Source organism: Emys orbicularis, chromosome 3, assembly GCF_028017835.1.
Source record: "Emys orbicularis isolate rEmyOrb1 chromosome 3, rEmyOrb1.hap1, whole genome shotgun sequence".
Lineage (NCBI taxonomy): Eukaryota > Metazoa > Chordata > Testudines > Emydidae > Emys > Emys orbicularis.
In genome coordinates, this window is record NC_088685.1 from 98,234,955 (window position 1) to 98,379,133 (window position 144,179).

The window sequence follows — 144,179 nt, forward strand, 5'->3', positions numbered from 1 at the left end:
ATATGAATAAAATAACCTATTTTTCAGCAGATTTAATGGATTTAGATGCATAATTCCCATTAAATTTAATCCATATCTCTTAGCTTTCAAAATCTCATCCTATATTTTTTAAAAAGCAAATGTACTAATTGTGCTCTATTCAGTGAAACAGTTACATATAGAGAGGGGTTGCTCTGCTGTTTCACAAATTTTTGACTATATCCTGCCATTAGTGTGTTTTGAAATTTTTAATCCAAAATATCTAATCACATAAATTAGAGAGACAAGGTGGGTGAGGTAATATCTTTTATTGGACCAACTTCTGTTGGTGAGAGAGACAAGCTTTTGAGCTACACAGAGCTCCTCTTCAGGTCCTGAGATATTACCTCACCCACCTTCTCTCTAATATCCTAGGATCGACACAGCTACACCACCACTGCATATTGACTTAAGTAGATCTCTGCACAGAAGTACTATTTATGGAAGAATGTCTTCTTATTTGAAAAGATATGAAACACTGCATCAATTTTTCTCACATTCAGCATACTGCTGTCACCCTTGCATAAGTAGTAAACTCTTCTGTGCAGTCAAAAGAGATGTACAAATCACAAATGGGGCAGGCTTGCCGGAAAAAAACTATTCATATTTTACAATCATTCAAATTCAAAAGCAGCAGCCTATGCATATTAAAAGGAACTTTTTTTTCAAATGTATATAAATTAAGGCTGCCTTGGGCAGATCTGGCACTTTCAAGTTTTGTCTTCAAAAAACAAAGTTGAGCTGTAATATGAAATTTGTACTTTGCAATGTTCTAAAATATTTTCCAATAAACAATCATTTTTCTTACTTATAAATGTTCATTTTAGACTACTATCTATAAACATTTTCATTTAGTTCCATTATTTTTTCTTAAAACTAAAATGTTACATGTTGTTGTTAGGTACACAAATAAGGGTCCAAAACGTTCTTTACCTCATGTTACCTTATTGCCCTGTTATCTTTACTCTCTCATTTTAGCCTCCAACAAGTCCAGCCTGCAATGTGCTGAGTGCTAGAGCTGGCTGAATAACAGATTTTTCAGTTTGCTGGCAATTCCAAAACACATACAAATTTTGTTTCAGGTTGACCCAAAACACAATATTTTTGTTTCAATTCCTTATTTTATATTTTGGCAAACCAAAAAGTCAAAAAATTCATTTCAGGTCAAACAAAACGCTTTGACCTGAAGCATATGTTTAGATGTTTATGTTTATATTTTGAGCATTTTTAAAACATTTTAACATGTTAAAATAAAACTGAAGGAAATTTCAAAATGAAAAGTTGTTTCAAATAAAAAAATTGAAACATTTTGTTTAGAAAATGTCAAAACTGTTTTGATTTTTTGGGGAATTTTTAAAAGTTTTTTTTTTTTAAATCAAAACAATATGCAAAATTGACACAGATTTGCAAAGTGTTTCGGTGTCACCAAATCTACTTTTTTTTTTTTTTTTATTGCGCAGTTCTGAGTGCCCTCAACTCCCATCGTGCTCAGGTGAGGTCCACAATCAGGAACAGTCTCTATCTAACAAATGTATATATAAGAAAGAGGCAACACCTAATTTCATTATTTCCCAGTGTCATATTAATTACGAAGAAACAAGATTACCCCAGATAGTGGAGTCAGAAAATATTCTGGTATTAGCATAAACTGAAGCAAATGTACAGTCTGCCTCAAACTATGTACTAACAATCTCCATTCTTGAATACACTCACACTTAAATGGGCCCCAGCTACCATTTTACACTAAAGCATATAGGTATACAGAGTGGTGTCCTGACAAACTTTCCATTTTTAGTTAAGATGCTAAATTTGGGTACTCAGCAGAGGCTAGTGTACAGCATAACATCACAGAGTAAAGAAGCTGTGGTTTTGTTAAATAGGTGTGGTGATTGGATAGTGTTTTATAGACATTGCAATAGCTCCACTAAGGAGGGGACTAAATTAGGAGAGTGGCCTTGTCAACAAGCACAGGAAGGAGAATGACTTTCTCTTGACTCTCTGAGCTATTTTACTGGCTATCCATCACAGCTGAAATAAATGCAATGTAAAGGGGTTACTTTTTTGATGTACACAATGCATAACCATTGAAAGGTGGGATGGGAGAATAGCGTTGCCAAACATAGTTTACTAAACGTAGAATAGAAATTGAAGACCAAGATAATCTAGGCCATCCCCTGCCACTACAGGATTTTACCAACACTCTATTTTTGAATGCATTGTTCTGCCTTAGTTTTAAAGTACACAAGTGATGGGACTTTCACCATTTTCTATGAGAAATAAACTACATTTGAAAACAGTGTTTAAAATAGTTCACAAATGTAGATTTCCCTCAGTCCCATCTTGAACAAGCCTAGAGGAGCTGATCTGGATGGAGCCTAACAGAGTTCCCATCCTTGTGACTAGTACGTGACTCCTAGCCTTACAGTTTTCTTCAAAAATTGTTTTGAACACCCTGTACACACCAGCCATCTAACAGTGTTTAAGATCAATGTAGTGGAAATTATGTGTAACCCCATTTTATTAACATTTTTCAAATAGAACTCCTTCTGTTGTGTGAAAAGGCCTATTTCATTTTATTTTTAGGCAATGTTTTCCTAGTATTCAGTCTAAATTTTCTGTTGCTTAATTTTATTGTATACCTATTTTTAAACTTTATACTGTACATGTATTCTTCTATCTTGGTGAGCAGTACTAAAAATGAGGAGCTTTCAAAAGCCCCACTCCTGCACAAACATAAGATTGAACATTATGAATAGATTACATGGGACAGCTCATGTGCATAAATATTTTCAGGATTGGGGCCTAAATCTGTCATTGCTGACTAACTTCTGTGTTCCAGCCTGGATGCCTATTGGCATATTTTATATGTTTAATTTGAATCATTTGGTCTTAAAGAGACACTGGCAACTTAAAAAAAAAAAGTTACTTTTTTTCTTACTATTGTTACTTATAGCACGTAAGATGACTGTAACTGAAAGAAATTAGAAATATATGTTCTTTTTTCATTTTGTTCACTTTGTGCATTTAATATCACTACATAGAATCACTTCCACTGTTTTCACCACAGTCATTTCCCACCGTGGTTTGTGTGAGTCTTTCACATAGCAATAAGGGAGAAAACTTAAAAAAACCTGTGAATGTAAAACCACCCAAGCTGACAGTGACACTCAGTAAAGTGTCATACATTAAATTACTTTTTAAGGAACACTGTCACCTTGAGATTTTGAAAATTTTGCCATCAAACACCTAAGTGACTTATGAAAATTGAACTTATGCTCCTAAGTCACTTAGGGTGCAGATCCTCAAAAGTAGTTAGGCACCGAAGTACCTTTGAGGATCTGGGCCTTATGCGCCTAAGTCCTACTGAAAGTGCTTCAGTGATTTAGAAGTATGTCCCATTTTCAAAAGTGACATAGACCCATACTGCCACATTTTAAAGGTGCCTAAAGAGAGACATGTGTCTAGTGCGATTATCAAAAGCCCATTTTCATTGTGGAAGTTAGGTCCCCAGGGACATTTAAAAATGGGACTTATGTTCTTAAGTACCTTACGCACTTTTGAAAATTTGACCCCTGACTAATTTTTTTAAATAGTTCCAGGTACATCTGCCTCTGAATCCCCTGCCCTGCCAGTTAATCAGATTTTTTTAAAAGAGGAAAATCTATTCCCTGTTGCTGAGTGAAAGACTGGGAGAAACTGACTATGTACAGAGTATAATCGTGGGGGAGGAGGGTGGGAGGAACAACAATGTATTTCTCTAATCTCTTTCAGTTACAGCCATTTTAGGTGTTACTTGTAACAATAATAAATAAATAAAAATCCTACAGGAGTGATTTATAAATTGATAATATCTCTTTAACACATTCATTAAAAAAATCTTAGAATTCATGTTCAGTATGTCATTAAACAAAGATGTGTCCTTTACGTGGCTTAAAGTAGATTGAGAAAGCAGGTAAAATGCCAGCTCTACTCCCTGCACAGGTCCCTTGGAGGCAGATTTGCTCTATAAGAGGACATTGGGGTGGTTTCCAGATGGAAGACTTCTGTCCAGTAACACTATTTTCATCTTGTTGGTTTTTTTAACCCAAGCCTGGGGATTCCAGGGATTCCCAGCTGTCACTCAAGGCCGGAGTGATACCCCCATGGTGCAAGCACCTGTGGGGCGGGGATGGCGGCGAGGCCGCTCTGCCTGTTCCAGGTGAGCAGCATTAGTGTAGCACGCCGGTTCGCTGCCGTCTCTACTCCGATCTGGCCGCCAGGTGGCGTGCGGCTGCGTCTGCCGGACTCCAGGGGAGGAGGCGGGGGCAGCGGGGAAAGAGGTAACTAGAGGCCACTTGCGGCGGCTACCGCAGTAGTGCTGAGCCTTTCCTCCTGGATACTGCGCGGTGCAGGTGGGTGCCAGGCAGCGGCTCCTTCTCAACCTCGATCCGGCCTTACCGTCTCCTGGACAATGGAGGCGCAGCAGGCACAAGGTTAGTCCCTGGGAGGGCAGCAGAGTCCGCAGGAGGCGAGCTTTGGGGGTTGTTCTGGGGAGTCACTTTGTATTTTGCTCTCTTCACTTTTCCCTCCTGGTGCAGCAGGTCCAGGCTCCAGAGGGGGGAAATTTCATTCCCTTGGACCCAGGGACATGCAGCGCAGCCTTGGGGGCTCTTTTTGAATAAGGGATGTTCCTTAAGACTTAAGACTACAGAGATTATATAGCCTCTCTGTCCCCACCCCTGCAAACAAACCAACAAACCCCCTCCCTGCAAGTAAATCAACTTTGAGTGAGCACCTGAGGGCTAGGGGAGGTTATTTCTGGTGTGTTTGTGTTTCTCCCTTTTCTTGGGGGAGAGGGCCCTCGTCGTGCCCCCTTAACACAACACTACAGGTTGAATGTAGAAATAGATTTGGGTTGGTTTAAAACAGAATTGGAGAGATTTGGGTTGATTTATGTGAGGGGGGAAACCAGGGAAATGAGACTTTCCTAAAGCACTGACTCTGTTCCCTCTCTTCTCCGTGTTAAAGACCTTTCTATACAAGAAATGTTTTTTTTGTTTTTCTTTCCTTCTCGCTATAATTTGCTGGGGTCTGCATTATCCTATACTGTACTAAATATATTAGAACATGCTCCTTACCTCGCTCTGCAGCTTCCAGACCATTGTATGGCTTCCTTTATTCCTTTCACAAATAAATCATTTGTACTTTAGTCTGTCTTTTATTAATCTGTTCACTGGAACTTTAAAGGTAAATAAAAGCCTGTTGGCCACAATACAAAGCACATCCATATTTTCTGTGTTTGGGGGATGGTGAATGAAGCCTATTTTGTTGAATAATTAAAGATTTTATTTACCACTTAGAGCTTAAACAGTTCTCAAAGTAAATTGTGGGCTTTTGTCACTAATGACATGCGTGTCTGCCTTGTTTAAAAGCATCCCTGGGGTGGCGGGGGTATTGCATCTCTCTCCAAGGCTTTGTAGGGATGGCTGTGTAACAGGATCCAGAATGTAGAGGGTGTCCTGAGAGCTCCTTGAAAAAATCTCTCCCCATCTTCATGTGTCCTGGTTCCAGTTCTATTTCTTCTGGGATCACCACTTTACAGTCTTGCAACTCTAATTTCTGCTTTTCCTTTCACTACTTCTATGCATCCCCATAGATGCAGTAAATGTAGTACAGCAACATATTAACAGAGACCTTTTAAAAAGCAAACCACTATGTTTGTTTAAAACTATATAAAACAATCTTGTTTAAACTAGACCTTTCTCATTCACAGTTCACTTCTTTCCGAGTTTTCTCCACATAGAGAAATTATAATCCTGGTCTTGTGACACTACCAGTGTGCGTGAGAGTTGCACACAATAGGCCAGATCATGCCACTGTTTTTTAAACAGATCTCGATTGCGGTCAGTGGGGAGTTCTGTTTAAAAACTGATCGCATAATATGGCCCAAGATATTTTTGTTAGGTTTTTATTTATACAGTTTTAGTTAATATTTGTTAATAAATAATCTTACTGGTAGTATTTAATTTTATTTCTTAATTATCTCAGGGTCCAATTATATAAAGTATAATTTACACTGGATGAAATTCACCACTGTGCAAAAAGCCAGTTTATTTTGAAGGCTTATGCAGGATTTAAAAGGTCCCTGGGGCCAGCATAAGGCCTTCTGCACAGGGATGAATTTCACTCACCTTCTAACTCCCATTGGCTTTTTTGGGAGTTGTGGAATCTCAGCATGTGGTGGGGCAGGGCTCTTAAAACACCAGGGCGAGTATTATCATTTCACTGAGAGTGGCATGTTTAGAAAACACGATTTAATGGGGGTGGACAGAGAAATGGAAGGATGAAATTTACTGAAGTAAATATAGGCCGCATTGATACTTACCAGAATTGTATTAAACAGGTGCCCCAAAGGAAGGCAAAATGTTGGTTGTGAACAGGATTGTATGTGTTTTCCTGGAGTAACACAATGGGGAATTTGGCCTCTGTTTAGTTTTTAAAGAAAAGGGTAAAATGTCATTGTAGTTACATGTTTGGTGCCTGCTGAGGAGCAGGAATTCTCAAATAAAAGCATGTTCTGTAGGCTGCTATTACAGAAGCTGATTAACAAAATTAATGGATTTATATAGCTCAGCTCCTGGACTTTTCTAATGCTCTACATTGAGGTTGCAGTGTAATGTAGTTTCATTTTGGATCCCTGTTTCCTAAATATATCTTTTCAAATACCATGTTAGGTGATCCTGTTCTTCAAAGAGCTTGATATGACAGCATTACTTATTCTTTTCCTGCTTTGTAGGATTTGTGTAAACTGTCCAATTTGTCAATTACACAGTGAAATATTTTCTCTCTAATAAGATTATGTTCATGGGACAGTTTAAAAAGTCAGCGCAATAATATGTATTGCTAAAGTATATTTCAGCCAGCAGCTCTTCGTAGCATCCCCCTGCTGCCATTGCTGCCACAGAAGAGATTGTCCTTGTCAAACTGGCCTTTTACTATGCCCATTAGTAGTGTGAATGCATGTTGGGTACGGAGATTAAATTAAGCCACTTCATGTTGCTTAGTTTTGTTCTGTTCATGGTTCATTTTTAGCCCTGAGTTTGTCTGGATCTTAGTGCACAGATACCTTTTTCATAACCAGAATATAAAATGTATTGCAGTTAATTAATCAGAAAACAGGTGTGGGATGCCCCAAGGTTTCATCCATTTCTTTTTAGGTTACATTTTCCCACTGTTTTCTCACTTGTATCTTTTGTGTCTCATTCTCCCTCAGGACAGTGTCCACGGTGTTAACATCACTGGAAGATTTTTTTTTTTTAACATGCAAATAGGGCCCATGCTAAAGGTTCATGGGACTTTTATATCTGGAAATCTTTTATTCTGAGATCTCCCTCCTCTCTGTCTGACCTAACTCTTAACCCTCATTACTGCAGTTATAGACTTCAGTCTAATCAGCAGCAGAGAGAACTGAACCTCCATGCTTTTAGCACAGTGAGATTCAATTAAAGACACTTAAATACTGGCCAGAAAACTGAGTATTTTTGGTCATATTATCTTCTGCAGTTTTTCAGAACATTGCTACTACTTTGTTAGTTACTTGCTATAGCTGTTTACTTTGAAATCAATGGATTTTTCAAAGTAATCTGATTAATCAGATCAACATGCACTGCTGGGGGAGGGGGACGACGACTGCATTCCGACTGAAAGAAAGGTAAATGCTAAAAATTTGCAAGCAGTCACAAATGCCCCATTATTTAACAACTTTCAGGAAATTAAATGACTTTTCACCTGTTTCAAAAATTTCTTTCCACACAATCTAGTTCTTTGTGCCATTTTATGTTGCCATGGTGTGGGGTGACATAAATCAGTAAAATGTGCAATAAGTCAAGAAATACATACATAGCCCTTTTCTCTCCCGCCCCACCATGTATATTAATATAAAATGTAGCAGGGGAAAGGGAGTTGGCCACCATCTTCAGTCTATCTGCAAATCAGCATGTACTATTATTTGCAAAAAGTCTGAATTAAATTCAGACTTTTGATGGGCTTTGTGAATTTTCATGAAACTTCAAAAAGCCCTTTTATTAATAATTATTTGCATTGTGGTAGTTCCTGGTGGCCTCAGCTAAGCTCAGGACTCCATTTTGTTAGGCACTGTATGAACACGTGCATCATCAGTAAGAGACAGTCTGTGCCCCAAAGACCTTACAAACTAAATCCCTAATCCCATGCTTATCTTTAAGCACTAGAGAAGTACCATTGACTTAACTTTAAGCACACAAGTAATCTCATTTAAGCGCACAAAAGTATTTGCGGGATTGGGGCCAAGACAATGGGAGGGAGGATGGGAGAAATTATTATTAAAATACATAATTAGATCCTTATTTTCAATTTAAGCAAATATTAACTAATAAGAGCCCACATAAAACTAGAAAGAGATGCAGGTTAATTCAAATAATAAACATCATCATGAAATACAAACCTCTTTCTTCTCCCAATCTTTGAGCCTCTGCCTGCTTTTTATCTTTCATTACTTGCAGTCTGAATAAGCATAGGGCTGATGCTGGGAACCTCCCATTCAGTAAAGGCAATGCTAAGTGCTGAAAATACCATAGAATGCTTAATACCTATTTTCCAAATAGTCTGGCTTCAGAAATAAGCATATTTTCAGAGATCGAGGAGTCTGAGGAGAGGGACTTGTGTCTAGAGGGTCAGGCCTGCTTAGCCACCTACAGTTCCCCCCATGCAACACCAATCTTATTGTTTTGTTCCAACCCAGTTCACCTTCCCATCCTAAGATCCTAAATCTCCTGAAATTACACTGTTCCATGAATCCCTTCTGTCCCTCTCCCTAAACTGAGCAGCCTACTTTCCCTTCTCTCCTACCTTTTAACATAGCTTGTGCATAGCCTTCTACCTCTACAGTCCTCTCTTGGTTTCTTCTCTGATGGGACTTTGTTTCTGGTTCAGCTGTGGGCAGTTTGATGTCTTCTGGCATTGCATATGCCCCAGAACCTTTTGCACAGGCTGCTGTGGCACTTCCATGTAAGCATCTTGGCAACTGATGCAAAAGATTTTTTGGGGTACATGAAGGTACTAGACAGGAAACAAGAAAGCCCCTTCATAACACAAGCTGGATAAGAGCAAGGAAAAATGGCACTAACTACAGTGAGGTGCTGCCTGAATTTTAAAGAGGGATTTCCTTTAATATTTGCCAACTCAGCTGGTGATACATGTGACATCCCCTGGGCAGAAGACTCCCCTACCCCAATTGTTCTCTGTGTTCTCCCCACAGCACACTAATCAATTCCATTCTCTCTCCACCCACATATCATTAATTCAATATTCTTTTCCCACCCCCAAATGCATCAATCCTTCCACCCTACCTCTCTAGACTCATCATGCTTCTTGCCCACCACAATATCTCATGGAGGTTCTAAGTTGCTCACCTGACCTGGTATCTCTCTTCCTTACAGCAGTGGTGGAAGTGTCCTGTAGCCTCTGGTAGGCAGGGCAGCCATCTCACAGCTCCCACCTGTCGGGCAGGTATGCCGTGAGGAGTGGGTCCCATTTGGTGGTGGGTTTGAATGTCTATTGGAAAATGTTCTCTTTAGTTCCTGAGGTGGATGGGACTCCTGGTCAATGGAGTGGCAGGTTGGCCTGCCTCCTCCTTCCTCCGCCTCACATCTGGAGTGACAGAAAAAAGTGTGAGGACTACATCATGCCTCTCCCTGTACTCCTAGCAGTGAGGGTGGGCTTTTGAAGGCAGTGCCTCTTGCAGCAGATGTTGTGGCTTCAGCACTAGTAGGTACACCCTGGCCATGGCAACTGCCTGAGGGGACTAAGCCAGCTGCTGCTCCCATTTCCTAAAGGGGGCTGGAAACTTTAACAAGCAGAGTTGGCCTTAGCATTTTTAAGCCGTTTGCAAAACAGTTTTTTTTTGCTGCCCCAAATGTAATCAACCCTGTGGACAATGACCACCTGGGATGATTTAGTTGGGAATTGGCCCTGCTTTGAGCAGGGGGTTGGACTAGATGACCTCCTGAGGTCCCTTCCAACCCTGATATTCTATGATTCTATGATAGGGCCTGCCTGAGGAGTATGAGAGGGCTGGTGAAATCCATCTTTGAGAGACATCCCAACCTTTACAGACATGTTATATAAAGTGTGCGTAGTGTGTGAGAGAGAGGATAGTGAGGGTATCTAGCTTCCCCACCCAGCCTCCTGATGCAGAAGGGCAGCCCCCCCAGCTCCTTGTTCCTTTTAACCTTAGTGAGTGGTTTACATTCCTGAGGCTGCTTTCATAAGGAAGAAGGCTGGGTATACAGGGGGTTTTTGTCTGGGTTTTAATGAATGCCGAGATTTCTCTTCATGGGGCTCAGAGGTCAGCTCTGTTAACCTTGGGCATGCATGATTCCCTGTGAGCTCTCTCCAGCTCCTCATTGCCTAGCTGGAAAGAAAGCAGGAGAAAGGGAACTGCAAAAGGTCCTCCGGGTGGTGGGAGAATTGAAAAGGGAAGTGGTAGTTAGCATATTTTCCCCTAAAACTGGATGTCTTGGCTGCTGTGTTAATAACATCACATGAATATGGGGTGAGGTGAAATCGGTGGGGCTGTGATTTATAAGAATTGAATTTTAAAATATTTATCAAGATGGCCTAAAGCCTGAGAGAGCTGTTCTTTTATCCTTTTTGTACAACTCAGAAGAAAAAATAGAACTAGAGCAAGATGCCAGTGATTATCCTTGGATTTTAAGCAAATAAATGTCAATAAACCAAATGCAGTACTTTTCTTGCAAGCTTTTGAACCTGTGCAGGCTTTTCAGTGTGGCTAAGGCACTTGTCACAGAAGTAAGTTCTTCAGCCTCAGAAAATTGAAATTTGAGCGGGATAATGCTAATCCTGGGCAATAAGAATATAATGTGGTTGGATACCAGATATAAACAGACTCCCCCCATCTTAAATGGATTGCCAGTTATACAAGACTTTGCAACTTTGCCAATTTTATAAACAAAGATGATGATGGAGAGAAACAGAATGCGCTCATAAATGCGGGCTGTAATTGTTCTCTGGTATTTTATTATTACTTTCCACTGGAAATACTGATCATAAGAGCTCTTTCTGGGGAGGCAGTGCAAATATACGTGCTCAATCAGTGTAGTTTAATAGAAAGCTTGCTTGATACCCAACTAATGTGCCTCACAAATCAATAAAGTATAGAAATGTTAGCACTCAGTGTTTTGAGGAATTTTGTTTCAGGCCTCCTACTGCTTAAAGGTAGATTACAACAGAGCAGGTTTGGTACTAGAATGCAAAGCAGTAGAAATATGTGGTTATGTTGTAGATGGCAGTATTTAGGAATTTGGATGCTTGTTGCTTAGCAGCATATTTGAAGGTAAAGTATTCCAGGAATCTTGGTTTAGAAAGAGCATATTCAATTTTCTGTTTCAAAAAGTGCCTGAATGGAAAATTAGATCTCTTATTTAACAGACATACTCTGTGCAGTAATATAGTAAAGAGGCTTGATCTGGGTAAGCTAGTTTTATTTGACTTTATTTAAATCTCATAGTAAAAAAACCCAGTAAAGTATGCACGTAACAGATTTAATTTAAAAAAGTAACTATTTCTTTTGTTGTTCACTGCGCCTCTCTAAAAGTGGGCTCTTAGTTCAAAGAACTTGTTGAATGTATCTGGCACTGTAATGGGAGTCAAAAGGCCTGGGTTCTATTAGCAGATCAATTACTGACCTTAGATATGACTCTGGGCAAGTCACTTTGTCTATATGTGCCTTAATTTTCCTGTCTATAAAATAAGAATAATGATACTTAATCCTCTTCATAAAGCCATTTGAGTTCTATGGGTGAAAAGCAGAACATAGTGACAAAGTATTATTATTGCAATACATTTTTATGGCCAGGACACAGTTACATGTCACAGAAGATGTGACCAAGGTATGACACAGTCTCTGTCTCAGATCCAAAATCTTTCTCATATTCTCCTTGCCTTCCCTCTAAAAATTAGATATTATATCATGTATGTTAGTAGAACATTAACCGCGACCCCTCCCCCAAGCTTCTACACTGAGCAAAAGCAAGTATTGAGCCCCACTGCTTGCAAACTCCCTTACCAGCAAGTTCAGCACATGGGCAGGGAACGGGTGTGCATGCAAAAGCATGGTGTTAAGTGCGATCTTCATCATGATAAGCTCTTAGGATCAGATTTGCTTGCACACTCCTTGTCACCTTTGCATATACACATAGTGCTCCTAGAAAGCTATTTTTGAAGGTTACTTTCATATACTTCTGTGTGGTTTGTTTTTTTTTAATATAAAAAGTGATTGTTCCAGTAAAAGGGAATGCTGTGTGTCATGTATTCTTTTTTTTTTTATTTGTAATATGATATATCTAGCTGTAACTCTTTTGGTGTCTAAGCTTTTCTGGTTTTGTTCCTATGTGCTTGTGCTGTTCTTTTGTAATATAACGTCATGTGCTCAAGAAAAAGGAATTAAGATTTGGATTGAATAGTCTCTGGGTGGTTCTGTGCTTGCAGTTATTGCCGCACAAGCTGTATCAAGAGAATCCTGGTTTCATGCTTGCACATATTATCTGCATGCTTATCAGAACAACATCAATCAGTAATGTCTCACAGTAATGGAGACATTAATATTTCCCTATACTACTTCCTGTAAATAGAGAGTACACTACTTTTTGTATTAATAGTTTTAAGCAATGTTTAATACTCTCTTGGCACCTTGAAAACACTTTTCCTTATTGATTTCTCCCCCCCCCCCTTTTTTTTTTTGGCAAATTTTGACTTAGTTTCTCCAATGTACTGATTGGAGCTCATGTGAATATTGCCTGTTCTGGTATATTAACACTCGCCACCATCATGTTCTAGGATCGAGATTCCCAGACTGGGCCATAGGGATTGTGCTGTGCTGATCACAGAGAAGTTATATGATCATGAATGGAAAGGAGGTAGTCCATGTGAATGGAAGAGTTCCACAAAACTGTCTATAAAGATATTGTCCATGCTATGAGAGTTTGGTTGTGTCTATCCTGAAGCCAGGTGTTTTCTGCACAAGGCAGGACATAGTTTCAACCCACTGTTGAATGGTAGCAGTGCTCAGGGCCTTAAAACATGGTTTCCTGTTATAGGAGAAATCAGTGCCAGAGTCTGGCCAGGCATTTTCTCAGTGTAATTTAGTGTGTTTACACACGTATGTAAATCTATACATGTAAATTTTCACGGTTGCATAAAATTATAGGTCTTAAGCATTTTTTTCCTGTTTTTATCAATTTTTAAATTTCCACAGTTGCAGGGAAGTTGAGGGGTCAGACAGGAATTATTTAATGACCGTAGACATCGAGACTCAAAAAGTTAACGGTTATAAACCTTTAAGACACCTTGTCAAAACATACAAAGCAAATATTCTTAAATCAAACTTGAATTTAATGTTCGCAAGCAGCATTTTTTCTAACTTTGCCTGTTTGTAGTTTTCTGTTGTTGATGGAAACTGTTGTTGTTGTTGTTGTTGGTTTGGCTATGTGAAATTGATGTTTATACACATTTACCAATAACAAGCTAATCCTCCCAAGTCTACATATACACCAGTCCTTGAACAGATTTGGCATGCAAGTGAACCACTCTTTCAGAAATCTCAGCAAAAACACCAGTACCTGGTTCTTGGGAAGCAACTGTACCCCAAAAATTGACTCTAGTTACAGAGATGAAGGCAGAAAGCAGTCTCCTGCTGCTTGCATCACAAAATTAACAACAATGCATCATGTCTTAAAAGTCTGGACCATTCTTGCACAGTAAGAAAAAGAATTTGTAAAACTAACAGTGCCAGTTAGTAATGCCTGCCATAAAAATATGGATGTTACAAGACAGCCTGCAATGACTTAGTGTGTGAAGTTTCAGAAGAACTTCTACATCAGTGAAGATTCCCTAAGTCTACTATAGGTTGCTGGGTACAGCTTGTGACAAACTCTGCGCCCTATATTCACCATAGTAATATGATTATGATATAATGTTGCATCTTGATTATGTGTCATCTTGTACAAGATAGGTTGTGCGGTGTCTATGGAAAAGTTATGATTTGTTGAAAATGATTATCCTATTAGTATGCATTTCTCATTTTTGTATATGAAGTTATGAATATTGACTACGTATCTATATTTCAAATGTGCTTGCTCTGGGTAACACCCACAACTACCCTTTGAGGTACAACAATGAAGAAGCTAGTCAGTGCTAATGGCCCACCAGTGGAAACAATGGGCCATGGAAAAGGCTTGTCCTCACCTGGGGACCCTTCAGACAGCCTGTGGATAATGGCTGCCATGATCATCACACATGCAGGGGCATTTGACTAAACCACATGATACTAAACTCCATCTTGATACCTGTATTTTTCCACAAACTGGGCTGGGAAATTGGCTTGGAACAAAGGTGTTTCTGCCATATGGAAGAAACTATAAAAGGGGGAAGTGGCATCACCAAGGGGCCTCACTCCCTCTACAATGCAATACCTGGAAACACCTGAGAAACAAAGACTGAACTGCGGGGAGTGCTGGTCCCAGGCTGGAAGAGAGGCTTCCTGCCTGTGTATAAAACATCTACAAACTGCTTGTAGTATCTAACAGGGTGAGGCACTCTTTGATTCAAATCTTGTGTAGAGTATAAGATCTAGATTGTGGTTTTGTTTATTTGCTAGGTAATCTACTTTGATCTGTTTGCTATCACTTATAATTACTTAATCTATCTTTCTGTAGTTAATACATTTTTTTTTTTTTTACCTAGGACAGTGTGGGTTAAGTGAAGTGCTGGGCAGGGGTGGGGGGCGGAAATCTCAGTTCAGTTAACAAAGGCTTTGTGCATAATCCTCTCCACATCGAGGGAGGGGATGGACTGGGTAATAACTCATATATACTGGTCAGGCGTTTGACCAGGGCAGGATGGTACTAGGGGTTCTAGGCTGGGGAGCTGGGGGTATTTTTGGCTGGAGCCTCTCTATTGTTGGTCCATGCAGTGGCTGGCAGAGCATTCATGAACCCAGCTTGGTGTGGCCCCTGCCTGTGGTTGTTGGTGTGAGTGCAAGCTTGGGGGGCTTTGCAGCTTGTCACAATGTCGGTGTGAGAGGGAACCCAGATTGGTGAAACAGAGGGCTCAGTTGTACTCCAGTTCCAGGTTTCACCCTCGGGGGTGGGGGGGCTGTCAAACAGATGCAGCTTGATTACTAGACATATCTCCTTCTAGAGCTGTTATAAGTGTAGTTAGCTTGTGCTTTGATTTTAAATGTGGGGCTTCTAATCACAAAGTCACTTCTGTCCTCAACAACTTTAGCACCCTACTGTCTGTGGACCTTGCCCATAAATCCCTTGTGAAGGATAACTTTATTAATTTAAGAACAGAGATAAATAGCTCCTAGATACTTTACCAAACAACCTTTTAACCCCAGGTGTGGATATCACCCTGTTGCAATTTTGAAAGAAAAACCAGCCTTAAGAATTTTATTACAAATTCATAAAAGGCAAATTTAATATTAATCTAACTGAAGCTAATTATTGTAAATTTCACTAAACAGAGTACAGAACAGTACAATTGTCAAATCAAAATTAAAATTGGAATTTAGTTAAACTGACAATAGGGCATGAAATTGACAGTTGACTCAATCATTGGTTGAATACAACCAAGAAGTGGAAGATTGGACAAATGACCAGGGAGGAGTATAAAAATATTGCTCAGGCATGCAGGAGTGAAATCAGGAAGGCCAAATCACACTTGGAGTTGCAGCTAGCAAGAGATGTTAAAAGTAACAAGAAGGGTTTCTTCAGATATGTTAGCAACAAGAAGAAAGTCAAGGAAAGTGTGGGCCCCTTACTGAATGAGGGAGGCAACCTAGTGACCAAGGATGTGGAAAAAGCTAATGTACTCAATGATTTTTTTGCCTCTGTCTTCACGAACAAGGTCAGCTCCCAGACTGCTGCACTGGGCAGCACAGTATGGGGAGAAGGTGACCAGCCCTCTGTGGAGAAAGAAGTGGTTCGGGACTATTTAGAAAAACTGGACGTGCACAAGTCCATGGGGCCGGATGCGCTGCATCCGAGGGTGCTAAAGGAGTTGGCGGATGAGATTGCAGAGCCATTGGCCATTATTTTTGAAAACTCATGGCGATCGGGGGAGGTCCCGGATGACTGGAAAAAGGCTAATGTAGTGCCCATCTTTAAAAAAGGGAAGGAGGAGGATCCGGGGAACTACAGGCCAGTCAGCCTCACCTCAGTCCCTGGAAAAATCATGGAGCAGGTCCTCAAGGAATCAATTATGAAACACTTAGAGGAGAGGAAAGTGACAGGAACAGTCAGCATGGATTCACCAAGGGGATGTCGTGCCTGACTAACCTAATTGCCTTCTATGATGAGATAACTGGCTCTGTGGATGAGGGGAAAGCAGTGGATGTGTTATTCCTTAACTTTAGCAAATCTTTTGATACGATCTCCCACAGTATTCTTGCCGCCAAGTTAAAGAAGTATGAGCTGGATGAATGGACTGTAAGGTGGATAGAAAGCTGGCTAGATCGTCGGGCTCAATGGGTAGTGATCAATGGCTCCATGTCTAGCTGGCAGCCGGTTTCAAGCGGAGTGCCCCAAGGGAGGGTCCTGGGGCCGGTTTTGTTTAATATCTTTATTAATGATCTGGAGGATGGTGTGGACTGCACTCTCAGCAAGTTTGCAGATGACACTAAACTGGGAGGCGTGGTAGATGCACTAGAGGGTAGGGATCGGATACAGAGGGACCTAGACAAATTAGAGGATTGGGCCAAAAAAAACCTGATGAGGTTTAACAAGGACAAGTGCAGAGTCCTGCACTTAGGAAGGAAGAATCCCATGCACTGCTACAGACTAGGGACCGAATGGCTAGGTAGCAGTTCTGCAGAAAAGGACCTAGGGGTCACAGTGGATGAGAAGCTGGATATGAGTCAACAGTGTGCTTTTGTTACCAAGAAGGCTAACGGCATTTTGGGCTGTATAAGTAGGGGCATTGCCAGCAGATCGAGGGACGTGATCGCTCCCCTTTATTCGACATTGGTGAGGCCTCATCTGGAGTACTGTGTCCAGTTTTGGGCCCCACACTACAAGAAGGATGTGGAAAAATTGGAAAGAGTCCAGCGGAGGGCAACAAAAATGATTAGGGGGCTGGAGCACATGACTTATGAGGAGAGGCTGAGGGAACTGGGATTGTTTAGTCTGCAGAAGAGAAGAATGAGGGGGGATTTGATAGCTGCTTTCAACTACCTGAAGGGGGGTTCCAAAGCGGATGGAGCTCGGCTGTTCTCAGTGGTGACAGATGACAGAACAAGGAGCAATGGTCTCAAGTTGCAGTGGGGGAGGTCTAGGTTGGATATTAGGAAACACTATTTCACTAGGAGGCTGGTGAAGCACTGGAATGCGTTACCTAGGGAGGTGGTGGAATCTCCTTCCTTGGAGGTTTTTAAGGCCCGGCTTGACACAGCCCTGGCTGGGATGATTTAGTTGGGAATTGGTCCTGCTTTGAGCAGGGGGTTGGACTAGATGACCTCCTGAGGTCCCTTCCAACCCTGATATTCTATGATTCTAAGACTTAAATCAAGAAGTTAACATAACACATGATCAATTCTTATACATTACTATCCCAGGAAACCTTATGAAACTGCACCCAGACTCCTTCAAGGTTGCCATTTTCTGAATGATTTCTACAGTTGACTCTCTTCCTGACTAATCTAGTCACTGTAGAGAGTGATTAATAACTTCTAAGGACAGAGTGGTTTCTGCAAACACGTATAGCCCAGGATGACACGAAGTGATTTTAAAATAGCATATACATCTTCTAATTCTAAAGTAAGTTCTATTTCTGTAACATACATACCCCAAAAGTGCTGAAAAAATCAATAATACATGTGGCAAGAAGATTACAAGAGGAACAAATAGTTACTTGGCGAAAAGGTTGGCTCTTTAGCTTGCTGATCTTCAGAGCATCAGAATTAGAACCTGCAGTTTGGGGACCATGTGATATTGTCTCTGGCCTTGGTACCTTATTCTGGCCAGTGGGCTTCCTCAGTCACTTGGCTGGCATAGCCTGTAGTTGTCTTGGTCTCCTCATTCTTGGTGTTGTGGTGGCCCAGAAAGATCATGCCTTCTTGTACGTGTACCTGGATTTTTAAGGTTGTGATTCCAGTTCGCTCCACCCAATGGCACTTCCCCAGAGAACTTCCACGTGAATCAGGGGATCACAAGTCTCGTATCCTGATAATGTGGTCCATTCCAAGTTGAGGTTAGGTGAGCTAGTCTTTTGGTCACTCTGGAAAGCCTAGTCTCTTACTGACAGTTCTGTAACAACATACATTGCCAATGGCAAACACAGATGTGCTCCAAAAATATGAAAAACATGGGCTTCACAGGAGATGATTCCACGAATATGGCTTGGGCCCCACTCCTGTGTAGAGGTACAGATGGGTTATGTTCCTCCAGTGTCCTACATGTTCTGAATGTTTAATGACTACTATGGACTCTTACATCACTCATATTTCCATTCGTTCACTTCATTCTCTCAGCATAGCTGACAAGATCCTGGGCATTTTACTAGTAAAGAATTGGAGAGCTAAGTAGTAGTTTAACTGGGTGAAAGGTTTTATCTCTTAGAAAAAGTGCTGTCAGATTCTATTAATAGAAACTTTACTTAAGCACAATTCATGTGCTTACTTCCCATGAAGGTCAATAGAGCTACATCAATTTGAGTCACTTTGTGCCACACCCTCAGCCATGTGTACATTTTGAGATTAGAACGCCTCCTCTGATTGTCAGTGTTTTCTCTATTTTAGCTTCTAGCTCCCCCTACATTCATACAGCTCTAGTCTAATTTGATTCTTTTCTTTTGTTCTTAATTTGTTTTATACAAATCATGCTGATCTGTCACTTAAAGAAACAAGCTTATTTGCAGAGAACAAATCTATCTTGTAGCACAATGGCACCTAGTTTCTCATCTCCCATCATTCACTTTGTCTTTGCTGTTACTGGCTATAGAAAGGAAAATGCCCCTTCCATTTCTGACATGTTTTTTCTTTTTCCCTGACCCTTTAGGAAGTTGTGAAGAATGATTAATAAATAGCTCAATGAATGGTACAATACTGTTATTACTTTCACTATTAATATAGTGGAAAGAAACCTCTGCTGGCTTTGAACAGTTAGTGTTTCACAACAATTGCTTTGTATGATCATACCTACAATTTAAAAAGCAAAGCCATCTTTGTTCCTTCGGGCAGCCAAGAATATTATACTGTGCAGAGAGCTAGATGTGATTGCATAAGATGTTAAAGTCCAAGCCTGACTAATATGTACACTGGATATTTCAGAAAATGATTTTGGTTGGAGGGTTAGATCTTGGGTTGAAGTCTGGTAATTGTTTTTCATAGGTAATATGTGCTCTTTACTACAGCTGGAATTGTGCTGCTTTTACCCACTCAACTGCCACTTGATTTATCTGTGGCAAGATGGGCAAACTCTTTCAGAGTGCATATCGCATCTTAGCTTAGAGGTCATGTCATGGAGTATGTTCTGTTTGTTATTGCACAAGCTATCTTCCATTAGGGATGGAATAACAGCCCTCTGGCATCTGCAGCAATTCCTTCCATAGGAAAACAATATTAGGAAGGTATTTGAATCTTCTTTTAATGTGACTTTGTAGCTGAAAACGAAGACCAGTGCTTGCATACTGTGACCAGCAAGTTGGCCAGGGACTACAAACAAGTGTTCCACAAACCATAATTTGAGAACTGCTAAGCAATGATATTTCTAAAGCTATTTCCAAATTAGGGCTAGATTGTGCTGCTTAGGAACAGCCTAAATAAGGGGCTGTAAGGAGCACTAAGGCATGTTCTGCCTTAAGAAGATAGAATGCCTCCTGGAGCATTGAGCACACAGAGGCTACACTCCCAATCAGGGCCAGCTCTAGGTTTTTTGCTGCCCCAAGCCAAAAACAAAAAACCCTGCCTCCAAGAGCGCAACTGCCGAAGCGCCCCCCCCCCCCAATAAATAAAAAGTGGCCGGAGTGCCACCCCTGGAATTGTGCCGCCCTAAGCATGTGCTTGGTTTGCTGGTGCCTAGAGCCAGTCCTGCTCCCAATACTAGCCCCTATGCAACTAGCCAGTGTAGGGAGGAAATTAAAGCACTGATCCCACCCCAGCCCTCACCCTCTTTAAGGTAGGAGGCATCCCCAGTGAGTAGGGGCAGACCAGTCCCTGCCTTCCTCAGAAGGTTGAGGCTGCAATTCTGCTTGGTTCTTACAGGGAGTGAAGAAAAGGCTTCTTCAATATTTTCTCCCATGTGCACCTGTGCACAAGCCAGGAGGAACCTGGCTTTTGATTTTTCATCCCCTACACTTGCCTCCACCTCTGCCTTCTTTCTCTTTTCAGTTCTGTAGGTAGGTCTAGCCAAGCCACAAGACAGCATTGGCTTCAAGCTTGGAGGAGGTGAGAAAAACAAGGCACTACTGTCCACAGGAGAAAGGACAAGCTCTAGGATGTTCTCCAGACTCAAGCATCCGAGGTCCATATGGCAGAAGGGAAGACTCTCTCTCAAAGAAATTGTGTGGTCCACAGAGACTAGAAGGAGAAATGACCCTCGCTTCCTGCTTGGATCCTCCTGGTGTAACTTAAGGAATGAAAAAATAAGAACAGTGGTAACTTCTGCAGTTTGAACTGGATTTTCTGACCACTTTTTAATTTTTATTGCAAGTGTAACCCCATAACCCTTCTGGGTGTGGCACCAAGACCACTTAGAGAGCAATTAATGAGTCTGCTTTACAGCCTTAGCTAACAGCCAGTTGGCTTTTAGGTCATGTGGTAGAGGCTCATGCAGTAAGCTCCAGAGGTACCCTGTTCAATCCTGCCCACCGACAATGACCGGGGTCTGTCGGCGTTACACAAGCATGTCAGATGTCCCTTTCCAGGCATTGTGTGTTGATGGAAAAAAAGAAGATGAATGACACCAATGTGGTATTATAATCTGGACAGCTCCAGTGTTCTTAATTATAGTTTCTGCAATCTGAACGCTTAAGTACAGGGTTTTTTCTGCTTCGTTTTCTAATAGAAAAATGAATATGAATGTTTGCCATTTAGGCATTAATGGAAGATCTACACAACACCACAATCTAAAGTGTTCAGGGAAACAGAAGATGTAACTACTCAATATTTTGATGCTGTTGTCTCTGGTTTTATCTTTAAAATGTAACTGAGTTTGAATAATTTGAATGAAAAACGAGACTTGAAACATGTATTTTGGCTGATAATTCCAGCATGTATACTTGCAGTTATAACATTTAACCTGACAATTCCCATTCAGAGGAGTAGACTGGTTTCCAAGACCATCTACAGGGAAAAGAGGCAGCAAACACCCAGTTACATCATTCCAGCAATCATAGCAGGATACTTTTAAAAACAATTGTATACAATTGTCAGTTACTTAGAGGCAGCAGAAGTTGAAATTCTGCGTTAAAAACTGGGACTTACTCTTGGAATGCAATTCTGTTACCTAGAAGAAGAGTGTAAAAGTAAATGAGTAAAGCCTTGTCTACACTAGAAAGAGTTTACTGGAACAGCAGTATTGGCACTCCCTCCTAGCGGCGATGCAGTTTGTACTGGAAAAAGTTCTTTTGGACTTTTGCTAGTAGAGCCAGTTTCCTGGCAATAACCAACACCAACAAAACCATGTCTTCCCAAGAGTCAAAACTTACTCACAGGTAAAAAAAACTTGGAAGACTGTATGTGACATCACCATTTGGTGATGCCTGCCCTAGCAGTATTATCAACTGCATAGAACACAAGACGCTCACTTCATGATTTAGCAGGTTCTATGCTTTTTCCAGGCCAGTTTCAGACTTCAGGCTAGAAGTGGGTAGTTATCCTCTAGCTGTAGGGTTGGACTGACTTTCAGAAATTGAAATCAGTCAAATAAATGTACAGGTGCCAGAATCCTAATATGGTCAATTGGTTCCATTTTGCTGCAAGTAAAACCAGTTTTAACCGAATGTGCACAAAATTAAAGACATTAAACAATCAGTAATCTGGCAATGAGGTAAAATGTATATCTGTTCATTTCATCTGAAAAACTAATTTTAGTCATTCTGAAATGTTTCATTTGTAAACGTTGTGCCTGGGATATATTGGAAAATGGCCTGAAATGAATTTATTAAGTCATAAATATCTTCACAAAATCTATTATTTAAAAGGCATAACTTCAATTCACAGTCTCTCATTCTTTCATTAAACTCTAGGGGAAATGCAGCTCATTGACTCATGCTAAAATTTCATCTGGTCTTTTAATTTACTTAGGCCTGGTCTACACTAGGAGTTTGTCGAATTTAGCACCGTTACATCGAATTAACTCTGCACCTGTCCACACAACGAAGCTATTTAGTTCGACATAGAGGTCTCTTAAATTCGACTTCTGTACTCCTCCCCAACGAGGGGAGTAGCGCTAAATTCGACATGGCCATGTCGAATTAGGCTAGGTGTGGATGGAAATCGACGGTAATAGCTCCGGAAGCTATCCCACAGTGCACCACTCTGTTGACGCTCTGGACAGCAGTCCGAGCTCGGATGCTCTGACCAGCCACACAGGAAAAGCCCCGGGAAAATTTGAATTCCTTTTCCTGTCTGGGCAGTTTGAATCTCATTTCCTGTTTGGACATCGTGGTGAGCTCAGCAGCACTGGCAACGATGCAGAGCTCTCCAGCAGAGATGGCCATGCAATCTCAGAATAGAAAGAGGGCCCCAGCATGGACTGATGGGGAAGTCTTGGATCTGATCGCTGTGTGGGGCGATGAGTCCGTGCTTTCCGAGCTGCGATCGAAAAGACGGAATGCAAAGATCTACGAGAAGATCTCAAAAGCCATGGCAGAGAGAGGATACAGCCGGGATGCAACGAAGTGCCACGTGAAAATCAAGGAGCTGAGACAAGGCTACCAGAAGACCAAAGAGGCAAACGGACGCTCCGGATCCCAGCCCCAGACATGCCGTTTCTACGAGGCACTGCATTCCATTCTAGGTGCGGCCGCCACCACTACCCCACCACTGACTGTGGACTCTGAGGATGGGATATTGTCGACGGCCGGTTCCTCGGAGATGTTAGCGGACTGGGAAGATGAGGAAGGAGATGAGGAGGACGAGGCAGTCGACAGCGCTTACAACGCTGATTTCCCCGACAGCCAGGATCTCTTCATCACCCTTACAGAGATCCCCTACCAACCGTCCCCAGGCGTTAACCCGGACACAGAATCAGGGGAAGGATCAGTCAGTAAGTGTTTTAAACATGTAAACATTTATTTTTAACAGAACAGGAATATTAACAATATTAACAATGGGTTTTTCATGATTAGTTTGCCCTAGGCGCTTAAGGTTTCAGTCCTTGGCAGTGCAACTACTGGAAAAAAATCTAACAATGTCCGGTTTAGCATGATTGGTTTGCCCTAGGCGCTCTACTGTTTAGTCCCTGCCAGTGCAGCTACAGTAAAATCCGGTCTATATGTCCGGGGATAGAGCAGAAATCCTCCTGGGACATCTCCACGAAGCTCTCCTGGAGGTAATTGGAAAGCCTTTGCATCAGGTTCCTGGGGAGAGCGGCCTTATTGGGTCCTCCGTGGTAGGAAACGTTTCCGCGCCAGGAGACAATCAAGTACTCGGGGATCATTGCCTTGCAGAGCGTGGCGGCATACGGCCCTGGTCTTTGCAGGCTTTCCCGAAGCATCCTTTCTTTCTCGGTCTCTGAAATCCTCATCAGAGTGATGTCGTTCATGGTGACCTGCTTTGAATTAGGTAGGGGAATGTTAGTATTGGGACTGCTTGCCTGTTCCTTTACAGAACTGTAAGCGGCGGTTTACAGCCACGCGGTGGAGGTGGGAGAGGAGCAGCATACCAGGATCTTTCCCTGGGACAGCCGCGAGGGGGTGGGACAGGGGCGGAGTTCATGCTTGCCGGATTGCTGGCAGCAGGGACTGGCATTGCTTTGAACGTGAAAGGAGGCCAGTGCTATTATTAAAGTTTTAAGCAGCCACAAGTCTACGGCTTATCATGTCAGCCTGTTACCCAAATTCCGCTGTCCTGCCCCGCTTGTCTGATCTGCACTGCAAGACCCCAGGCACTGAATGCAAAGGCCGAAAATTCGATCTTGTCCTGAGTGCGCATGTGATAGGTGCTGTGCATGGTCTTGTTCACAGAGAAAGACTATGTTCTTTGTTCACCAAAAAATTTATCTTTCTGAGGAATTCACTCCCTTTTTCCCATCCCACAGCTGCGACTGTCTCCCGACCTACCCTGGCATCACACTCCCAGAGGCTAGTGCAGATTAGGCGTAGGAAGAAGAGGACACGGGAGGACATGTTCTCGGAACTTATGGGCTGCTCCCGAGCCCAGGCAGCCCAGCAGACCCAGTGGAGGGAGAACTTGTCCCAAATCCACCGATCACACATGGAACGGGAGGAGAGGTGGCGGCAGGAAGACCAGCAGGCGACTCAAACGCTGCTTGGACTAATGAGGGAGCAAACGGACATGCTCCGGCGCCTTGTGGATGTTCTGCAGGACCGGAGGCAGGAGGACAGAGCCCCGCTGCAGTCTATCTCTAACCGCCCTCCCCCTCCACAAAGTCCCAAGAAGGAGGGGCGGCAGAGTCCGTGAAAACTGGCACTCCACCCCTGCAGACTGCTCAAGTACCAGAAGGCTCTCATTCCCCAAAATTTGATAAGTCCTTTCCTTCCCACCTCAACCAAGCCCCCGTCCCAGTTTCATCCCCCAGTTTCTTGTGTAGTTGCTAATAAAAAATACGTTTCTGTTAATTACTGTTTCCATCATGTTCTTTTAGAGGAGAGTCTGTTTGAAGGGGGGGAAGGGGGTTGGTAATTGGACAGGACAGTCACCTTTACCAGGGTACAGACGCGGGGGCAGGTTCAGCAGCAGGGCACACACACATTGCAGTCACTAGTTACCCTGGTCAGTCTGGGAGGTGGTTTTCATGTTCTGTGTGGGGGGGGCTATGTGACTTTGTGGCGGGGGAGGGCGGTTAGAGATCTTATGCAGCGGTCCTTATCCTGGATCACAGAGCCACGCAGCAGGGGATCTGTAACCGTCCTCCCCCTGCCACAAAGTCACATAGCCCCCACACACAGCGTCCCGAACAGGAGGGGTGGCAGGCTCCGTTGAAACAACCAGTCCACCAGTGCGGAGCCTGTCATTCCTCGAGTTTAGAAGCGTCCTTTGCATCACTACACTACACCCGCTCCCCACCACAGTCTGCGTCCCAGGTTCAACACCTTCCCGCGAAAACAGTAATAAAGAAAACGGTGTTCATTAACAAATTTCAAGTGATTTTATTTTTAAACGTGTGTTGGAAAGGGGGAACGGGGTGAACGGGGTATGTAACTGGAGAGGATAGTGAACATTAACCGGGTAAAGAAACGGGGGCAGGTTCAGCTTCTCTGTAAACAAACTTAATAGTCACAGCAGAGGGTCCTGTGGCACCTTTAAGACTAACAGAAGTATTGGGAGCATAAGCTTTCGTGGGTAAGAACCTCACTTCTTCAGATGCAAGACTTGCATCTGAAGAAGTGAGGTTCTTACCCACGAAAGCTTATGCTCCCAATACATCTGTTAGTCTTAAAGGTGCCACAGGACCCTCGGTTGCTTTTTACAGATTCAGACTAACACGGCTACCCCTCTGATACTTAATAGTCACAGGTTACCCTGCTCACTCAAGAACCTAGCTTTCAAAGCCTCCCGGATGCACAGCGCGTCCCGCTGGGCTCTTCTAATCGCACGGCTGTCTGGCTGGGCGTAATCAGCAGCCAGGCTATTTGCCTCAACCTCCCACCCCGCCATAAAGGTCTCCCCCTTGCTCTCACACAGATTGTGGAGCACACAGCAAGCTGCAATAACAATGGGGGATATTGGTTTTGCTGAGATCGGAGCGAGTCAGTAAGCTTCTCCATCTCCCCTTGAGACGTCCAAAAGCACACTCCACCACCATTCTGCACTTGCTCAGCCGGTAGTTGAAGAGTTCTTTTTTACTGTCCAGGGCGCCTGTATAGGGCTTCGTGAGTCAGGGCGTTAGCGGGTAGGCTGGGTCCCCGAGGATCACTATAGGCATCTCCACATCCCCAAGAGTTATTTTGTTGTCCGGGAAGTAAATACCTTCCTGCAGCCATCTAAACAGACCAGAGTTCCTGAAAACACGAGCATTATGAACCTTGCCCGGCCATCCGACGTTGATGTTTGTAAAACGTCCCCTATGGTCCACCAGTGCTTGCAGCACCATTGAAAAGTAGCCCTTTCGGTTAATGTACTGGCTGGCCTGGTGGTCCGGTCCCAGGATAGGGATGTGAGTTCCATCTATAGCTCCACCGCAGTTTGGGAATCCCATCGCGGCGAAGCCATCTATGATGACCTCCACGTTTCCCAGGGTCACTACCTTTGAGAGCAGTAGCTCAACGATTGCGTTGGCTACTTGCATCACAACAACCCCCACGGTAGATTTGCCCACGCCAAAGTGGTTCGCGACTGACCGGTAGCTGTCTGGCGTTGCAAGCTTCCAGAGGGCTATGGCCACTCACTTCTGGACAGTCAGGGCTGCTCGCATCCGGGTGTCCTTGCGCTTCAGGGCAGGGGACAGCAACTCACAAAGTTCCAGGAAAGTCCCCTTCCGCATGCGAAAGTTTCGCAGCCACTGTGATTCATCCCAGACCTGCAGCACTATGCGGTCCCACCAGTCCGTGCTGGTTTCCCGGGCCCAGAATCGCCGTTCCACAACATCAACATGACCCATTGCCACCATGATGTCCTCGGCGCGGGGTCCCGTGCTTTGTGACAGGTCTGTGCCACTCTCAGACTTCAGGTCCTCACCGCGCTGCCGTAGCCTCCTCGCCCGATTTCTCAGCATCTGCCTCTGGGAAAGGTGGATGATAAGGTGCGAGGTGTTGACAATGGCCATAACTGCAGCGATGGTCACAGCGGGCTCCATGCTCGCAGTGCTGTGGCGTCCGCGCTGTCACTGACCAGAAAAGTGCGCGAACTGATTTCCCGCCGGCGCTTTCAGGGAGGGAGGGCGGGAGTGACGGTTGGATGACGACAGTTACCCAAAACCACCCTCGACACACTTTTTTCCCCAGAAGGCATTGGGGGCTCGACCCAGAATTCCAATGGGCAGCGGGGACTGTGGGAACTGTGGGATAGCTGCCCACAGTGCACCGCTTCCAATGTCGACGCTTGCCCCGTTAGTGTGGACTCACAAAGTCGAATTACTGTCCTTAGTGTGGATACACATGTTCGACTTTGTAATATCGATTCCACATATTCGATTTAAGTAAAATCTAACTACTCTCGTAGTGTAGACATACCCTTAGAGCTAGATTCTACCACATTATCCCATACTGAGTAGTTACATACTCGGCATATAGCGCCACTAAAATCAAGGGAGGTATTCCTAGAGTAAGATATTGCTGGATGTGAGAGAGGGGCGGAGTAAGATGCTGTTGAATGTGGGAAAGGGAAGGAGAGTTGAACTCCCAGTGGTTTATCTTGTAAATAAGTGTCATTTTTATAAAAATTAAAACATATCAATAGCATAGACAGCCCATTGTATAAAATAATCCTGGTTGCCTCAAGGGATATTTTAATAGCCAAATAAGATTTAAGTAAACAAAAATTGACAGTCAATCAAAAACTAAGCAAAATATTTTGTTTGCCCTAGCAAATAAAAGGCCATGTATTCCAATAGCAAAGGCCCTGTACTTGGAAAGCTTAGTCCCAGGAAACAAAAACAGTATCATCCCAGTTGGCTTCAATTGTTGTGATGAGGTGTAACACAAGAAGTGGTTTCTCAGGTAATTGGGTTTAAAGTACAAGGGCAGATTTTTTTTTTTTTTTTTTTTTAAATAGGATGAGGCCTAAATTCCACAGGGGAAAAGATGTACATTTGCACATCTTCATTTGCCTGCTCCATTACAGCAGGTGCATGTACAAACTAAGTATTTGTGCTCGCATATGGGTAAATGTCTGTGTACATATTTAATTTTCCAATTGGGGTACGTGGTTTCAGTAATGAAATGCACTCTTTGAAGTGCAAAAATGCACAACCATTTTTGTGCATAGACCTCAGGTCTTTCACATTAAAGTCCTGGATCTTAGCTGCCTAGATCCAGTGATTTGGGCACAGTAGAACTTTCAGCTTTCAGTGAAATAACCTCACCCTAGCTTAATTTATAGTACTGTAACATGGTGACAGATTCTAGGGCCCTTTCACTGAAAACCTGTGGGATGGGGGGGAAAGAAGTGAGAGGGCAGGAGAAGATCTGATGAGGAACTTGGGTGCAGGGGAGAACTGGGAATGGCTGGTCAAAGAGACTGGAACAAGGAGCTGGGTGTGAGCTTGGAACTGAGAGGCTGTGAGAATAGAGAATATGGTAGGGTTACCATATTTCAGCAAGCAAAAAAGAGGATGGGAGTAGCCCCGCCCCCATCCTGCCCTAGCCCCGCCCCTGCCCCTCCCACTTCCCGCCCCCCTCAGAACCCCCAACCCTCCCTCCGCTCCTTGTCCCCTGACTGCCCCCTCCTGGGACCCCTGCCCCTAACTGCCCCCCAGGACTCCACCCCCTAAGCCTCCCTGCCTCTTGTCCCCTGACTGCTCCAACCCTTATCCACACCCCCACCCCCAGACAGACCCCTGGGACTCCCACGCCCCATCCAACCACTCCCCACCCCCTGACAGCCCCCCCCAGAACTCCCGACCCATCTAAACCCCTCTGCTCCCTGTCCCATTGACTGCTCGGATCCCTCTCCCCACTCCTGCCCCCTGACAGCCCCCCTCAGAACTCCCAACCCCCCCCTCGCTCCTTGTCCCCTGACTGCCCCCTCCTGGGACCCCTGCTCCTAACTGCCCTCCAGAACCCCACCCCCTACCTAAGCCTCCCTGTTCCTTATCCTCTAACTGCCCCCTCCTAAGATCCCCCCCCTAACTGCCCCCAGGACCCTACCTCCTACCTGTACCCTGACCGCCCAAAACCTTATCCACACCCTCCCCCAGAAAGCCCCCCCCCGAACTCCCGACCCCCCCCCCCCGTCTCTTGACTGCCCCATCCAAAACCTCCCTGCCCCTTCTCCGACCCCCTGGGCCCCTTGTTGTTGGCCTTCACCTAATGTCTCTGTGAACTTGCTCAGGAACGGCCTGAGCCGTTCGTCCCGGCAGGCTGGCTGGCAGGGGAGGAGGAGCGCGGGAGGAGCTCCAGACTGCTGGAGGCGATCTGCGAATGCAGGGAGGGAGGGACGGAGTGATCTCAGCTGCAGGGGAGAGGAGGAGGGGCTCTCTCTGGCTGTCGGAGCCCCATGTAAGTGGCACCATCCGGCCGGCTGCCCTGTTAGCCGCGCTCGCTCTGCATGGGGGGGCGGGGGGGGGGGGGGAGTCCGGACATTTACAAATTCCCCCGGACGCTATTTTTAGCTCAAAAATCCGGGCATGTCCGGGGGAATCCGGACGAATGGTAACCCTAGAATATGGGAGGGTTACGGTGGGGGCTTGATTGGAGGCCACGGTGGCAGGGAGAGACAAATTGGATGAGGATCACAGGCAGCCTTAATTCTGGCATTTCATACCTTTGAGTGCTTAACTTTCTAGTCTTAATCTTTTAACATAGTTTTTTTATGTATAATAAATAGATATACAGTGTTCCTCCATGTTTATTTGATATGATTTATAGCTACCAATCTGCTCACTCTTTTCCATTCAACTATCTTTGGTATTGGGGCATTTCCTCTTATGCTACTAAATTCTGTGACATCATCCCTCTAGAACATGAGCTGTGTAAATCTCATCCAACATTAAATGCTATTTCAAATAGGAGGTTAGTTGGATCTCTCGTCATCCTTCTCTTACCTTCTTTTCTCTGGATGCTGTATCTTAGATTAGGAGCTAGATCAGCCTCTGGCTGGCCCCAGAGTTCATTTTATCCTCCTCAAACTGTGCTGAATTCTGTTCAGCTGTAGCTCTGTCTCTGGCAGCTGAGTGATGCACATTGTAAAGCATCTTTTGTTTAGGCTGTAGCTGACCCAGAGTGTGGTGGGGTTTTTTTTGTGTTTTTTTGTTTGTTTTGTTTTTCCTGGTCAGAAGTTGCACTGGATACATATAGTTGTGGATTGGAAGGACACTGTATTTATCAAGGCTTCAGAGTCTAAAGTAGAAATTTATGGTGGTGGCTGTTTTGACATACTGGTTGATGGAGTATTTGAAGGACTAAGCTGAGACCCTTAAACAGTCTTTTTATTTTTTTTCTGCTGAAGTCTGTAATTTTTTTTCATTTCTGAAGCATGGACTGGAGCTATGAAAAGGCTGTTAGTAAGACTGTTTAAAATCTCAGAATAAATTGGAAACAATAATTGGCTTTTCTGGCTAATAAAAAATAATTTGGAAATTATTTTCCTGCAGTTGGTGTAAAATGTTTTTCTTTGTTTTGTCGGGGCTTTAAAAACCCACTTACTTAGCTTTTCCGAGCAAGCTAGCATGATGTGGTATCTAAATGATCAATTTCTGCACAATTTAAGCTTTTATTTTTATTTTAAAGTTTCTGACCCATATGGTTACAAAGGTAAGCTTCCAAACATAAATCAACACAATGCTCTGTTCCTGAAAATGCCACCAGACAGGTCAATGCTTCTGTTGCAACTCATTGCTTTGCCAAGCAGCACCAGAGTGAAATCAACAAAACTATGGTCCGGTTCACTCTTGGTATTTAGAACCCTGTGGACTGCAGTTTGAAATTGATAAGAACCAGTTTTGTTGTATAGCAAAGTTTAACACACGAATGCCATGAGCTAAGTGCCCTAGGCAATCCACAGGGAAGGAGAGGCTGGGGGAGGAGGAGTCTGGTAAAGTTCCACATTCTCCTTGCAGCTGAGAATAGGAAGCATCCACCCGTTATTTTAGGGTTACCGTATTTAAAAAAAAAAAAAAGAGGACACTCCATGGGCCCTGGCCCCGCCCCTTTCCCACTCCTGGCCCCGCCCAAACTCCGCCCATTCCCCGCCCCTTCCCCAAAGTCCCCGCCCTAACTCCCCCTCCTCCCTCCCAGCCACGCGAAAAGGGCTGCCCGAGCGCTACCGGCTTCACGGTTTGCCGGGCAGCCTCCAGACCCTGCGCCCCCAGCCGGCGCTTCCCCAGCGCAGCTGGAGCCCGGGAGGGGAAGCGCCCAGCCGGGGGCGCAGAGTCTGGAGGCTGCCCGGCAAACCGTGAAGCCGGTAGCACTCGGGCTTCGGGCAGCCCCCATGCCTCCGGACCCTGCGCCCCCGGCCAGGTACTTCCCCTCCCGGGCTCCGGCTGCTGTGCTCCTCCCATGACTCTTCGGCTCTGTTTAAGAGCCGAGCTGCCCGAGCGCTACCGGCTTCGGGCAGCCCCTATGCCTCCGGACCCTGCGCCCCCAGAGCCCGGGAGGGGAAGTGCCCGGCCTCAGGGTCCGGAAGCATGGGGGTTGCCCGAAGGCCGGTAGCGCTTGGGCAGCTCGGCTCTTAAACAGAGCCGAAGAGTCAGGGGAGGAGCACAGCAGCCATGGGAGGGGAAGTGCCCGGCCGGCAGTATTTTTCCCGGACATGTTCGGCTTTTTGGCAATTCCCCCCGGACGGGGGTTTGATTACCAAAAAGCCGGACATGTCCGGGAAAAAACGGACGTATGGTAACCCTAAGTTATTTAAGCCACCAAATTTCTTCTGACAGTCACTAGATGCCATTTGTAAAACTCTCTTTCCTGTTGGTACTTATTGAATAATACATGATGCTGATGATCTCCAGAGTATCTGAACATAAGAGACAAATCATAGCCCTGATCCTGGAAGCAGTTAAGCATGTGCTTAAGTACCATGAATACTGTCATTGGTTTCAATGGGACTACACGATAGTAAGATTAAGCATGTGCATCAGTATTTGTTTGTAAGATCAGGGCCTCAGTGTGACAGCACAATGAATTAAGCTATCAAGAATAACCACAAGTATACTCTGCTCCAAGCTTCTGGACTATTCCACTCCCCATACCTGTTGCTTGTACTTCAGACTTACCAGCATTCTCACTTCCCCCATAACCCCAGCCATACAGAACGCAATGCCATCCACAGCCTCAGAAACAACTCTGACATTCTAATCAAAGGGGCTGACAAAGGAGGTGCTGTAGTCATAATGAACAGGTTGGATTATGAACAGGAGGCTGCCAGGCAACTCTCCAACACCACATTCTACAGGCCACTATCGTCTGATCCCACTGAGGAAATACCAAAAGAAACTACACCATCTGCTCAAGAAACTCCCGGCTACAGTACGGGATCAAATCTATACAAACACACCCCCAGAGCCCTCACCAGGGGTATTCTATCTGCTACCCAAGATCCATAAACCTGGAAACCCTGGATGCCCCATCATCTCAGGCATTGGCATTCTTACAGCAGGATTATCTGACTATTTGGACTCTCTCCTCAGACCCTACGCTACCAATACTCCCAGCTATCTTCAAGACACCACTGACTTCCTGAGGAAACTACAATGCATTAGTGATCTTCCTGAAAACACCATACTGGCCACCATGGATGTAGAAGAGCTTTACACCAATATTCCACATGAGGATGGACTACAAGCTGTCAGGAACAGTATCCCTGATGAGGCCACAGCACACCTGGTGGCTGAGCTTTGTGACTTTGTCCTCACCCACAACCATTTCAGATTTGGGGACAACATATACCTTCAAGTCAGTGGCACTGCTATGGGTACCTGCATGGCCCCACAGTATGCCAACATTTTTATGGTTAGAACAATGCTTCCTCAGCTCTCGTCCCCTAGTGCCCCTCCTCTACTTGCGCTACATTGATGACATCTTCATCATATGAACCCACTGAAAGGAGGCCCTTGAAGAATTCCACCTAGATTTCAACAATTTCCACTGCACCATCAACCTCAGCCTGGACCAATCCACACGAGATCCACGTCCTGGACACTACAGTGCAAATAAGTGATAGCCACATAACCATGAACAAGACACATGAAAAATATAGTGTATATTGATCTACTGTATAACATAGTGCTATATCGACCAGTTATATTGTCATCCTTGTTGTGGACATCACACAGCAATGACCCATATTTATTAACTGATTTATTTTTTTTAATTTGAAGAAAAGGCTAGGTTTTTCATGTTCTTTTCTTCTATATTATATCATGATGCAGTAGTGTTGTATGCTGCATCCAGTGATATTTGATTTTTTTGATCTTGTTGGTGCCGTCACGTCAATATTATACAAAAACTATACAACAAAATACTATTGTTCTCCATGTCCACAAGGGTGGTGCAAGAAGTAATCAGCTTAGTTTACAGCAAGAGAGATCTAGGTTGGTGTGATGGGGTATTTAAGCCTCACATGAACAATTTTGGGCCCAGCCACATCTGCAGAGCATGCTCCAGATGGAGATGGCGCTTAAAAGGAAGCCAGACAGCTTAGAAAGGGGCTGACAAGGCAGAGAGAGGAGGACCTGTCCTGGGTGCTCCTGAGAAGGGATGCTGCAGCAACTCTGGAAAAAGAGGAACCTACGTGGTAGGCTCTGTCAGACTAAAGATACAGTCAGTACCTTTTTTCAGTTTTGCTACAGACTGCAAAGCTTGGACTATAGAGTGGGAGGTAGCAAGTGTCCCAGGGATCGCAGTCCTAAGGCACTCATGGGTGGCCTTTGGTAACCCCCACAGGGTCTGGGGCCATAGCCCAGTGGAGTGGGAGGGCCCAGGCTCCTCTACCAGTTCCCCTTTTCATTAAAAAAAAAAAATGGACTCCCTAACCACCAGGGCCGGCTCCAGGCACCAGCCTGGCAAGCAGGTGCTTGGGGCGGCCACTCCAGAGAGGGGCGGCGGCTCCAGGCACCAGCCTGGCAAGCAGGTGCTTGGGGCGGCCGCTCCAGAGAGGGGCGGCACGTCCAGGTATTCAGCGGCAATTCGGCGGACGGTCCCTCACTCCCGCTGGGAGCAAAGGACCTCCCGCCGAATTGCCGCCGCAGATCGCGATCACGGCTTTTTTTTTTTTTTTTTTGGCTGCTTGGGGTGGCCAAAACCCTGGAGCCTGCCCTGCTAACCACTAGGTAATGTATCTATCAAGCTCCAGTCATCATAGTTGGATCTTAGGAAAAGCTTTCTAACTATAAGGATATTTAAGCACCGGAACAGTACTTAAGGAGTGGAATCCCCATCATTTGGTGTTTGTCTAACCTGTTCTTAAAACTCTCTGTCAGGGATGGCCTAGGCATGCTTAACCCTGCCTCAGGCAGGGAGATGGACTAGATGACCTCTTGAGGTCCTTTCCAGCCCTGCATTTTTATGATTCTGTGATAATCTATCATTTGCAATAGGTTTACAAAAGCAAAAAGAAGAGGACTCCAAATGGGCTGTATCAGAAAGACCTGGATAACTCTAGTGCATGTAACAAAAGTTAGGCCTTTATTTAGGTTTCGTACAGTTGGTCACCCTCTGCCCCCTCCCTGCCACCACTCAGTAAATGTATTGTAAGAGTTTTATTGACTGTTACTTTCTTATTTTCAAAGGTCTGCTGGAAACACAGCCATTGCACGAGACAGATGAAGAAATGGTCACTGATATTGATTTCACAAGCATGATTTCTGAAGAAGAGAGAGAAGAATTAAAGATTGAGCTAGCCAAGGTAATGCTTTTTGATTCCCTGGATATTAATAGTTATACCTCCTGAATTTGGAAGTTATTAGCAGGATGAAGTGCAGATGTCACAAGTACATTATATTTCCTTTATTTAATTATTCTAGACTAGAATAGTGCAAAGTGATTCATTCTGTCAGATTATTTTTGGAAAACTAATCCTCTATTGACGGCAGAGGTAAAATTAGTGGGTGTGCTATTTTAACAAACGAGCCATGTGTCATTCGTCTTAAATTTGCAGCATATAGAGTGAATGAAAGATCCCTGAAAGAACCCTGCCTCGGTTTCCCCTCTTCCAGGCTCCTCAATACACAACTCCTCATGCACAAAAGGCTTTCATAAGTCCAGTAACAACCACTCCTCTTGAAGTATGGTGTGTTAAAACAAAGCTCCAAAACAAACATCGAAGGTCTTCCTTCCTCCCACCCCTTAAAGCTGGGCCCAACTCCTCCTCCCTCAGGTATTGGTTCGTTCTCTGGTCACAGGAGAAGACCTACGGCCTGGCCTGCCTTTCTTGCCACTCCCCAAATGGAAGACAAAACTTTCAGCTGGGTCTTTCTACCCGGCCATGACTCCCTTCCTGAGGGGCCAGTGCAAGAGCGTGTCTCTTCCTGCAGCTCCACTCTGCAGTGCCTCACTTTAGCTGTTCACAAGCTTCTGTTTTTCTAACCCTCAGAGGCCTGGTTTTGTCACATGACTGACTGTCATGTGACTTGATTCATTCTTTCCACCTGGGGAGGCAAATCAGCTGTGTCACAGATGGGCTGAGATCTCTCTCTCTCTCTCTCTGGAAGGGCCAGCTAGCCTATGACACACTTACTGAAAAGAACTGATTACATGATTCTTAGAGAAAACGACACTGATGGTGATTGCAACGTCATGACAACACAACTTCTTACAGTACTGTGAAGAGAATTTGCACACACACACAAAAAATCCCAAATGACTGAAGGACGCTGGGGGAGCCTGAACTGGATGAAGTTACATGGCACTATTGATTTAGTTTTGGTGAGGTTAGAAAGAGAGTCAACATCAGGCTTAAATCCAGTCTGAGTGCAGCCTTCCATGGTGTCTGCTGTATGATACAGAAGAAATAGATGAGGTTCAGGGGCAGCCAATTAGAAGCATGGAAAAACCTTCATATGGCGCAAGATTGAAAGAATTGGGGTTGTTTACTTTAGAGAGGAGACAAATAAGAGGGATTGTGAGAAAAGTATTCACAGTAAAGAGAAGGTAGATTGTGAACTTCTATTCACTCTCTCATAATACAGTAAGAAAGAGACAATCAGTGAAACGAGAAGGTGGGAAATTCAAAACAATAAGTTCCAATTCTAGGGATTTTAATAAGCCAAACATTTTGGAAGAGACAAAAACCTTCAAGCTTCAGTGCATGAGTAGACACTAACAGTTGGCAGGGTCATAGGAAAGTTCTTCTGTAATTGAACCATCCTCTGGAGCATCTGGTACTGGCAACTACAGGACGCTGATACAGGACTAGATGATGTAATTCTAAGGTCAATTCTTAGCAGAGACTAGTCTCTCTCCACTATGCAGTAAAAATATTTAAATTGCAGTTAATAGTCATAAGAACAGCCATACAGGGTCAGCCCAGTGAACCATCTAACCCAGTATCCTCTCTCCTGACCATAGCCAGTGCCAAGTGCTTCAGAGGGAATGAACAGAACAGGGCAATTATCAAATGATCCATTCCCTGCCATCCTGCTCCAGCTTCTGGCAGTTGGTGGTTTAGAGACACCCTGAGCATGTGGTTCCATTCCTAACCATCTTGGCTAATAGCCATTGATTGTCCTATCCTCCATGACCTTATCTGATTTTTTTTAACTAAGGTTACATCTACACTACAGGGGGGGGTCGATTTAAGATACGCAAATTCAGCTACGCGAATAGTGTAGCTGAATTCGACGTATCAGATCCAACTTACCCTGTTGTGAGGACGGCGGCAAAATCGACTGCCGCGGCTCCCAGTCGACGGCGCTTACTCCCACCTCCGCTGGTGGAGTAAGCAGGTCAATTCGGGGATCGATTGTCGCGTCCTGATGAGACGCGATAAGTCGATCCCCAAGAGATCGATTTCTACCCGCCGATTCAGGCGGGTAGTGTAGACCTAGCCTTAGCCACTGAGACTTTTGTTTGATTCATTCTGTACACTGACTTGTGATTTCCTGAAGGAGTAAAAGCCAAGTGATTGTTTCTGCCCAGTTGGGCTTTTAAGGCTAATGTCTCTGAAATGTTAGCTACATGTTGCTTCTATAGTGAATTTGTACACCTGTAAATAATAGAAAGGAAGCTTACGTATGACTGTTAATTATATTTATATATCTGGCTCAGGACATGCGGATGGTGTAGGAGTTATTTCATGTTTAAAGCAAATGTGTGTCAGCTCGCACACTGTAGCTCTTGGATTCATTGATCTGCATACTCTTCTCTCAGAGCAGACTGAAAGAGAGCGAAGGGGGAAAATAAAGAAAACTCCTTGTAGTTATCTGCGAATAATGAGTTCCCCAAGAGTCTCATCCTATGAGGTCCTGAGCACCCTTCACTCTCATTGATGTCAGCAGGAATTGAGGGCACTCGGAACCCACCACACAGGATGAGACCCTTAATTCAAAGACAAATTGAAAGTTGTTCTGTTGTCACTAGAATTACAGTATCTAGGTCAGCTGGGCTGTTTTAAGACTGTTTTAAATTGCTCACGGCATTCTAGTGGCATGTAATTATGTTCAAAGAGAAAACGCTTGAGCATTGCATTTAGAAAAAGTCTGGAGAATTTGGGGAGATTCTAAGGCTATAATTAAATTAAGATCAAGTTTCCTGGAAGAGATTTTTTATTTTTATTTTTCCTAAGGGCTCGTCTACACTGACACTTGACAGCGCTGCGACTTTCTCGCTCAGGAGTGTGAAAAAACACCCCACTGAGCACTGCAAGTTTCAGCGCTGTAAAATGCCAGTGTAGACAGTGCACCAGCCGTGCTCCCAGCGCTGGTAGCTATTCCCCTCGTGGAGGTGGTTTTTTAGAGCTCTCTCCCAGCGCTGTGCCATGACTACACAAGCTGTTAAACTTTAACGTTGCCAGTGAAGACGTGCCCTAAGGCACAAAGAGCTTTTAGGCTCCCAACTACCACTGACAGTAACTTCAGTGGGAGTTGGATGTAGCTGCTGGTTATTCCTTTGCCTTTGACAATCTCCCCTCCCTGCTTTAGCTTCAGATTCCTGTAGAGCTCTCTTCCACCCTCTAGTCCACCAGTGATACTAATCTTGACACACAAGCCCAATAGTACACATCTCTCACAGTTATCTCTGTCCTTTATGCCACACTCTCCTTATACATGTGTTCTCCCTGTGTCAGTCAGTAAGGACAGCTAGCCTCTCCTTCAAATCCTTCCTCAAGGCCCACTTCTTTCTTGATGCCTACAAGAGATCAGTTAATAGAATGAGTGGCTGTCAGGTATGCCTGATGTGTGTGTATTTATTTAAACAAACAAAAGAAGATGTATAATGTGTGTGTGCATATATCCGATTATATAAAAATACTCAGTCTTTTTTTTTTTTTTTTTTAATTCCCCCTGGCCTTGTATGTTGCTGGTCTTGGGGATGGATCACACATGCCCACTACCTACTTTGTGTGCTTTTCATCACACTTACCACTTTGCTTGTATGTTGTATTCCACTCCTAACTCCCTCTCTCTGTTGTCTTTTTTTAGATCGTAAGGTTTTCAGGGCATGGAGTGTCTCTTACTTTGCATTTGTGCATTGGCTAATACAGTGGGGCCCTGATCCTAACTGAGGCCTAGTACACATAAAAATGACTATATATTCCTGTAACAATCTGAAACTAAAAATGTACCACAGGTCCACTTCACATTCCAAAATTACAACAGACCGGCCCCAAAATTTTCCATGGGATCAGGAGTTTCTGTCAGAATGTGTTTTTTGAAGCAAGTTCAGTTATGTATATCACACAGTCTGAGTTTCAGAAAAAATGTGGACACTTAGGACCTGCTTCTGCCAACACGTAGGCACATGAGTAATCTTACTTGTATGAGTGCTCCTACTGAAGTCAGTAGGAAAGCTAATAGATTATTCAGGGGAAACATAATTTTGGTGGTCATCAGCTTCCTCTGGTTGTGTATCTCCCATGTAACAACAGGGGAAAGAAAAACATAAGATAAATGTGATTCTATAACCCAGGGGTCGGCAACCTTTCAGAAGTGGTGTGCCAAGTCTTCATTTATTCACTGTAATTTAAGGTTTCGCATGCCAGTAATACATTTTAACGTTTTTAGAACGTGTCTCTCTATAAGTCTATATTATATAACTAAACTATTGTATGTAAAGTAAATAAGGTTTTTAAAATGTTTAAGAAGCTTCATTTAAAATTAAATTAAAATGCAGATCTTATCAGTTTAGTGTGATCCTTGCCCTTGCTTTTCCTTGCTGAGTTTTCCAATATCTGGCACGTATTGGGATACATTAAGCTGCACACAGGCTTCTGACTGATCAGTTGTTAACCTTTCCGAACATTGGTGGAGCTGGGCCCCCGGGCCCTGAATATTCCTGGAGCCCAGGCACCACGGGCCCATACAACTCACTGCCCCTGCCTTCCTCTGCTACAGGCTTCTTGTGCGACCTTGGGCCAGTCACTCAACCTGTTTGGGTATGTCTGCGCTGCAATAAACGGGCAGCAGCTGGCTCCAGCTTGCGGTGCTGAAAAGAGTGATGTCGATGCTCGGGCTCTGAGATCCCAGAAAGGGTTTCGCAGCATCTACATTGCTAATTTTAGCCCTGCAAGCCTGAGTCAGCTGACCCAGGCTGAGACTTGGTTCAGCGAGTTTATCACAGTGTGGATGTCTCCTTTGTGCCTTAGTTTTCCCTCTGTACAATGGGAACAACTGCCCTGCCCCGCATGGCTGCCGGGAGGGTAAGTGTCTTAAAAATAGTGAATTGCTCAACTACTGCAGTGATGGGGGCCAGATAAGCCAGAGAGTCCAGGGCTGGACGGGACCACGAGCTTATTTAACCTGGTCTCCTGCATGTCATAAATCATCAGCAACTGAGATTAGACCAGGTGTTACAGCCAAAGCTACAGAAGGAAGTTACAAGATTGCACAGTGGACTGCAAAAAAGGAAAGCCATTTACAGATGGAACCCCAGGCCGGCAGCAGAGTGCCACTGAAAATCAGCTCACGTGCCGCCTTTGGCATATGTGCCATAGGTTGCTGACCCCTGCTATAACCCAAAAAATGCTCAGAGGGACTATATCTCCTCTTTCTGTGGTCCTGACCTAGCACACACTTCTGCACATACTTAATCTTAAGAAAACAATGGAGTAATATATGCAAAAGCAGCTCAGTGATTTATGAACCTAAGCTCCATTTTCAAAAGGCATTGAATAGTGGGATTTTCAAAAACACACCTAACTCTCATTGAAATGAATGGGAGTTAAGCAGCCTTACCTGCTTTAAGTGCTTTTGAAAATCCCACTACAAATCCCTAAGCCTTTCTGCTAGTTACTTACAAGTCCCCAATCATGGTGGTATCTGAACAACTTGAGTAGGTTTTATATCTGAAACTGTTTTTAGCCTTTTTTTTTTTTTTTTTTCTTTAACTGATGGGATTTCAAGTTGGTTTCCTTTTAATAATGGATGGTTTAAAAAACACACTCTGCTTTCTTCCAATAGAGTGCATAATGTTGTTCATGTTTCAACAGTATGCAAAGGGTTAGTGCTTACATAGAGCCTTGAAGATTTAGTTATCTCTCTAACTGAACAAGTGGAAATTAATTTTAATCAAAAAGACTTTGTTTGAATGTTGGCACAGACAGGTATGTAATCAATTTGGTGTTAGTCTGTATGGTAAGCATTGATGTTTAAGTATCTGTAAGTAATTATAAGATACTGGTTTTGGCTTAATCTTAAACTGTTTAATAGTGTTAATGGGGTGAACTGATGCACCCAGAATTTTGGTTTTGGGTGGCAAGCAATTGAATTCTAACTTTCACTGTCCAATCAATACATGCATAATCCAATTCGTTTTAAACTAGAATGGTTTAGTTTCTTCTTTCTAGAAACACTTGCTCAGTTACCCCTTCACAGAATCTGGTTTCTTCCCTAGTGGTGCTGATTCTTGCCAATGTTTCATTTTGCTGTTTCTGCAATGGCAAGAGGAAGAAATTCTTAAATTAGTTATTTATGATCCAGTGCCCACTAAACTTACTGGAAAAATGAGAAGTTATTCTGGATCCTGCAGATTCTAACACTTTGTTGCATTCCATGGGTGAAATAAACCCAGGAAACTACAGACCAGTTAGTTTAACTTCTGTGCCAGGGAAGATAATGGAGCAAGTAATTAAGGAAATCATCTGCAAACACTTGGAATGTGGTAAGGTGATAGGCAACAGCCAGCATGGATTTGTAAAGAACAAATCATGTCAAACCAATCTGATAGCTTTCTTTGATAGGATAACGAGTCTTGTGGATAAGGGAGAAGCTGTGGATGTGGTATACCTAGACTTTAGTAAGGCATTTGATACGGTCTCGCATGATATTCTTATCGACAAACTAGGCAAATACAATTTAGATGGGGCTACTATAAGGTGGGTGCATAACTGGCTGGATAACCGTACTCAGAGAGTTGTTATTAATGGTTCCCAATCCTGCTGGAAAGGCATAACGAGTGGGGTTCCGCAGGGGTCTGTTTTGGGACTGGCTCTGTTCAATATCTTCATTAGCGACTTAGATATTGGCATAGAAAGTACGCTTATGAAGTTTGCGGATGATACCAAACTGGGAGGGATTGCAACTGCTTTGGAGGACAGGGTCATAATTCAAAATGATCTGGACAAATTGGAGAAATGGTCTGAGTTAAACAGGATGAAGTTTAACAAAGACAAATGCAAAGTGCTCCACTTAGGAAGAAAAAATCAGTTTCACACATACAGAATGGGAAGAGACTGTCTAGGAAGGAGTACGGCAGAAAGGGATCTAGGGGTTATAGTGGACCACAAGCTAAATATGAGTCAACAGTGTGATGCTGTTGCAAAAAAAGCAAACATGATTCTGGGATGTATTAACAGGTGTGTTGTGAGCAAGACACGAGAAGTCATTCTTCCGCTCTACTCTGCTCTGGTTAGGCCTCAGCTGGAGTATTGTGTCCAGTTCTGGGCACCGCATTTCAAGAAAGATGTGGAGAAATTGGAAAGGGTCCAGAGAAGAGCAACAAGAATGATTAAAGGTCTTGAGAACATGACCTATGAAGGAAGGCTGAAAGAATTGGGTTTGTTTAGTTTGGAAAAGAGAAGACTGAGAGGGGACATGATAGCAGTTTTCAGGTATCTAAAAGGGTGTCATAAGGAGGAGGGAGAAAACTTGTTCACCTTAGCCTCTGAGGATAGAACAAGAAGCAATGGGCTTAAACTGCAGCAAGGGAGGTCTAGGTTGGACATTAGGAAAAAGTTCCTAACTGTCAGGGTGGTTAAACACTGGAATAAATTGCCTAGGGAGGTTGTGGAATCTCCATCTCTGGAGATATTTAAGAGTAGGTTAGATAAATGTCTATCAGGGATGGTCTAGACAGTATTTGGTCCTGCCATGCGGGCAGGGGACTGGACTCGATAACCTCTCGAGGTCCCTTCCAGTCCTAGAATCTATGAATCTATGAAAATCCTGGCCTGTTGAATTCAGCAGGAGTTTTTGCATTGACTTCAATAGGGCAGGATTTCATCCCATGTGCCTAGAATTGCTGATTAATTCCCAAGCTTCTTGAATAACTTGGATCCCATGTAATGGCAAATGAGAAACTGATAGGGTGGGGATTAAACAATGAGATTTTTAAAAGACCAGTGAACCTTTGATCTGTTTTCAGAGTAAGAGAATGTATTAGTGTGCGAGATAAAAATAGTTCTGGGATCAATAACATAAAACCAGCCTTGGAAGTCAGTGCTTTATTCACTAGTGCTTGCCTAATTCTTTGCAGTTTAGAGGGTTAAATCATACAATGTCCAATAGGATAAAGGGGATTCCAGGACACTTAGATAAGGTTGCCAGATGTCCGGTTTTCAACCAGAAAGTCAGGTTGAAAAGGGAACCTGGCAGTGTCTGATCAGATATACTAACCAGGGCCGGCTCTGGCTTTTTGGCCGCCCCAAGCAAAAAAAACAAAACAAAAAAAACGGGGCGGCCAGAACGGCAAAGCAAAAAAAAAAAAAACCTGCGGCGCGGCCGGAGCGCGAGTGCAGGGGGACCTGCTGGGGAGGGGGAGGGAGCGGGCGGGAGAGAGAGAGAAGGGGGCGGCCAGGGCTACAGCAGGGGCACTGCCATGCGGCCCCTCCCGCTGCGCCGCTGCCTGCCGTGAGGGCTCCGCTCCGGTCGGCGGGGAGGGAAGGAAGAAGACTGCCCTGCAGGGCGCTCTGGTTCTTCGCGCCGCCGCCCCCTACAGGGCGGCCGGAGCGGAACAAGAACACCCCACCCCCCCCAAAGCGGCTGTGCCGCCCTAGGATTGAGCAGAATGCCGCCTCCAACAATCTGCCGCCCCAAGCACCAGCTTGCTCAGCTGGTGCCTGGAGCTGGCCCTGATACTAACCAGACACTAAAAGTCCAGTTACTGCAGGTGTGTGCAGAGGAGAGGGTGTGAGAGTGGCAGCCTGTTGTCCAGCCCTGAAGTGGCAGCTCCTGTGGCAGCATGCACACATGCACCAGCTCGGGCCGCAAGCAGCTCCTTTGAAGAGCGTGGTTTGCAGGGCTGCAGCTGAGGACAGAGTGCAGGGATCCATAGTGAGCGGGGTAAGGGACTCCCAGTGTGTTACCTTGGTTCTAAACATCCAAAGCTCTTGGTAACAATTACTCTTGGTGAGGCAGTGGCAAGAAATAAATCAATGGAAACGGGCCGTCTGATAGGTGGTTGGCACAATCAGTACACCACAAGAGTGCTTTCACTTAAAGCTCCACTTTATTTAGTCTCAAGCACTTACACACACATCCACAACAGGTTAGTAAAACGCCCCCAAAATTAATAATTACCGAAGTCTGAAGCGGTCTTCAAGTGGTACAACAGCTGTCCAATTGGCCCGTCTTTCAGCGGCCACTCGGGACCCAACAATGTGTCCACGAAGTGTTCCTGAAGCGTCCAACTACTAGGGTTACCATATTTCAGCAAGCAAAAAAGAGGATGGGAGGAGCCCCGCCCCTGTCCTGCCCTAGCCCCACCCCTGCCCTTTCCACTCCCTCCCACTTCCTGCCCCCCTCAGAACCCCCAACCCTCCCCCTGCTCCTTGTCCCCTGACTGCCCCCTCCTGGGACCCCTGCCCCTAACTGCCCCCCAGGACTCCACCCCCTACCTAAGCCTCCCTGCCTCTTGTCCCCTGACTGCCCCCTCCTGAGACCCTCCCCCCATCCTAACTGGCCCCCTAGGATCCTACCCCCTACCTGTACCCTGACTGCCCCAACCCTTATCCACACCCCCACCCCCAGACAGACTCCTGGGACTCCCACGCCCCATCCAACCACTCCCCACCCCCTGACAGCCCCCCCAGAACTCCTGACCCATCTAAACCCCTCTGCTCCCTGTCCCCTGACTGCTCCGATCCCTCTCCCCACCCCTGCCCCCTGACAGCCCCGCCCCCAGAACTCTCAACCCCTCCCCCCCCCGCTCCTTGTCCTCTGACTGCCCCTCCTGGGACCCCTGCTCCTAACTGCCCTCCAGAACCCCACCCCCTACCTAAGCCTCCCTGTTCCTTGTCCCCTAACTGCCCTCCTAAGACCCCCCCCACCCTAACTGCCCCACAGGACCCTACCGCCTACCTGTACCCTGACTGCCCAAAACTTTATCCACACCCCCCCAGAAAGTCCCCCCGAACTCCCGACCCCCCCTGTCTCTTGACTGTCCCCTCCAGAATCTCCCTGCCCCTTCTCCTACCCCCTGGCCCCCTTACCGTGCCGCTCATCCCGGCAGGCTGGGCAGCAGGGGAGGAGGAGCGGGGGAGGAGCTCCGGACTGCCGGAGGCGATCTGCGAATGCAGGGAGGGAGGGAGTGATCTCTGCTGCAGGGGAAGCGGAGGAGGGGCTCTCTCTGGCTGTCAGAGCCCCATGTAAGTGGCACCATCCGGCCGGCTGCCCTGTTAGCCGCGCGTGCTCTGCATGGGGGGGAAGTCCGGACATTTACAAATTCCCCCCGGACGCTATTTTTAGCTCAAAAAGCCGGACATGTCCGGGGGAATCCGGACGAATGGTAACCCTACCAACTACCCCATACTTTCTCTCCTTATTTATTTGAGTTAGTGCAACAATAACAAGTCAATCAAAAAAAGAACTTGTTAAGCAAGCAATTTCAAAGGTTAAGCAAGAAGTTTTTCTTAAACCATCAATTAGACAGATGTGGTGTGGTTTTTTTGTTTTTGTTTTTTTCAGAGCCCGCATGTTTTGAGGGCCCTGCCAAACACATCCCAAAGGGCAGATATGGATAAGCTTCCTGTTTTTCTAAAACACATCTCAGCAATTTCAACAGAGATCTTATCAGGAAGGACAGAGGGTCAAACCCCACCCCCACCCCCAGCTGCTTGCTTAGTTATGCTAAGGTCTTTCCAGTGGCTTACTAAGACCTACTGATTTAGCTGCTTTTGGCAATAAATATGATCATGCATATTCCAATTACTGGTAGTGGTCCTGGCATTTTACTCATCTACCAAGATCTTCCCATACAAACAGGCATGGAGCGTGAGCTGCCCCGCCAGCTGGTTCTTCCCCCCCAGCCACACTCGGGCAGCTCCAGCGGATGGGGAAGGGGGCTGCTGGGTAGGCAGCGCCGAGAGAGGCGGGAGGCTGCTGGGCAAAAGGGGCCACGCCCTAGTTTGCCAGTGCGGCTACCTGGCTGCTCCTGTGCAGCCACAGCACTCTTCTGACCTGCACTGCCAGGTGCCAACCCCAGCTCCAGCAGGGCCAGTCTCTTGGGGCTGCTCAGGCTGGAGTTGAAGGGAGAAAGCAGTGAGGGAGGCAGGTGAGGAGTGAGTGGGGCGTGGGGTCTGGGGGAAGAGGGCCTTGAGAGAAGGGGCGGGTTAGGGGGTCTAATTTTCAGACATTAGAAAGTTGGCCACCCTACACTTCGATATCTATAAATAGGATACACAGGAAAAAACAAAACCGCTTTAATGGAAATTCTAATTGTGTTGACAAGAATAACTATATTTGTCCTTCACCCTCACCACTACTGCAACTTAATTATTACATGCGGCTGCCTGTTTTGTGAGGTAGAGATTTTAAGCCCTATGCAGACTAATGGCATGAGAAGATTGAATAAATGGTGAACTGTTTCTAGTTGTCCTCCCCTTAGCCAAATGTCCTAGGTAGATAACAGCATTATTTTTGTATAAAATGTGTTTGAAAAGACATGTCTGCCAGAGTACGAACAGTAGCACCATAGATTGCTTTTGACTGAACATATTCTTTAGACCTTATTCATGCACAAGTTGGTTAGTTCAAGGTCAGTTCTTAGTTTGACTTTTTTTTTTCTCCCTTTAACTGAAATGTTACTAAAGATTAGATGGCAGGTTATAGGGCAGTTTCTGCTTTCTTTGTGTCTATGCAAGGAGTCCCACTGATTTCCCCCCTGTAAGTAAAATTTAGTCTGTAGTTATCAAGTCTAAAAACTTTTCAGAAATAGACGGTCAAAGGCATAGGCCTTGATTCTCTGTTCCTCCATTCCCGGGCTGGGTGTGGACAAACAAAGTTACTTTAAGACACCTTTTTGCCTTTGACATTCTCAGGTCTTCAGGGCTGCTGCTCTAGCTTTTATGCTTGGCGTGCCTATGGATCCCTATAGCCAGTGGGATAGGCAGAGTAGAGAGTGCTCTTCAACCACTCCCTTTCTCCTGGCACGTCCACATACCAGGGGATGTGACGGAGATGGTATAGCTCTTCTCCGTCAGCTTTATATAAAGTAGGAATTCCTCCTTTGCCAGGAAAATTCCCGGTGATCTCTTCAACTCTATCTATTCAGCCCCTTTAGCTGTTGGAGTGACATTAAGGAGCTGCAGTGGAGCAGAGAACCAGGCCTATAATGTGTAGCCTGGGCATGAGCACTAAGTTGTTCTAGGCTCTATAGCTGGTACCTTAAACGTAGTGAAGTTTTTACTCTAGAAATGACTCCTTCCCTTTTATATTGGGATGGGTTGATAAATTATGGGCCAGATTGTTACTAGCCCTGAGGAGGACATGTCTGGGTTGGGCAAGGTGGTTTATGGCATGACACCCCAAACCCCCTAAACAAGGGCCAGTTCCAATAGCAGTCCCTATATCTACACTATAAGAGTCTCTGTTGTACTCAGACTAATATTTGGCCACCCTTGGTAACATCTAATGCTTTAAAAAAATCTATATTTTTAATTTAAAACATATAAAACAGCAACAGAGATTAAAAGTCTCACATAGAAAAAGCATAACGCTTTTTGAAAAACAATGCTCTTTATTTAAAACCTATTTGGGGAGGGGTGAGTATTTTATATGGTCCAAGACTGGAGGGTTGTGATACTTTTTACACTGAAGCTGTAAATAGGAAATGCAAAGCTCATGCATTCAAAGGAAGAGGGCTGTGTTAAATGGTCTTCCTCTGCTCCTACCCATTCCCATTTTCTGTGTGAATCAAGTGCTTGTGTCATTTAAAGACTCGTGATGCCCCCAAGCAGTTCTTGCTGCACAGTTACTTCCCAATGGTGAGATAACTCTCCCCTTTACTAGGTGCATGGAGTGAGGAGTGTGGGGTCATACATTTAAGGAAATGTGCATTTTGAGCAGAATTTTAATAATGGATGTGGTAGTCTGGGCAGCTTCCCAGGGACCAGCAAAATTGCTCTAATCCCTTTTCCCCCACATATGCCTCACTGTCAAATACAGATTCATATGAACCTCAGTAGAGATTTTTAACTCTGACCATGTGATACTTTCCATGACTAGCTAACATTTTTTTTTTTATTCTATTCAGCTAGAGGATGAAATTTCAACTTTACGGCAAGTGTTAGCAGCCAAAGAAAAGCACCTGGCAGAAATAAAACAAAAGCTTGGTATCAACCTGATGAATGAGCTGAAACAGAACTTTAGCAAAAGCTGGCACGACATGCAGACGACTTCTGCGTGAGTACAAAACCTGTACAAATTCATTCTTCTCCACTGAGTAGCATATTGTGTACTTTGTATTTTGGGCCCTCATACAGTGCTATCTGCTGAAAAATGTGGCCAAACTTGAGTAAGCTGCAGGAACTGACATGGCAGGTTCTTCAAAGCACTTAAGTGGTTTAAAAAAAACCTGTAACAACAAAAATCCTACAGTACCCCACCAAATGTTGCCCATATCACATGAACCCCAGATTGGTGGGAGAATATTTTTGATCTCATGGCATTATATTTGTTTTCCTACTTAGCTTTTTTCTTTGTACCAAAACAGCAGCAACAACAAGAAACATACCTCTGTTTGAATTAAAAAAAAATACTTCCAGTGCTCACAGAACTGCTATGTGTGACTCCATATGGGAATTTTCTACAGTTTTTCATAGTTGACTTCAATAACTGAAAGCAGGCAGTAGTCATAGGAGAAACAGTGCTGTATCTAATGGTTAGAACAGGGGGACTTAACTTCATGATTCCTGAGTTTATTTAGGGTTACCATATGTCCGGTTTTTCCCGGACATGTCCGGCTTTTTGGTAATCAAACCCCCGTCCGGGGGGAATTGCCAAAAAGCCGAACATGTCCGGGAAAAATACCGCCGGCCGGGCACTTCCCCTCCCGTGGCTGCTGTGCTCCTCCCCTGACTCTTCGGCTCTGTTTAAGAGCCGAGCTGCCCGAGCGCTACCGGCTTCGGGCAACCCCCGTGCTTCCGGACCCTGAGCCGCCGGCCGGGCACTTCCCCTCCCGGGCTCTGGGGGCGCAGGGTCCGGAGGCATGGGGGCTGCCCAAAGCCGGTAGCGCTCGGGCAGCTCGGCTCTTAAACAGAGCCGAAGAGTCATGGGAGGAGCACAGCAGCCGGAGCCCGGGAGGGGAAGCGCCCAGCCGGGGGCGCAGGGTCCGGAGGCATGGGGGCTGCCCGAAGCCCGAGCGCTACTGGCTTCACGGTTTGCCGGGCAGCCTCCAGACTCTGCGCCCCCGGCTGGGCGCTTCCCCTCCCGGGCTCCAGCTGCGCTGGGCAAGCGCCGGCTGGGGGCGCAGGGTCTGGAGGCTGCCCGGCAAACCGTGAAGCCGGTAGCGCTCGGGCAGCCCTTTTCGCGTGGCTGGGAGGGAGGAGGGGGAGTTAGGGCGGGGACTTTGGGGAAGGGGCGGAGTTGGGGCGGGGCTGGGGGTGGGAAAGGGGCAGGGCCAGGGCCTGTGGAGTGTCCTCTTTTTTTATTTTTTAAATATGGTAACCCTAAGTTTATTCAGAGCTTTGCTATTGGCTTGCACTTTGAGCTTAGTCAAATAGCTTAATGTGTCTCAGCTTTTGTTTACCTGTGTGTAATATGGATATCAAGAATACTTGCCTAGTTTCCAAGAATGCGGAGAAGCTCAATTTAGGTGAGATCCGTGAATTAAAGGTAATGTAGAAATGCAGGGTATTGGTATACCATTTGCAATGTATAAATGATGGTAATTGAAATTCAAGTGTTAACAAACCAGCTCAGTAAAAGTCTCTATCTGTAAATCTTTTAAAAAACAAACCAATGATACTGTAGAACCCTAATGGTCTAGCGCTCATTGTTGTCTGCCAAAAGGGTGCTTGTTTGTAGGGTGGGAAGTTGGTTTTTCATTTGTGCTGCCAAGTAAAACTAACATAGGCCTCGCATGAGGAAAGGAGTTACTGATGCATGTAAAGAAACAGTGATCAGACCTACCCTGAGTCCGCCACAAAATGTGGAGACCTAGGGCAGGTACAGCACTTTGAACTTCTGACTGAATAACTTTTTATGTATCTGAGGTAAAAGCTGACTGGGAGAAATGGAGTTTCAGCAAGACAGGAGACGGACAAAACAAGCAGCTCTAAAACCCCAAGTCATTATTGAGGTGCAGGTCTCAGCTCCATAGTTAAGGTTGAGTTTTGCACTTAAAGCGGGGATTCAACATCGATATTTATGAACACACTGTATCTTCCCTAAAATGACAGCACTTGAGTATTGAACGAATAATAATAAAAAGGAAAATCTAGTGTAGATGTCCCCAAACTGTAGGGAGCGCACCCCCCCCAGGGGGGCACAGAGGAATGTTCGGGGGAGTGGGGTGGGAGCACCACCCACCTCCACTCCTGGCTCCGGCCCCTGTTCCCGGGGCCCCTGGCCAAGGCTCTGCTCTCAGCCCTGCCCCTGGCTCCAGCTGGGATCCCAGCCTTTGCCCCCTTACCCCTTCCGCACCCCCCTGCCCAGAGCCGGAGCCCCAATCCCGGACCTTGCTCCGGGGATGGGGGAGGTGGAGACAGGGGTAAGGGAGGGTGGGAGGTAAAAAGTTTGGGGACCACTGACCTAATGTAATTGTAGCGTGGGGGGGAAGTTTTCTGTCAAAGCTGTTTTGTGATAGAAAATTGGGGTTTTGGCAAAATGATTTTTTTTTTTAAACAAAAATTGTGTTTTCCATGTAAAGGTTTGGCTTTGTGGGTATTTTTAATAAACACAAACATCCTAAAACATGGAAGATGTATTTCAGCCAGGTTTAATGAAAGAATATGGTCATGAGGCACCAGAACTAAAACTTCAGTGAGGCAGCCCGGCAGAATTCCTAAATCAAACTTTTCTGTTTTAAGCTTGTATAGAAGGGGCACATAAGCAGGATGATTTGCATGAGACCTGATCATTAGGACAGTCACTACAATTAAACATTAAGAGTGGTAAGGAAGAGTTTCAAAAGTACAAAGGACAGTTTAGGCCTCTATCTCCCACTGAAAATTAACTGGAGATAGGTGTCTAAACTGCCCTTTGCGCCTCCCCCTAAAGCATCCAAATCTGCAAAGCGCTGCACAACCTGGGCTTCTGTTGGCTTCAGTGGGAATTCACACTGAAGGATCTCTCCCGGCAAAAATCTGGTAGTAGATGATGACTGTAGGTTGAATAAACATTCTAATAACATTATTAATTCAGTGTGGTAGCATGGAGTTCAGTGCCTTACCCACAAAGGTTCCTTGTTTATATTTGCCTTCATCCTTATTAAATCAGGAGCCAATTAAAGAACAAAGGCCGAAATATTTGGGTGCCCAAATTTAGACTCCTAAATCCATATTTAGATACCTTAATTAAAATTGCCTGACTTTCAAGCCAACGTTAATGAGATTTGTAGACACTCAGCATTTCCAAAAATAAGGCTCCTTTTTCAAAAGCACGAAGAAGTATGCACCCAACCCATCATTGATTTTTAGAAAGAGTCTAAATGGGCTTCCAGAAATGGGGGGTGCCCAAAAATTAGTGGTAACTTGAGTACCTAACTGCTATTTGTGCCTTTGAAAATCTGCCCGATGCCTAACTGTAGATATAGGCGTTAACTTTAAGCATCTAGATTTGAAAACATTTTAGATGTTCACCAACTTCATTGAAGTGTTATTGATAGTGCCAGAAATGTCACCTTCAAAGGATTCTGTCCAGCAGAAAATGTCCATGGCTTTTCTCCTGTAGAAGACCATAAATATGGGCTCCATGGGCCAACATTTCCTATAGATTCAAGCCGCCTGCAAGGTCGCCACATAGTTTTGGGACAATAGCACACACACAGCTAAATTCTGCCCTCTGTGCACAGGGGCAACTCCCATTAATTCCAGTCGGATGCTATATTTGCAACAATAGCTCTGGCATTTTGCAGCAAAGTAGCTTTCAAAAGGAAAATCTGGAAGGCTGTTCAAATCTTTCAGCCCTGAATGCAAAATACCTTCTGTTTGAGCTAATTCATTTACTTTGTCCCTTTCTGGGCATCACACTTCAGGAAAGGTGGACAAATTGGAGAAAGCCCAGAAGAAAGCAACAAAAATGAATTAAAGGTCTAGACCTATGAGGAAAGAGTGGAAAAACTTGTGATTATTTAGTCTGGAGAAGGAAGACTGAGGGGGAATATGAGAAGTCTTCAAGTATGTATAAGGTTGTTATAAAGAGGAAGGTGATAATTAAGGCTGTTTTAGTCACGGGTATTTTTAGTAAAAGTCATGAACAGGTCACGGGCCGTAAACAAAAATTCACGGGCCTGTGACCTGTCCATGACTTTTACTAAAAATACCCTCCCTGACTAAAACTTGGTCAGGGCACCACGGGTGCTTGGGGAGGTGGTGTGGGACCCCTGCTGGTACTGGGTGGGGGGGGGAGGCTGGGCCACGCCACTGGTACTGGGGGAGGGAGGGGGTGGCGGGGCTTCCTACCCGGCTCCGCATCCCTGCAGCTCCTAGTCAGCAGGGGCCAGGGTAGGGGCTCCACTGCTCCTGCCACAAGCTCTGGCTTCTGCATCTCCCATTGGCCGGGAACCACAGCCAATGGGAGCTGTGGGGGCGGGACCTGCGGGCGCAGGCAGCATGCGATGCGGACACCCCTCCACTGCCTAAGAGCTGCAGGGGGGCCATGCCAGTGGGAGCCGGGGAGCCCCCCACCCCGAGGTAAGCACCTCCCGTACTCCCCAACCCCCTTCCCCTACACATCCAAACTGCTGGCCATGGGGCTGCCCCAGCCAGCACCAGCTGCTGCAGAAGTCACAGAGGTCACAGAAAGTCACGGAATCCATGACAGACTACTCGCAGCCTTAGTGATAATTTGTTCTCCTTATCCACTGAGGACAAGACAAGAAGTAATGGGCTTCAATTACAGCAAGATTTAGGTTAGACATTAGGAAAAACTTCTTAACTGTAAATACTGGTTTAAACACTGGAACAAATTACCTAGGAGGTTGTGAAATCTCAGTCATTGGAAGTTTTTAAAGAACCAGTTAGACTGGGGTGATCTGTCAGGGCTGGTTTTGATCAGTGTTTCTCAAATGCAGTGACTGTGGGTTTTTTATGGCCATGACAGCCTCCAAAACATGGGTGGATTTTGGGGGGGGGGAGGGGAGAGAAGAGGGGCAAAGCAGTGCCCCTCCCTGTGGCACCCAACTGTTGCTCCTGAAGAACTGTTTCTAAGGACCTTGAGCTGCGCCACATTGGTGTTTGCACTGGTGCTACCAGCAGAGATTGGCACCCTGCACTGCGCAGCCTCCTCAGGGGGCTCTGGGCAGTGCCTCTGGAGACATGTGGGGCTGGTGTGGGTGGTGCCAGAGGCAAGTCTTGTCAGTGGAGGCAGCTGCGGCATTTGGTCACTTGGGCAGTCCCCTGGGCAGTTCCCCCACTCCCAACCAGCCAGAGCGTGGTTAACCTGGGATTCTGCAGGCAGCCAGTGAGTTCCCAACCCATCTTCCCGGGGGTGGGCTCTCGCTGAAGGGCCACAGAAGGCAGGGACAGAGAGACAGGTCAGCCTTTTCCCCCTCCTGGGGCCGCACTCGCTGTTTACAGTTGCTGTAGCTGCTGCAAGCACTTCAGTGGCCCCCACGTGCTGCAGGGTTTGGCGGCTCCTGCTCCGTGACATGCGCCAAGCACAAGAATAGGCGCAAACTCCGGGTAGAATTATTGTACAGACATCCACATTTTACCAAAAAAGCAAAAGAAACAACAAAAAAGACAAGAATGTGCAAAGCACCTTATTGGTGTTTCTGTGATGTTGAGGTTCAGTAAAGAATAGAGATGACTATACATTATTTTTTATTATTGAGTCTGCAAAAAAAACCCTATATAAATAAATGACAATGATTTGGATGTGTTTATGTGCACAATTATTTGTTTCTCCTAAAGTTAATTAAGTATTTCGGAAAAATTGTCCGCAAGAGTTGGTGACTGCATTCTGAGGCCACCAAAAATTTTGTTGTGAGAAGCTCTGGTCTAGATAATACTTAGTCCTGCCTCAGTGCAGGGGACTTGACCAGATGGACCATGAAGGTCCCTTCCAGTTTCTAAGATTTCTATCATTCACATCTGTTCATAATCAATTTTCTTGTCCAGCCTTTTCCTCTGTTATTCTACAATGGGTTGATTTTAGCATAAACTACATGTCTGGGTAGGGGGTCTTTATTTTCACAGGCCCTTTTGCCTATATAAAACATACCAATAACTTCCGAAAGAATAGTTAATCAACTTCATTCATTTCACATTTGTGGTGGTGAGGAGGCATTCAGATAGAATAATTTTCTGAGCTCAGGTTTGCAGTGAATAGAGATTGCCAGGAATTTGGTTAGCTTAGAGCAGCGTGTGCTATTATTTTTTAAGTATAAATAATTGCACTTTTTAATGAAGCAGGACAATGTTGGTGGGTTTTAAAGGCAAAGCTAACAATTTTGGATTAAGGTGTAATTTTATTTTATTGCACTGGGTTTTTTTTTTTAATTATTTATTTTCTTAATTAGCATTTTGCTACCCAGGAAAGGGGCTTATGTAACCTGAATTCTTGCTTAGTTATAGGTATTTGCTTTGCATTTGAGTGGGTGCACTTCTCTTACTTTCATGTTTGAAATGAATTTTGCAGTTCCCAGTACACAATACTAAGCAATAAGAAACGCACACTGATCATTTCCATGTTGTAACATAAGTCATGCAATGAAACAGTCCGACCTGTACCTCATCGTGGTGGAGCGGGTGTAACATCTGAAGTAGGGGATCGCTCACTGGAGCTATGCCATCAGTGATGAAGGCTTGTCTGAAATATCGCCTTGGGCATTATGTGAGGTGGACAGGGCCAACGAGAACCCCGAAAATGATGGCTAGCACAGGCGGCGAAGATGCAGGCCTAACGGAAGCAAGGCTGATAGATCACGGCTGTCACGAGGTGGAAGATTCCTTACTTCTGTATTCTGGCAGGCACAACCACTTACGTGGGGTAGCACTACTGCGAAATGAGGCCAAGTCCTCCTTAATAACCTGGATGCCAGTGTCTTCTCGGCTACTTACTGCACGTCTTAAACATTGGCATGGTTACCGCACTGTCATAGAGGAATCTAATTCAGTTGAAGATAATTTTTATGATCAGTTGGAATGTCTAGTACGCACAGTCCCTCCACATGATAATCTCGTGATCCTGGGTGACCTAAACACGCTTACTGGCTCCCTTTGAAATGCTTTTGAACACGTCATTGGTCATTATGGCTCAGGTATACCCAATGATAAATCTTACCGCTTGCTCACGTTCTGCGCCTCCCAGAATCTTTCTATTCTTGGGTCATGGTTCAAGTGGCACTGCATATGCCAGTTGTCATGGGTCTCTCATGATAGCATCACTCAGAAGGAGTTGGACCACATCAAAACATGTGACAGGTGTCTCTTCACCTCCTGTAGAGAATATCGTGGTGCGGAATGTGCTGCAAACACAGATCACCACCTAGTGGTTGCCCATATGGTGTTTGACGCTCTGATGAGCAGGTAAGCCCTCTGTGATGATGAAGTTTGACATTGACACACTTTGTGTGCCAGGTTTAGTCAACAGGTTTTGTACTGACGTTAGCAATAGATTCTCGGCTATAGCCGCCCTGCCGGATGACATGGAGGTTGCCTGGTCACTGTTCACTTCTATTCCCCACCAATCCGCTGAGCAGACAATTGGCTATAGGCATCCAGCACATTGACCATAGCTATCGGAGAAGGCCTTCCAGATAATTAAATTGAAGGCCATCATTTGCCAGAGTGGCGATAAGCGTGCTTGTAACCAGCTGAAGCGAAAATTTAGCACCCTGGCACTCTGTGATCACGACACATATTATAACCATGTGGCGGACAATGTTGAATTTGCCTCAGCCAGGGGTGACTTAAAGCCAGCATTCTGTGCTATTCGCAACCTCAGCGGTCAAGAGGTAGTCGCTACAAACAGCATCCTGAATGGCAGCCAAGGCCATCCATGTAAATCGGATGATGACATCCTCTCACGCTGGGTGGCGCATTATCACAGTGCCCTGAACCACCATCCAGCTCTGACCAAGCAGCAGCCAGAGGATCTGGCAGCCACTGCTTTTCCAGACCCAGACACCTGTAGGGATGCACCAACATTGGATGAAGTAAAGTGTGCCATCTATAAACTGAAAGACGGACGCACAGCTGGCGCTGATGGCACCCCCGCAGAGCTGCTAAAATGTGCTATTGACCCTATAGTGGAATCACTTCTGGCCATCTTTCATCTGGTGTGGAGAACAGGAACCTTGCCAACCACCTGGAAGGACGGTGTTGTGATCTCACTTTATAAGGGCAAAGGACTGCGCAGTGATTATAAGAGCTACAGGCTGATCACCTTGCTGTCCATTCCAGGGAAGGTGTTCGTGCATGTTTTGCTGGCGTGCTTGGAGCCTCTGCTACATTGGAAGCATCTCCCCCAATAGTCAGGCTTTATGAGGAACAGGTCCACATTAGACGCCATTTTGGCCTTCCACTTGTTGTCGGAGATGCACCGTGAGTTCAGGAAGCCCCTGCACGTAGCATACATTAATCTTAAGGCTGCATTTGATTCAGTTGACTGTGTCGCACTATGGAAGGCCTTAAAGGGCATAGGTGTCCCTACCACTCTGCTGGACTTGATTAGAGAGCTACATAATGGAACCACTGCCCATTTATGTCTGGGGAATCTATGTCTGCACCTTTTTAAATCAGTATCTGGTATCAGGCAGGGATGTATCTTGGCCCTGCGCTCTTTTGTCAGGCAGTGGAGTTCATAATGCAACATTCCATCTGGGCCATAGGCATCTCAGACCTTGACTACGCTGATAACGTTCTTCTAGTACAGAGCCACAACAGGTTTCGAGAGGCACTCCAGAAAATGGAGGAGGAGTGAGCTAAGATTGGCCTCCATGTTTCATGGTCAAAGACAAAGTTGCAAAATCTAGGACCAGGTTCACCTGTGACTCCAATCTCTCTTTGAATAATGAAACTGTCGAAGCAGTCTCCAGCTTTTGCTATTTGGGTTCTATACTTACTACTTCCTCCAACTCTCACATGGAGGTTCTCCATCGGATTGGCATTGCAGCATCTGACATGGGTCATTTTCAACGAATATGGAACCAACCTCATCTCAGCATGACAACCAAGTTCAGGATCTATTCGAGCTGTATTCTTCCCGTACTGTTGTATGGCTGCGGAACATGGACACTACACCACTCAGACTGGGCAAAGTTGGAGGCTTTCCACACAAAATGCCAACATCGTACATTGGGCATAAAGTGGAATGACTTCATCTGTAATGTAGATGTTTATGGTCGCTCTAATCTACAGATTACTGGGGCCATTGTCCGCAGATGGAACCTTAAGTTTTTCGGACATGTTGCAAGGATGCCACAAGACTTTCCAGTAAATGCTGTTCTCTGGGTGGCTTGTAACATCTGGGATAAAATTCCACCAACTGAGGGGTGGAGGCGGCCCAGAGGCAGACCTCCTGTTACATGAGTTCATCAAGTCTGTTCTGATGTTGGACTCTTGGGCCGTCAAGCTCTTGCAGCTGCTTGGGAATGGACCAAATGGCGAACGATCGCTATGGCCAACTGTTCGGCTAAGCGTCAAAGAGAGAAGAATGAAACAGCCCTAAAGAGTTCCATGCTTTCTCATGCTGTTTCTTCCATTAAATTTCATATGATGAAAACTACAAATGTCAGGTTAATTTATCCTGCTATGTCTGTGAACACCAATCTCTCACATGAAGCACTGAATATATCTCAAAAAGACTCCTAAGTGTCTGGTCTACATTTTATCCTCACCGTGGTCATCCGGTCAGAGGTAACTTTACCTGCAGTTTTGCCCATCAAAGCCCTCTGGGGCTTTCTGGTAGCAGCAGGACACTCCAGCGTCATCTTGGGTAGCAACAGCATTGGGACTAGTAAATTACCAGGGGATAATTATTATACCCAAACGTTTCCTAATGATTATCTGGCAGCAGCAGCTTCAATGTCACAATGTAGTCTGATGGCTCTCAAGACACACCCCAGTTTCACTCTGTCTTATTATGCCTCCAATTGTCACAGAACCTCCTTTTACCTAAACTTCTCTTGTCAAATCAGCTCCTCTTAAATGGACAGCAAGTCAACCCATAGGTCATGTAGCAAAACATGTACAGAGATTACTTAGAGAGAATATTGGTGATTTATTGCATTTTATGAAACTGAAATAAAAAGCAATAATACTATTTTAAAAGCCCAAGTCAGTAATTATAAACTAAAGGGGAGTTTGATTGCATTATGGGTGTTTCTGGCCATGTTATATCATGGGAAATGCTGTCTGGCTGGGGAGCACAGACCATAGAGAAGACATGAGTAAACAGAACTACGACGCCCATGAGGCACCATGGTGGGCTATCCAAATCAAAATATTTCAGTTTTCAGGCATTTGGGGTGTTTTTATGAAAAACTGAAATTTTCCACAGAAAACTATACCATTTTTTTAAAAAGTCTAATACCCAGTTTTCTGTCAAAAATGGTTTCAATGGAAATTTTCCCACCAGCCCTACTTTTGAATCAGAAATACAGAGCTACTTTCACCATTCCTTCTGTTCCTATACTTTCCCCCGTTAATTGTACCAAAACAATTAGGGGCATAGCTATGAACTTCAATAACTTAAGCTTTGGAAAATATGGCTCTTAGCATGGACGAGATCTGTTAGGCTTGAATACTGAGCCAAGATGCTATTTAATAGTAGCATTTCCATATGTGCATCTATATGCCATTCCACTAAATCAGACCTCACAAGGAAAAAACAATTACTCAGGGTGTTTCACCATTCAGAATGAGGAGTGCTCAGTGCAGCTGAGGATGGAAAGCACAAAGACTCTTGCTATGAGCTGCAATGACTGTCAATGCCAAGGGGCTGTTATAGTAATAACCAAGCACAGGAAAGCCGTGGCCATGTTCCTTTTGGGCTGACACCTCCTGAGATTCAGAAAAACTAGCCACTGGCCAGCCCCAGCCCCAAACAACCTAGGTAGTCAAAATCATTCTGCAACCCCGTGCCAGGGCACAGGACTGTACCTACAGCCACTCAACACACTTGTATAGGGTTAGACACACTGGATCTGTGTCCAGATGAGTTCTGTGGTCTGCCATAATGCTAGCCTCCACTTTAGCCTTTCTAAGGCTGGCACTGAGACCTCTGACAGCACAGTCCAGGAAGTCTGCCTACTGTCCCCTCCCAGAAGCCTCTGCCTTTCCCACCTTTCTCCTTACCTTATCCTGCTGGCTGGTCAGCCTTGCCCTCAGGTGACGGGTCTATCCAACTTCCTGGCCAGTCCCCAGTGCCAAGAAGCACTGCTTTGGTTTTGGCAGGTGAGGGCTCAGCATTCACACAGCATGGGACCTGGGTACTGGCTGGGCCATGGCGTGCTCCCAGATGTCACATGTGCAGCCAGTAGTTAAGATCACCATGTGTGTGGCTGCAATGTGCCACTTTTTTTTTTTTTTTTTTTTTGCTGTGCACATGCATCTTTTGACTGGTGACTAGCAAGGTAGTAGAAAAACTGGCCAGATGGCAACCTTAGGACACTTATGAGGGCCACTTTAGAGTTGGTATTAGGAGCTGCTATCTTGGCTTGACATCACCAGGGGATACCCCCTACTCTCCTGGTTGGATTCACCAGGTTTAGGACTGCTTTGTGCTGGTGTAAATCTGGGTGGCACTCTGGCAGGATTGGCCCCCTTGGTTTTGCCCAGTACAGTCATGGGAGTCCTCCTACTGACTTCAGTGAGCTCTGGATCAGGCCCATAATGCAGACAGATGCTGTTCATACCTTTCTGTAGGCCACTTTCTGCCATCCTTATTCACAACACAACAGTGCCTTACTTAAGAAGTAGTCCTGTTGAAATCCGCAGGGACTACTCATGGAGCAAGGCACTATTCAGCATGAGTGAGGGTGGCAGTATCCGGCCCTATATTTCTATTCCTCTGCAGCTTCACCTCTGTCATGATTTGCCTCCCCCTTTCTATTCAAGACTGACCAGAATAGAATCTGACAGTTGTGCCAAATAATGTGATGAAGCAAAAAGGGGACGAGAATGAGATCACCAAATGCATTCGAACTTGTTACTTCAGGTGAAAATCAAATGCATGTATAAACTCACTCTAGCCCCTTTTAAAATGATGTTCACAGTATGGAATATAGATCCTGGATCAGATTCTGCTTTGTTACTCCTGTCCAATCCTGTTGAAGTCTGCAAGGTTGCACAGGTCCGACAGCAGATCATGTCCTTTTGTGACTTTTGTTCAAAGAAATCTTAATCACAGCACTCGACTCTAAGAATTTTGTACATTACCCACATTCTCTTTCCGTTGCCTTTCTCCGCAAGTCTGACTAAATATAAGCTGTGCCTTATCGCCAACTGCATCTTCCAGTTGTTTCCCCAAAACATTTTACAGTTTTAAATATGACAGGACAGTGGACAGTATTGCATATAACAGTCAGTATTAATGCCTTCTTGATCCTGTGGATTCTCTTCCCCCACATCCTCCCTCCTGCTCTGAGTATGGAGATCCAGACAGATGTAATAGGTGGAATCTTGGCCATTGAAATCAATGGCAAAAATATTTTGACTTCAGTGAGGCCAGAATTTCATGGAGCCAAGGCAGGGGACCCAAGAGGCAGCGCAGAGTGTTGTATGCAGAGTGTTGTGTTGTATGCACAGTACTAGCCTTTGGCAGATCTCCCAGGATCTGCAAGTTTTGTGGGCAGAGCCCCCTGCCCATTTTACAGGGAGCAAGGGAAAGGAAACTGCACCAAGAGAACATCACAGGGTGTCTGTACTGCTAGCTTTAATGTAACTTGCTCAGAGTTGTGAAGCCATGGCAATACGCACTTCAGCCCGGGCAAGCCAGCCGAGGAATGACCCAGGGTTCTGGGAAGGCTTGTACAGCCCACGCTGAAGCATGTGCTGCTGCAGCTTCACTGACCCGCAACCCAAGCCAGCAAGACAAAGCTAGCTTGGAGATGTGTGCCTGAGCTTCAGTCACACTCGGTGGTTGCTGTATACACATACCGTACATGAGTCTTCAGACGCTCTGGCCTTCTCTTTAGATTTCTCCATGGGTGAGGGCAAACTGGGGCATAATTCCTTTGAATGATTTGAGGTGTATTCTCCCTTCAGAGTGCCCATGTAACTTCCATTTGTCTTAATATATTTGGAGAGAGGACACATTGTTAAAAACACAAATTCTGCCAGGCATAACTTGAGTGGGGAGGAGGAGGGGTTTGGGTTTTGTAATTTTTTGTTCCAAATTAGTCTGTCTAAGGACTATATTCTGACCTGGTACAAATGGATTAATTCAACTGATGCTATGAATTTGACCCTTGAGAGTGTTAATCCAAATTATAAATCCCTGAAAATAAAGGTTTATCCTGAAAGTGCTGATACAGCTTTAACTAGAGTAGTGCTAGTGAAAGCCGTGAATGCCGATAAAAGGGTTTCCCTTTTCTTTAAATACAGATTTGATTTTTTTTTAAATCAATCCCTGATGAGACGCTTCCAGGTGTCATTTTAGTGAGATGGCCATCACTGGAGACAATTACAATGCTATATTAGGCAAAATAACTACATTTTGGCTTCACTGCTCCTGTAAATGCTATAATAGGTTCCAGGTAGGAAGAGGAGAGAGAGCTGCTATCACTCAGTTGCAGAGTGGGAATTAAGTTTCGGTCACTGATAAACTTTTGTGCTTATCTGCATGGATGAGATGGCAAGATGCAAGCTCAGTCACTCTGACATTCTTAAGAACGTGTTCTTAACTGTGGATTATTAGAATAAACTATACTTGCAACACATATCATTTACATGCCTGTTAAAGCTCAAATGAAATGTGTTAATTAATGCTGTAGTCAGCCCTCTGCTTTTACATGAAATCCCCAGCAAAATATCTATAAAATCAAGTGTTTCCCAGAAACACAGCTGCTTTACATTCATTCTAGAGCATTTCATTCTTAAGCTGACTAATGCTTTAAACAGAAAAAGAAGCAAGCTCTGTAAGACATGGCTTGTGCCACCAGGCTCTGTTCTTGTATGGTTTTGTTGTTGTTTGAGGAGTCTTGCATCTCGTGAAAGCTTTATCATGGAGGAGAGCTCCTAATGGATTATTCTTTGCCAGAAAAGACCGAAACAGAACAACATTGAATGTCATTAGCAAAATGAAGGTACATTAATTAACAGTTTGTTGTCATATGCTTTACTGAAGCTGATTTTAAACTATTATACACTATTATTCATAGTTTCATAGAATGTAATGCCAGAAGGAACCATTAGCTCATTAAGCCTTTATATCCCAGGCCATTAATTTCACTCAGTTACCCCTGTACAGTAAATTGGGTTAGACTAAGCATTTCAGTCCTCAGGAGACCAAACTGTTGTGTGCCACAGGAGAGACCAAAGTGTCACCAATGCCTGAGGCACCTGCAATGCAGGGACTTGATATGGTGAGATGTACATGTTGTTGGATTGTGACCATTGAACCATGCAATTTCAGATAATTCTGTAACAGTAAGCTGTTTTCATTATTTACAGTCCCACCAATCTTTGTGTTACCTGCCAACTTTATCAACAAAGATTTCATCTAGAGCATTGATTTAAAAAAAAAAAAAATGAATGGCATTGGACAAAGAACCAATCCTGGGGGACCCATTAGAAATAGCCACACTTACTGATGCAACTGTATTTGAGATGTGTCAATGAGCCAATTCTTAATCTAACTAATGTGTTCTCTGTTAATTCCATAGAATGCAAGTTTTTAAATCCAAATGTCATATCAAATACATGATTTGCCATACGAGATAGAAATAATGTATTGATATCTTCGTTCTACTGGCTTATGTTTGAGTCTTCAAAGGAAGGTCAAACTTCACCTGACAGTTGAGGAGCAATGCCTTCCTGACCTGATGAGATCAGCTGGTACCTTGAAGCATAAGATTTCATTACCCTGTTTTATTCTGTGTAATTGCAAATGATGGTATCCACTTACAGTATCTAACTCGATGACATCATAAATGTATGAAGCCTGACTATACATTGTGTGAAGCAGTATTTTCTGCTGATTACATATTGTGTGAAGCAATAATTCCCTTTCTTTGTTTGAATTAAGTCTGCCATAAAAATCAGCAGTAGTGCCTTGTTCTCATATTTCAAGACAATGCAAATAGGGGAAAAGGATTACATAACATTCAAGCTTGTTAGGTGATATGATCAAAATATACTATAAGTCTACTTTACATATGGAGGATACCTTCGCTCCCTGGGAGGTAAATTATCAGTGGCACAATAATTCGTGAAGAAGTTTATTTTACTGTAAATAGTTCGTGGAAAAATAATATCTAACTATAGAGTGCATGTCTGCTGTAAGATTGCCTCCAATACTATCATCATGAAGGTTCTTGAAATCACTAGGTACTATATCCTACAGAGAAAAATGAAAGGAGAATTTCATTTTAAAAAAAAAAAAAAAGCTTTAAACTAAATTGCTACGGCTGAAGGTAACAAAGTAACAAAACGTAAATACTAGAAATACTCAGATTGAGGCAGGTCAGTTTAATTTACAGATTAACCCTGGTAGTGATTCATGTACCATATTTGCTTAGGTGTCAAATTCTATTATTTAACCCCTTTTTGGATAAAGCAAGCAGGGTAAAACATGGACAATATTTTTTTTTTAAACCTCCCCCTCCCCGACATGCATTCCCTCTCCTCTGATACCATGAAATAAATGTTGATGCCTTAAATACAGGAGGCCTGATTTTTATAATTTAATGTAATTCAGGAGTAATTCTACTGAAATCAGTGTCTGATTCTGCTCTTACATAGGCTAGTGTAAATCTGAAGTAACTCTACTAAACTCAGTGGCTTTATATCGGTGTGAGCATGAAGAGAGGCCTAATGAATTTACCATGTGAAACTAACACAAGTGCGTCGGTGATCCAGTGTTTCTTGAATATCTTTGCTCTAAATGTACTGCATCTTAGGCTTCTCAGTCTGAAGACTCAGGGTCATTTGGCCCGGTTTCAGCCAGCTTTTGACCAGCTATTGACCATCTTAAGACCTTGTCATTGTTGTTTATGTCCACAGATCCCACACTGTCAGTGCTTACCAAGTAATTCTAAATAATGGTTGCTTGAAGGCCAATAGTGAAAAGCTGTTATAGATCACATGACTCAGCAGATATGAGCATTCGTCAGTCCAGGGAGGTAATTAATAAACACTGTCTATTCTACACTTTTTTTTTTTCTTCAGAGCAAATTTGAATTAGCCTTTATAGTTCTTAACCTGAATACTGAATTTCGTTGCTACCCTTAGAGGCTTCTAAAAACATTTAAATTGTGAAGCATATTAAAAAAAAAACCAACCGCAAGTGAGAGTATGTTACATGAGAATTTGAAAAGAGTTGGCTCATGCTATTAATGCTGATGAAACATAATAATGTCCCCAGAAGTCAGAAACACTGCTAAAGAGGTCACCACTTACCAGTTATTGACATGGTCTAAAATAGAAAGACTTATGCATATAAATATGAGGAGCCAAAAGCATCCGAACAAATAGTGTTGAACAAATGCACGGTTAACATATAATTCAGTAACCATGTATAATGAGGCAAAACCACTAACCTCTGTGGACTTGTCATTTGTGAAAAAGATTACATCTGATCTGATCTGAAAGGAGGATAAAAATCTGGGGGGAGAAAGAGCTTTGATTTCATCCCTGTGTTAGATTGACCCTGAGGTAATTTTAGCGGAGTCCAAGTTAAAGTTCCTATCGCCATAATGGCCAGTGTTGTCTGTTGTCTTGTTGATTTATTGTTTCATTATTGTTCCCATCAGTGTTTGACAGTTTCACAAAGCTTTCCTACTCCAGCACTGCCATTTTTTTCCACATCCGAGCTCAGCTTTCCAGAGAGTTGGTGGTGTCATTAGCTCAAAAAAGACTATTTGCATAACAGTCTTAGATGGACTTATAGTGTTATGTAACATCTATAGTATTAGGAACACAAATGCTGCCGTCTTCCTAATAGAAACATTAGGAAGGACAGAGTATTTATGGGAGCTACAAAAAAGTAATATTAGTCAGACTGACAATCTGCCTTATTTCATCTGGTCCCTAGAATGAATGTGTGCTCTAAGCAAAGTAATATTTTTATAGACACAAATGAGAGAGTTTGTCTTCATCTATGTATTTGTTTATTAACTAAAGAAGTGCTTGTCTGCTGGACACAGGCATTCGGGGATTATCCTTTTAAAGTTTCAGTGCCATGTGTAGAACTTGCAATACATACATAGATAAGACATCTGGGTAGTTTGTGGCATAGAGCTGCTTATACTTGCATGAAAAAGAAAAGGCGCTTACCAGTTGTTTTATTCAAATATTCAGCTCTAAATTATAACAGTGAGATTCTTTTTTGAGTACAGTCACTCTGTTAAATAACACACATGCTATTTCCTAGAGGTTTCTTGCCCTGGCTTCCAGCTACATTAAACCCATAAATGAATTCCCGTGTAACATGCTCCTTATTGGCTATCTGGGAGTGCGAACCTTGTAATTATGCTAGTCTGTATTATGGCCCTGATTTGTTTAAGCATCCCTATTTAGGACAACACTGTGCACGTGCTTAAAGTTGAGCATGTGCTTAATGGCTTTCCTGAACTGGAGCAAATAAAAAATGCAGGCATGATGAATGGAGCTTAGTGTTGGAAAATGTAATCATTTAAGACCAAGGTAAGTTGATGGCAGAGAGAATGGAATTTATTTTACCTCTACTGAAAAGAGCCATCAAATTGCATGTTGCTTTTGGCTAGTCAGTTTGGGATAACCTCTAATCCCTACAAATGCAAATCAATTGTTGTGTGAGAATTTGATAAATTTGGGTTGTAGCTTCTGAATTTGTCTATAATCAGCAGCATATTTATAAAATGTTATCGACTTTCCGGGAGCTTTTCTGAGGTGTATGTGATAGATGAGAAGTAGAGGTTAGAGTGAATTCCATGTGGCAGGCAGGCTTTTGATTTTTGGGGGGGGGGGGCGGGGCGGGGCGGAAGCATTAGATACCTATGATCCATTGCCTTTGGTATTTATATAGCAGGGGGGGAAAATACTGGTCACTCTCAGCATCAACCTAGCACACAGTAGCAGTACCTTGGAGAGGAAACTTAAATTTCTGTTGACTTGAACAGAGCCGAGATTTCAACCACAATGTGTAAAAATGCATTATTTTGGGGTATATTTTGCTTCCATTGTGAAAGAATGAATCTTCCCATGATGCTAGAATGTGTATATTTGATTTTTTTTTTAAAGACAATCAACGTAACCACAGGGCTGTACACTTAGAGCTGTAAAAAGTTACTTTAAGGCCCAATCCTGCTCTCTTGACCTAGGGAAGATTCATTGATGTCATTTGAATGACATGGGTATAAAGCAGGCATTAGTAACAGGAGAATCACTTTTAAAGAAATAAGGCAAATTAGAAAGAATACTTTAATAAAATAGCATCTCTCCATTTTAAACACATACCATCATTTAATGTGACCTGGATGTTTTTGTAAAAGGTGCCAGATTGTCAGCACTAAAGAATCGGACCTTCCAGTTATCTAAAGGAAAAAATCTTGTCACAGGAAGTAGCAATTCTTATTTATTTTATTTTATTTATTTATTTTAGTCGTGCTTAGAAGCCATAGTCATGGACCAGGACTTCATTGTGCTAAGCACTATACAAATCAGAACAGACAGTGCCTGCTCCCAAAGAGCTTACAAGCTAAGTAAACTTCCTTACCTTGCTCCAGCAGTGTGCTAGAACCCCTGGCTTAGGTACCACCGTAGGGTTGCCAGGCATCCATTTTTCAGTCCGAATGCCTGGTCAAAAAGGGATCCTGGCAGCTCCCATCAGCACCACTGACCAGGCCATTAAAAGTTTGGTCGGCAGCGCAGCGGGACTAAGGCAGGCTCCCTCCCTGCCCTGGTTTTGCATGGCTCCTGGAAGTGGCGACATGTCCCTGCGGCCCCTAGGTGCAGGGGTGGCTAGGGAGGGTCTGCCCGAGTGCCGGCTCTGCAGCTCCCATTGGCCGGGAACCATGGGGGCAGTGCCTGCTGTCAGGGCCTGTGAGAAGGGGCAGGGCCTTGGGGCAGGGTGTGGGGCAAGGGTGTTCAGTTTTCTGCAATCAGAAAGTTGGCAACCCTGTTAAGATGAGGGTTCAGTCGCCATGGTTATTCAGTCCTGCTCTCGTTGCTGAGGCACCCCCTTGTGGAGCCAGTTTTGATGGCATTCTGTGAGGTGAGCCTCTGTCTGCTGTGAATTTGAATGAGACCTCCAACTTATTTGACAGATGTTATCAATCAACTGTCAAATAAAACCACCTGTCACCGACTTGTGGTGGATTTGAATTGATGACCTGGAGGTTGAAAGGCCAGATATCCAGGTCCTCTTAGCAAATCTAGTTCCTGAATGTGCCTTTGAAAGGTGACCTGAAAATGAGGAGGAAAAAATGGATTTGTACCCTTTTTTTTTAAGCTTCTTTGATGTATAAAGAAGGCCTAAAAGGTTTCTTCATGGTCCACCTTCACCACCAAGTTGTTTATCACGTTGAAAAGTCAAATTTTGTCTATCTTTTTTTTCCTTAAAGGCTGTCTAAACAGCTGGGAGTCTATCCAAAGCCCATTCAAGTTACTGGAAAGACCTTCCTTTGACTTCCATGGACTTTGGAGCAGGTCTGTGGAGAAGTGCTGGGAAGATTATGGTATTGGAGATGCCACGCAGTTAAATGTGATATGTGAGGGGAAGTAGTTCTTGCTAAAAATGTTTAAAGCTCTCTGGCTTTTGTATGTTTTTGGTAACACCTACGTAACTCAAATATCCAAATATGCAGCTGGGAGAAAAGATTGTTTTGTTAAAGATTCAGCACTCCCACCCACCTCCTTTCAATGCAGTGCTGAGAGAGCTCACAATACACATGTAAGACCCAAACCAAAAAATATGATCATCTTGATATTTCTAAGGTGGAAAAACAAGCAGGAGTCGGGAGGGGAGATGAGACGAGACCCTTTTAAAAACAAACTAACTTTTGGGCCTTCTTTTCATACCATTTAAAAACAAACAAACAAACAAACAAAAAACAGAAAACCACCACCAGGCGTAATCCCTGTTCTTTCCTTTGCAAGTCACTCTTTTCTCCAGCACTTGCAGTCATTCTAGCAATGTCACTCACTTACTGAGAGCAGGAGCAGAGCACTGGAGTTCTAGAACTGTCATCTGCTGAATCATCTGGCAAACATTTGCCTTTAGGGGGTACGGAGTATATATAATCAAAGTGTGTTCATTGGGAAACCATGTGGTAATCAAGTTTGAGATTTTACCAGAGTAAGGAGCAAGGTTTGCCTGGCAGCCTTAATTCTGCTTCTTTTATCATTATATGCTATAAAAGACATAGCATGGAGGTAATGAGGGTAATATATATGACATACTATATGGTAAATGTGAATGCCATTTTATTTTATTTTTATTTCCCCTCTTTGTCCCCATTTCCCCCACCCACCGAAGCTATATTATTTTCATACATATGGGAAGTAAGAAAACAATTTTCTGCTGAAGGAACTAGGCAATGAGGTTTCCCAACTGGTCTCTGGTGTGTGTTTTTCTGTTGTGTGTGCTGAAAGGATAAATAAGACCAACAAAATAATATTGCTTTCATGTTCATTTCTAAAGTTCTTTTTCAGCAATATAGTCAGAGTATAAGATAATTTATTGCAAGTGCTTTCATTTTGTTAGGTCAGTATTCCTTATTCGGGGTTCATTTTGCTTCACTGAAAATGTCATTTATACCCTAGAGAGGGCGGCTTTAATGTGATCAGAACTTGTCTGCTCAACAAAAGAACTGTCAGTGCAGAAAAGTGGAATGATAAACTGTTTCACAATTCATAGGTTAAACAGTATTGAGGGGAAATGAAAGCATGACAAGTCAAAGCATGTCCTATAAATCAGCAGTGTGTGAATTAAGAAGATTGTGTGTCTGAATACACGTGCCAAACATTACATGAGTGATTTAAGAAAGATTTCAGAACTGCTTTGAATGTGCACTTGCTGTCCAGATTTCTTCAGGAGCTTTTTTTCATCTTATGAGCATTTTTATTTCCTTCAGTAGTTAACGAATAACAAAGTGTAACACTAAAGATTGGCATTACTTTACCTAATTGAAAAGATAAGTAAATCATTTTAGGGCGTGTTTTAAAAATATACATAAATATATTTAAAACAGTCAAATGTGAAGCTGTTACTTTGATAGTCCAATGAGATAGAGTAGTACTGAGAGAATTAAGCTAGTTTTCCTATTCAATAAGTGTTTGTGCCTACTCCCATTGAAGTCAATGATGTACCGCCGTTTACTTCAGTGGAGCAGAATCAAGCCCTAAGTAAGCAACACTTAAAATTAAAAAAGTAAGATGCAAGGATTAAATACCAGGTTACAATATTAATAGTGGCAGATAACAAAAACAAAAATTGCACAGACAATGACTGTGTATAGGAGCAACTGAGGGTAGTTTTTATATATTTTATATATATATTACTCGTTCGTAAGCCGAATATTTTTGGTAAAGTGACTCATCAAAGAGTGGGGGTCGGCTTATGAACGGGTCTACACCAAAATTTGATGATTTTAAACTCTATGGAATCATCGAATTGAATATCTAATACATTGTCGTTTTGTTTACCTGGAGCGTCTGCAGGCATGGAGCTCCTCAGCTACCTGTGGCCGCGGTTAGCCGTTGCCAGCCAATGGGAGCTGTGGGAAGTGACGCACCTGCAGACGCTCCAAGTAAACAAAACGTCCCAACCCGCCAGCGGCTTACCCTGACGGCCAGGAGCCAAAGTTTGCCAACCCCTGAAATATAGGGTCAGCTTATGAAAAGGTCATAAAGTTTTTGCTATTTTTACCTAACCATCTTGGGAGGTCGGCTTATAAACGAACAGGCTAATGAATGAGTATATACGGTATATACAATATAAAAAGAAAATACGTATGCTTGTCATCACCCTGATGATTTTCACTGGCTATGGCACACTTTGTCTTTATAAATTGCAACCGCTTTGTGGCTAGGTTTCTATTACAATAGGTTTCTATTATATTAATAATTAATATTGGTTGACATTTTTCAAAAATTGATTTTTCATAGGAACTTTGTATTTAGACCAAAAATGCAAGAAAAATTGCTAAAATTTCACTCAATTGTTTTTGTTACTTGATCAGCTCTGATGATGTGTCCAGGAATATAGGTTATAAGTCAAGTTGTAGTAAAATTTACAACAGCTTTTGAGATTGCTTGCTTTCCCATGCCCTCAAACAGAAGATTTGTTTTCTGAGTCCTACATTGTATCTTCAGACTTTTTGCTGGGATGTATATCAGTACAATATCAGCAGCCCTGAGGGACAATTTCCCCCTGACTTTACAATGATGGATTTAGTGAAATAGTGTCTGATATTTCTATAAACTGTTTTGATTTTAATTATATTAAAATATATTCCAGAATTTAAGGTGTGTAATGACTGCATTTCACCTTTAAATGGATTGCACCAACCCACTCAAAGGATATGCTCTCTGAGGGGACACAGGGAGGGATTCACTCCACTGGAAGGTAATATGGTCCTATTAGGGCCAGCCTGCATTTGGAAAGCTACGTAAGAAGCATGCATTGCACCTCCTAACCTGACAAACCATCTCAATTCTTAACCCTTAGTAGGAATGTGTTTCAAATTTAGAAATATGGAGAATAAAAATGAATTGCAGCACAGATGAGCATCTGTTCTCTTTATATGAACTACTTACCACTATTTTGCTTTTACTTCTAGTTATAAGAAAACACATGAAACTCTGAGCCATGCAGGACAGAAGGCAACAGCAGCTATCAGCAATGTAGGAACAGCCATTGGCAAGAAATTTGGAGATATGAGGTACAGAAATTCTCTTCTGGTTTTATTTCGGGGGAAGGGAGAAAGACAAAAGAACACTTGGCAGGTTTTCTTTCTAAATTAGGGTTTAAAGTATTACTGCTGATACTGCTCGTTGTGATGATTTTATACCATACGTTTTTCAGCCTAAAGGAAAAAATTGTTGTGTATTAAGATGTATTTCTGTTATGAGTCCTGGTAGAAAGAAAAGGTATTGCAACTTGGAATCCCTTCTAAATAACTTTGCAAACCTAGGGAGGTGTATAGATAAAACTGGGGGAAAATGCAGCTAATTTTATTCATAAATGGATTTTTAGAGACAGACCTCTTTCGAAGAAAACAGGCCTGCCTCTGCACTATTCTTGGGGAAAAATAAATTGAAAAACATTTTGGACACTTTCATCAGCTCACTCCAGAAATACACTGGTGTAATTAAAAAAAAAAAAAAAAAAAAAAAAAAAAAAAAAAATGGAGCCTGCAGAGAGGTGTAGGTACAAACCCTTACTTCCACATGAGTCCTGTTGACTTCAATGGGACACTCTGCAGGACACACACATGCACATGGATCTCTTTGCAAGGTCAAGATGTTAGCCTGAATTAAAATGAAAGAATCCCAAATGTATCTGATATCTTGGGCCTTTCCAGAGCGAGAAGCAAGTATGGTTTGACCCATTGGGATTCTGGGACTCTTCCCTTTCCACCGATCTAAAACTCTTCTTTCTAGCCCTAAAGGGCAACAAGGCACCTAGCCTGACACTTGCCACTAGTGCAGAACCTCATATTGCTCATCTTGGTCCTCGGTCCCGTTAAGAATTACTAGTGGCACCTTTGATATTTAAAACGAAGACTATTACAAAGAGTAAGCAAACAGTATTTTATTTCATTGGGCTTAATCTGTAGAAACCAGACTTTGATTTCAGGTTCACTTTCCAGTTTTCACAGGCTAGCACAAGTCGGCAAAGTTTTGGTTGCAAACGCTGCTGGACTGTTTCGATCCAAAGAAGTTTAATTGAAAATAATACATATTATTAAGAAATTGTTAGGTTCTGTGCTTTTCACACACCAGCTGAGTGTTGGGCTTTAGCTACCTGACAGTGTATCTTTAAAAATGTTAATTTCACTAGGATCTCTCAGAATAAAGGAACAAAGGAAGAAACTATAAACAGTATGAAGTTTAAAAAAAAAAAAAAAAAAAAGAGTAGGCTCACAGAATTTCTCCTCCAGCATTTTTAGTTAATAGGCTTTTTGTCCTGATGTATTTTTCTGTATTGCAGACACTAAATTTCTTAACATTTTAGATTTGATAAGTCCTAGCACAAAAAGCCTTGTTCCGTACTTTCAAAGGGAAAGTTAGTAGACTAACTCAAAAGAAATGTGTGTGCAAATCATATAATTGAGCAGAGAGGCTAATAAATATCTGATAGCAACTCGCTTCACCAGCACTGAGATATTTACAGGGGGAAGAGCTCTGTACAAGATACTCTTGTACTTTGAATCACTTACTGTATATCAGTTGTATAAGTAGCACTATTGAAAACTCCAAAATAGATACATTTTTAAAAATGGAATCACTGTACAATGGGGAAATCAAGACTACATTATATTTTCTCAATTGCTCGTAGACTAGTGCAACCAGATTTCCTGTTCCAGTCCTGCCATTGGATCCACATGGACCCTTACAGCCTCACAGAATAAGAGCCTTAATTCATAGAGAAATCAGCAAATTATTGCACAAATATTTTTGTCGTAATTGAGCATTGCATGACTAAAGCAAATATAGTTAAATAGCAGCATTAACCCAATTTACAGTATTTCAAATGCAGGCAGGTTTTGCTGCGAATGTTTTGTGCATAATTCTTTGCAGCCAAATAAGGGGGTGGGTGGGTTGGTTGGTTGGTTTGTTTGTTTTCTGCTACTTATTTGTTAAATTTGAAAGCTTGGTAAATCCTGATACTCCCGCCCCAGTCCCCTCCCAGCACAGCAAGGCTTAGCAAGCACCAGAACCACTGTTGCTCTTCAACATGAAGAGAAGGGAGGCCAGAGGCTGCATAAGGGAAATCTGCACCCCTTGAGCTCTGCTTTGCTGTGAGTGGGGCTATGGCATGTTAGACTTATGGCCAGGATCTGGGCACACCCTCTGCATAATGGACAAGCCCTTTGCCACTATTATAATCTAGAATTTAGAACAGTGGTGTAGAGTGACTGTGCCAGTCTCTGCACTGGCACCTGGTCACAGGTAGGGAAGATTCCATCTACTCAGCATCTCCCAGTCAAAATCCCTTTCCTTATGCTTTGCACTGGGTTTGAAGTTAGTCTCCTAGGGATAGATTCTAGAGTACTGGAGATTCTACAGTAAAATGCAAGGTCAGGTCTCAGCACAGTATGACTTTTTCCAAATTCTTCCCTCCTTGTCTCTCAAGTCACTGTTCTCCATGTGTGGATCTGGCTGAGTGAGTGGCTTCCTGCACCACAGATACAAATGGCCTCATATTAGCAGAACATGCCTCCCAGTGGTTTCCTGAGCCCAAAACGGACTGATCATTTTCCATGACATTGTCAGAAGCACGTGTCTCCCCTCCCCCCCCCCTTTTTTTTTCTGAAGACGCAGGGTCCCAACAGATAATCCAAAAGAGTATTCCACCATGATTACCCCTGACAGTATTTACAAAAAAGTCAACAGGGAGTCTGGTGGCACCTTAAAGACTAACAGATTTATTTGGGCATAAGCTTTCGTGGGTAAAAACCTCACTTCTTCAGATGCATAGAGAAGTGAGGTTTTTACCCATGAAAGCTTATGCCCAAATAAATCTGTTAGTCTTTAAGGTGCCACCAGACTCCTTGTTGTTTTGTAGATACAGACTAACACGGCTACCCCCTGATACAAAAAAGTCATATATCAAAAATAGTCCAAATAGCATGTAAAGTGGAGCAAGGCTTGTGCTAGGCTCTCCCCAGGTCACGTTCCATTATTGTCCTCAAGAAGCTAAATTCTCAGAGAAAGAACTAGGAAGGGCAACATTGTGTAGTATGTAGCATGTGTGGCAGTAAAAGAAAAGGCGGGAAGAGGTGGAGTGGGGGCAGAGCAGGGATGGAGCACCCACCAGGAAAAATATAAGTCAGTGCCTGTGTCCCTATGGCAGTACAAGGTCAGGAGTCCAAATGTTACACTGCAGAAGAGTGGAGAAGCGATATAGAAACAGTAATGCACACCACCTCCCCAATATGCAGGAGAACAGACTGTGTTAATAGTGCCTATTGCATAGATACATGGTAGGTAGGTGTCTTGCTACTATAGGCATCCTGCGGGCAGGTCCTGGTGTTGGCAACCAAACCAGTTCTATAGAGTGATTGTTGACTAAATCAGCCAGCAAGAGACTCCAGAGCCCAGGGTCAGGATATGTGACATTAATCCACATATCCATTAATGTCACATGTCAGTAACTCCCATGCAGTCATGTTCAATAATACACCCTAATCCATGAGCTCATCAGTGGTTGGTTTGTCATATGCGTTATCTTTAACTGTCCTGGCTTCATTCTATGTGACAGTGAATGACGTGGTCTTTAATTGTCCTGCCTATATTTCTGGCAATACTGGATTGCATTGTGAGACTGTTGTATTGCACATGCAGTGCATTCAGTGCTGTAAGGCATAGTGTGGCTGTTTCCTGCTGCTGACCAACTCTATGTACTTTGTAGCATCTAGCCCCTGTGTCACTTAGCACTAGATTGTGCCATAAGGAAAAAGCCCATAGCAAGAGGTAGCATGTTGTTCCACCACTCCAGGACCAGGCCAGGCAAAGTTCTGCCCACTCCCCAGACCTTTGCTGTGAACTGGAGGAGTAGCAGATGCTGCTGCTTCTCACAGCACACCCAAACCCACAATATGGCTAGCCCATGTAGGAGCATAGGCATGCTTTTACTTCCCCTTTGTGCCATGCCAGGGGTATGTACTCCAAATTGCAATCTAGCCCTTAGTTTGTATACTATCCATGGGTATGGACTGATGGGATGGTAGAGTTCTTCCTTTAAAATCTTACATAAAGAAGTGAAACAAGCCATGTAGCACAATAACATGCACTGAGCCATGTCACTAATCATAAACGCAATCGAGATCATTTGAGAAGTCTCTGTTAGTATATAGCAGGCTGTTTCACCACAGGTTTTATTTTGGTTGTACAGCATTATTTAGAGCAGTACATTGGATTTTTAAGACCACTGACATGAAACTGGCACGCATTTTCCTTTTCCATTTGAAAATTCATTAGTTATAGAATGTAATATCCCAACTAATTGATATGTGAGCTTACATTCTGCATCAGCATGGAAGAATTATAGCAGTTTATGGAGCAGTTTTCTTTTTTTTTTTTTTTTTTTAAGGGTGTTGGCAGAATTAATTTTCTTTTATTAACATTTTAAAAGTATTATTATTACAATTATTACTTAGGCAGATATATTCCTGTTTTCCTAAGCACTGTTCTGGCTGGCAATTCTGAAAACACAGGTTTCTTAACATTAATGCTCATTATTATTATTTATTATTATTATTTACTATTTTCATTTAAATTTTTCCCCTCAATAAAAATTGTCCTATAGCCCTGTCTTGTTGGCTGTGTGTTGTACTGTGCTGTCCCATTGAACCCGAGAATGTCTGTACAAACAGTGATTTAATTAAGATGAAACCGTCTGAGACAGCACAAGGTTTAGTGGACTAATACTCTAGACTCTGGTACATGCCAAGTATTTGTTTGATTATGTAACACAGCAGTAGGTGAAGGTATATTTGAAGGAGTTTCAACTGATTCACATTCTCCAAGTGTCAAGAAATTGATGCATATGATTTTCTTTTTCTCCCAAGGATGGTTTGGCATTTTAATGGGAGATCGTTTGGATTTTTTTTTTTTTTTTTACCCATGTTTTGCTTCATACTATGCCAACTCTTAACTCTTGCTGTTCTTTCTTTATGCTGCCCTCCTAGGTCACATTCGATTGGGTAAGATGCGTATTGCTCTCATAAATACTGCCGCTGACTTTGGTATGGCTTGTTTAACACTGTGCCCTCTTTCCTTTCAACATTATTCTCCCAGATAAAAATACGTTCCAGATCAGCCACAACATCTTGATTTTTACGGCGTGATGAACCTAGAGGGGTTATGACTGGAGTATGTGAAAAGACCTTCAGATTGGATTCAGAATGTTGTTTACCACATTCTTGGATGGATTAGACTCAAATTCACATAACGAATGAGTTCAAAAGATGTTTCTCTCAGGCACATCCATGTACATGCAGTTCGGTTATCTCAACTGTCCCTTGTTATTTTTAGAGGTTGGAGCATAAACGGCAAAAGCTCAGTACAAATTGTGTTTGGACAGCAGAGTTTTGTAACTGTCATCTCACTGATTAATTACCACCTTTTAAGTGAAACAAATGCCCACGTCCTGCCCCAAGATATACTGAGGAACTCCTGTTGCCTTCAGCACGAGTCCTGCAGACCCATCTAAGGGTAGAACATGGCCCTAACGAATAAAACATAAGCAGGTGCTGAGCCTGCAAAGCACATACAATTGTGTTTAAGTTCACACTGTTCAAAGAGCTCCCAGTAGAGTTGGGTTCTCTTTCACAGCAAATATCAAAATTTGGGGCGGGGGGAGTGTTTCTGAATCAGACAGGAACCAAATATTGAAACTCTCCATGAAACAGAATTACCATTCTCCACCGAACTCTGCTCAGCACCTAACGGGTTAAAGCTCCCACAGCCTTACAGACCCCTCCTTCTTAATAAACTCACTAGAGTTTTTAGGTGTTTCATGTAAATGTTAACAGCCGCCCTAGTCACCATTTTAGGCCAGAGCTTCTCTCATCCTATAAATTCAGTAATGTGGAGTGGCAAGAATACACTCTCCTTATTTTTCTTTAAAGAAAATAAAATTGCATTGGTACGAGGAACTGGGGAAATTTTCTCCATACTCATGTCATGCATCACATGGCCCCTCCCAATGAATCCTGTTTTAATGTCATTTTGGATTAAATAATCTTTTTGCTTAGAGCTTATATTTGGTATGTGTCTGATAGTAGATGAGCAGCCTGCTCTAAATTATTCAGATAGCTCCAGTTTTCTGATTCTTTCCTACGTGGCACAAGAACAAAGTGGAAAATATGCTTGTTTCATTTAACCTGGATTGTTAATTGTTGCAGGCATTAGTAGTGGGTTCAGGAAAAGAGAACGTGATCCACTGCATTTTTGGAATGCTTGGGCTGTAGGGTTTGTACTTTTTTTTAAGTTTAAAAGCAGTGTGAAATAGTTGAATGTTAAAACCTTGTTTTGCATTTATTACTGAATGGTTATTGGTGTATTACGGTTTATTAGAGTTTTTAAACTATCTTGTCTTTACTGATGACTAGAAAATATACAATAGAGAACATGCCTGCATTGGCAGGAAGATGGGTTCATATGACCAAATAGATCTTTCCATGTCTAATTTTTTATTTTATGTCCGTGTGTGTGATTTCCTCCCCCTACTTACAGCAATTTCATAGATAGACTATGCAAGTGAATTTCTAATTTATAAGGAACATTATAATGTAAAATTTATTTGAATGCTTTTGTGTCTTAATTGTTATAATCACTTTGGTTGATCAGAATCAAATCCTGGTGCCACTTAAGTCAAGGCAAAGCACCCATTGTCTTCAGTAAGACCAGGATTTGGCTGTCAATCAATAGTGAAAGTAGCAATAAATGGATTTTTGGCACAGTACATACTCCTCCAGTAAATGAAGTACTCCTAGCCTGAATATTTAAATGTAGTTGGGAGCCATTCTTAATTTCAAATAAGAGAGTTTTATGTTCACCATGAAACCCTAGAATTTCATTTATTCACCACCTACAGAGCTCTTTACAGGGTTTACCCTTCACAGGGAATACAAAGGCACTTTCATACCCCTCTGCATGATATTAGCTTGCACATGCCTTGCTTTTGTGAACTGAAAAGGTTTGATTCCATTATTGGATTGTTAGCAGGAGATACTCTGTGCAGTTCTTCTGAGCCCTATTCAGCCTCTTGATCAGTTGCAGAGGTGGTGGGGCACAGAACATCTGTGATCAAAGTGAGGAGGAGAGCTCTTTGCAGCAGGAGCTGAGTACCAGCGCTTCTGAATTAAAAATAAATAAATTGCCATGTATACGGTGTGCTGATCATGTTGCAAACTGTTGCTTATAGCGCTGTCTTTTCTCTTTCCTCTCTCTCGCTTTCACGTGGCAGTTACTCTATTCGCCATTCCATAAGTATGCCTGCTATGAGGTAATGTGTCAACATTATTTGTATACACTAAGCTGAAGTAAAACCATACATACTTTATTTGGGGATTTGCTTTTCTTGGTCCTGATCTTTCAGCTTTTACTTGCATAAGTAGGCTAGTTTAAATCAATGGGATTACTCATCTGAGTAAGGGCTGCAAGACTGGGCCCTTTGGTGGTTTTGATTTATTAACTGTTAAAGTACTGTTATGTGCCGTTAGACAGATGAGAGGGAGCTGAGAAGAATTTGAGGAGTGGATGTTTATAGATATTATCGAATGTGAAATTTAAATATTTTCACTGCATCTAGGAACTGTGCTATTACGTCAATGGGAGGCGTATCTGGCCCTTTTGTTTCTAAGTATCTTTATTAGACAAATTTCGATAAATAGAAATGAAAAAATAAACCTTAAGGACTAAATACGTGATCAGATATCTACTTCGGTATTGTTTGGATTTACAGGGATCAGTTGATCAATAGACCATGTCTCCTCTTCACTTGTTACAGTAAAAGAAGGGCAATATGTACTCACAGGAAAGTAGTGATGTCAGAGGAGTCTGTTAGACAGTGGGTCATGATTAATAAATCAGAACACTGTAAATTAATGGCTAAGTTGTGGAGTTAGGAGCAGAGAGTGAGGGCATGAGACTGTGCCATCCTCTTACTTCTCCAGGATTACTTCTCCTGGCTCAGCTGTGCTGGCCAACGTGTTTCTTCCCACTCCCCAGTCCTGCTTGCCTATACCCCACTTATCTGCATGGATAGGGAGTAGTAGCCCCAGGGATGTTGCTGTAACCATGATGGGAGTAGCCCAACTAGGAGATCAAGGGAGCACCTTAATCCCCCTGCCTGGGTGACTGTGACCATGGTCTCACCTCAAGACCGAGCATATGCTTATCACATCTTATGCCCACAGCATGATTGTGATCGATACATTTTCTTTTCCGCTGGCAATATTAAAAATCAAAAGCATTTAAAAAATAAAAAAGCTATATTCAGTTTTTGAATAAAATAGGCTGCAGTTGGCGGACTGACTGGCAAGAGGACTGTCACTTGCACTGAACAAAAAATCAGACCCCTGATGTACATTTTATTTCTTCTAAGATATTTTCACACCCATGACTCTCACTCAAAGGGCTTATTTCTACCCTCTTTGGAGTCAGAGACAGAACGTCAGTTGATTTTGTTAGGGGCCGAACTGGGTGCAGATAGATGCATGCTAAGGGCTTACTGCCACTTAGGCACTTTAGGTGCCTAAATCCCAGAATCAGGTCCCATTGGGATTCAGAAAACCCCAGCTCAGCTGCTTCCAAACCATGCAGGTGTCTAAAACTGGTCAGCACCTACATGTTTATTAAAAGTTCCGTAGGCGCCTGTTTCTGTCTGTGCGTGCGTGCGTGCTGCAGCCAGGTGTCCAGACGCCCTACCCAGAGTGATGCACGGACCAAGGGGAAATAGGCATTCCTCTGCTAGCGCGCCTGAGGGCCCTGATCTGGTGAGCAGGCTCAGCGCTTGTCTACTGGATTGGGCCCCCACAAACGAACTTACACAAAAGTTATGAAGGCGGTTCTCCTTCTCTCTTCCCTTCAGCTTATTGCCAAAACGGCATAGGTGACTATGAGACAGTTGCCGCTGTGAATCACAAGCGGAAAGAGGCACCTTTCTGCAGCTGGAACTTAGGTTCTTCTTTCCTAAGATTTAGCACACACCTGTTTGGCATCTCCCATTGGTTAGCTTAGGCAAGGAGCTTCCTAGCATGCTGGCTTTTGTGAACCCCTTGAGGTGCCTGTCCGTCTCCATTCATTGTAGAGGAAGCCAAGGAGCCTGACCCAAGCTTTGTGAATCCCAGTGATTTTCTAGAATGCTCAGTGCTTCCATGGCTCAGCTTCTTTGTGTCTCTAGCCCCAAGGGCCTGATCCTGCTAAAGGCCGAGATCTCCAGTTCCCATTGGAAAGCAATGGGAATTGAAGGCACTCAGCACTTTGCAGGATCAGGCACTAAATTACAATGATATTTTTAAAAAACGTCATTTTCATTGAATTTCCTACTATTCACAGACAAAAAGTTTATTTCAGTGGGGCAAAACAAATGGATAAAATCAAGGAAATGCAGAATTAGGGCCAGCAGTCCCTTGGCTCTTAGGAGGATACTATAAATGTATCACAGCATAGAGTAGCTGTCAGAGAATAGTAAATATTCAGTTTAAATTATTACACAGCTTCTGCTCTTGCAAGTGTGTAGCTTAAAAAATACTACTCAGATTAGTGTAATTGGATTTGAATGACAGCAAAACAAGCGTCTGCTAGTAGCACACTATTAATGTGTGGTTGCATACTGACAACCAGTCCTCGCTCTGTGCTGGGATCATTGTCTAGCAGAAATTGGACAAATAAACCGTGCCGTTACTGTACACAATTAGGTTCAGAACTGACTCTCTTCTTTTATCATGTTTTTCCTCCTAGGAATTCTCCAACTTTCAAATCGTTTGAGGAGAAGGTTGAGACCACTGTCACAAGCCTGAAGGTAATGATTAGGAGCTGTGTTATGTGGCTGTGCTTGTTAAAGTGACAGCTTAGTCATCACTGTCATTTGTGCCAAAGGCAGATTGGATTGCATCCTTCCATGAAGGATTTAGTGGAGCTATAGTGCAATGAAAGAAAAGGAAGGCAATATGCAGAGAAATATTCTTTCTTTGCTTCTGGAATGCCAAGTAACAAACTATATTGTCTGTCAGCTTAAATAAACAGTCTCAACCAATGCCCCATTGAAACAGTGAGGGTCGGGTGCTTAGCTGGTGCGATGGATGGATGGATGGATCTAGGCTGATTTACACCAGCGTTGGATCTGGCCCAGAGTTTTGAATCGTTCTTTAAAATGTCAAGTACTAACTTCCCAGTTAATGTCAATCTTTCCTCTGGATTGCCTCAAAACTGTGTAAAAGTCTGTACTGAAGGAAAGGTAAATTATAATGACAACCTTGAGCTACCCCGATGATTAACAGTTGATATATCAGACATGAGGCAGTAGCACCTTCTGGTGCTACCACATTAACAGAGCAGAGCATGGCACCTTTAGAAGGAGCTAGCCTTTGCACCGTGCAGAGGGTGAGCAGAGAGGCCATCTTCCAAGCCATCTCGTTCTTCTGATGAAGATGTGTGCATAAAAAATGCTGCTTGGTTCAGTGTGGTGTAAAGATTCAGTTGGATCACAAAGTGCATTCTTTCTTTGTGCTGACTAGAGCTATATTCATCAACCTTCAGCCTTGAGAAGAACTGACAATGTTTGTTGCAGGAGTGCCAGTGTCTGTTATGACACTCAGGTAAATATCCTTAGGTTAGTAAGAAGATGGCTTTATTACCCAAATACAAATTGCAACTAAAACTCAAGGCTGCAAGTATATAGGGAAATCTAGTCTCATGGACACCATGATTGAAATGTTATAGCAGAGAAATTTCCAGTCCAGACCTGGAGGAAGAGGGTGTAACTCCTAGTTAATGGAGGGCTGGACTTGGCCTTGAGTGCTCCAGAACCAACACTTCCATCAATAAATTCTTAGAGCTGTTCTGTCATTTGTATCTTTCAGATGTTCAAAGTACTATGGTTATAGGTTTTTTTTTTATGGCCAATACATCACTATATCTGATTGCTGAATTTACCTGCACTGAAGCCTCACTCTACAAGTAGGAAGCTAAGATACACAAGGCCAGTCCTGGGAACTGAACCCAGATCTCCAGGGTCCTAGTCCAGTGCCTTAAGTATCCTTCCACCTCCTACTACACTTTCACTTATCTCTCTGTGCTCAACTGCCACCATCACCCAAAAGAAACCCTTTTAAAACTGTGCATTGTGCATGAGTGAGCTTGGACTTGCTGTCTGTTGGGGCTGTGTGCACACCCTGTTTAATCTTTATCCTCCCCCATCCTATGCTTAATTTGTAATGAAAGGCTCAAGCAATTAATTGCAGGGGCTCAAGTAATTTTTTTACATTCAGAACTGATGCAGCAAGCCTAGAGGTACTAGGGCTCTGAACTGCCAAGCCTAGAGGTGCCAGGGCTAAGCCCTGGCACAAATTAAGCACTGCTCCTAGCATACACACTTGTACAAGGAGGTGCAACCATCACATGGGCCCCCGTGACGACCAAAGGCCATAGCAGGATCCTATGGGGTCTCCATTGTTCTCATCAAGAAAGATTAGTGGGTTTTGTACATAATTATTTGCTTATAGTGAGGGTAGTTACCAGAGCTACAGTTACGCTTTTTAGCCCTGTTCAGTATTTATACTCCTTGTTAAGGCTCCACTAAGCCATTCCTGCAATGTTGAGGGCCTACCTAAGATGGCCACAGCCAAGTCTACTAGTTGAAAGCTGTGCACCTCCTGCTGCTCCATCACTGTCAAATGTATTCAGGGTCTGCTTCAGCCAGGGCCCAGTGTGTCAACTACACCAATCGAATGCAGTCAAGCCATCTCAGCTCACTTCTTAAAGGCAGTTCTGAAGGCATCATCCTCTGACACTGATCTGCCTGAGAAACAGGCACTGAGATCCTGATCTCATTCTGCTGAGTTTGGAACAAGTAGGCAAACAGGGCCTTAGCTAAATCATCCCATGTTGAGTGCTGAGGGTGCAAGTAAACCACCATCTAGGAGCTCTTCAGTCTCACAATTGAGGTCCCCTAAGCCCAGAGTCCTAGGTAATGGGTCAGCTCTTGTATCCAGAGCAACACTGAAGTCAATGCCAAGCTCTCATGGCAAACACGTATCTCAGCATTGTTTTTCCTCCCTTGGCACAAAGGAACAAGAGGAAAAAACTGAGCCATGATTTTCAACACCATGGTGATGAGGGTGGTGGTGATAGCTGTATCAAGTGCCTCTCTTCCTATACATCTTCAGATAACCTAAGGTCTGCAAGGGCAGAGCTCCTTTACTTTCAACAGCAGCAGACTTTCCAGGGAGTGGGTCTGGAGGAGAGCAGTTACAGTGACCTAATGAGATCTTGAAGAGGGGAGAACTTCCTTATGCTCCTTCCTGCAAAGAAAAGGGTTGGAGCCATGTTTTTATTTGTTTTAAATAGCAAACATAGGTCTCCAGCAGTCTTGTGATGTCCTGTTGTAAGAGTGCCAGAGCTGATGTTCCTTGGTGATCCCACTAAATCAAATTTTAATAACCTTGAAATTGGACATTAGGCAGGACAAAGGGGCCTGAGAGTTATTGCCCAACTCTCATTGAAAATCAATAGGAGCTGGGCAGCTAACTCCCTGGAGCTCCTTTGAAAATCAATCAGAATTTGCAGATGACAAAGCAGTGGGAGGAGGGGCACGTTGCCAACACTTTGGAGGACAGAGCTAAAATTCAAAGGGATCTTGATAAATTGGAGAACTGGGCTATAGACAACAAAATGAAATTCAACAGCCACAAATGTAAGGTGCTATACTTGGGAAGAAAAACTAAATGTACAAATACAGAATGGGGGATAATTGGCTTGGCAGCAGCACTGCTGAGAAGAATCTGGGAGTTGTGGTAGATCACAACCTCAACAATGCAATGGTTTTGCAAAAAAAAAAAAAAAAGGCAAATGAAGCTTTAGGTTGCATTAACAGAGGCATGGCATTGCAAATCACAGGAGGCGATAGAACCACTCTATGCGGCGCTGGTTGGGCCTCAGCTGGAGTACTGTCCAATTTTGGTCACCAATGTATAAAAAGGATGTGGAGAAACTGGAAAGGATCCAGAGGGGTTAGATTAGATGACACTTGTGGTCCTTTCTAAACCTATGGTTCTATGAACTACACACTGGATCTCAGCTAGGGGAATCCAGTAAAGCAGATTTTATCTTTCACCTTATTTCTGTTTTTTAGCTACAGAGTGGACCAAAAAAAAAGAAAATAATTGTAAATATATTTAACAGCTGTGTTTTTAGGGTGTCCAAATTCTGAGTTGTAGAATTTTTCAGCAAAATTTTAAGCATCAGTCCTAGATCTCAGGCCAACATGACTTGTGGATTTCAGAAGTGGGTCCAAAATAAGGCTTATAATGGAAACTCAGTTGTAATCTTAATCATGGAGCAGTTGCTTCCTGTTCATAATATGTCTCCATATCTATAGTCAGCCAACTTTTTTTTTTATATATCTCATCAATTACCATTTGCAAATATCAATAAAGAGGGAATGTTTTGTAAACTCTCCTAGAATTCAGACAGATTTTCCATTTGGGGCCTGTATTGTTCAGGGCAAGGTACTTACAATCCTGTTACTTTATTTTATAGCTCTCTCAAGCTAGACAAGCTGATCCTGCTCTTCATCATGTATCAGCAAATGAAACAAAGGATTACATGGGATTAACCCTTTGGAGACAAAGGACACAGAGTCCATTTAATTATAATCCTTTTCCTAAGCATTCACTTGGCTGAGAGTCTGGAAAAGGCCCGCATTTTGGAAGGATGTAGAGAAACTGGAAAGGATCCAGAGGGGTTTGACTAGATGACGCTTGTGGTCCTTTCTAAACCTATGGTTCTATGAACTACACACTGGATCTCAGGCCTGGTCTACACTACCCGCCTGAATCGGCGGGTAGAAATCGATCTCTTGGGGATCGACTTATCGCGTCTCGTCAGGACGTGACAATCGATCCCCGAATCGACGCGCTTACCCCACCAGCGGAGGTGGGAGTAAGCGCCGTCGACTGGGAGCCGCGGCAGTCGATTTTGCCGCCGTCCTCACAACAGGGTAAGTCGGATCTGATACGTCGAATAGCGTAGCTGAATTTGCGTATCTTAAATCGACTCCCCCCCCCCCTGTAGTGTAGATGTAGCCTCAGCTAGGGGAATCCAGTAAAGCAGATTTTATCTTTCACCTTCAGCTGTGGAAGGGGGGGAAAATATCCTGCTCTATCCACAGACCTGAATCCACTTGCAGAAGTGATGCCCAGGCCAGAACTAAGGGACACTCTCCTGTTAATTCAAAGCAGCTCTTATGAAAGTCCTTCTTTAATTAAATCTAAATCTGCTGTCCAGCAGAGGAGTGGTTAAAGAAGGCAACTGCTTGGGTGAGGGGGACAAATGTGCTATGGTTTGCCAAAGCTTTATTTACAGATTAAACATCCTAGCCTTTGTATAAAACTGCTTTGAAGCAGCATTTTCCTGACAAGATTTTAGCATAGTTAGTTGGTTATTTTTAGTTCTTATACTCACTATTTCTCCATAATCCATGTCCCTGGAGACAGGTTGATGCTGGGCACTTCCCTCAGGTGCCTCATTCATGGGACTTATTTTAGCATTTTATACAGAAAGCAAATTTAAACGAACTTGGATCTGATTTTTTTTAAAGGCCCTTAACCCAGTTTTAATTGTTTTCTCCAGTTATCAAATTGATTCTGTTGACTTCAATGGGTAACAACATCTATTCACTGCCCAATTCTGCCACCATTACCTACATTGAGTGGTACCTTATTCTGAACAGAGAGCCCTTGCTTTAACTACACAGTGAGCTGCAACTCAACATATTCAAGGGAGGAAAAAATCTAGTCCTATAGAGAAATACAACAAACAAAACGTACTCATTAAAATAACACACACACACACACACACACACACACACACATATTAAGGTTAAATTTTCAAAGCCACCTAAATGATTTGGGTGCTCAGTTCCCATTTAATGTAATGGGCACTTAATTTCCAAATACCATAGGCAGCTTTGAAAAGCTCAGCCTTGATATTTAGAATGTTGTGTAGTTAAAAGACAAAAGTATCAAAAGCTCTGAATACAAGCCCAGTGTATGCTTTGAAGTGCTACCTACGCTGCAGGGTATGAGAACATTTGCTTCCTCTATCTCCGTAGAAAAGTCAGTCAACTTTCTTTTAAAACAAAACATTGAGGTTTTTTTGGGGGGGAGGGGAAATAAGCAGAATGGAATGAGAAAAATCACTGTTTTCTTCCCTTATTTGCCATATTTCAGACGAAGGTTGGAGGGACAAGCCCCAGTGGGGGAAGTTTTGAAGAAGTTCTCAGTTCTACTGCCCACGCCAGTGCTCAGGGTTCTATCACAGGCACTCCACTTTCTGAGAACGAGGAGGAACTTCAGTGTTAGACTGTAGCCCCTACTGGCCATCTGTATCCGACCTGGTGAGACTTAGTGTTTTCTATGCTTCCTTTCCACATCCAGCTTGAGACACGTGGCTTTGTAACCTCTTGAAAATGGCCTCACCCATGTGATACTGTAGTCATTCTTCCAAATGTATTGGTATTTTTACTAGGCCATTTTTACCATTAAGCATTTTTATACTCCATAGAAATTGCACACACATCATCATTTCTTAATGTTCCAATTTCTATAACGTAACCAAACAGTTCTTGCTTTATGGTATTTTCCCTTCAATTCACTCCACACCTCTGGTCCAGTTGTTAATTTCTTTGTTTTTTATTTATTTAAAGGACTAAATGGGTTTTTAGTATGCATGTTTCCACTGATTATGTAACCCCTCTCAGTGCCACAGCAGACAGATGGGTCTAGGACTGTGCAAGGATTTCTGTTGCCAGCAATAGTCTGTACACCAGCTGTCCACCAAATTATACTAGTGCCCTTTACTGAGCATACAGACATGACCTGAGCTGCTTAAGGAGTCAAACAGAATCATTTGTTGTCACACTGATGTCTCTATTCCTTTTTCGCTTCCACAGTCTGTCTTTGAATTTCCTCCCCTAAAGAGGAACCCAATTGTTCAGATGCAAACTAAGTTGATCAGTTACTGCAGTGGTCTCCAAAGTGGGGGTGCGCAGCAGGAGGAGCGCTTTTTTTTTTTTTTTTTTTTTGTGCTTTGCTTCGGCAGGGGGTGCGTGATCAAAAAAGTTTGGAGACCACTGAGTTACTGTCCCACAGCAGGAAACGCTACAGTTGAAAAACATGTTCTGTTGTTTGATGCTGGGACCCAATTTCAGTATTAAACCAACAAACACAAACTGTACCTGTTTGCCTCCATACCATCTCCTTAGAAAGAAGGTCAGATTAATATATGACTGAATAGTGTGAGCCTCATTAGAGTTAGAGCCTTGAGAGAATCTGTATACAACAACTTAATAAAGATGTGCCATGCCTTTAGTTTACACTCCAGAGCTAGTACTTAGTATAAACCTTACATTTTATGGTACACTGGCTGAGTATGTGCTTCAGACTGGACCAAACTGTCCTGCTTTACTGCTCTTCAGGGCATAATTCAATCTTCAAGAAGCCAGAATCATCTCTTAGCTTAGATGCAGCATGATTTGTTGCATCACTTTAAGAAAAGGAACAGTAAGGTTATTATAGTGTTGTCAGCCAGCCAGCCATTGGTGGCAGTAAAAGCCTATCAAGTATAAACATGAATGCGGGGGAAGGGGGGGGGGGGGGGGGGGAAGGAATGTAGCCTGCTTTTAAAATAGGCCTGTTGAATTTTATCATACTGCAAAGCTTCAAATCAACTTTAGCCATTCTGTATCCAAGGTTTTGCTAAAAGCTTGTCAGGAAAATCCTGTATCAAAGTGGTTTTACAGGGGTACTGTTTTTGTTTTTAACTTCTTACACTTAATTCTCCCATGTGACAAGTTGATTCTGAACACATCTCAAATGCTTCTTTAATGTGATTTATTTTAATGTTACACAGAAAGCAAATTAATTTTTTGGTGACAATTTGCAAGTTTCTGTTGCAGCATTGTGCATAAACATTCATTTTATTTTTAAAAACAATTACATAGTTTGTGTAAATGAAGTTAGTGATTTTTATTAAAATGAGGTTTTTAAAATGAGCGTCTCTGCCTTGTGTGTTTTTATTAGCAAGATGCCCCTTGTAACATTTTATTAGAACAAGACTATATTACAATGGAAATACAAAAAAAAGTTGCAGATGGATGGTTTGGGGCACCCCCATAGCTTATATTAGCTATCTGAAATCAAATTTATTTTTCCCCATCATTGATAGTTAGAAACACATAAACCTGATGATTATTATAGCCATTTAAAATAGGACTATACGTGCTACTTGCACAGTGTGCAAGAATTCTAAAATGGCATTTTTATACCCAAAAAAACTTGTGTATAAACATGCCGTTGATGCCCAGTCTCTCTTCCTAACTATTAACAGAGTGGTGGGGCAATTGAGACATCCATATGGGAAGTGGGAGAGGGTGGGGGCCAGGTTGTTTGGGGAGGCATAGCCTTCCCTACCCGGCCCTCCACACAGTTTGGCCTGAGGGCAACATCAGGGTTCCGAAAAAGTTTGCCCACCCCTGGCTTAAGTAGATAGAAAAGTTGTCAGGGTCAGGACATATCATTTTACCATAGGAACAGGTAGAGACTTATTCTCACAGACCAGTACTGGACTATCCTAAAGGAAGAGGACAAGACATATGATTGTTCTATGCTAGTACAAACCCAGGAGGTGCCATCATGCCCTTTGGTACCTGGAATGCATGTGTCCAGTGCTAAGGCGTACTGGAAAAACAAGGCAGATTGGTTAAATCTAGTTTTAGATGACCTATACATTACTTTTTACTTGTATAAAAAGATGGCATTTGGAGTGTAACTTTGGGAGCACACCTGTGTAAGGTGAATGAAACAATGCCATATGAGATGGCTTCCTGGAGACTGGTATCATATGGAACCTTTTTCCATAAATTGGACTAACACTGGCTATTTGGACTCTTGCGTATACAGTAGAAGTAGAACCTCCAAGTTATGGACACCTCGGGAATAGAGGTTGGTCATAGCTCTGGCTCCAGTGGCAGCGTCTTGCCTGGGCCAGCTTCCCCCCCTCCTGACTGGGAGTGGTGGATGCTGGTGAAATCAGTGCAGACCCCAATATTGCTCCTGCTGCCTTGGGCTGGCAGCAGGGGCTCACAGCTTTGCCTGCAAATCTCAATGTCTTCAACTCCTACCTGTGAGTAGGTGCGCCCCACAGCTACCTTGAAGATGCAACACGGCCACAGTACCATATTTGCCTTTTTTTGGGCGGAGTCTCCACTGCTGCCTGATTGGTTACTTCCAGTTTCACATGGTGTCTGGTTGACCAGTCAGTCCATAACTCTGGTGTTTGTATTTTTGAGGTTCTACTGTATTTCATAATGAACAAAATTGGATCAAGCAATTGACTATACAAGTTAAACAGGTTGCATCAAACTAAAAAAAAGACAACCCTAGTTACACTGTTTGATCTCAGGATAATTTTGCATTTGATATCATAGGATGCCAATTTCCCTTATCTATATTTTTCCATGGATTCCCAGCAATTAATGGAAAGAAAAAACACTCCTGAAAAATTAGTGATGCTGTAGCAGCAAAATAAATATTTTATTTTAGCTACAGAAGTTTTAAAATTAATCAAGCACATGGCTCACTTGCTGTAGCAGCTATTTTTTTATTTCTTTCTATATTAATGGAAGACACAAGTTGGACGACTTCTGGGTGATTAAATTTTCCTGTAAAACAAAAAAAAATTCATTATCATGCTCTTATTTCCCTTTATAATAATTTGTACCTGGAGCAACAGTATAATCTGTTACATATTCTATCACAAAAGAAACCATTAGTACATATGTTCTCCCTTTAATTGTGAACACTAGCTGTGATGTTTCAGGAATAACTATAGCTACAAAGAAGAGCAACTGTTCATCTAGAGTATATCCTGTTCCATATACTATTTGGAGGGAGGAAGAGTCTAAATATTAAAAATTCATGCTATGGAGCCTGATTCAGGATGGTATTTAAACTTAAGGTTCATGTTTGACTGCAGGGGGATGTAATGGGCATTAATTCCATTTTATACTCTGGATTTGGAACTGGTGCTCACAGTTCAAGAAGAGCTGGAAAAGGTTGAGCAAAAACCCACAGCAATGATTGACGGATTGGAAAACATGCCTTATAGTGAGACTCAAGGAGCTCAATCTGTTTAGCTTAACAAAGAGAAGGTTAAGGGGTGACTTGGTCATCTGTAAGTACCGATATAGAGAACAAATACTTGACAATGGGCTCCTCAGTCTAGCAGCAAATGGTATAACAAGATCCAGTGGTTAGAAGTTTAAGCTAGACAAAGTCAGATTAGTAATAAGGCATAATTTATTAACACAGAGGGTAATCAATCACTGGAACAACTACCAGGGGTAATGTTACCCTTCTTGCCCTAGATCCTATGAATCGTGATGGGCATAAGTACATGATTTCTTTTCTGAACTGGAGCCATAATGAGGTGTAAAAGTTAACAGGCATGTTTCATAGTATGTTATGCAGGCCAGTTGCCAAGAAAACTCACTGCATATAGCCTTTCTGAAGCTTCCCTGGCAGGAGAAAAAATTAAATCATTGGATAAAGACTTGGCAGCAAAAGCTTAAATTAAAGCTTGTCTGATGATTGGGCAGAATATTTGACTATAAGAATCTATTTCAAACACCAGATCAACCTGAAGGTTCACTGATATAGCTGGTGAGGTGTAGCATCTCCAGTTTCACAACATTGAGTTTGGAAGTAGGAACACTAGTAAAATCGCAGCTAGGGATATAGTTACCACTTACACTTTCAGATATTTCAGTCTGATGTTCTCCTCTATATACCGACCCACTGTCCACTGAAGTCTTTCCACTGACACTGTGTCTAACTATATAGTGCTGGTTCTTTTATTCTTGTGTCCTTATTTTTCAAAACACGTTGAGTTCTCTCTCTTTTTGAACATAGCCCTTCATTAGTGTTAAACTCTGTATATAAAAGTATCTCTTTTCCCTTATCCTGCAGAGATTAAGTAAAATGAACAATAGTAAACACTATAGAAGGGAACTGAACACAATACAAGCACATCTGAAGCAACCTGTTCATTAGGCTTGATTCTCATTTACATTAAGACTATTTCACACTGCTCTTACAATGTAAAGAGACTTTAAATGTGTGTATGTAGTTTATCCCCACTTTCAGGCCTCTTTACACTGACAGCGCTTTAAAGGAGACTCAGGGCTAGATTGACAAAAATGACATAAGCAGCTAACTGCCACTTTAAATCCAAGAATCATGCCCCACTGGGATTCACAGACTCCTCTCTCTCGTTTACAAAAATCAAATTTCATACCTGAAGTTGAATCATAAAAGTCCTGCAGTCTTCCAGGCATTTTTTCCAACTCTTCATATTCAGATGCTTGGAGTATCATCTCACACTGATCCAGCTCTTTTACAAATCTGGCTTCTGCTGTAGACTGGTGTTCATATTCCTGAACAGATGTGCAATTAGAGAGATTTGATTCACTATGCTGGCACAAATGCTGGAACATACAGTGCCAGAACTAAAAGCCCTTTTTTACACTTCGCATTTCTTCATCTGTATCACAGCTATTCAAGAGTACAGTAGACCTCATGTCTTTTTAAGGCTCTGATTCAACAAAACATTTCAGCACATGCTTAAGTTCCACGAGACTTAACACGTTTGTGTGCTTTACTAAGTAGGAATATTATTATTCACATGCTGCAATGCTTTGCTGAATCTGAGCTCATATAAAGAAACCCCAGAATTTAGATTCATTAAAAATCCTTGGGATGCAGGCTTCAGAGAGCTTCTGGAACTTTGACAATGTAATTCCATGCCTCCTCCACTTTCAGATCCTTGAGTTCTTCAGTCCAGTCCACTTCCCTAACTAATGCCCTTAATTTTTTGAAGTTTGCCCTTTTGAAATCAGGGACCCTAGTTGCAGACCTATTTTTGTTTATCCTTCCATTTAGTTTAAATTGAATTAGCTCTTCACACTTCAAAACCATCCATCCGGTTGGCACAAATGGAAACAAGTGACGGTCGGCTCAAGGACCAAGCTAATGAGGATGTCACAAGTCAGGAACCAGCTGTACTGTCAGAGCTGTGGGAGGATCTTCCACAACCACTGTCCACCCTATCCCCAGCTCAAACCTGTGCCAATTCATTCTCACTTTCCATAGGGAACACTGAAGTCAATGGTATTGCCTTTGTATAACAGAGTAGTTTTTTGATTGAATATTTCAGAGATTTTTTTTTTTTAAACAGAACTAGCTGCTTAGCAGCAGTGAAGGCTAGGGTTTGTGTATATTTTCAGTGTGGTACACTGATACTCCTATGCATGAAACCCCATGCTGATTAAGTTACCCTGAAGGTAGAAACAAAAATAAATGATACAAATAACAATATGAACTACAAAATGTGCATATGAGAAATGATATTTAATGAGAAAGGTAAAAAGCTAATGTGTGCTGTAGTTAGGTAAGGTGGGGATGGGGAATCAGCTCCTGTACAAGTCGGGACAGGAGCCCAAAGCCAAAAAAAAAAAAAGTATGCGAAAAATCCCATGGTATAGTTCAACTCTTTCTATAATGACTTCCTGCCTGTCTGCTAGAGGAGTTTTCCAGTGAAAACGGCTAAAGGAAAGGGCTAAGTTTATGAATACACTATAGTTTTCCATGATTCATTATTTTAACCTTGGAATGTAACTTTGAAAATCCAGTTCTGCTGTCACTTAAACCAATACAACCCAATTAAAATCAATGGAGATACAACTGTGGGCAGAATTTATCTTCAAATATCTGGAAACCTATTTAAATACAATTCAAGTGGAACAGGAAGAATATCAGTATTAAATGCAGCCTCAGGTTACAGAGGTCAAGGACTGCACAGCTACCTGCTTACAATAAAATATACAAAAGCAGACAATTGGTGAGGGAAAGTTACTATATGTTGGGGGAAATAATAGCTTTTTTTTTTTCCAACACAAATTTTTGGGGGAAAGCAGCCTAATGTTTCCTGACTTGCAGTTAATGCAAGATCACAATTGTGACAGCGTACCCCATAAGGCTTTATGGGGGGGTGTTTATAAATGTATGTATGATATAACTGGAATATGGTTTGTGCTGCCCTGTGCCATGTAACATATCTCCGTAAAGGTTATGGTCTACTATATCTATTCATCCTATTTGTACATATATATCATTTTCTACTTGAGGTTAAGAATATGGGCTGTATGCTTGCTTGGTTTCTAAGTAAGCTTTGTGAGGCATTTGGTCAGCTTCTTTAGGAAGGAATTCGCCAGGTTAAGTACCTGATCAGGAAACACTTGGGGAACAATGCATCTTGGAATGCTCCAATCCACATAAGAAGTCTTCCTGGAGACATGCAAGATACCATGTGGACAATGGCTTTGGCCTGTAAAGACTGAGTCATGCAGGGGCATGTGACTTGCCCAGGTGACTCCAGAACTCCATCCTGGAGCTGGACTTTGCATAGGGGGGAGGAGGGGGGTCTCCATCCACAAGAGAGGAGCCATCATGAAGAATCCCCTAGCTATCACCTGAGCTGGAACAAGAGCTGTACCAGGGGAAAGAATTGTGCCCAGGCCTGGAAGGTGTCCAGTCTGAGAAAAACTTACTGAAGCATCTCTGAGGGTGAGGTTATCTGGATTTAGCTTGATTAGACATAGATTTACGCATTTTATTTTATTTTGCTTGGTGACTTACTTTGTTCTGTCTGTTACTACTTGGAACCACTTAAATCCTACTGTCTGTATTTAATAAAATCACTTTTTATTTAGTAATTTACTCAGAGTATGTATTAATACCTGGGGGAGCAAACAACTGTGCATATCTCTCTATCAGTGTTATAGAGGGCGAACAATTTATGAGTTTACTCTGCATAAGCTTTATGCAGGGTAAAACGGATTTATCTGGGTTTAGACCCCATTGGGAGTTGGGCATCTGAGTGCTAAAGACAAGCACGCTTCTGTGAGCTGTTTTCGGGTAAACTTGCAGCTCTGGGACAAGTGATTCAGACCCTGGGTCTGTGTTGGAGCAGACAGGAGTGTCTGGCTCAGCAAGACAGGGTGCTGGAGTCCTGAGCTGGCAGGGAAAACAGGAGCAGAAGTAGTCTTTGCACATCGGGTGGCAGCTCCCAAGGGGGTTTCTGTGATCCAACTCGTCACAACAATATTCTAACATATCACCTCTGTATGTATAACAGATTCTCTAGTATAAAGATAAGATATTTTCAGGTCAACATGGTCATTTTTCAATTTAATCCATATTTTAATTTAATTCAAATACCACCTATTATGAATTGGGAAGTAATACAGTGAAATATTTCATTTAGTTGAAATTCTCATTTAAGACACTGTCGAAGTTAAAACCATAGTCCTTTTTAAGGTTATGTTGCTTATGGAACAGCACTGTCTGACCAGGTAAATACACATACTGGGCCAAATCCCACCCTGTTATGTAAATCAATCCCTCGAATGCAGTGGGGCTACACAGGTATAAGAGCACAATTTCGGTCATTATACCGAATTATTTTGTTTCCTTTATGAAAAAGAGTTCAGAAAGTTGCTGCCATACAAACGTACCCCCAAAGAAAAATTCCAAACCCATCTTGCTCTAAAGATTTTAGAATAAAGATTATGAACTTCACTAGGCACCAAACACCATGAAAATAAGACAATTGGTTGGTCATGTTGTCAGCAATAATGTGGAATAAATGCATCAAGTGATTTATACTTACTTCCCAGAGTTCATAGATTTCTTTTCTCAGGTCGTCTGATAGCAGCTGGGTCAAATGTTTCATAGCTGCCTGAAAGACAGACTCCTGCTTTCATTTGGCCATTATCTGAGTACAATATCTTTTCCTTTGTTTTCTGGAAAACAATTTGTCCACCACCACCTTTGTATAAACAGTGAATCATCTCTCTCTCCACAGCTGCACACGTACAGTACTAACTCTGCTAATGGAACAATAAAAGCAATGGGTACAGAATAGCTTCTGCACCCCAGACCTGGTCAATAAATTGCAGAGGACTAGCCCCAAGCAGCAGAAAATAATCTGAAGCACCATCCACTGACCCCAGGTACCAGATACTGTTTAACACTGTTTTGATGCAATACCAAATTATTGGTATGAACAGTGGAATCCTCTTTGCATGTCATTCCAACTAATCAATTTCATTCTAGTCCTACTCTGTTTCCCCAGTAATACTTGGTCCTAATTGAAAACAAATAACAATAAAAGCAAGGCCAAGTTTTATGCCAATATACAGTTATGTCGAAACTTACCACTCAAGGTGTTATTTTATACAAAGATAGCACTTAAGAAGTATAAATATTTAGGGCTCAATCCTGCACCCAAAGAAATCAATGACAAGACTCCTGTTTGCTTTAATGGGACGAGGAGGAGCAACAGGCACGTAGGGCCAGATTTTTATAGGTATTTGGTGTCCTAAAGATGCAGACAGCTCCCTAGGCCCTTTTCCTACTAGGCACCTACCTGCATCTTTAAGCACCTAAATGCCCTTAGTCTGGCCCTTAGTGGAGAAACATTCCCAGCAGGCATTAGGGAAACAATTTTTTATATATATATATATTTTTTTTTTTTTAAAAGAGCACACTCCAAACAGGTACATAATAGAACAGAACAGTCAATGTTACAGTGAATAAAGATAGCATTTAAAGAACTCTGAATAGCCATTTAATCTTTTAAGTCCAATCTTCTTTTCACCAGGAACATATTGCTAGAATTATTTTTTAAAAAAATCTAAATAAAACAGTAAGCATAAGAGTGGCAGAAAATTCACTGTAAGATTGTTTTTCTTTTAGACTCTTTAAACAACTTATTTGTATCCCTTGGAAAAGATTATTAAGTAAGGTGGTGCCCTCTAGCTGTAATTGTAGGAAAACTTTTCCCTTTTAGCTTTAAATAATACAGAGAGCCAGAAATGACAAAACTGTGATTAATGGATATGTTTGTGGCCATCATTAAAGCCAAAGACTATGTACTCAGACAGTTGCATTTGTTTGTCAGGCTCACTGATTACCTGCCACACAGGCGTACTGTAAGAATAAACAGGTAAAGTTTGTATGATACTTTGGAAGTGTCCAGTGCAGGGGTTCTCAAACTGGGGGTTGTTACCCCCACTTCATTTTTAATTTATAAGGGGAAGTCACACTCAGAGGCTTGCTATTTGAAAGGGGTCAACAATACAAAAAGTTTGAAAACCACTGGTCTAGTGCCATGTGTCAAGTATTAACTATCTGTCCCTCTCTCTTCTGACCTGTGCCTCTACTCCCCAGAAAATAAGCATGGACATACATGAGCAACTTCACTAACATCTCAGACTACTGAAAATCCAGTCAATTCATTTGGCAGGTGGCTGATGTTTGGGTTCTTTCAAAAAACTTCCCTTTTATTATCCTGCACTTTGTGGTGTTATGTAGACAAGTCAAATTAGCAGGGTTTTTTAGTGCTACTCCGTGGCATACATGCACAAATTCATGTTCTGTATTATGTTGTTTTGAGGGTCTCCCCAATAACTAGTTGTTCACCTCTACAAATAAAGTGCAAAGCCTTTACAAAGTTCTACAGAGTACCAGGCTGCATCTGCAACCATACCAACCTCCTCTCGCTGATGTTTCTCCTCTTTGGAGATGTTATCTGCAGGTGCTATATCTCCAACAATGCATTCAGCCATATCATGAACCAGAGCTAGCCGTACACATCTGATAAGGAGAGAAACACTGCATGATTAGCCAATAAACTTTATAGTTACACTTTGTTTATTAATAAGCAGTATTGATAAACTCTCCCTCCCCCTTATATTATAATAGATCAGTATTAGTGAAATAATTTTCCATCCCATAGTATATTTGAATCCCAATTTCTAGTTACTGTTATGTATGAAAAGATATTTGGATAGATATCCAAAACCAGAAAGCCTTGTTTGGGGGAGGGGTGGGGGTGGGGAAGCAAAAGATATTAAGTGACAACAGTGTAGTTACCTAGCATATCATTTACCAATCCCTACCGCATAAAAGCTAACGACATTATCCATTATACACTACTCACATGATAACAATGTTTGCATTTACTAAGTATAAAGATATAAGGAGCCCTGCCAAATTCAAAATGCCACCTGACAAAATACACATACATTATGTAGCTAAGTTAGCAACTCATGGTGGCACAGCCCAGCCTTCTTTAACAGAGTGCAGTAAAAAGCATTAAAAGCAATCAGCAAATTAAGTGCAAGTTGCAAGACTAGAACACAGATCTACGTAACGCACTAGGGCTCACAGGCTTCCAGCCAAGTCAGTGAACCTCTCTGTGCTGTAGCAACCTCCTCCAAAAAAATGTGGCTGTCAATGATGCTTTGTGCTCTGACCACATCCTGTAGATCTCAAAGCACTTTACAATGGTGGGTAAGTATTACTAGTCTGATTTTTCAGTTGGCTTCAAGTTCATTCATTCCTCTGGCACAATGAAATAAGGGTGAAGCTTGCTCATGCAGGAGACAGAGCTTCTCAGGGTCCTGCCCAAGACTGTGGAATGAACTCCCCCAGAATCTAAGAACCAGCACAAACCTCACCACCTTCTGATCTACATGCAAGGCACATTTTTTCCCCCACTTTGCCTTCTCTAGCATATACCTATAGTGGGAGCGGGGCCAGGAGGTGGAGGAAGAGGAGGGAGAAAAAAAATGTATATTTTATTTTTAAAAAACTCCAAAACAAAACACTCCACTGCACGCACTTCCCCCCTAGGAAATTGAAATTAATGGAGATATCCCATCTCCTAGAACTGGAAGGGACCTTGAAAGGTCATCGAGTCCAGCCCCCTGCCTTCACTAGCAGGACCAAGTACTGATTTTGCCCTAGATCCCCAAGTGGCCCCCTCAAGGATTGAACTCACAACCCTGGGTTTAGCAGGCCAATGCTCAAACCACTGAGCTATCCCTCCCCCCCTAAAAAGAAAGAGAAGAAAGAAAGAACGAGAAGAAAAACATATGACAGATGTTAGTAATGTTGCTTAACGCACTTACTTGAAGGCACTGAGATACTACTGTGCTGAGCATGATAATAGAACAGGGCAATTATCAAGTGCATCCAGTCCCAGCTTCTGGCAGTCAGAGGCTTAGGGAGACCCAGAGCATGGAGTGGCATCCCTGATGATCTTGGCTAAAAGCCATTGATGGACTTATCCTCCCTGAACTTATCGAATTCTTTTTTGAACCCAGTTATACTTTTGACCTTCAAAACATTCCCTGGCAATGAGTTCCACAGGCTGAGTGTGAGTTGTGCAAAGAAGTACTTTTTTATGTTTGTTTTAAATCTGCTGCCTATTAATTTCATTGGGCGACTCCCTGGTTCTTGTGTTATGTGAAGGAGTAAATAAACCTTCCTTATTCACTTTCTCCATGAGTCATGGTTTTATAGACCTCTATCACATCCCCCTCTTCGTCATCTCTTTTGCCTGGTACTGAAATTAGGCTTACCAGCTTGTAATTGCCAGGATCACTTCTGGAACCTTTTTTAAGAATCAGCATTTATATTGGGTATCCTCCAGTCATGTGGTATAGAGGTTGATTTAAGTGATGGGTTACATACCACAGTTAGTGGTTCTGCAATTTCATATTGGAGTTTCTTCAGAACTCTTGGGTGAATACCTTCTGGTCCTGGTGTCTTATTACTGTTTAATTTATCAATTTGTTCCAAAACCTCCTCTATTGACACCTCAATCTGGGACAGTCCTCAATTTTATCACCTAAAAAGAATGGCAATCTCCCTCACATCCTCTGCAGTGAAGACCAAAGCAAAGAATTAATTTAGCTTCTCCCCAATGGCCTTCTCTTCCCTGAGCGCCCTTTAGTACCCTCAATCATCCAGTGGCCCCACTTATTGGCAGGCTTCCTGCTTTTGATGCACTTAAAAAAAAATGTTGCTATTAGTTTTTATCCTTAGCTAGTTGCTCTTTCTATTCGTTTTGGCCTGCTTAATTATACTTTTACACTTGACTTGCCAGAATTTATGCTCCTTTTTATTTTCCTCAGTAGGATTTGACTTCCAGTTTTTAAAAGATGTCTTTTGGTTTCACCACCTCTTTTACTCTGTTGTTTAGCCATGGTGGCTTTTTTTGTTTTAATTTTTTTGGCCCTCTTGCTTTTTTGGGGGTTGGGAGGGGCAGAAGAAGAGAGGCAGGAAAATACATTTAGTTTGAGAGAATTTTTTAAAAGTTTCTATGCAGCTTGCAGGCATTTCACTCTTGTGACTGTTCCTTTACATTTCCATTTAAGTAGCTTCCTCATTTTTGTGTACTTCTCCTCTTAGAAGTTAAATGCTACTGTGGTGGGTTTCTTTGGTATATCTCCCCCCCAGGTTGTTAAATTTAATTACATTATGGTCACTATTACTGCACATCTTGGACCAGATCCTGTGCTCCACTTAGAACTAAATCAAGAATTGCCTCTCCCCTTGGGGGTTCTAGGACTAGCTGCTCCAAGAAACAGTCATTATTGGTGTCTAGAAATTTTATCTGTGCATCCCATCCTGAGGTGACATGTTCCCAATCAATATGGGGATAGTTGAAATCCCCCATTATTGTTACATTTTCTGTTTTTGTAGTCTCTCTAATCTTCCTGAGCATTTCACAATCACTATTACCACCCTGGTCATGTTGTCGGCACGGTAGAACCTATAGTTACGAACACCTCAGGAATGGAGGTTGTTTGTAACTCTGAAATGTTCACAACTCTGAACAAAACATGATTGTTCTTTCAAAAGTTTACAACTGAATATTGACTTAATACAACTTTGATGCTTTACTTCAGAAGAAAAATGCTGCTTCCCTCCCCCCCCCTTTTTTTTGGTAATTTATGTTTAACACAGTACTGTACTGTATTTGGGTGGGGGTTTTTTTCTGGTCTCTGCTGCTGCCTGATTGCATATTTCTGGTTCCCAATGAGGTGTGTGGTTGACTGGTCAGCTCGTAACTCTGAGGTTTTACTGTAGTATATTCCTACTGCTATACTCTTGTTATTCAAGCATGGAATTTCTATCCATAGAGTTTCTATGGTAAAGTTTGATTCACCTTTTTTTTTTTTTTCATTTAAACTATATTTGACTCTATGCTTTCTTTCACGTATAGTGTCACTCTCCCACCAGCACGACCTACTCTGCCATTCCTATATATTTTGTACCCTGGTATTACCACATTCCATTCCAGCAAGTTTCTGTGATGCCTATTATATCCATATCCTCATTTAATACCAGTCATTCAGGTACACCCATCTTAGTATTTAGACTTCTAGAATTTGTATACAAGCACTTATAAAATTTGTCAGTATGTAATTGTCTGCCTCCATGTGGAGATGAATGGGACTTTTCCCTTTGTTTCTCTTCAGTTCCTATCTGTATTTTGTCAACTTCTATCCTCTCCTCTTCACTAGGATGGTAGAGTGTCCCCGTTAACAGAGCATCTCCTAAGGGATGCCTCTGTCCAAACTGTGTGCTCCTCTGCACCTGTTGGCTCTCCCCCAGCCCGTAGGAGGAAATCAAGAATCTGTTCCACCTCTGCCACAAATTAGCTATGGAACTTCTGCCATGTCAGTCAACTCTCTGGGCCTGATTCTACAGTGCCTTGCACCTCAAATTTATTGACACCTGTGCAAAACAAGTCTAAAATGCTACCATTCTGATGCTATTGTTTTATAACCTTTTCACAAAAAGAACAGGAGTACTTGTGGCACCTTAGAGACTAACAAATTTATTAGAGCATAAGCTTTCGTGGGCTACAACCCACTTCTTCGGATGCATATAGAGTGAAACATATATTGAGGAGATATATATACACACATACAGACAGCATGAACAGGTGGGAGTTGTCTTACCAACTCTGAGAGGCCAATTAAGTAAGAGAAAAAAACTTTTGAAGTGATAATCAAGATAGCTCAGTACAGACAGTTTGATAAGAAGCAAGTGTGAAAATACTTACAAGGGGAGATAGATTCAATGTTTGTAATGGCTCAGCCATTCCCAGTCCTTATTTAATCCTGAGTTGATTGTGTCTAGTTTGCATATCAATTCCAGCTCAGCAGTCTCTCGTTGGAGTCTGTTTTTGAAGTTTTTCTGTTTTAAGATAGCCACCCGCAGGTCTGTCATAGAATGGCCAGACAGGTTAAAGTGTTCTCCCACTGGTTTTTGAGTATTATGATTCCTGATGTCAGATTTGTGTCCATTAATTCTTTTGCAGAGAGACTAACCCAGAGAATCCTCCGTACCAGCACTACAAAAAAAAGGATTCTGCGTGGACTCCTCCGGACGGTCGAAACAACAGACTGGATTTCTACATAGATTGCTTCCGTCAACGTGCAAAGGCTGAAATTGTGGAAAAGCAACATCACTTGCCCCATAACCTCAGCCATGCTGAACACAACGCCATCTACAGCCTCAGAAACAACCCTGACATCATTATCAAAAAGGCTGACAAAGGAGGTGCTGTTGTCATCATGAATAAATTGGAATATGACCAAGAGGCTGCTAGACAGCTCTCTAACACCACGTTCTACAGGCCATTATCCTCTGATCCCACTGAGGATTACCTAAAGAAACTACACCATCTGCTAAAAAAACTCCCTGACAAAGCACAGGAACAAATCTGTACAGACACATGCCTAGAACCCCGACCAGGGACATTCTATTTGCTACCCAAGATCTATAAACCTGGAAATCCTGGACGCCCCATCATCTCAGGCATTGGCACCCTAACATCAGGCTTGTCTGGTTATGTGGACTCTCTCCTCAGACCCTACGCTACCAGCACTCCTAGCTATCTTCGAGACACCACTGACTTCCTGAGGAAACTACAATCCATCGGTGATCTTCCAGAAAACACCATCCTGGCCACTATGGACGTAAAAGCCCTCTACACCAATATTCCACACAAAGATGGACTACAAGCTATCAGGAACAGTATCCCCGATAATGTCACAGCTAACCTGGTGGCTGAACTCTGTGACTTTGTCCTCACCCACAACTATTTCACATTTGGGGACAATATATACCTTCAAGTCAGCGGCACTGCTATGGGTACCCGCATGGCCCCACAGTATGCCAACATTTTTATGGCTGACTTAGAACAACGCTTCCTTAGCTCTCGTCCCCTAACGCCCCTACTCTACTTGCGCTACATTGATGACATCTTCATCATCTGGACCCATGGAAAAGGAGCCCTTGAGGAATTCCACCATGATTTCAATAATTTCCATCCCACCATCAACCTCAGCCTAGATCAATCCACACAAGCGGTCCATTTCCTGGACACTACTGTGCTAATAAGTGATGGTCACATAAATACCACCCTATACCGGAAACCTACTGACCGCTACACTTACCTACATGCCTCCAGCTTCCATCCAGGACACACCACATGATCCATTGTCTACAGCCAAGCTCTAAGATATAACCGCATTTGCTCTAATCCCTCAGATAGAGACAAGCACCTACAAGATCTCTATCAAGCATTCTTAAAACTACAATACCCACCTGCTGAAGTGAAAAAACAGATTGACAGAGCCAGACGAGTACCCAGAAGTCACCTCCTACAAGACAGGGCCAACAAAGAAAATAACAGAACACCACTAGCTGTCACCTTCAGCCCCCAACTAAAACCTCTCCAGCGCATCATCAGAGATCTACAACCTATCCTGAAAGATGATCCTTTACTCTCACAGATCTTGGGAGACAGACCTGTCCTCGCTTACACACAACCCCCCAACCTAAAGCAAATACTCACCAGCAACCACACATCACTGAACAAAAACACTGACCCAGGAACCTATCCTTGTAACAAAGCCCGATGCCAACTCTGTCCACATATCTATTCAAGTGACATCATCATAGGGCCTAATCACATCAGCCATACCATCAGGGGCTCGTTCACCTGCACATCTACAATGTGATATATGCCATCATGTGCCAGCAATGCCCCTCTGCCATGTACATTGGCCAAACCGGACAGTCTCTACGCAAAAGAATAAATGGACACAAATCTGACATCAGGAATCATAATACTCAAAAACCAGTGGGAGAACACTTTAACCTGTCTGGCCATTCTATGGCAGACCTGCGGGTGGCTATCTTAAAACAGAAAAACTTCAAAAACAGACACCAACGAGAGACTGCTGAGCTGGAATTGATATGCAAACTAGACACAATCAACTCAGGATTAAATAAGGACTGGGAATGGCTGAGCCATTACAAACATTGAATCTATCTCCCCTTGTAAGTATTTTCACACTTGCTTCTTATCAAACTGTCTGTACTGAGCTATCTTGATTATCACTTCAAACGTTTTTTTTCTCTTACTTAATTGGCCTCTCAGAGTTGGTAAGACAACTCCCACCTGTTCATGCTCTCTGTATGTGTGTATATATATATATATCTCCTCAATATATGTTTCACTCTATATGCATCCCAAGAAGTGGGTTGTAGCCCACGAAAGCTTATGCTCTAATAAATTTGTTAGTCTCTAAGGTGCCACAAGTACTCCTGTTCTTTTTGCAGATACAGACTAACACGGCTGCTACTCTGAAACCTTTTCACACTCACTTCTCACTGATGTCAATAACTACACAACGTATAAGGCAGTAGACAATCAGGCCCTGTGTTTCTGAGTTATCCATTGAAAAAGGAGCCATGCATGTTCTCTGCTAGGCCAATGGACCATTCTGGTGGGCAGTGCAGGAGTCAGTGTCAGTAACATGCTTTAAGGTGGTTTATACTTCCTGAAGCTTCATTAGAAAAGATGAGTTCCAAGTTACAGAAGTCTATTATCATCACTTCAGAAAGGTGACAAAGCAAATATGATACTGTACCACTCTTGACAGCTGATACAATGCTAATTATGTTTTCCTTTATATGCTAAATTAATTACATTTTTTTATTTCTCTCAAGTGTTAATAGAATCTCTGCCAAAAGCTACATAAAATATGGATATTGCTTCACCATGCACTTCAAACTCCTCTTTGAACGGGATTCTTCAGCCTTCTTATGTACATCTCTTGAGAGAAATCAAGCTGGAACTATTCTGTGTTAGCAGCCTGTCCAAGCCTCCACTTTTAGCTAATAAAACAACTCCTCAGTCTTCAACTCCAGAAGGCACATAGCAACTTGTGAAAGAATGGAAAAAATATCAATTTTGATTCCCCCTCTGTATTCTAAAACTCCTTGCCCCAGGGTGTAATGAATAATTAGTTCTCAGTTCCCAAATCTCCAGACAGGCCTGATCATTACCATTAGTATTCTTACCTGTCTTTATTAAGTTGTTTATCTTCAGTTACCAAAGCCATGACTGCCATCCTGTACATATGATCTGATACACTCTCTGGTTTCTCTACATTCCTGTACACCCAGCCTGTTCGTGGTACTCTCTGCTTGGAGACAGTTTTAACAATATAAAACATTTGAATAACTGTTCTGAAGAATTTAGCTTAAGAGATACCAATGGAAATTTGTTCCATTAAGGGTAACCATTTCCTTCTCATGCATAAATGAAGCCTCAATGTTAGTGAAAAATAAATGTTACAAAGCCAGAGTTAGTTTGAAAGTACAGGCGATTGATCCTGTGACAAACTCTATTGCAATATACTACACACACAGCACACACCACCAGAAAATCTGTCCTTTTCAGCTTTCAGAGACCATTTCAGCTTGATTAACCACACGCATTCAGTATGAATAAATAATATTCAGCATTTAAATAGCACTATACCTCAAAGCATTGATCACACATTAACTACTGTAATTAATCTTCACTCCATCTCTGCAATGTAGGTGTAATTTGTATTATCCCCATTTTACAGAGGTGGAAATTGATACTAGATACAGTTAAATTACTTGTTCAGAGGAACTAGAATTAGGGTTTGTCTTCACTACCCGCCCGGATTGGCGGGTAGAAATCGATCTCTCGGGGATCGATTTATGGCGTCTCGTCGACTTCCCTCCCTCTGGTCAGGGCCTGTCCCCGACTCTTCACGCCCTCCCCCGGCCCCCCGCCTCGGCCTGGCCTGGCCGGCCTCAGCGCCATCACCTTGAGCTGCCCCACCAGCCTCAGGAACCTGCAGCAGGCTCCCGGCGGCGCCGCCCAGCGGGGCCGCGGCCATGGGGCTGCCGGCGGAGCGGGCCGAGGAAGAAGCAGCGGGGCTCGCGGAGTCCGCTTCGCGCGGGGCTGCAGCTGCTGCCGGGACCCGCCTCCCCGCTCGCCCCGAGCTAGTCACCGCCTCCCGCGCTGCACCGGGGGGGACCGAGCCCCTCCCCTTCCGCTTTGTCCCGGGCGAGCTCAAGCACCCGCCGGCGCCTTCTCCCCCCGCTGAAGGCCGCTGGGCCCAGCTGCCCCCTGCAGCGAGACGTTGCTGCCTGGAAGACGAGGCGGGGAGCCCAGCAATAGCCGAGACACGCCAAACCCTAGTGTAGGGCTGGGGCGGGCCGGAGAGGACCCGCCCGCCAGAGAGCCGCCGGGCCGCCCCCTACGCCCGCCCCACGCTCTTGTGACCGCGGAGCTGAAGAACTGCTGGGCTCCTCTCCCGGCCCCCAGAAGTGGCTGAGCACATTTTGCACCGATCTGCTGGGAAAGTGAACACCAAGGGTGGAACATTTCCGCCCTAACCTAGGGTTACCATATTTTGAGTGTCCAAAAAGAGGACACTCCACGGGGCCCCGGCCCCGCCCCCAGCCCCGCCCCAACTCCACCCCTTCCCCAAAGTCCCCGCCCCAATTCCGCCCCCTTCCCTGCTTCCCGCGAACATTTGATTCCTGGGAAGCAGGCAGCAGGTAAGCTGGCAGGGGTGGGGGGAGGAGACGCGGCCCAGTCTGGCCCCCCCAACCGAGCGGCTCCCTCCGGCGGCCAGCCCCGGCCCCAGCGTCTCCAGCCTGGCTCGGCTCGGGCCCTGGGGTGCCGGCCCCGGGCCAGCCCCCGGCCGAGCACCCCCAGGGGCCAGCACCGCCGGCCCCCGGCCCAGCACCGCTGGCCCCCGGCCCAGCACCCCCGGGCCCGGCCCGGCCCCGGGCCAGCCCCCGGCCAAGCACCCCCGGCTCAGCACCGCCGGCCCCGGCCCGGCCCCCGGCCCAGCACCCAGTGGCGCCGGCCCCTCCCTATTTTCCCAGACATGTTCGGCTTTTTGGGATTTCCCCCCGGACGGGGATTTGAGGCCCAAAAAGCCGGACATGTCCGGGAAAATCCGGACGTATGGTAACCCTACCTAACCAAAGCCGAACTTTGCAGAAAGTTACCAGTGTGTAATAACAGAGGGTTATAATGCAGCTCGGATCAGTGGCGAATGGACTAAACCAGGGGTGGCCAGCCTGAGAAGGAGGCCGAATTTATCAATGTACATTGCCAAAGAGCCACAGTAATAGGTCAGCAGCCCCCCATCAGCTCCACCCACTGGCAGCCCTGCAGATCAGAGCCTCCCCCTCCCTCCCGACCAGCTGTTTTGTGGCGTGCAGGAGGCTCTGATGGGGAGGAGTGAGGTCATGGCAGGCTCAGGGGAGAGCGTGGGAAGGGGTGGAGTGGCGGCAGGGCCTGTGGCAGAGCCAGGGGTTGAGCAGTGAGCACCCCTGGCACATTGGAAAGTTGGTGCCTGTAGCTCCAGCCCCAGGGTCGGTGACTATACAAGGAGCCTTTGTCAAGTTGCCAGCCAGCAGCACTTTGCAAAGTGCCGGACTGCTGCTCCATCCTGGATTTCAGATGCCAGCTCGATGCTCCAGTACCACAACACCCCTGGCTGAAATAAGGGTGAAATGGCATCCCATACTGATTTAGTAATGGACAAACAATTTTTTATTTAAACAAGGAACATCCCTTATAATACAGGACTGTTGGCAACCTGATATCTGGGCTGCAGGGAGACACCCATCTCTGCTTGTGATCCACAGCTGGGAACCCCTCCCCTGGAGTCAGATGGTTGCACCTAAGCCCTTGCCTGCCTACTTCCACACAAAATGGTTGGGGAGGGAGTTTAGCTCAGTGGTTAGGGTACTCACCCATTTTGTGTGGAGTTAGCCATGCTTTGAGCACTCCTAACTCCACAGACAAGCTGAACAGAGGAATTCCTATCTTCCCCTGATTAGAGGGTCACACTGGGGTTTAGGCAGGAGACAGGTGTCTGGATGCATGCCCAGAGGGACTTTTACTGTAACAATTTAGGCATGTACAGGGTCAGGTAGCAGCTGAGCAGGGGTTGTGTAGATCACAGTGGTGACTAAAACTGGGACTTGGACATCTAAATCCCTTTGTGGATCTGATCCTATTGTTTTAACTAGTTGGCTCTTGTCATTTGAGTTAAGGTTCCTTCCTTACAATATGCAAAAAATAAGAACTGTGCTGTTATTCTGAGCATAAAACTGAAATATGTTGGAGTCAAGTACAATTAAACACTGGGGACACAAAATGAAAGGGGGAAATCTTTACATGTCAAAGAAAAAAGGAGCAGAGGTGGACAGCATCCAGGAAGCAGAGTGGGACTGAAATTAGGTAGTATTATTTGAAGCAAATTACTAGGGGACTATACAATAGACCACTAAATCAGAAAGGGCAACAGGATGATTAAAATTGCCAGTATTAAGTGTAAGGTTCTCAGAGCTAGGACAATGTCTCTTTACATTCTTTGTACAATGTCAAACATCTAATGCGCTGGCACCTAGTTAATAATAATACAGGGAAAAGACAGTATTGATGGGGGAACAAACAGTTTAGATTTAAAAAAATAGGACATCAAGGGAAAAAGCAAGTGAGCAAGTGCTCCTTGTCTGTTTCCTTACAATACATTCCTTACAGGCACCCTTTTTAGCACTTCTATAAACTGAAATAAATACACTATTTTACCTCACACTCAATATGTTTTAAGCCCTCAGATTTCTTTGCTAAATTTCACATTACTAATTAAAATGTCAGACAATGGTCTGCATGTGGCAATTTTTTTCTGGGTTTTAAAACAGAACACTAGCTTTCACAAACAGTTTGATGACGTTGGATCTGTTTTTTTCTAAATATCCAGCCATCAACAGATGGTAAAGCTTTTTTTGTTGTTGTTGTTGCTTGCATGCATATTTAAACAGTGCTCCTGAATGAATTATAAAATCCAAGTTTTATTTTATTTTTTTTACAGAGTCAATCCTTTAAATGCTGTCACCAGGACTCCATCAAGTAGAGGCCATGTATCATAGATAGGGTGACCAGATGTCCCGATTTTATACGGACAGTCCCAATTTTGGAGGCTTTTTCTTATATAGGCACCTATTACCCCCCACCTCCATCCCGATTTTTTACACTTGCTATCTGGTCACTCTGGTCACCCAAAGGCCATCATATTTGACTTCATTTTCACTAGATTTTCATGTATCTTACAGTCACACGAGACACAAGCCAAATCTCCCCCATTCTCTGTAAACTTGTCAAGTACATTCTGAATTCTAGGCTGTTATGAAGTGACATGGAATGTAATAGTATGAGGTTGGCCAGGCTGATGTGTCTCATTCAACCCTGTTTTATCTTTAAGGGTAGCTATTAACAGCACTGCCACTGCTGTGACCAATTTCTCTCATCACTTTACAGAAGGAAATCCATTTCCTTTAAGCAGCAAAATCACTGATTTTTTTAAAGTGTTTAATAAAACTAGTCTTCCAAAGTTTATATCAATTAAAACACATATGCAACTTATGTAGGATAAAATTGCCTTGAAAAGCATGTGAAATATGCTTGTAATTAATATTCTTTACAACTTGTATGTAAGCAAAATTGCATTTTTTTTCCGATCTGCTCTTGGTCAAATCACACACAGATTTTAGTAAGTCTGTAACTTTATGCATGTGAGTAATTCCGTGTAACTTAATGGAACTTCTCACATGCTTAAAGTTAATCACATTATACTTAAGTCTTTATAAGTACAGGTCCTGATGCTGCATTCAGAGAAAGGCAATGCCCAGTAATCATTATCCTTTTGAAAATCCCCAGCTTCTTTTCTTTTTAAGGTACCCTTATTTAATTCTACAGGCCCTGAATTTGCCATGAAGAGCACTGACCTGGGCTAATGCTGGGCTAAGTTTCAGGAGGACTTGTGTTTCGGGGGATGAGTCTTTAAAGAAAAAGTCCTCTTCATTGCAACCTCTGCACCAATGGTAGTGATGATGAGAATGCTAATGTTGACTGTCCACTAGCACTTTAACTACTATGTCGTCTAAACCACACAAGGAACGCACCCATTTCAATGATGATTCTAAACCTGTTCAATCAGGATGACGTGGTTAAAATGTCAGTGCTTATTAGCATCTGGACTACACTAGCCCTCAGAGGATCAGTACCGGCACCTGTGGGAAATAATAAGAAAAATATCTAGTGTAAAGAAGGCCAGGGAGGCACAACCTCTCTCTGAACTCCAGAGTGTGTAGGTAGAGTGTACATGCTGCATTATCTATTGAGCACAGCATGTTCTCCTCTCTGCATGTGACAGCTCCCTATTCATGTGAAACCCAATTTCTGAGCTGGGTAACCTAACAATAGAAACACAGTCAGGGTTTCTGGTTTCTTGTGATTACTGTGCTACTTAATGCAGAAACCTTGGCAGTGGACTTTAAAGTTTTCCCTACAGGCAGTAAAGATAATTGAAAGGTTTAAGGCTCATTCTTGTTTCTTTAATCCCAGATTATTTTTATTTTTTGCTTCTTCTTGAATAAAGAGAACATCAGATGAAGAAATACCAAAATGCAATATTCAAGTTTTTAACCCAGTGCTTTGTGCTGAGGTAATTCGTGTTTAATGATGACAGATGGCGCTCTCTGCCAACAGATCTTTACCTCAGATACCTACTAGCTGTCACAAGACTACCAGGTTTAAATCACTTTTTAATCCTTCTAACAAAATAACTTTGGTTTGTGCTTTACACATTTCAAACAATAATATAGAAGCCCCAAAAGCAAAAGCCAGAGGCTAAAAACTCTGTATACGGCAATTATGGATATATCTAACTGTTCCCTGATGAGATTCATGAAAAAAGGGCATTTGGAATCATTTGTTGCCAGTTGACAGAAAGGGAGGTTATCTAGTTTGTTATATATCATGTTATGATAATATCTCATAGGCTTTAATAACCAGGGGCAATAGCCTCTCATCCTGCATTTAAAAAAGCATTGAAGAAGACGCTCGCTGCAGTCTTTTACTTCCCACAGTAGTGCTGTGTTATTCCTTTCGTGAGGCAATCTCAGCAACAGTGCATAAGAGATTAACGCAAAATCTGTTTATTCCAATAATCTGCAGGTGCAAACAGGCCAAGTAATATGGATACCAGGCCTTACACATATAAGTGATGTGGCTCTGATCTCCCCCTATCCGCACCTTACTGCTAGTAGCATGGCTGGCCTTACATCTGTGGTGCTTCATATATTGGCTCTTCCCTTTGCAGTCATCTCTGCATAACTCTGTTATGATGACCCCTCTGATGGGGGTGGAGGGTTGCAGGGCAGGCAGGTAGACAAAGTTAATGTTACGATGTGGAAAATATCCATGCCACATAGAACAGCTGCAGAGCATTAATGTACAGTAATGCCTTTTGTAGATACCAGGCCAAGTTCAGTCTTGATATAGATGGGTGCAACTTCATTGACTTCCATAGAGTTGTGCCCATTAAAGCTAGGACTGAAGATAGTCAAAGATCCTGTGCAGTGCTTCAGTATAGTCAAGCTGTATATAGGTGATATACACCATTTAGACCTGTGTAAGTATAAGTATTACCTACATCTGTGCATGTATATACTCACATTTTGCCATATTAAAATGCATATTGCTTGCTTGTGGCCAGCATACCAAGCAATGCAGATTGCTCTTTATCAGTGACCTGCCCTCTCATTATTTACCACTCCCCCAATTTTTGTGTCATCTACAAAATCTATCAGGAATGATTTGATATTTTCTTCCAAGTCATTAAAAAAGTTATAAATAGCGTGGGGCCAAGAACTGATCCTTTCAAGACCACACAAGGAACGCACCCATTTCAATGATGATTCCCCATTTACAATTACATTTTGAGACCTATCAGCCAGTTTTTAATCCATTTCATGTGTTTTTATATCTTTTCTAGTTTTTTAATCAAAATGCGATACCAAGTCAAATGCCTTACAGAAGTCTGTTACATCAGCACTAATATCAATCAAATTTTTATCAATCAAAACTTTATCAAATTTATAATCTCGTCAAAAAAAGATATCAAGTTTGTTTGACAGGATCTATTTTCCACAAACCCATGTTGATTGGCATTAATTATATTGGCCGTCTTTAATTCTTTATTGAGTCCCATATCAGCCACTCCATTATCTTACTCAGGATCGATATCAGACTAACAGGCCTATAATTACCCGGGTCATCCCATTTACTCTTTTTAAATATTGACACAACATTAACTTTCTTCCAGTCTTCTGGAACTTCCCTAGTCTTACAAAACTTATTGAAAATCAACATTAATAGTCCAGGAAGCTCTACAGACAGCTTTTAAAACTCTTGGGTGCAAGTTGTCTGGACCTGCTGATTTAAAAATGCTAATTTCTGTAGTTGCTGTCGGGGCGGCAGATTTGTATAATTTTTGGTGGTGCCCAGAACGGGTCCAAGGCCCACTCCCTCTTCCCCCCCCATGAGAGGGGTTTGGGATGTGGGAGGGGCTCAGGGCTAGGACAGAGGGTTGGGGTGCACGGTGGGGCCAGGGATGAGGGGTTCATGGTGCAGGAGGGGACTCAGGGCTGGGGCAGAGGGTTGGGGTGTGGGGAGGGGTGAGGGCTCTGGCTAGGAGTGCGGGCTGTGGGGTGGGGCCAGGGATGAGGAGTTTGAGGTGCAGGCAGGCTGCCCTGGGCCTGGGGCCAGAGAGGACGACTCCCCCTCTCCCTGCCAACAGCAGCGAGCTCGGTGGGGGGTGGGGCTCCTCTCCCCCTGGTAGCACACACACCCTGCATGTGCTCCTAGAGCACCTCTCAGGTCCAGGAAGCCTCCTCGCCTCCCCTGCTCCCCTGTGGTGGGTGCCAGGGTGGGGGCTGCCATCACGTGTGCACCCCCTCCCTCCGCAGGCAGCGGCTCAGCCGCTGCCTCAGCCTGCTGCCAGCACCGCTCCCTTTTGTAGCCAGCAGCAGCAGCAGCGGCGGCGGCCAGCGATGGAGCGCAGAGCGGCCACCCACTGCCCAGGGAGGGATGCTCTGGGGGAGGCGCACAGGGCAGTAGGCGGGGCCGGGGGAGAGACCCAGCCCCGAACATTGGTGGAGCCAGGCCCCCGGGCCCTGAATATTGCTGGACCACAGGCACCACGGGCCCATATAACCCGCCAACCCTGGCTGCTGTTTAACATGTTCCTGAGATCCTTGCCTGCACTTCAAACCTCCTGCATGTAGTGTTATTGTATCCAACAATCATTTAGGAAACTGCATTACCTGCAGGTGACATAGTAACAGAAACATGCATGATGATTAGCATGGAGCAAAGTGTCCTTCTGATCACTGCCCCATGAGAACATGGACGGGAGGAGAAGAGGGGGGAAGAGATGGAGTTTCTATCCCTCTGATTTTATCAGGACAGTTAAGGAGTAAGTTACCATGACCTATGAAAGAAAAAAAAAGTTGCCGTTTCCTATGTATACAGAGGAGTAACAGTGGAGTGGATAAAAGGTGAGGTTACCAGAAGACCTTGAGGAAAGAGAACAAAAAACTAAATTTAAGAGCAAATCAATCCTACATGCTCAGAAAGTTTCTAATGTAAAAAGACAGATGAATTAAAGGATTAGGTCACACTGCCTGATCAACATCATTTGATCTTCTGCTATTGAAAAAGTCCCATGCATTTTTCTAAGTCACTGGGCTTCTCACAGGATGGAAGCAATGCAAACTTTAAATGAAATTACAAATCTGACATAGAAGAAAACTGCTAAATTGAAAACAACTCTCCTTGCTTCAGTAATGATCACTTTCCCTTTGCTATGAGATGATGCATTCAAATCACAACACAGAAGACCTCTGCATTCTGATATGACAAATAAAGGTTACAAGCTAAATGGAAGCATCTCAAACTTCAATCTCTGAGAGGTTCATACTCTGTGAAGATTTCGTGTCTCTGCCTTTATTTTTTTAAAAGGTGATTTGCAAAGGAAGGAAAATGTTTGCATGTGTGATTCTTACGTGTTTCCTTCTTTATGGTACAGAGGTGGCTAGGTTTTTGCTTTCTCTTTGTTTTATTGCTTGTTTTATTAAACACACAAAAAGATCTGGTCCTGTATGTGCCACAAGAATATGAAGCCTGGAGAACTAGTCCATTGGTAACATTTGTTAAGAGAGTAAAAGTTGAGCAATTGAGAGGGGAAGGAAGTTTGTGTCAAGCAGGGTAGGTTTTGTTTGTTTGTTTTTAAATAATACCTGTTTAACTGTTAATTACTAGTTAACATTTTGAATAAAGGAAGCCTTTATTAGAGCTTCAACTCTCTCTATCATCCCTTCAGTTAAGTTTGGACAATAAACATTCTATAGGCCTCCAAGCAAAACCAAGGCAGACCACACTTGCCCTTATTGATTTTTCTAAGATAAAAACAAGCAGTAAGAAATCTTTAAAGGAAATTTAAGCCCTCCTTTACCTATGAACAACAACAAATCCTTTGCCAGGTCTCCTTGTTAAGTCTATAGTCCTTTCACTAGTTACATTTTAAAATGAGTTTAGAAGGAGCTTTTCAAAAGGCACAAATGGGAATTAAGTGCCCAACTGACACTGAAAGTCAATGAAAATTGGGCGCCTAACTGAGCTTTGTACCTTTCAAAATCTCCCCTTTAGTCCTGGTGAAATGTGCCAGTTTAGCAGTACTAGAAAAGAAACTGAAGTTCTTTATCAACAGGAAAAAGCTCAGTGCTGAAATGTACAACTCCCATCCCCCCACCCACGTGCCTGATTTAGGGGCAGCTTCTATGACTTAAAAGTTAGTTCAGTCCCATTGCTTTGTTCAATCCTTAATCTCTCTGTTAATGCTGCCATTAACAGTGTCAATTGTGGTGGTAATGTGTGTATGGGGGGAGGGGATTGTCTTTGTGCTGTCTGTTTTTTTAATAACAGGAGTACTTGTGGCACCTTAGAGACTAAATGCATCTGAAGAAGTGAGCTGTAGCCCACGAAAGCTTATGCTGAAATAAATTTGTTAGTCTCTAAGGCCTGGTCTACACTATGACTTTAATTCGGATTTAGCAGCGTTAAATCGAATTAACCCTGCACCCGTCCACACAACGAAGCCATTTATTTCAAAATAAAGGGCTCTTAAAATCGATTTCTGTACTCCACCCCGACGAGCGGAGTAGCGCCAAAATCAATATTGTCATTTCGAATTAGGGTAGTGTGGCCGCAATTCGATGGTATTGGCCTCTGGGAGCTATCCCACAGTGCACCATTGTGACCGCTCTGGACAGCAATCTGAACTCGGATGCACTGGTCAGGTAGACAGGAAAAGCCCCGCGAACATTTGAATTTTATTTCCTGTTTGCCCAGCATGGAGAGCACAGGTGACCACAGATAGCTCATCAGCACAGGTAACCATGCAGGCCGATAATCGAAAAAGAGCACCAGCATGGACCGTACGGGAGGTACTGGATCTGATCGCTATATGGGGAGAGGATTCAGTGCTAGCAGAACTTCGTTCGAAAAGACGAAATGCCAAAACTTTTGAAAAAATCTCCAAGGGCATGATGGAGAGAGGCCACAATAGGGACTCAGATCAGTGCTGCGTGAAAGTCAAGGAGCTCAGACAAGCCTATCAAAAAACAAAGGAGGCAAACGGTCGCTCCGGGTCAGAGCCGCGGACATGCCGCTTCTACCCCGAGCTGCATGCAGTTCTAGGGGGGGCCGCCACCACTACCCCACCTCTGACCGTGGATTCCGAGGCGGGGGTAATCTCATCAGCTACACCTGAGGATTCTGCGGACGGGGAAGAGGAGGAGGAGGAGGAGGAGGACGAGCTTGCGGAGAGCACACAGCACTCCGTTCTCCCCAACAGCCAGGATCTTTTTCTCAGCCTGACTGAAGTACCCTCCCAAGCCAGTATCCAAGACCATGACCCAATGGAAGGGACCTCAGGTGAGTTTACCTTTTAAAATATAAAACTTGTTTTAAAAGCAAGCGTTTTTTAATGATTACTTTGCCCTGAGGACTTGGGATGCATTCGCGGCCAGTAGAGCTACTGGAAAAGTCTGTTAACATGTCTGGGTATGGAGCGGAAATCCTCCAGGGACATCTCCATGAAGCTCTCCTGGAGATACTCCAAAAGCCTTGCCACAAGGTTTCTGGGCAGTGCAGCCTTATTCCGTCCTCCATGGTAGGACACTTGACCACGCCATGCTAGTAGCAAGTAATCTGGTATCATTGCATGACAAAGCCTGGCAGCGTATGGTCCCGGTGTTTGCTGGCATTCAAGCAACATCCGTTCTTTATCTCGCTGTGTAATCCTCAGGAGAGTGATATCGCTCATGGTAACCTGGTTGAAATACAGGAATTTAATTAAGGGGACAGAGGTGGCCATTCCTACTGGGCTGTTTGCCTGTGGCTAAAAAGAAATCCTTCCCTGCAGTTAGCCAAGCGCGGGGGGAATTGGCCCTGAGCTTTTCGCGTTTGGCTAGCAGGGATCTTCCCTGATACCAGCCACGTGGTGGGGGGAGGGATAAAGCGATCATCCCAGAGAATTGGATGCGGGGGGGGTTAGTTTGTTTTCTGCTGCTGAAGGTTAACAGGAAAACCGCAGCAGTCAACGGGCTTTGCTTGGTATGTGGGAAAGGAGGGCGCAGAAGCCGAAAGACAATGGCTTACCATGGCCGCATGCAAGCTGAATTCTGTTGCCCGGACCTGCGTCTGTGATCTCTAACACCAAAGCCACAGGCACTCAATATTAAGATGGAAAATGCGACCTTGTACTGAAATCACATGTGCTATGTAATGTGAATAGTGTTGTTCACCATGAAAGAGTATAAGCATTGTTCTGTAAAATGTATCATTTTAAAAACTTCTCTCCTTTTTTTCATCCCTCCCTCCAGCAGCTGCAAATTTTTCAAGCCTCCCTCCTCCGTCCCGAAGGCTATCTCAGATAAGGCGGCGGAGAAAGAGGATGCGAGACGAGATGTTCTCGGAAATAATGGAATGCACCCGCAATGAAAGAGCTCATTTGAATGAGTGGAAGGACACGGTATCTAAATACAGGAAAGATGCCAGTGAACGTGAGGTCATGAGGGACGCTTGAGATGAGAGGTGGCAGGCTGCAACGCTGGGGCTGCTGCGTGATCAAACGGATATGCTCCGGCGTCTGGTGGAGCTTCAGGAACGGCAGCAGGATAACAGACTGCCGCTGCAGCCGCTGTATAACCTCCCTCCCCCCTCACCATGTTCCATATCCTCCTCACCCAGACATGTAAGAACGCGGGGGGGGGAGGCTCCGTGCACCCTCCCACTCCACCCCAGTGGACAGCCCAACCAAAAGGCTGTCATTATATTGAATTTTTTCAGTGGCCTTTTACTTCCCTCCTATCCTCCTCCCAAACCTCACCCAGGTTACCTTGTCGGTTCTCTCCCTATGTTTATAACCAATACATGATTTTTAAACGATAGTGACTTTATTTCCTTTAAAAGCAAGCTGTGATTTAAGGGGGGAGGGTGGTTTGCTTACAGGGAATGAGTCAATCAAGGGGGCGGGTTTTCAACAAACAGAACTTTCACACCGTAGCCTGGCCAGTCATGAAACTGGTTTTCAAAGCTTCTCTGATGCGCAGCGCTTCCTGGTGTGATCTTCTAATCGCCCTGGTGTCTGGCTGCACATAATCAGCAGCCAGGCGATTTGCCTCAGCCTCCCACCCCACCATAAAGGTCTCCCCCTTACTCTCACAGAGATTGTGGAGCACACAGCAAGCAGCAATAACAATGGGGATATTGGTTTGGCTGAGGTCTGACCGAGTCAGTAACGAGTGCCAGTGACCTTTTAAACGGCCAAATGCACATTCTCCCACCATTCTGCATTTGCTCAGCCTGTATTTGAACAGCTCCTGACTCCCGTCCAGGCTGCCTGTGTATGGCTTCATGAGCCATGGCATTAAGGGGTAGGCTGGGTCCCCAAGGATAACTATAGGCATTTCAACATCCCCAACGGTTATTTTCTGGTCCGGGAAGTAAGTCCCTTGCTGCAGCCATTTAAACAGATTAGTGTTCCTGAAGACGCGAGCGTCATGAACCCTTCCCGGCCAGCCCACGTTGATGTTGGTGAAACGTCCCTTGTGATCCACAAGTGCTTGCAGCACCATTGAAAAGTACCCCTTGCGGTTTATGTACTGGGTACCCTGGTGCTCCGGTGCCAAGATAGTGATATGGGTTCCATCTATCGCCCCACCACAGTTAGGGAATCCCATTGCAGCAAAGCCATCCACTATGACCTGCACATTTCCCAGAGTCACTACCTTTCGTAGCAGCAGCTTAGTGATTGCTTTGGCTACTTGCATCACAGCAGCCCCCACAGTAGATTTGCCCACTCCAAATTGATTCCCGACTGACCGGTAGCTGTCTGGCGTTGCAAGCTTCCACAGGGCTATCGCCACTCGCTTCTCAACTGTGAGGGCTGCTCTCATCTTGGTATTCTGGCGCTTCAGGGCAGGGGAAAGCAAGTCACAAAGTTCCAAGAAAGTGCCCTTACGCATGCGAAAGTTTCGCAGCCACTGGTAATCGTCCCACACCTGCAACACTATGCGGTCCCACCAGTCTGTGCTTGTTTCCCGGGCCCAGAATCGGCGTTCCACGGCTATAACCTGCCCCATTAACAGCATGATCTCCAAAGCACCGGGGCCCGCGGTTTGATAGAATTCCATGTCCATGTCCTCATCATTCTCGCCGCCGCGCTGCCGTAGCCTACTCCTCGCCGCCTGGTTTTGCAGGTTCTGGTTCAGCATAAACTGCACGATAACGCGCGAGGTGTTTACAATGTTCATGACTGCTGTCTTGAGCTGAGCGGGCTCCATGCTTGCTGTGGTATGGCGTCTGCACTGTTCCCCCAGGAAAAAGGTACGAAACGGTTGTCTTTCGTTGCTTCCCTGGAGATGGGGGAGGATGTACCCAGAACCACCTGCGACAATGTTTTTGGCCCCATCAGGCATTGGGATCTCAACCCAGAATTCCAATGGGTGGAGGAGACTGCAGGAACTATGGGATAGCTATGGGATAGCTACCCACAGTGCAACGCTCCGGAAATCGACGCTGGCCCCGGTACATGGACGCACACCGCCGAATTAATGTGTTTAGTGTGGCCGCATACATTCGACTTTATACAATCTGTTTCCAAAATTCGAATGATATAAATTCGGATTAATCCTCGTAGTGTAGACATACCCTGAGGTGCCACAAGTACTCCTGTTCTTTTTGCGGATACAGACTAACACGGCTGCTACTTTGAAACCTGTTTTTTTAATGTGCACTTGCCCCCTATGAGCTGGAATGAATCAAATTAATTTCATGTAGATCATCAGGTCGCCTTCAGATAGTCTTATAGTCACTGCCAAGATAATACAAATAATAAACAACAACAATAATAATGCCCTTTAGGTGTCTGTTCTAAAAGATTCTGTTTGTTCCTCTACCCTGCCCCAATGTGTTCACAGAGTATTGCAAGTTAGCATTTGAGGTGAATTAACATCAATATGCCATATTATTGTCATAGTCTATTATCACATCGTATAAACCATGCAAACTATGGGCTATGATCTACCCACAGTCTTTGAACACAACTCCCATGTATGTCAATAGGAATGTTACATTTATTTGTTTTTAATACAAATATTACTGTAGTGCAGACAGGCCTTGGTCAGGATCAGGGCCTCATTGTGCTTGGTGTTATACAAACATATATGAAGACATGGTCTCTGCCCCAAAGAGTTTACAATCTAAGAAGACTAATTACATGCGTGGAGGGAAAGGGATACCATCAAATATATGAAGAAAGTTAAATATTAATGGTATGCTATTGGACATGACCAGTCTATTCATAGTGAAAGTTTTGATGAACTTTTTTCTGTGTAAAAATCTCTGCAAACAGGCATATTCAATTATTTGCAATTGTTAAATGAAGTTTGTCCAAAGAAGTGCCTGGGGTCTCTGCAAACTGTTCCTTTTGGCTATTCACTGTTTTTTATTTGTAGTGTATATCTAAGTCAGATGATATTGTTTCTAGTCCACATCTATTGGATAACTGATTTTTTATATAGAAAAAGAGCAAATACCCTTGTTCCTGTGCAAAAATGTGTTTGTGTGCAAATATCAATATTCATATGAACAGCTATTCTCCAAACATTTGTATGAACAGAAATCCATTCACAAGAATGTTCTTAAATAGCCTGAGAACAGCCCCCAGCCCATGTCCCCACCCTTCTGGCCCCCTACCCAGGGCAGGTGGAGGATCCCTACAACTGCCCGCACGGCTCTTACCCCGACCCAGCTCCGGCTTCCAACCTGTTCAGGGGGTGGGGCCTCGGGCCAAAGAGCCACAGCCGGGCCATGGTAAGAGCTGCCCGGGCAGCTCTGGGGAGTTGTGGACCCTCCATGTGCCCTTGGCAGGAGGTCCAGCGGGTGTGGGGGGGAACTGGGTGGGGGCTGCTCTTGAGTCCCCCTATCCCAGGCAAGTGGAGGCTCCACGGCTCCCCACAGCTGCCCGGGCTCCCTGGGCCACTCTTACCAGGGGCGGGCTCCAGCTTCCAGCCTGGCCAATTTTTGAGGGAGTCTTAAAATTTTGGCAGCACATCTTTACCATTTGCATGAGTATTTGGGGATATCTGGGTGTAGATCGCAAACCTTATTCTAGGTATAGGTTTGTACGTATTTTTTGCCCTCACAACATTAACAACACTTAGAAGGTTACAGTATTAGTCGCTAGAAATGATTGGGACCTTTTTGGTTCTAAGTTTCTCTTGTCATATACAATCCCTATATACATAAATGTAGATCTGTTAATATATACTTACAATTTATGTGTTCTATTAATAAAATACTTGGCTTTCATCTCACCCTTTACCTGTTTAAGGGCATCAAGCCTTATGAGATTTGTTTGTTTCATCGATTTCCAGTGAATATTTGCATAACTTACTTTGCTGAAGGTGGTTAGAAAATCCTTATTATTCTAACTCAATAGTACTAACCTGAGACTAGGCAAAATAGTGGGGGAAGACAATAAGGTTTTAGTTAACTTTCATTAGAATATATATTTCTTAATTTGATCCTTGGTGTTGCTTTTTGTAATGGGAGCTGGGAGGCTTTGAAGGTGCCATATAAAAATATGAATGATTGACTGACTGGTTGAAAGCCCTATAAAGATGTGAATATCCTTACCAAGCATGGAAACATCCCTGACTGCTGCCTCACTGAGGCTGCTGACCCTGCTTGTAAATCTTACTTGTAAGGTCATTTCCTTTCCTGATTAGATCAAAATAGTGGCACCAATGTGAATATGTCAACATGGAGATTTCCTACTGGGCTCATTTTCCTTTCAGTGATAAATGGATGTGTGGGCTTTTTTTTCAGTCGAGAAACAACTTTACTCATGTAGAAATATATCTCCAAGCTGCCATAGGAGTATTCAGAATGATTTCACTTAACAGTTACAATCCATGGTAAGTATTGCATAGTCTTATATTAATGCACATCAGAAAGCAGCTAGAGCCCTTCTGATCAAGGCGGGATGCCTTTCTGGAAGATATGCTTTAACCAAACACAAATTATTGGGCTCAATACAGGGGTAACTGGGTGAAATTTAATGGCCTGCGGTATACAGGTCATCAGACTAGGTGATCTATGGTCCCTTGTGGCCTTAAACTCAGACTACTTAATTTAGCATTTGACTTTGCAACCGATATATAGTGCAAAGGGTATATAAAGACTTCATATAAAAAGAATGGTCACCATAAAAATCAGTAATTACAAATCCCAATCCAAGAAATGTTTAAACACAAGGCCAGATTCACTGCAAAGTGCTCTGTGTCTACAACTTGCAGTGTGGTCATGGGAAGCTGAACGCTCTTAGCACTGCTCAGAATCAGGCCGTTATGCCCGATATAAGTCAATGACGTCAGACAGCAGCTAAATAGTTCTGAAATTGACCACAGCAATAAAATGGTTCCTAATCATTTCTTGATTGTGAAAAAAAAAAAAGGGCAAGGAGTTCTGCTTAAAAGTTCATGGGACAACATGGCACAGGCATTTGAGGAACGGGGAGAAAAGGCTTCTTGTACTCATATCCAGGGGCAAGCACCAATGTGGCTAGGAAGTGCAGATGCAGTGCTAGATTAGCATCATTGTTGGCATTAACCTCTTCTAAGAAGGCAGGAATCAGCAAGATGAGGGCAGAGCCATGTTCCCCTTTGTCCCAACTGGCTGGTGAAAGAGGGTGACACATGTCACACCTGTTTACAAGCTGACAGAGTTTCTACTTCAGCATGCTTTTCCTCTGGAGTCCCAGCAGGAATTGGTCTGAGTCAGACAGAATTTCTCTTGCAGTGTTAAACCATCTGTGAGTTCCCCTCTGCAAAGGGAATTCTCCATTCTCCAGCTATGGCTGGAATCAGACCACTTTTGGGTACGTCTACACTGCAGCTGGAAGGTGTAGTTTCCAGCTCAGGTAGACGTACACATGCTAGTTCTGATTGAACTGGCATGCTAAAATTAGAAGTGTAGCTGTGGGGTCCATGAGTGGCGGGATGGGCTAGCCAGCCTGAGTATGTGCCTAGGGACTCAGATGAAATCTTATTCGAGATCACTTGCCCATCCCACTGTTCTCACTGCATTTCTACACTTCTGTTTTAAGGATGTTAGCTCAACCAGAGCTTGTGTGGTTATGTCAACTGAACTGGAAAATACCCATCCAGCTTACACCCTTAGTGGACCAGAAAATCTGGCCCAGAGAATGCTGAAAGAAAGAAAATGGAGATGAAAGTAAAGAAGGAATCTGTGGGATGGTATGAGAGAGACAGAAGGGAATGAAGTGGAAAAGGTATAATTTTTAGCCAAGATGAGCCAAGAAGGGTGGCTTTTGGTTTGTACAAAATTTGAGAATCCAGTTTTGGTTTTGCAAAACCTAAAAATATCAAGGGCACTTCATATCTTCAAATTTCATTTTATCTGAATTGTCAGTGTTTGACAGGGAAGGTGAAGGAGTGAGCAGAGGAAAGGTTCTGATTCAGACTCACCTCTGATCTCAAAAGTTAGGGCATTTATTTGTGCTCCTATGCTCCTTAGGGCATTACATATTTGCACCTAAAATGGTCTTGTCTAATTAAAGTCTTTGGGCTTTATAGGGGTATCTGGGTGAAAGTTACTGGTCTGTGTTATACAGAAGGTCAGACTAGATGATCTAATGGTCCTTTTGTGAAAAAATCTCCAAAAGAAAATCAGTCATTGAAGGCAAATTCTGAAAAATGTCTCCAGCTCTCCAAGATCTCACTAAACAAAAAGATCTTCTGATGCAGTGCATGAGCCGCATAAATGCAACCCTAACTTAATTTTTATACTTCTTCTTGCATCTTCCAGTACATAGACCCAATTATTTTTTTGAAAATTTAAGCAAAATAATAAGCACTTTGATTTAAACAAACACTCTAACCTATCAAATGTGGACCAAGAACACAAATAGGTTATTTATTAAAGAGTATTATTGGGTTGTAGGCCCCAGGAGAAGCCAAAATACTGAATTGGCAGGAACCAAGTCAGAGTTGTGGATCCTGATTTTCATGGTACAACTGTGCTGTGCCTTGCTAATGGGCTGCTCTAACTTACACCAACTGGCAATGGTCCCTAAAGCATAGTATGCCAACTGGGGAGAACTGGTCAGAAGAGGGCTCTGTGAAGTGCAGAAATGCAGCCGCAAGGGAATGGGGAGCAGTACTCGTGGAGTGCCCCTTTCTGCTCCCCACAGGCCTGTTGCTGCAGCAATTGGTCAGTCTCAGCTGCTGAGACCCAGCTGCTGCTAGTCTCGCTGCCCCACTACTCAGAGGAAGTGAATGGGGTTGCGCTGAGGGGAGCAGAAGGCTTTACCCCAGGAGTACTTAAACCCCCTAAACTCTCTCCCTCCTCCCCCCCCCCCCCCCCGCTGCACACAGCCCTATGCTGACCCCAGCCCTCCAGTTCTGTCCCAGGAGCTTCCCCTGCAAAAAAATCCTGTTTTTTGTTTTTTGAAAAAGTCAACATTTATGGAAGAAGGGGGAGGGAGTCAGAAGTCAGTAAAACCCAAATACTGACTTTTTCAAAAATCCAGGAATTTTTTGTGGTTGGGGGCGGGGGGAAGAGTGAAGGAAATCAGTAAATACTAATAACAAAGGGCCGTACCTATATGACACTGAAAATAATAAATGTTTGAAACAAACCTCCTGAATTGTGTTCTTATATTTAATTTATATTTCTTTGGCCAAGAGAATTCAGACAATGGAAGTGGAAAGGCACCAGCGAGAGTCAGTGCCAAAGCTTTGGGTGAGAATCTGCATATTTGTTTTGTACACATCGCCTTTGTTAAACACACAGACAGACACAGACATTGGAGAGGAAGACGCACATTTAAAAAAAAGTTATTTTAGGACAGTTATATTAGATCCATATGTACGTGGACAGCAGTAACTCAGTCAATCACATCTAGTTAACTTTAGTTTATTTGCATACTGCATTCATTCTGTTGGTTGAAATGCTTGGCAACAGCTGTCCTGATTTCATATACTCTAAATAAAAAGAACAGGAGTACTTGTGGCACCTTAGAGACTAACAAATTTATTAGAGCATAAGCTTTCGTGGGCTGCAGCCCACTTCTTCGGATGCATATAGAATGGAACATATATTGAGGAGATATATATACACACGTACAGAGAGCATGAACAGGTGGGAGTTGTCTCACCAACTCTGAGAGGCCAATTAAGTAAGTGGAAAAAAACTATCTTGATTATCACTTATGCTCTAATAAATTTGTTAGTCTCTAAGGTGCCACAAGTACTCCTGTTCTTTTTGTGGATACAGACTAACACGGCTGCTACTCTGAAACCTATACTCTAAATAGTCATATTTGATTACTATATCATCAGGTCATGAATTATATCCCTCAGATAACATATATCCTTATGGTCTTTTGTTACTATCTGCCAATGGGGTATTTGTTACATGTATGTCTCATGCCAGGATATCATCGGGGGCTGTAATTTGTGCAGCCATACTACAGGCATGAAATATAGATATATGCATTTTGAAGTGTGATAAAAATCCAAGACAGCTTATTCAGCATTCATCATCAATAGAACTGCAGTGTGCATGACAAACTCAAATAAGTGACTGACTAGAGCGTAACTTCAGAGTAAGTTAATCAGCCAACAATGAGCTGTCCTGAAACACAACTTTTAAAAGTATAAACTTGCCTCCCATTCTTCTGTTTTCTCCATTCTTCCATAGCAAATAAACTTACAAAAAAATTAGGGGAAAATGTTGTGTAAGTTCAGACTAAAATTGGAAAAGGGTTTTACGTGCTCTCTCCATGAGGCTCTGCTGTCCAGGTAGACACCACTGGAACTCTGGGAGTAGCTTCCTAACCAGCTCCCCTGAAGATTCTCTCCCCTCATAAGCCTTTATTAGGCCCAGATTCCTTACCTATAACTGCCATCCAACTACTTAGGCAATTAACTATCACAAGTGGAACTGGGTTGGCTCATTCTTACTGGAGCCTGTCACATGCAGGCTGGGTGCACGACTCCCTCATGGGCCAGCTGCACAGGATAGTAGATAACATTTTCACCCCTCAGTTCATAGAGACTTAAACTTATTTCAGTTGAGTACAGAGATATGAGTAGGATGGGTGGAGAACATAGTCAGGATGCATGCATGATGTAATGTTTATTTGGAAGTCTAGTGTATTAAAAATCAGACATTTATGCAGTTAACGTATTTTAAACTCCAGTCTAATGGTGACGACGGGTAAATTGAACAAGATTTGTTTCACAAATTGTCTGGGAAAGGAAACAAAAATGAAAACCCACAACCCCCTCGTCCCCACTTCACCCCCCACTGCCTGGTAGGCCCTGCTCCTGCAAACACACATGTAGTCAATGGGACTATGCACATGCTTAAGTAAGCATATGCATAACAATTGCAGGAATGAGGGCTTTAAGGACCACAGTATCAGCAACTCCTATTGTCATCTTACAAGAGAGATGTCTCCAATACATCCCTGCTCAGAAAAAAAAAATGTTTCAGGATCAGATGAGAGATAAAAAGATTTCAAACATTTTGACGTTTTGTTTTTCTGACTCCATGTTCTTGGGTTATATGTAAAACTTTATGCAAGGATTTTCTGAAGTGCTTCCTTAGACCCACATTCTCTGCTGATTCTTTGCAAGTGGATCATAAATTCTCATTTGTTTTTAAAGCTAAGACATGCCGCCATGTAAAACAGAAATTCCCAGAAATTTCAGAATATGGATTGTCTTTTATAGGAGGTTTAAGGGGTAATTGTTTCATGTGGGAAATCAACTACAGTAATATCAACCAAAAATTCCTGCTGAACAGAAAACTATTGATTTTCATAGATTCTAAGGCAGGAAGGGACCATTGTGATCATCTAGTCTAACCTCCCCGGATAACACAAGCCATAGAACATCCCCAAAATAATTTCTAGAGGAGATCTTTTAGGAGAATCCACCATAAACCTTGGCAAATTGTTCCAATGATTAATCACTCTCACTGTTAAAAATTTACACCTAATTTTAATTTATCTGCCTTTAAAACTAAGGTTCTTTACATGGAACAAGTATTCAGAGACCGAAAGAGACTTTGTTTTTCAAAATAATTTGAGCTCTCTATTATATTGATTGCCTTCCATTTCCCAGCCTTTGTTTGGTATTGTAATTTTAAATGTAAGTTTAAAATCACTGTACAGATTATGTGGGCATATGTACAGTTAGGAGTTGTGCTTTTTTGGTCACAAAATTTGGAGTGCTGCACATGTACCTTAGTGTATGCCAGTTACATTTTATTCCAAAATGATATGTATTTTGTGGTTTTTGGTTTGGATGTCAGTGCATTTTGCAAAGGAATAAGAATACTGCATATCATCATGAGTATGGACCAGGATTACAGTGTTGGGACCTTTGAATGCGCTAAATTGCATTGCAAATATACAAAGACTCAAGAAAGCATTTCAAGACTGCTGGTATTCCATTGCAAGGCACTCCTTGATAAACTGCCATGCAAACATGTTTCATTACAGTGTACTGACAGGTCACTGTGGTGACATTAGGAAGATGATAGTAATGCTTGAAGAATGATCCAACATGAAAAATATTCATTGCTTGGTGGTTACTTGCAGGCAATTCCAAATAGTGTTACACAAGGGTCAAATTATAAAGCTTTTTCAGTGACATTCATAATTGTTTAAGATAATAAAATTGGCTGACCTTTTGTCAACTAGTTACTATTCAATCCAAGACGTGATAAAACCCACCACATCTGACTTTCCGTAAACTAGCTTCGTTGTGTTACACTTTTCCAATAGGATAGACTTTTACAAATCATATCAGTAAGATCCCTGCTGCCTCAAAACATAATATGCTCTCATTTTGTACAAGTGAAAATTTCAACCAAACCAAATATGACAATTTAAAGAATTGCAGATGGTTAGGGGGCTGGATAGTTCTGTTAGTCTAAATTAATTAACAAACAAAAGGCGTCTTCTGGTAGCTGACACCAGTTCAGACTTGCTAACTGAAGGATGGATTTTATTTTATTTTTTAAACTGCGTCAGGCAGACAGAATTCATGGCTTAGAGTTTTGGGCCCTCCCTGGACTGAATTCTGGTTCTACTGATGGTAAGCATTTCATTTTACTAATTTTTAAAGGAGATTTTTATTGGACAGCTATAAATCAAAAACTGATTTTCCAAAGCAAGCACATAAAGCTATGATGCCGCTTGTTGGTTTTATAGGCGTTTTCTGTTTTTTGAGTTGTTTAAGGAACAAGTATTACCTCAGGGATGACTTAAATGATGGTGTCAATTACACTTTGGTAAAATTGTCAAATTTATATGTGAAAGGGGCAGAAGAATGGGGTTGCAGGGAAAGAACCTAACAAGAAGGTGTAGGAAAGTGCAAGCTGAATCCCAACTGCACCCATCCACAGAAAAACTATTTTACATCCTCCTGTCAGTTGCTTTTCATACTACCACCCTGCCCTTCTATCACCATTTATGTCCCTTCTGAATTTAGCCCCAGGTATTTATGTTATGAATTCAGGTGACTTGGTGAATGAGAAGGAAACAAGGGGGGAATCTTATGAAGAGCTATAGAATTGCAGTTCCAGTTCATCCTACTTTTAGCTTCATATTTGTGGCATGTCACATATGAGAAGGACAGTCTTTCTAAACAAACCAACTTTTATATGGTATCATATTCATAGTCATAAATCATTCATTCAAATAGGGCTAATTGCTACCCCAGTTGTCTTAAGCCTTGTGCCATGCTGCAGGGAGCTTGGAGGAGCCCTGTGACAGTATTTTGCCACCACGTTGAAGAGAAGGTTGGGATGATTTTTGTGTCCGAGATAAACTGACCCATCTCTGCACACCGCAAAATAAAACTGAGTGAACACTATCACATTGCCAACATTCGTTGGAATTTTACTCTGCTCACATCACTTTTTTGTTTGCTTTGGCAAAATATTCTACCAAACCATTTGACTGGTTCACAAAAAACAGTCCATATTAAGTGATTACTGGAAAATAAAGGTGGAAAGTGAAATTTGAATTCATCATTGCTAGTATTCACCCCGAAGCCTGGTTGTAAAGTATTATTCTTGTCCAGTCAGGGAACAGAAGTATACTCTGTGATCTGTGTCAAATCATCAGTTCATATTTACAATATCGAATTCTCACAATTGCTCTTGAACAATCTACAGACCAAAAGGTATTTGTAGAAATGAGTCTGAATAATTTTAACTAATGAATATATTTGAGAAAATTGCAAACTGCTTGTGAACAATTCACAAACACCAAAAGAGGCACCATTAATCAAATAAACTATTAATTGCAAATCATTTTCACTGGTCTCCTACTCAGTCTCACCAGAAGTTATTTATCCTTGTGACTCATAAAAATACTTCTGAGGAGCATTTTTTCAGCCTTTGGAATAAACCATGTTGTACAAAATGTCATATTTTCAAAAATGTAACAAAGGAAGATTCTATGCCATACTTTCCATAATGTCTGCACCCCCACTAGAATTTCACAAGTTGAACTCAGAACTATTAATATACTCCATGTATTTTTCAGAAATAAAGCATAAATATTTCCAAAATGCTATGTAACATGTTTGTTTGCCCAATGGCACCGCCTTCTATTTTTCTTATGATTATAAGAAAATATTTGTTTAAATGGGAAAATAAATGAATAGATTCTTCAGTCTGTAATTCATCCTCTGCAAATGCATGCAGTCCTGTCAGCAGGGTTCTCTGACACACTAAAGGGGATGACATTTTTGTGGGAGCACATTGTTGCTTATGTTTGCATATTAGAAGTGTACCAGTCATTTGTCCCATCTCAAAGAGATTTCAACTAATCTGAAATTTTTAAGACACAATTGCGTATTTCCTTTTTGTAGTAGGTGGGTAGGTTTTATTGAAATAGCAATATTTTACCATTCATCTTTGAATTCTCCAGAGAATATTATATCTATTGGTGCTGATTTGACACAAATGTTAGTTACAGAGAGGGATCCCAGATGCTAATAGTAATTAATTGCCACAAATACGTCTATAGCATTACCCATACCTTTTGTGTGCCTCTGTGAAGCCTGCAATGTGTCCAGATAAACTAATTAACACTTTTATACAACTGGAATTGATTCTCATTCATTATTCCTCCCTGTTTATCAGGCATTTTACTTGGGAATTACAAATGCCTCATTGGTTACCCAAACTCAATACCCCGGGGTTTCTTCTTTTGCCATTCAGAAGTGGCTTAATCAAAGTCAGACTGATGACATACTGTGCTGCCTTTGTAATGCTATACTTGTGAGACAAGCATCTGGAGCATTACAATATGGTACTTTTACATATATAAGTAATAATAAAAAGGGATTGGGTGGGAGCCATAGCCTTATATAAAAGATCAAATACTCCACAATATTAAGAGTATCTGTAATAAGGGTGGAGTCCACAGAAATGATCCAAGGTCACTAGATTAGCTCAGATGACTGAAGGAAAAAATGTGAGTACAAGTGCCCTGTATATGGGTCCAAACTAGGAAATACAATGGAATCTGTAACATGATGTGTTACAAGCAGCAAATTGGTACAAACTTATCCTGTGACCTGGTTATCTACAGAAAGTCGGGACTCGATCCAGGAACTTTGATCTTCCTAGAAACAAGGGAATGCAGCATCACATACAGCTAATTTAGTAGAGTTCACCTAGAGTACAACTCAAGTCCTAACGTGGGCTTGACTGTGTGACCCAACTGCTGCGTGCAGAAAACCGCCTGCCTTCCTAAGCTAGACTCCTTTATTCAGCTCCTGAATTCTCTTTCTCAAGATGCAATTTTGGCCCTAGCAATTCAAGAAAGAAAGAAAGACCCCACCTCCTTAACACAGTAGTTCTCTGTTTCAACAGATGTATTTGGAAATCTTTACAGCATTCCATTGGAACCAATGTAACTTTGATGCTTTATTTCTCTGAGGCACAGCAAGTATGGAACATATTATCTTATTGGGGAAAATCCTGATTTGTATTATTGCCTTGGCACTTTCCGCGTGGTCTTCATGCAGTGTATCCCAAAATGCTTTACAGAGCAATAAATTATATTACCAACAGCCATTATGACCTCAGTAAGATATACATATGGCCAAGAACAGCTACATGTTACTATCAGTTAATTAGTGGTGGTATTCATTAAATGAGGCAGTGCGAGCCAGGAAGCTATTCTTTACTCTTTGTGAACGGTGTCATGGGATGGCACAAAAGCCATCCAAACCACTGGCAGCAGGCAGAAAGGAAGTTGAATATCTCAAAGAATGTGTTATTTTGGCACATGCTTATAGTACATGCAGGCGCACACGTACATTCACCTCAGACCCTCACATGCATTCTCTCTCTCACACACAGGGCTTGATTAGCCACTGCCTTGCACCCTGTAATTTATGCCTGCACAGATTGAGTGTAAACCACCCACTGAAAGAGTTAGTGTGTTACCCCCTTTTCACAAGTGTAAATAACTAGACAAGATGCAAGGTAGTGGAGAATTAGACCCATGTCATGCAACAGGCTGTACCTGAGAGGACAAGGCACTGACTTCCATTATATACTAGACCCTTGAGGAGTACATAGTCCACAGCATGCAAAGGGAGTTCTGCTGTTCTTTCCTTGTATACCACTTTGACCCATGAATAGTAAAAAGAACAGGAGTACTTGTGGCACCTTAGAGACTAACAAATTTATTTGAGCATAAGCTTTCGTGGGCTACAGCCCACTTCATCGGATGCATAGAATGGAATATACAGTAAGAAGATATTTATACATACAGAGAACATGAAAAGGTGGAAGTACCATACCAATTGTAAGAGGCTAATTAATTAAGAGAAGCTATTATCAGCAGGGGAGAAAAACTTTTGAAGTGATAATCAAGATGGCCCATTTCAGACAGTTGACACAAAGGTGTAAGGATACTTTAACATGGGGAAATAGATTCAATTAGTGTAATGACCGAGCCATTCCCAGTCTCTGTTCAAACCTAAGTTAATGGTATCTAGTTTGCATATTAATTCAAGTTCAACAGCTTCTCCTTGGAGTCTGTTTTTGAAGCTTTTCTGTTGCAAAATTGCCACCTTAACGTCTGTCACTGAGTGATTAGAGAGGTTGAAGTGTTCTCCTACTGGTTTTTGAATGTTATGATTCCTGATGTCAGATTTGTGTCCGTTTATTCTTTTGTGTAGAGACTGTCCGGTTTGGTCAATGTATATGGCAGAGGGGCATTGCTGGCACATGATGGCATATATCACATTGGTAGATGTGCAGGTGAACGAGCCCCTGATGGCGTGGCTGATGTGATTAGGTCCTATGATGGTGTCACTTGAATAGATATGTGAACAGAGTTGGCAGCGGGGTTTGTTGCAAGGATAGGTTCCTGGGTTAGTGTTTTTGTTGTATGGTGTGTGTGGTTGCTGGTGAGTATTTGCTTCAGGTTGGGGGGCTGTCTGTAAGCGAGGACAGGTCTGTCTCCCAAGATCTGTGAGAGTGAGGGATCATCTTTCAGGATAGGTTGTAGATCTCTGATGATGTGCTGGAGAGGTTTTAGTTGGGGGCTGAAGGTGATGGCTAGTGATGTTCTGTTATTTTCTTTGTTGGGCCTGTCTTGTAGTAGGTGACTTCTGGGTACTCTTCTGGCTCTGCCAATCTGTTTTTTCACTTCAGCAGGTGGGTATTGTAGTTTTAAGAATGCTTGATAGAGATCTTGTAGGTGTTTGTCTCTGTCTGGGGGATTGGAGCAAATGCGGTTGTATCTTAGAGCTTGGCTGTAGACAATGGATCATGTGGTGTGTCCTGGATTGAAGCTGGAGGCATGTAGGTAAGTATAGCGGTCAGTAGGTTTCCGGTATAGGGTGGTGTTTAGTAGTATGAATAGTAGTATGCCTTCAGGTTAGAGGTACTCCAATCCTGAAAACAGAACTGTAACTGAAGCATATTAAAAGGGGGTTGGTTCTATATTAAGCTTTCACCGCAGTCAGTCTATGAGCCTGAATGCCATGTTCAGTTTCAGAACCTAGTATCACACACATTCAGATAATGCACTTTCAGGATATCTTAGCCTGACCCGGTGGCCTTGATCCTTCAGCTCTCTCCTAACCACCTTTCTTACACTCCTATCCAGATCCTAGAATACCTTCTTATCGCCATTCAAAGTTCACATACCTTACTACAGTAAGGGACTGGAGCTTAGGCAGTGTGGCCTAGCAGTCACAGGTGGGCTGGAGTCCACCAGTCAAGCACAGCCATAAGGTGGCAGTCAGCAAGCAGGGATCAGAGTAGTTGCTAGGGCTAGGATCAGTAGGCAAGAGTCAGAGTCAGGCTGGGTCAGAGACCAGAGGTAGATACAAGGCTGGAATCAGGAGGCAAGAGGCAAGGTCAGAGTCAGACAAGGGTCAGAGACTGGAGATCAGAAAGCAAGGCAAGGGCTGGAGTTACAACAAGCCAGAAGCCTGCATGGTTGCCCAGACAACTTCCTGGGCCACCCTCCAGGGTTAAATAGTAAGCATGGGACAATCAAAAAGCTGCAGGATGCTGTCACTCTGGTCCCTTGGAGTGGTGCTTCCTGCAGTGCCTAATCTCCACACTAATATTAGATATAACTCTGCATGGCCTCCTGGTGGGAATGTGGAAACGTCAGATGTCCCAGGCTCTGTAAACCCAGATTCTAGTCTCACGGATCCCTACAACTACCCCCTCAGCTGCTAGAAACCCTCCCTATCCTTAAGTAGAGGACACCTATCTGATTCCTTCCCACTGCACTTTAAAGTTTAAGAAATGTCTAATACATTTCCTCTTTTCTAGCACTCTGCTCCATTTTGAGTATTCTGGAAGTCACCTTCAGACTACTACACCTCTACCTCGATATAACGCTGTCCTCGGGAGCCAAAAAAATCTTACTGTGTTATAGGTGAAACCGCGTTATATCGAACTCGCTTTGATCCGCCGGAGTGTGCAGCCCCTCCCCCGGAGCACTGCTTTACCGCGTTATATCCGAATTCGTGTTATATCGGGTTGTGTTATATCGGGTTGTGTTATATCGGGGTAGCAGTGTAGTTAGTATTATCTCTATAGCACAGTACTGGGATCACTGATGTCACAGCCTTCCTCTTCTCACTAGAGACGTATGTTCAGATCTGAACTTCTCCAAAGTTCCGGGATGTTTGGCATCTGAGCTTTTGGTTTGGGCCCCTCTCTAATTTTTCACATCAGATCCCAGAAGGTGATAGAGGCTGTTCACAGCTCAGAAAGCCAGGCCCTCAGGATATAAATGACAAACAGTAAAAGAAAAGTCTTGGTACTTAATTTTTTTAACTGGCTTTTTTTTTTTTAGGGGAATAGCATCACTTTTTCATTTTTACTCCAGCCACAAATTAAATGGTGCTCACTTGGCTTTTGAAAATCTTGATGGGCAAGGTCACTCCAAGAGGCCAAGGTTAAACAATCCGCTCTCATGGCAAACTCTGACAAATTCTTTTTGTCACCAAAAAGGCCCAAAACTAGTATAAGGTGGACGAGGAGATACATGTCAAGACATAATATTTGGCATTTTGCTGCTTTCCCTGCACAGTGGATATAAGGAAGGTCAGGGTAAAAACACAGCTGGAAGTCACAGTGGGCTGCTTGGAGGTGGAGGGGTGAACAGAATAAACATTCTTGTTTCACCAAAATAAGGCTTGACAGATTTGGTTTATTTTCAGGTCAAGATGCAACCTGCCCACTGCAGGCAGATGAGACATGTTTCAAAGCATTCAACAAAGCACGGGCTGCATTCCATTTTGGTAATATGGCATCAGACTTCTCAGGATTACATTTTATATTGTTAGACAACTAACGCAAAGCCATCAAAGCTTTCAGCTCTCCTCAGTGTCCCTTCCCACACTATCACCATAGGAGATATTTCTCTAGAGAACCAGCAGCTCAGATTTGGTATCTGTCAGGAATGAATTGCTGAGCAAACTTCAGGGAGCCCTTCCGTTGTCAAAACAATAATACCTATAAATCTCTCTCTCTCTCTCTCTCTCTGTTTACAGGAAACAAGATCTTCCTTCCTGTCCTCTCCCTATAACAAAAGATCGGGCACTCTCTTGGTTTCTCTGACACAGCAGATGAGTAACAAAGGCCTCCTTACTGCAGCTTTCTACGGAGCTGTTTTGGTGACAGATTATTTTTAGTCCATTTTGTTGCACGCTGACAGTCGCATCCCTTGCTTTCTTCCCTCTGTTTCTCTGTGTGTCTTTGTAACTCCTTCCTGCTACTGTGAGATGTGTGAACTATATATGGCCTGGGAAATCTGTGGCAGTTGCAGTATTTTTAAACTGTCCCGGCCCCCGGTTTGCACGCTGCTGTGACGCAGAGAAGCGAACGTTGCAGAGTTTCTCATGGGTATCCAGAGTGCCCGGCAGTAGTTCACAATGGTTGGGTCGTGTGTATTTTTTGCCCTTGACAATACAGCCCTTGAGGCCTGATTTGACATCTTTAATCTTGGGAAGCAGCAAACCTTGTCTATGCACAGGAAAGGGTGTAAAGCGAGCTGTCGTCACGGTAGTGCTTCTGGATGTCAGCTGCAGGCCTGTGAAAAGCTGCAACTTTTCCATCTGGCCAGATGTTATGAACTAACCTGGCAGGCTGGTTACAGGAAAGATGTTCATGAACATTTAGCATCTGTCACCCATCCTACTGCAAAAGCTGTATCTCAGATATAAGCCTTTGCTTGCTCCTCCTTAGGAGACAGTATTACTTCAGCCTACTGCAGGGGATTAGAAGTCAGAACTGGGTTCTGTTCTTCAGTCACTAACTTACCGTGCCACTTTAGGCACATCTTGTAACCTCCTGTGCACCAGTGTCCCTATCTAAATGGGGATAAGAAGACTTGCCCAGTGTGGGTGCTTTGACATCCTTGGAGGAAAGGCAGTGGATGTATGTTCAAAAATTGGGGTTGGGATTTTGTGTGTGTGTTTTTATTAATGAAATTTCTATGTAGTAACAGACATCCCTATCCCACAGGGTTACTATTTCAACAGACAAGCCAGACAAGGGGTGTGCGGGGGAATAAAAGAGGAACAGAAAGGCAGGGCTGGGAGTAAAATGCTAGTTTCCTGACCCCAAACAGTGCCCTGGGACACTGTGGGACAACACTGCTTCTCAAGAGTTAGAGCTGTAAGAATTGGAGGGAAAAAATCCCAGAAAATGGGTAAGGACAGGTAAGGACAGAACCTTGATATGGAAAAGAAAATATTTGGGCCCAGTCCCTTCAACGAACACCATTTACACAACAGGGCCACAGTTCGGCTTTCTGACATACAGAATCAGAAGTGGCACACTTAGGCCTGGTCCACACTAAGCCCCCAGTTTGAACTAAGATACGCAACTTCAGCTACGTGAATAACTGAAGTCGAAGTACCTTAGTTCGAACTTAAAAGTACTTACCGTGGGTCCACACGTGGCAGGCAGGCTCCCCCGTCGACTCCGCCTACTCCTCTCACAGAGCAGGATTACCGGCGTCGACGGCGAGCACTTCCGGGATCGATTGCTGACCGCCGAACCAGCGGGTAAGTATAGACGTACCCTCAGAGAGGCCTTTAATTATTTTCTAGTTGGGTAGGAACTGTCATATCTCACTATTTGGGGTGGGATAGGATGGGTAAAAATACTCTTTTAAACACCCCCTTTAAATATCACCTTCTAGGCAAATTCCTTCCTCCCTTCTTTTCATCACTAATCCCCAGATCTTACCTCTCTAGAACATTTGTCCTAAGTCTCATCTTTGATTTGTCTTGTCATATTTAGTTTGTAAGGCCTTAAAGGGAAGAAATATGCTATGTCCATCTTCTATACAGTATACTTAGTCAGAACTGCCTTCCACCTACACTGTAAGATTGAGGAGACCTAGGTACGACACAATTATCCCCTGACACAGTTAAAACACAGCACCATCTTGTAGCATGGAAGGAACTGTTTATTTCAGCCATACCCTTGAACTGCACTACAGCCCTGTCTGGCCCAAGGTTGTAGCACAAACTGTATACATAGTTAAAACACTTGAGTCCTATTTGCCGTACACCGCAAGACAGAACTCTCTTTTAACTATATCAGGGGACAACCGTCTTGTAACTAGAGCTATGTGAATAACTGATTTTTTTTGGTTCACAATCTAATTCAGAAAAAAATATTTTCTGTCTACCCAAAACTAAACTTTTAAAAGTTTTTGGCAAACCAAAAAGGAAAAAATTGTTTCAGGTCAAACAAAACATTTCATTTGAAACAAAGTGTTTCATTTTTTAAATGTATCTTTAATAAAATAGAAGCAAATTTTGAAATTAAAAGTGATTTCAAATAAAAAAATCAAAACATTTCATTTAAAAATATGTTTGTGTTTTCAGTTTGCTTTGTTGTTGTTGTCTTTTGACCTAAACAACTTAGTGAAATCAAACAAATTCACAACATGTTTTGGCTGATCCAAATCTACGTTTATTTTATTTTATTTTATTTTGGGGGGGCCTGAAAAAAAGTTTCTGCCAAAAACTTCACCCAGACCTAGCTGTCACCAAATCCCCAAAATGACTGGCCCTTGATATGGACTTACTCTCTGCCATTAAGCTATCCACCTGGTGGGCCAAAATGACCTAACCACCACAGGAGAAAAAAAGTGGGGAAACAAAAATGGAGCCAGAAGATATATATAAAGTGTCCTAAAAGGGTGTGTGAGAATTTAATTCATCATCATCTACACCAAAAAGCCTTTAGTCCCATTTCCCCATAGTCCTCGTACATGTACAACAAGCCTACAGTTTCCTGGGGAGGGAGGCCCCAGTCTGTACCCAACTCTCCCCAAAATACCCTTTTCCCAGCAGGTGTTTATCTCATCTCCTGTCCCTTTCTAGAGCTGTTTTCCTTCTTCGGTACTGTTTCAGCCTCACAGTCTTCTAGAGTGCTACCTCAACCGTCTCTTTCTCCCCTTGCAATGATCTGGCTTCTGTAGGCCCAGACTCCTGCCATTCCCTCTGAGAGGATGGCTTATTTGGAGTCAGCTGATTTGTTTTCTCCCCTTTCCTCATGTGACAGTTCACGGTCACACTCACTCCACAGCTGGCCTTGGCCTTTGAAGATGGTGCTGCTATGGAGAAAAGGATCGCTTATGAATTTAATTTGTCACCCAGTTTTCTATTGAATACACAAAAAATTCTGTTTTGAGAATCTCTCTGCTGGAAACTCCCTGACCAAGAGCATTCCTGAAGCCTTTTTTCTGAAAATGCTGTGAGAAAGGGCAGGAGCCTTTTGCATTGTTTTCAGTAGCAGCATCATGAAAACCCATTTTCTCATGGTATTTTGCCTAAGAGAGCTTTCCAAAGGTCAAGTATATGTCTAAGTCAATCATATCCCTATACGGTAAACATTTCCGTGTATCAGATTGTCCTGTGTGTAGGCATAACTTCTCTCCTTGTGTTACTTTTGGATCCTCTCTCTTACGATATATTTAAAATCAAATGAAATAACTCTTTGGCTTAAGTGTGTGGTGCAATGTTGATTATACCACAGCAGAAGCACATGCTTTCCTTTCAGCATGTGACAGGCTTAAAAAAAAAAAGCTATAACTGCTATTGCTTCTCATGCTACACCTCATTAGTACGAGAGTAGCGACACTACTGAGAAAGCAATTTGGGGCCTGATCCAAAACCCATTGAAGCGACATCAAAGACCTATTTTATTTAAGATGTCTGGTGCTAGCAGCATGCAAGTGACAGTAATTTTGTCAAAGTCATACTTACAAGGCGATGTAGTTTTACACTCCCCTCCCTAGTCTTTAGAGCCCAAGTCACAATTTGAAAGAGCTCTCTACGCAGCTATTTTTAGAGTGCTAGCACAAACCCTCACTAATCTGAGTCTGTCGACCTGGCATGGGAGGCTCGCTGATGCAGGCTGCGTAGACATATCCTTAGAGGCCACCAAGCCTGACTTCAGCCACCTGAGAAGGTAAATAATGAACCCTGACTATGTTATCTTGCTTCTGTTATGGAACTTACACATAAAAACAAAATAAACAGACTATGCATTTACTGTATGCAGTGTTGTTGTAGCCATGTTGGTCCCAGGATACTAGTGAGGTAATATCTTTTGTTGAACCAACTTCTGTTGGTGAGAGGGACAAACTTAGAGCTCTGTGTAAGCTCATAAGCTTGTCTCTTTCACCAGCAGAAGTTGGTCTAGTAAAAGATATTACCTCACTCACCTTGTCTCTCTATGCATTTCCTGGGCACTCTACACACAGGTGTGCCAAGACTAGTAGCCAAAGAAGTATCAACAGCATTCAACATTCTAAAGCCATTTAATACTGTTCTTTTGTGAATCAGTATCCCCTGTTGCGATAGTTGGGCCTACAAATTTACTCTGATTGTGAGCTCAACTGTAAAAATATGTGAAAGTTCATAAGATGTCACAATAACCTAGAATAACAAATGTTGAGGAGAAAAGATACGAAAAGGAGACAGAAAGACTCAATTAGTCTAAACAATGGTCTACTGACCTGATTTAAGGACCATGTCAAGGTTGGACTTCATAAACAATAAGATATGGCTCCGGAAATTAATGGACTAAAATTGGTGTAGCAAATATTAGGCCTAATTGGTGGACAAAATAATGAGGGGATGAACTATGCCACCCACTTTTTCCTTTTTGAGGGTTCTTAAACATAAACTTTGAAAAAAAAAATCTCATCCCAACACATCTGAGTGCTCTTGTCTCATCCCAACTCATCTCATCTTCCTCAAGACAGAGGGAACAGACCAGACTGAAGGATTTCCTTCCAGAGAGGAAGGCCATCAGGCCTTGCTCTTGTTTAAGGAACTTTGTTTTTCATCTGCAAGGCCTGAAAGTCATCATATCATCATGACATTCAGTCCTCAGCCCATCAGTGGGGATACCTAATTGCCAGCACCCCAGAGGCATGTAAGATCCTGTTCTGTCTCCCTTTCCTGTTGTTACTTTCTGTCCTTCTCACCTCTCTCTCTGTCTCTTGACACTTTATCGAATCCTGAAGTCAGCTGTACTGCATCAGCACAGAGAGATGAGATGTCCACAATCTTGCCCTGTCTACGAAGAAAAGACCCAACTGGATGACATCCCTGACTGGAATGTGAACCAGGGTCCAAGCAACAAGTGTCATGGTTGATTTTCCAGCCAAAGAATCCATTTGCAATTGACCAGCCATCCAGGGTTCCAAAAACATCAACAAAAGCTGTATTTCCCCCACCTTTTCTATCCTGTCTCTCCTCCACCTTGTCTCTGTTTGTTAAAAACAGAAGAAGAGAATACCCTTCAACAGAGTAAAATTTACCCTTTCCTTTTCATCAAAAAAGGTTGTTGACAAAAAAAAAAGACTGATATTTTGCCTCCAAAAGGCAATTTGGAGCTTTAATAGGTTTTGATTAAGTTTGTTTTGGATAACCACTCAATTTTGGTTTCAATATGAATGCTTATTTTAATTTCATGTTCTTTCTTATGTTCGCTCAATAAACTTTCAACTTTAGAATGAATGTTTTTGCATGTTTGCCAAGAAACAGAGTAAACCAAGGCCTTTGTAGTACTCTGTCCCCCTCAACCTGTGTTTCACTGTTCTAATGTTGGACAGTTAAAGGTATTATAAACTCTTTCACTCTTTTGGTCCTTGTAATCAATACCACACCGCTGTATCTACTTTTCTGCATAGGATTTCCAATTTTTAGTTGTTCCTACAGATTGACTGTGACAGACAACAATGGGCTGTCTGTGTCAGATGCAGCTGTAGGGAAGAGTGCCCTGCACAGTATACTCAGGGTGTACTTAATGTGATCACTTTGGGGCTGTGTTTGTTCCAAGTGGATCTGCTATTGCACTTTTAATGGGGTTAAGAGAAGTCTAAAGAGGTTTCTGGAGCTGTGGTACATTCACAATTATTCTGTTATTGCTGATATTAACCAGTTGCAAATAACCACCAGAATTTTTATAAACTGGTCTGAAGAATTTATCCAGACTTATAATTACCTGCTGAAACATTCCCTAATGAGGAAAGCTCAGAAGCTGGCATTGATGCAGCAGCACAGCTGCAGCTAGGACTTGCATAAGGGTTAGGAATGGGCCATCTCTGGCCATATATTGGGATTGATGAAACAAGCTAAATGTTCAACTTGTGTTTGCCCAAAACTCCCTCCCTAATGGAACTGGGTCTACAGAAAATAAGGGAAGATTAGGCAACTCTAGGGTTATAGAGATGCTGGAAGAACGTCGGTTTGTGCCAGAAAGTAGAATTCTCAGGTATTACTTTTAATTCTGGGTGACCAGGACTACTCACGGGAATAATTGTAGATCGCTTTAAAGTGTAATCCACATGTTTGTTGTTTTAACCTCAGCACTTCTGTTTGTTTGCACCAATAAATTAATCCTTCACCTAAGAGAGTGTGTTGGACCATCGAATTTTCTCTAGAACAATCCCAACACCACATTGACCCTCCACAGCCCTGCCTGATATTTGAGCTGGGAAACATCTTTGAGTTTTCTTTAATTAAATCTCTGATTTGGAATTCATAGATTCATAAAGTCAAAGGGCAGAAGGGACCATTGTGATCAACTAGTCTGACCTCCTGTATAAAACAGGCCATAGAACTTCCCCAAAGTCATTCCTAGAGAGTATCTTTTAGAAAAACATCTGATCCTGATTTAAAAAATTGTCAATGATGGAGAATCCACCCTCGTTAAGTTGTTCCAATGGTTAATTCCTCTCACTGCTAAAAATTTACACCTAATTTCCAGACTGAATTTGTCTAGCTTCAACTTCCATCCATTGGATCATGTTATGCCTTTCTCTGCTAGATTGAGGAGCCCATTGTTAAATATTTGTTCCCCAGTCCCCATGACTGTAATCAAGTCACCCCTTAACCTTCTTTTTGTTCTTGCTCAAGCAAGAGAAAACAAACATTGTCCAGTACCAGCATTAAGATTCCCTATGTATTTTCAGTGTAACCCAGGTGTCATAGAGAAAACTGCTCTGAATATAGCAATCATGACCTAATAATATTTAGCAAAATGACAACAGTCAGTGATCTAACCCAGTAGCTATCTTTATGCATCTTGCTTTCGTATTTGCTTGCAGAATTGACTTGTTTCCTGGAATTTGATATTCTAACTTGTGGTGGGTTTTTTTAAATACTTCCCCCAAGCTTCAGAAAAGACTTGGCACACAGTATATCACTCTATGAATAAATAAAGAATACATCCCTTTGTTTGTTTCTAAGGCAACAGGTAATAGACCCAGAGCATTGGCATCCTCTGAGCTGCTTGCACTCAGTGTCAGAGCATGCTGGTTGCCTGAGGGGGCTGGTGGGAGGCTGTCTGTCAGCATTGATCTTGTGGAAATGGTGTCAAACAAATAAGCCTGACTTTTGCTCCCATGTCAGCCCATTGTGTGTGGGTTGCCATTCAGACTGCAGAGTTCTCTGTTCCTGTTTGCTGTGTGAATGGAGGAAGGTTAGTGCCAGGGCAGGTGAAAGATGAGGCAAAGGCTGGATTAGGAGGGGAATTCAAGGGCTGAGGCAACTTTAAACAAGAGGACTGAAATAAATAGCTTCCTCCTCACAGGACTAGAGCCGGATGATGCCGCAAGAGGGACAAAATTATCATCTCAGGAAAGAGGAAACATTTTTAGCAGTTGCAAGTTTTACTAAAATAGATGAAAGGAAAGGCTTTTCCCATCAGTTTCTACAGCCTCTGAACTCCCTCAGTCATTTTGCATAATTCTTGAAGTGAGATGGAAATGGAATTTAGAAGCTTAAGCAGAGTTGCCTCATCAATAATATTTTTCCAGCATCCCTTCCAATATTTTTTCTTTGTTAGCACAATATCTTTAAACAGACAGGCAGCTTTGCATCAGGGCCACTGTCACGGTAGGGGACACTCTTGTTTAAGTGGAGTTAGAGTCAGAGTTTAAGGCTAGAAGGGAGTACCAGATCATCTAGTCTGATCTCCAATATATCACAGGCCACCGTCACCACCCAGTGCCCCACACTAAACCCAACAACCAAAATAAGATCAAAGTATTACAACCCCCAGAAGACTAGATTATTATGTGCCACAGGCAGAGAATAGGAGGGTGTGAGGTGCACCAGTGCCCAAGACCCCTGCAATGAAAGTGAAACATACCAAGATAATCCTAGTGTGATGTTCCCAGGGATACCCGGGGTTGTGAGGCACCTACCTACCACCTGCCCTGAAAAAATCTTGTCTGGGCCTGTTGTGATCAGCTCTCTGACTCCACCAGCTTCTGGCAACACCAGCACTGCCTTCCAGGCCCCCACAGGCTTTGCTCTTTATTTATAGTTCAGTGATAGGCACACATCAATCCACGAGTCCTCCAAGTGTCCCCTTTTCCACTGGGCACTCAGAGAGCTCCTAGATTTGCTACTCCCAAGGGAATAGCACACACCAGCTTACAAGATTCAACTCAGGATCACCACTCCAGCACTTAGATATATTTATAGTGAAAACAAAGCTAAGCTTATTGTCACGGTACAAAGGTTCAAATGATAGTAAGAATTTTGGAGACAAATAGTTACATATAAAACAAAATCATAACATGCTTTCTAGAGCCTCAACTTGACTCACAAGACACTCCCCTGTTTCCTACATGATAGTTTTTCCCAAGTCCTGTTCCCAGTATTTTCAGCCAAGATGGCAACTTGTCTTCACAGATCTCTGCATTCCCAGATTTACTAGACCAGACCTTTGATGTTCACCTGAAAATAGGTCCCATGCCGCTGCTATTTACCTCCTCTTGTTAATTTCCTTCTGAAGTCTCCACAAGCTTTTCATTAACATTTGACTCAGTATGCTAATAGATTCCTATTGTAAGTCCCACAATCCCAGTGGTAAACTAGGGAGATAAGTATCTCCCACCTCCCATATTGTATTCAGAAGAGTTTGTCTCAAGATGTACTACCTTTGAGTGACCTGACTTTAACAACAGAAACATAATTTTCAGCATGTATACAGAACTCACTTATTTTCTGTACATATATGCTGCAATGGTTATGATGACCAGTATGACACAGGCTTTCATTAGAGAACTTACATGACATTCTTTTGGTGAACCCAGGGGATCCTTGTGTCCCTATGTACATCTGTATCCTCTGCCAGTTGGCATTTGGAGGTCATTCATGGCAAGTGACCCTCACCCACACACTGCAAAGAAGGAAGGTGAAAACCCCCCCAAGGTCACTGCCAATCTGACCCGGGGGAAAGTTCCTTCCCAACCACACGTATGGTGATCAGTTAGACCCTGAATATGTGAGCATGAATCAGCCAGCCAAGCACCTGAGAGAGAGAGAGAATGCTTGGTGCTGCCTCAGAGCCCTGTCCATCCCTGTCCAGCCATGTCCCATCTCCAGCCATGGCCATCCCATATGCTTCAGAGGAAGGAGATTAAACAAACAAAGAAGCAAAACAAAAAAAAAAAACCCACGCCCAGAATACACTGGAGGAAGGGAAATCCCTTCCTAACCCCTGCAGGTGGCCAGCTGAAACCCTGAAGCATGAACTTTTAGGAACCTAAGACATAAACCAAAAGCGAGCTCCAGAGTTGCTGAGCCCTGTCCCCACCATCACAAGCAGCCCCATCATACAATTCCAGTCACAAACTTGTCCAGCTGTCTCTTAAAACTAATTAAGTTGTTTGCCCCCAAAAAACCTATTGGGAGGTTATTCCAGAACCTTACCACTCTGATGTTTAGACATCATATTCTAAGTTCCAGACTGAATTTGTTCATGGACAATTTATATCCAACACTGTCCTTTAGCCTAAATTGCTCTTCACCCATCTTGGTATTCCTCTCCTATTATTTATAGAGAGCAATCATATCTCCTCTCAGCCTTCTTTTTGCTAGACTAAACAAGCAAAGCTCTTTTAGTGTCCTCATAATGTAGGCCCTCCATTCCCCTGATCATCCTAGGGCCCCTTCTCTGCTCTTGTTCCAGTTTAAATACATCTTTCTTGAACATGGATGACCAGAATTGTTCACAGTATTCCAAATGATGTCTTACCACTGTTTTGTACAATGGCATTAATACTTCTCTATATCTATTGGGAATGCCTTTCCTGATAGCTTTTAGAATTGCATTTGCCTTTTTCACAGCTGCATCATTTTGGTGACCCAGAGTCATCCTCTGATCTACCCACACGCCCAGGCCTCGCTTCTCCTCAGTTGCTTCCAACTATGAGCCCCCAGCTTGTAGTAGAAATTCTTATTAGACCTTATTAGACTGAATTGCATCCCATTTTTATCACTCTTTTCTTCAAAGTCATCCAGATCTCCCTGTATAATATTCCAATCCTCCCAACTTTGTATCATCAGCAAATTTCATGATCACACTCCTACTTTTTGTGCCAACATCATTCATAAGAATATTGAATGAAATTGGTCCCAAGACCGATTCTTGAGGAACATCACTAGTAACCTCCTTCCAGTCAGATAATTCTCCTTTCAGAAAAACTGTTTGCTGTCTCACCTTTAGTTTGTTGTCCGCTTTACAGTTCTTGGGACTTTACAGCACCTGGGACCATTGCAGTTCTTGTATTGCTCCCCATCTTCCCTAATTTAAG

General features: G+C 43.1%; 2 protein-coding genes across 2 annotated transcripts; one reads left to right on the forward strand and one right to left on the reverse strand.

Moving 5' to 3' along the window:
- Positions 1-4,410: 4,410 nt before the first annotated feature.
- On the forward strand, positions 4,411-86,049 carry TPD52L1 (TPD52 like 1). The gene is made up of 8 exons (XM_065401366.1): positions 4,411-4,490; positions 34,623-34,738; positions 47,737-47,885; positions 70,573-70,674; positions 75,649-75,663; positions 77,931-77,969; positions 80,429-80,489; positions 85,918-86,049. The coding sequence occupies exons 1-8, from the start codon at positions 4,469-4,471 to the stop codon at positions 86,047-86,049; spliced, it is 636 nt and encodes a 211-aa protein (XP_065257438.1). The 5' UTR covers positions 4,411-4,468.
- A 3,207-nt stretch (positions 86,050-89,256) lies between these two features.
- HDDC2 (HD domain containing 2) lies at positions 89,257-104,897 on the reverse strand. Its single transcript, XM_065401559.1, is given in 7 exon segments — positions 89,257-89,408; positions 91,043-91,181; positions 94,475-94,543; positions 96,360-96,462; positions 104,044-104,165; positions 104,825-104,851; positions 104,853-104,897. Coding segments are annotated over 7 exon segments (603 nt in total). The 3' UTR covers positions 89,257-89,310.
- Positions 104,898-144,179: the final 39,282 nt, after the last annotated feature.

Coding starts and splice junctions, on each gene's coding strand:
- TPD52L1 (XM_065401366.1), top strand. CDS start 4,469: ATGGAGGCGCAGCAGGCACAAG. Junction 4,491..34,622: donor GGAGGCGCAGCAGGCACAAG/GTTAGTCCCTGG, acceptor TTATTTTCAAAG/GTCTGCTGGAAACACAGCCA. Junction 80,490..85,917: donor CCACTGTCACAAGCCTGAAG/GTAATGATTAGG, acceptor GCCATATTTCAG/ACGAAGGTTGGAGGGACAAG.